General features: G+C 34.7%; 1 protein-coding gene across 2 annotated transcripts; it reads right to left on the reverse strand.

The window, feature by feature from the left end:
* Window positions 1-6,873: 6,873 nt before the first annotated feature.
* Window positions 6,874-91,820, reverse strand: LOC148942492 (uncharacterized). Of its 2 annotated transcripts, none has more exons than XM_089102244.1 (4): window positions 91,741-91,820; window positions 66,274-68,084; window positions 42,024-42,234; window positions 6,874-10,520 (listed from the first exon to the last, which is right to left on the reverse strand). In XM_089102244.1, exons 1-4 carry the CDS (start codon window positions 91,760-91,762, stop codon window positions 10,372-10,374), a joined length of 2,193 nt encoding a protein of 730 aa, XP_088958370.1. In that variant the 5' UTR covers window positions 91,763-91,820; the 3' UTR covers window positions 6,874-10,371. The 2 variants fall into 2 exon arrangements, with proteins under 2 accessions (XP_088958370.1, XP_088958371.1); XM_089102245.1 differs by lacking the exon at window positions 91,741-91,820 and adding an exon at window positions 77,846-77,942.
* Window positions 91,821-144,179: the final 52,359 nt, after the last annotated feature.

A 144,179-nucleotide genomic window follows, 5' to 3' on the forward strand; every position in this document is an offset into this window, starting at 1 on the left:
TGTAGAGGTTTCAAGCTCCTATCTACAAAAATGTGGAATTTTGCATTTTTGCCAGAAGAAAGATCACGGACGCGCCTTTATTTGTTTGTTTTTTTGTTGTTTTTTTTCCAGGGGTGATCGTATCGATCCAGTGGTCCTAGAATATCGTGGGAGGGCTCATTGGAACGGAAATTAAAAGTTCTAGTGCCATTTTTAAGTGACCATAAAAAATAGATGGCGACTAGGCCCCCTCCCACGCTCATTTTTTTCCCAAAGTCACCCGATCAAAATTTTGAGTTAGCCATTTTGTTCACGTAGTTGAAAGTTCTGGAAACTAAGTCTTTGAGGATGACAACCCCTCCACAGCCCTCAGGGAGAGGGTTGTAAGTTATGCCCTGGGGGCATATAAGGTTTTTACAGAACCTGTTGTCGCAGAAACTTCAAAAAGGGCTTAATAGATTGGAAATTGATAAGGCTAGCGCCCTTTTTAATAGTCGAAAGTAATTGGAGGACAACTAACACCCTTTCCACACCGACCATTTCCTCAAACACATCCAGTCACAATTTTGAGATAGCCATTTTGTTGAACGCAGTTGAAAGGTCCGGAAATTATATCTTTGTGCTGGACACTCCCCCCACGGTCTTCAGGGCAAGGGTTTTAAGTTATGCCCTGGGGGCATATAAGGTTTCTATTGGTGTTGTCGTAAAAACTTGAAAAAGGGCTCATTCGATTGGAAATTCAAAGGGCTAGTACCCTTTTTATAGTTGAAAGTAATTGGAAGGCAACAAACCCCCCTCTCACGCCCACCTTTCCCCCAAAAACATGCAATCAAAATTCTGAAATATTCATTTTGTTTAACGTAGCCTAGTTCAAAGTTCTAGAAATTAGGTCTTTGAGGATCATAACTCCCTCAGAGGCCCTCAGGGCAAGGGTTGTAAGTTACACCCTGGGGGCATAAAAGGTTTTATAGAAAGCGTTGTAGTAGAAACTTCAACAAAAGCTCATTTGATTGGAAGTTGAAAGGGCTAGTGCCCTTTTTAATATTCGAAAGTGACTGGAGAACAACTAACCCCCTTTCACACCGACCATTTCCCCAAATATATCCAATCAAAATTTTGAGATAACCATTTTGTTCGACGTAGTTGAAAAGTCCAGAAATTATGTCTTTGAGGAGAAAATTCCCCCCAAAGCTCTAAGGACATGGGCTGTAAGTTATGCTCTGGGAGCATATAAGGTTTTTATATAAAACTTTGTCGCAAAAACTTCAAAAAGGGCTCACTCGATTTGAAATTGAGATAGCTAGTGCCCTTTTTAATAGCTGAAAGTGATTGGAGGGCAACTAACCCCCCTCTCACGCCCACCATTTTCCCAAACACATCCAATCAAAATTTGGAGATAGCCATTTTGTGCAACGTATTTGAAAGTTCTGGAAATTTGGTCTTTGAGGATGACAACCCCCTCACAGCCCTCAAGGCAAGGGTTTTAAGTTATGCCCTGTGAGCATATAAGGTTTTTTTATAGAAAGCGTTGTCGTAGAAACTTCAAAAAGGGCCCATTCGATTAGAAATTGAAAGGGTCGAAATTGATTGGAGGGCAACTAGCCCCCCTCTCGCGCCCACCATTTCACCTAACACATCCTATCAAAATTTTGAGATAGCAATTTTGTTCAACGTAGTTTTAAGCTCTGGAAATTAGGTCTTTGAGGATGACAACCCTATGGCCCTCAGGGCAAGGGTTGTAATTTATACCCTGGGGTATATAAGGTTTTTATAGAAAGCTTTGTCGTAAAAACTTGAAAAGGGCTCATTCGATTGGAAATTGAACGGACTATTGCCTTTTTTAATAGTTGAAAAAGATTGGAGAGCAACTAACGCCCCTCTCACGCCCAACATTTCCCCAAACACATGCAATCAAAATTTTGTTCACCGTAGTTGAAAGTTCCAGAAATTAGGTCTTTGAGGATGACAGCCCCCTCACAGCCCTTAGGTCAAGAGTTGTAATTTATGCCCTGGGGGCATATAAGGTATTTATAGAAAGCGTTGTCGTAGAAACTCAAAAAGGGCTCATTCGATTGGAAATTGAAAGGGCTAGTGCCCTTTTTAATTGTCGAAAGTGATTGGAAGGCTTGACATTTTTATAGTAAAGAGCGATGTGGGTACAATGTATTATTATTTATTTATTTTTATTATTTTTTGTTTAGACCAGGGCACTTCTTATCTAAGGAGTTGTCGTAGATACTTCGAAAAGGGCTCATTCGATTGAAAATAGAAAGGGCTAGTGCCCTTTTCAATAGTTGAAAGTGTTTGGAGGGCAAATAATCCCCCTTCCACGCCCACCCTCCCAATTGCCCATTATGTTTCAAAACTAAATGTTGCCTTAAGATTAAATCAAAACGCACTGTGTTAATGCTAATTCCCAATAAGCCATCTCAGCAGTATCCTAAGAAAGACTGAGGGTATAATTTTCAAACTTCCGGGGCTACTTCTGCTCTTCAAATCTAACCAAATCAAAATAGCGTATGTGTATCCAACCCATCAAAGAGAGTAAACAGACTTTTTTTGCGAACGGTATCAAGTTTTCTATTTCAGGTCAACTAGAGGAGATATGAAACTAAATTAAACACTACTATTTGTGTCCAGATTTTTAAAAGGATGTATGTTGGTAAAAATTGCTGAAAAATTTTCTCCAGCATACAAATAGCAGGCCAAACTATAATTCTAAAAAAAAAGAAAAGATTTAAACTATTATTTTCTTTTTCCCTGAAAAGGCTGTGTCAATATAAAACGAAAAGAAATTAATTTAAAAAAAAAATTTCCACAAAATAAGTTTTTCAAAGAAAAGTAAAGAACTCCATTAAACTAAAAATGAGCAAACATAAAATCAAATAATCCACCAAGCGTGAAACTATCACAAATCGGCATCGATAAATAAATGAAACTGAAAATGAACAGAAATTACAATAAATAACCGAGTCAAACTTGACGAGCAGAAATTAACATGAGTAGGGCTCAAAACCACTATGCCTTCCAGAGGCCAGAACATAATTTGCACTTTACTGGAAAAAATACAAATGAATGTGCATTGTCAGTTTAATATACATATAATGATATTTATTAATCAAAATGTTAATATTATTTGATTTATTAAAGTTATAAAAGTAAAAAAATTTATATTTTTTTCAGTAAAGTACAAATTATGTTCTGGCCTTGGGAAGGCATAGGGGTTTTGAGCCCTACTCATGTTAATTTCAGCTCGTTTTGAGTTTGACTGGGTTACTTATTGTAATTTCTGTTCATTTTCAGTTTCATTTATTTATCGATGCTGATTTGTGGCAGTTTTACGGTGGTAGATTATTTGATTTTATTTTGGCTCATTTTTGGTATAATGGAGTTCTTTACTTTTCTTTGAAAAACTTATTTTGTGGAAAAACTTTTTTAAATTAATAAACAGAAAGATCAACTGACTCTCCTCCCTAATAGCTGATGCGCGGCTGTGCACCTCTGGGAAGTATTTAAGATGACCTCAAATGAAGCAGCTCAGTTAAATGAAGCTTACAGATGATTGGCTATATTAAAATCTTATTTTTTATAGACTGTTTGTATCTTTAGGAAGGAATTATGCTACCGCTGGAATTACGATGTCAAAATGTCTATCTTTAGAGTTTCAGTAGCCATGAGCACGAGTTACTTTTTAATTGCCACCAGGATCGTAGCTACAGTAATTTTATTAGGGGGGGGGGGCGAGAGAGGGTGCTATTGAAGTAGGTGCCATTCAAGCGGTAGTGAAGAAAAGTAACTATTTAACAAACATGCTACATGGTGAATTTAAAAACATTACGTAATGCATTATAAACAACAAACACACATGAAGCAATAACGAATGTGGTTGCTAGTACCTGACTTTCTGCAAAAACGTTGGCAGAGGACAACTGAAGACGGCGTCTAAATAGTGTGGACAGATCTTCAGGTGAGAGGAGCTGATCGTCGTGTGCGGACGGCTTTTTTCTGCCAGATTCAGCACTAATGCTGCAGTACATATCTCCTCTCCACTTCTCCCAACCCCATTCCCATCACAGGATGCTCAATCTCATAATTGAACTAAACTATATTCTAATAGCCCCGGGTATCGAGCAATTTATTTGCTCATAATTTCGAATAGAGTTTTACATGTGTAAGATTTAATTTGTTGTACTAAAATTTTAATATATGCGATTTAATGAAATATTATTTATGGTTTTTTATCAAATTATTTTGTTTGCTGGGTTTGCCAATTTATATTAATAAATAGTATTGATATCAGCGGGCCACATAAGGCCGAAACAAAAATCATAGGCAGCGCAATATCGCTCTCTAAGTAAAGATCACTGTATAAAGATAATTAGCAGTAAATTCACCGCAGATAATTTCTGGCTCTTCATTTCGGTGCGAACAAACAGCTCCTCCCACTTAATCTTGCATTAGCGCGTACAAACAGCTCCTCTCATTTGATGTGCCATCAGCGGTCCAATTACCCTGGAACACGTATTTTGGCAGAAACTTTCTCAAAATGCCTTTGAAACCAACTTGAGACTTCGAAACCTACTTTTAATTCCTAAAAACATCTAATAATAGCATTGCACTGCTAATTACCGATTTTCATATATGTATTGAAATATATTAATTTAAAATTAGTTTCTTCAAAATTTAATGTTCCAACGTTGAAGCCAAGTTTCGCGTTCAAGAGAAATCTGACTTGACCGCCCGTGAAAAGATCTAATGTCGCTTATGTTTTTACGTTCTCCGGAGCACTCGCACCTCGGTCTGGGTTTTTACAATGGATGAGATAGGGGACGATCATACTGTCTAATAGTTATATACTGTGGTAAAGATACAGGATAAGTCAAAGTATTACCACAGATTGTGCAACATTATTTTGTGACATATTCCCCACATTTAAATATGGACCGTATTTCAAATTTGAAAGTATTCGAAAAATAAAGTTAGAATTATTATCTTATCTATTGGGTATTGTTTGACAAAGAATATCCAGAATACCTGAACACATCTTAGCATCATTGCGGCAGAAACCTTAAATTAATTAAAAATTGCCAGGGATAGCAATTGGAAGGATCAATTGACTCCTGAGTTTGAAAATTACCTTCCCCTTTGCATCTTTGTAAAAAAAAACTAGTTCTATAAAAATTACACAGAGGTTTTTCTTGTGTAAATCAGAATATGGGGAATATACATTTCCAAAGGGGGTTACGCTTGATATCGTTTTTATGTCAATAATTCCCTTCACAAGCAAAGATGGTCTCCTGGCGCAGCATAATAAAACTGATAACAATAAAAAAAAGAGAATAGGTTGGTACTGCTTATACGTACACACAAAAATTGTAAATTGTGAGAAAAATGTACATATTGTGTTTAAATTTACTTTATTTTCTTCTCAGCAGATATTTTGTACAGCATGCTGATGCAGAGATAAGTGTCCCACAAGTAGCGCTGGCGTTGCGTGAAATGCGACTAATATCAGTCATAATTTTTTAGCACATTTATGTCAATTTTTTTTTTTGAGCTGGCTAAACAATATTTAGAAAATTGAAAATAGCAAGAAGTCAGGATGTATTATATATAGAAGCAGTTCTACATTTATGGATTAGTATGTAAATCCGAAACGTTAGGAGTACGATGTTCTCGACGTTTGAATTATAAATAACAGAATTTGGAGCTTACAAAATAAGAATTTGGAGCTTATATTAGCTATTATTATCAGTGCTTATTTGGTATTTCAATAACAAATAAGAGAGTCGGATTTCCAATTAAATGCTGAAAATAAAAATTAAAACAATTGAGGGATTCCTGGAGCGGATCCCCTTCTGCCAAATTTCCTGATCAAACTACAACCAATTTGACCTAATAGTTATAGTACGATTATCATTACAAAAACATTAAGTCTTATTTTCTTTTTCAGTGATTCCTTTTTCGTTCAGGAAATTATATTCACTGTATATCTACCTTCTTATTCTTCAATGATCCCATTTCTGTCCTATTTGTAGATTTAGAGGGTGTATTCATTTCCACTTTTGAAAGTCTTAAAACAAGAGATCTAACCTTGCACTGATATGGTTTAGGAAGTAAAAGCACCTTAAGTATCAGGGGAAAAAATTGACCAAAGGAAATGGGCAAAACAGCAAGCAGAGAACATTTTCAATTTTTCCATTAACCAGGCTCAAATTTTTACTTGACGATAAGGATTTAAAAGCAGTATATTTGGAAAAACATTGATGTAGAACATATTATGAAGCGTAATAGACCCCAATTTTTCTCATTCTCCTTATGTTAAAAACGAGCATGGATTAATTCAAAAAAATAACTACTCAAAGTACTTGATAAATTATAGTTTTTTTTCCAAACTATTGGGTGGAGGCAATTGCCCCTCTTACAACCTCCCCCCCCCCCAATTACTCCACTACTTACCACCTTCTGTTCGGTTTCAAACCAAAAAGATATGAGAGAGCTACCAACCTCCTTAACTTCCCTCTTTACTCTAAAGTGGAACTTTGATATAACAATTCTCTGATAACGAAAGGTGAATGATAGGTACCGTTTATTTTTTCTTAAAAAAAAATGGTTGTCTTACATCTGAGAGGGACTGCTATCCCACTCAACTCAACTTGTGTTAAAAGTTAATAAAAAAAATATCGGGAAAGGAAGGTCTGAAACACCAAATGTGGATTATCAGCTCATAATTCGTCATTTCAACAGGAAGGGACTTGTCGCTGCCACCCTCTCAATGCCTATACTACATTTGACCTTAAAATGTGCCTCCAAATGAAACGCTTCTAGAACAAAGAAAATCAATTGTACCAAGCCCCTAATTCAATTTAACCTAGCTTAAGCTACGAATAAAGAAAAAATGTTTATTTCGATAACAAAACAAACATAAACAACATAAAAACACAATAATATGAGATCTCATAATATACTATATAATAATACTATATAATATACTTCTTTTGAGCTAATTTACAGATTACCGGATACGCGCTAAAATACCAGCTATAGCACATTTTATATTTTGAAGGCCTCGCCTTAGCCTATGCCACGCGGTAAAATAACAGATATGTAAATTTTGAGCTGAAACACATTCTAATTATACATACTTATTATGTAAATAGATATACAGACTTCGATAAATTTTATTCAACAAGAAACGATAAACAACTCGAGGTTTGGCTTTGTCAAAAAATTTAGGCTTTTCAAAAATTTTCTAAAATAAATCAGCTCAGGCAGGTACACAGAGGCGAACTGGTCCTGTTGGAGCACGACCTCTCCTCGCTGAAACCTTGAAAATGTCAAAGTTTACCCATAAATTATCTGTAACCTCCACATAAGTCGTCTATTTTAGCATGTTTTTAAACACCTTCTCCTCAACCCCAAAAAAACAACATGTGTACCACCTCCTGGCACGTATGTCCTGTTGTTGAAGGAATCGTCTCATAAGTCGCTACAATAGATTATGTAGTCTACGATTAAAGCATTATCGATTTGTAAAAATAAGTTTCCAAGCAGTTTTCTTCAGAGGAAACAAAAAAAAATTTGTAAAAAAATCATGTCAAATTAAAGCATTTTCAAAAACGCAAGAATATGTGAAGAAAAGCAAATGCCCAATATACATATACATATATACATATATATATATATATATATATATAGTCGTAGGATTACGTCTTAGGATCTTTTTCGTTCTTTCCACTTTTTTTTTACAGCATAATTTGGCATAGGCTTTTAGTCTCGCACGGAAAACATGCAACATCATACTCATAAAGGTAATATACAGAAAAAATAACGAAATAACGACAATATATAATATCAATATTTGCTTTTGAAGTGTCAGAACCACTTGACACGTCTTTTTTTAGCTAGACTTTTGATTACCAAAAGTTTAGACATTTCCCAAGAACAATAAAATAATGACGCATTAGAAAAGGTTTTGAATCATGTCTATTTTTATCTATTTTACATTGCAGCATATTTCTGACACTAATGTAAAAGTGAAAATTGGCAAATATGAAAATTAGATTTTGTATACAAAACCAACCTATAACTATAGGTTGAAAACAACGTGTAACTATTGTCATCATCTTGGAAGCTAAAAATTATAGGAGTTAGGATTTTGATTTTCTTTGTGAATACACCAGCTGAATACGCAAGAATTTATTTCGAAATTTAACTAGAAATTTATCTTCATTTGCAACAATGGCATACCTAGGACTTTTATTCTGGCTGTGGGAAGGGGTTTGAGGAGGGAGGTAGAAAAAAAGCTTTAAAACCGTATCAAAAATTTTTTTTATATAGACTTTGTTACGTTTTTACGAGTCGGACCAAAACTTGGGGGACTAAAACCCCCTATCCTCCTGGTTACGGTCTTGATTTGGACCTAAATCTAAAAGCGGAAAAAAGCTCTTTCTTCTTATATTTGAATATAGTTAGATAGTAATTCAAAACAATAAAAAAACATAATTGACATGTTTTTAATCTTCAAACGACTTTTTAGTCGTTTTAAATATCTAATGTTTTGCTTAATGTTAATCCTCAAATGTTTTGGAATTCAAAAATTATTCTATAAATTGCGTTTTGCTGTTGGCAGAAAAAGAATATTCGATCAGATCGGGGTAGCACATTGGGATTCAAAAAATCTAAAATAAAAAGCTTTACTTCAGAGAAAGAGAACAAATATTAAAATAACGATTAGCTGAGTTTAAAGTCCATATCATAGTATTATTCTGGTATATGACCAAAAATATGGGATTCTTAAAAGAGGTTGAACTGGTACTAGTACCAAAAAGAAAAACCATCAGCGCTATCTACGCATGGTGTTTTTTTTTAGCCTACCCAAAGTACTGTGTATTTGTCTTTTCAGTTATATAAAATATAAAGGAGTGTACAGAAAGAAAATTTTTCCACCAGATGGCCTATCAGCTTAAAGTCAACAAACCTACTCAACTTTCCAAGATTTTCCCAAACTAGCTTAGTCCTACCTTGTATCAGGGGCGTCCGGAGAGAGGCGGGGGGGGGGGGGGGCACGCCGCTCCCTCCAACTTTTCTAGCATTCGGTAAAATTTTCACCGATGATGAAAATTTTGGCAGAAATTTTCCAAAATTGGCAAACATTTAGCAAAATTATCGATTTCTGCAGAAAATTCGGCTTAAATCAGGTAGCGATTCGGTAAAATTTACGATCGCCCCCCCCCCAACAAAAAGAGCCTCAGGACGCCACTGCCTTGTGATAGGATTGCGGCATAAACCATTTCTTGAAAACAAAAACTTCTGACTAACTTTTACTTTTAGAGAAATTCCAGCTTTAATACTACAATCAATTAAATCTAATAAATACTAAAAATCAATTAAATACTTTATTATAATTACTTTATTAAAATTATAATACTTTATTAAATACTCAATTATAATTAAATACTAAAATCAATTAAATCAATTATCTTTCCTTTTCCTTTAAATTTTCATTAAAATTTCCTACTTTTTGAATCATTAAATTTAAAAAAACAAGTTTTATTAACTGAAAGTAAGGAGCGATATTACAACGAACAGAAATTATTCCGTAAGATAAGATTTATTCATAATCAATTAATCATACAAGAAAATACATTGTGCTAATCCCCCAAAGGCTCCTAGGCCTGTATGAAAGGAGAAAGGAGATGAAAGGAGATGTCCCCTCCTTAATGCCCCGCTCTTTACGCTAAAGTTTGACTCTTTCTCGTAACTCTACTTTTTAAAGCAATAAAAAACTTCAGCTTAAAGAGCGGAGCGTTGAGGAGGAGAGAGGAATCTAGACTCTGTTTCTTAGAGTTTCGGTTATTATTGAGCCACATCGCTCCGTACTTACAGTTCGTTACCACGAATTGCTGAAATTGCCGGACGTAAAACTATCAATGATGGCAATCAGAGATGCCGATTCACAGAAATATTAGGGCGGGGGCAACGATTTTTCATTGTTTTAATTATGTACAAAATAAATAAAATCTAGGGAGTATAATTTTGTTTATTTTTTTAGGGGGGGGGGGATTTATAATTCCTCCTTCAATTCGCGCTGGTGGTACTTTCCCATGTTAAATTGTCGAAGACCCAACTAGTTTAAGTGGCCCCCGGCGGGTGGTCATCGATTGGCGGCTGATTTTCAATTTCGTTGGCTTATTAATCAACTGATAACTAAAAATTAAAACGATTCGCCAAAATTTCCAAAGTTTGTTTTGTGACCTGATACTTGTGACACTTTAGTTCCATAAAATTCAAAGGATCAAGGTTAAAGACACAATAAACAACGAAAATTGCAAAGGTGAAACCATAAATAAGTCAGCACTGATTAATGAAATTACACTTCGCTAAATCTTATTAAGATGGTGTCATCTGCAGGAGTTTATTCGCCCTTCTTCCGATATGTAAGATCAAGGTTCCTGACCTAACCTCTTTGAAGACGGAAATAGCTTCTGAATGGCTTAATCCCTGGAGTGGTTTGCTATTTACGGCCAGTATTTCATCACCTTAAAAAAACACAATTATAGAGCACACATTTTGTCTTTCGTTAATGATTGCACAGATTAGTAAAAATATTCTAGCACCGCACGAGGGACACTATTTCAACTAATGATTACCATTTATGGTCAATATTTCACTTAAAAAAGTGCGTATAAGAAAGCACAATTACAGAGCACACATTTTGTATTTAGTTGATAATTGCACAAAACAGTAAAAATATTTTAGCACTGCATGAGTGAGAGTATTCTAATTAATGATTGCTATTTACGGTTAGTATTTCACCTAAAAAAATTACATAGAAAGAAGCACAACATTTTTTGTTTTTACTTGATGATTGCACAAAACAGTAAAAATAGTTGAGCACTGTATGAGGGAGAATATTCAAATTAATTATTGTTATTTATGGCCAGTATTTTGTCAACTAAAAAAGGAAGTATAACAAAAGCACATTTATACAGCGCTTATTTTGTCATTAGTTGATGACTGCACAAAACAGTGAAAATAGTTTAGCACTGCATGAGGGAGAATATACTAATTGATTATTGCTATTTATGGCCAGTATTAAGTCACTTGAAAAAATCACATATAAAAAAGCACATTTATAAGGCACAAATTTTGCCTTAATTGATGAAAGCACAAAGCAGTAAAAATAGTTTAGCACCGTATGAGGGTGAATATTCTAAATAATTATATTGCTACTAAATAATGATTGTTATTTAAGGCCAGTATTTTGTCAACTAAAAATGAAATAAAACAAAAGCACATTTATAGAGTGCTTATATTGTCGTTAGTTGATGACTGCACAAAACAATGAAAATAGTTTAGCACTGCATGAGGGAGAATATTCTAATTGATTATTGCTATTTATGGCCAGTATTAAGTCAATTTAAAAAATCACATATAAAAAAGCACATTTATAAGGCACAAATTTTGCCTTAATTGATGAAAGCACAAAGCAGTAAAAATAGTTTAGCACCGTATGAGGGTGAATATTCTAAATAATTATATTGCTACTAAATAATGATTGTTATTTAAGGCCAGTATTTTGTCAACTAAAAATGAAATAAAACAAAAGCACATTTATAGAGTGCTTATTTTGTCATTAGTTGATAACTGCACAAAACATTAGAAATAGTCTAGTACTGCACGAGGGAGAATATACTAATTCATTATTGCTATTTATGGCCAGTATTAAGTCACTTTAAAAAATCACATATAAAAAAGCACATTTATAAGACACAAATTTTGCCTTAATTGATGAAAGCACAAAGCAGTAAAAATAGTTTAGCACTGTATGAAGGTGAATATTCTAAATAATTATATTGCTACTAAATAATGATTGTTATTTACGGCCAGTATTTTGTCAACTAAAAAAGGAAATATAACAAAAGCACATTTATAGAGTGCTTATTTTGTCGTTAGTTGATGACTGCACAAAACATTGAAAATAGTTTAGCACTGCATGAGGGAGAATATTCTAATTGATTATTGCTACATTCATAGAGAGCTTATTTTGACATTAGTTGATGACTGCACAAAACATTAGAAATAGTCTAGCACTGCATGAGGGAGAATATACTAATTGATTATTACTATTTATGGCCAGTATTATGTCACCTAAAAACAAGCACATATAAAAAAGCACATTTAAAGAGCACAAATTTTGCCTTAATTGATGACTGCACAAAGCACTAAAAATAGTCTAGCACTGCATGAGGGTGAGTATTCTAATTAATTATTGCTATTTATGGCCGGTATTTTGTCACCTAAAAAAAGTACATATTAATAAAGCACAATTATGAAGCATGGATTGTCTTTAGCTGATGATTGCCCAAACAGTAAAAATGATCTAGCACTGCATAACAGGGAATATTTGATGATCGAGATAAAATTCTACGTAACGTAACGTAGAATCTTAAGTTATACCAGTGTGAAAGAACCATAAAAAACAAATATTGCATTACAACAGCCGACCAGATGTTTCTCTGAGGGGGAAAAGCACATATAAATATTAACTAACCAAAATATATGCATGGCTGACCTTTCCCCTGGGGTATGTTGCTTACCGAAAACTGTTTTAGTCAACGCATGTGATTTGAAAGCGAAACAACAACAGAAAACAACAAACAACAACAAACAACAAACAAACAACAAAAAACATGTCTTAACATAAAACAAAGTTTATAATATAAGCTCGTGACCACTAATTATAATCTATTCGACAGCAGGGACTCCAATTTGGAGCAGGAGGTAGTTACCTTCCCTGTCTAGGTAGTTCTATTAAAATACACTGCCCCGTAGATTATGAAAAACATATTTTTATTTATCCTGATAAAAATCAAAAATAAATACCGCCCCCTACATTTTCATGAATTGGCACCTCTGGATGACCACAGAATGAGTCCAAAATGAAGACAACATTACCTTTCCATCTCATGTGCAAAAATTTAGTTCCAACAAATGATAACTTTTCCAACTATGACACTTTTATAACCGAATGTTTTAGCTGCATGATCAATTGCCGGCTACAGAAGGAAGATACAGGTTATAATTGAAACGTACAAGATAAAAATAAAAGGATGCTAAAGCCCTTACGGTTCCTATCAATGGAAAAAAAGCTAGAAAATTACTCAACTAGTCTACAGTCAATCTTTCCAATTGAAAATGAATCATATATATATATATATATATATATATATATATATATATATATATATATATATATATATATATATATATATATATATATATATATATATTGACATTTTCTTCAACTAAAGAATTTAGTGTTTATCCTTATCACTATTGTGTACCATAAAACCTTGGGAGAGCTTTGGGGTACTTAAAGGGTCATTCACAATAAGATTTAGCTAACTTTCAGCATTCAAGTTCAATTTATCTGATTTTTTTTTAGCCAGCCAATGATGAAGCGCGATTGTCATTCCTTAGCTATATTAAATATAAAAAAAACAAGTTTTTTTAACTGAAAGTAAGGAACGACGTTAAAATTTAAAACGAACATAAATTATTCCGTTTATGAAAGGGGCTGTCCCCTCCTCAACGCCTAGCTCTTTAAGCTAAAGTTTTTTATTGTTTAAAAAAAATTAGAAACTCAAACTTTAGCGTAAAGAGCGAGGCGTTGAGGAGGGGACAGTCCCTTTCATATACGGAATAATTTCTGTTCGTTTTAAGTTTTAACGTCGTTGCTTACTTTCAGTTAAAAAAAACTTATTTTTTTCCTTTAATTTTTGAACGTTTTGAATTAATGCAGGTTTTGATTTTGGCTTAATTCTGTTCGTTTTAAGTTTTAAGTTCTGTTCGTTTTAAGTTTTAACGTCGTTGCTTACTTTCAGTTAAAAAAAACTTATTTTTTTCCTTTAATTTTTGAACGTTTTGAATTAATGCAGGTTTTGATTTTGGCTCATCGTACATGAATAATTAAAACAAAATTTGCATATTAATTTTACTTTCATTTGCTTAAATGGCTTTCTCGAAACTTGTTTAATTTTATTTACGAACGTTTTTATTAATAAATATACGTAACTTACGAATTAACTTACGTAACGAACTTCTATATTCATAGATTTTTCATATGTATATTAGGGGGCTCGCCTCCTAGTCAATACCTTGCTCTTTGAGCTAAAGTTCAAATTTTGTTCCAATTCTTTAAAAATGACACCTTAATCACAAAGGCCGTTAATTAGAATCTTTGGCTTAAAGAGCGAGGTATTGACTAGGGGGTGAACCCAATCACATACGTAATATTTTCTGTTCGTTTTAAGTTTTGATGTTGTTCATTACTTTCAGTTGAAAAACTTGTTTTTTTATTTAATTTCTGATCTTTTTTTTAAATAATACTGGGAAATCCGGCGCTCCCTTCATAGCTATGTCCCTTCCCCCATGAAAACTTCCTTTATGGAGAGATCCTCCCATATAACCCCCAACCTCCTCCACCTACCAGAAAAAATCACCCCTGAAAACGTCTGTATACTTCCCAATAACCAATACTATATGTTAACATTGGGTAAAGTTCATAACTTTCAGCCCTCTCTCCGAGGATTCGGGGGGAGGGAATTAAGTCATCCTAAAATACATATTTATCATATTTTCGACCACGTTGAACAAAACAGTTATATTGAGACTTTGATCGGGTGACTTTGGGAAAAAATGCGCATTGGAGGGGGCCTAACTGTCCTCCATTTTTTTGGTCACATAAAGAGAGCACAAGAACTTTTAATTTCGGTTCAAATGAGCACTCCCGCTATATTCTAGGACCACTGGGTCGATACGATCACCCCTGGGGGAAAAAAACAACAAATTAACACGCATCCGTGATCTTTCTTCTGGCAAAAAGTGCAAAATTCCACATTTTTGTAGATAGGAGCTTGAAACCTCTACAGTAGGGTTCTCTGATACGCTGAATATAACGGTGTGATTTTCATTAAGGTTCTATAACTTTTAGGGGGTCATTCCCCCTTTTTTCTAAAATCAGCCAAATTTTCTCAGGCACGTGACTTTTGATGGGTAGAACTAAGCTTGATAAAACTTATATATTTGAAATCATTATTAAAACCTGATTCTTTTGATGTATCTCTTGGTATGAAAATTCCATTTTCTACAGTTTCGGTTACCATTGAGACGGGTCGCTCCTTACTTACAGGTCGTTACCACAAACTGTTTGATAGAGAAAAACTATGCAAGGATTTAACGTTTCCTATCTGAACTAGCCAGAACCGCCAAACAAAACACATCTTATAATGAATTAAGTCGGCATTAGTTAAATCACATTCTGAATATGCCTTAAACCTTAAACAAAATGTGCAAAAATAAATTAAATAGTTTCAGTTCAGTTAGTGCTATAGCTCTGATAATTTAGTAAAATCTGTATAGTATACTTCGCTATCAGGGAATAGCGTTTCTCAAATAAAAAAACAAAACATTTGCATAAAATCCAATAATTGAAAAAAAAATTTAATATGTCATTACCTAATAATGATTTTTTATTTTCCGACGCTCTGGACTACGCATCCCGAACATGCTGAATTTACCAATGTTAAATTTAGTCAAATTTAGAAAGATAAGTTTTATTTTAACACAGTCGGAAGATTATTTCAAGAAAAATAAACTTGACCTTGTACCACGGACATAATCTCCCACACGGCCCATGTTTTCTTGCAATTAATCTATATTTGTATTTTTTGGCTCATTGTTTTTAAACATCTAATCCTTCTAGAGCTATTTTTTCTTTCAAGGAAGTTATTAACTTAAAGCCACTGATTTATTCAGATAGCCAGTGCGTGAACTTGAAATTTAATTAGGATAGAAACCAAATTTTGAACTTAGATGCAGCACTTAAAGGTCTACTTAGTACAAAAAAATCGGTGCTGCAGAGTCAAATCACTGACTGATCAGCTTTGGCTTCAAGGGTGTAATCCTTCCTGAAGTATTGTTCGTCCTTGTCAAGGAAGTCATTAATCATTTCACCTAATTACTTTACTAAATATCAATGGCTAATTGAGAATTCCTGCGGAGCCGGCTCTTAACTTGCTTAATGATTATTCAAACATGACCAGACCAAAACCCAAATGACCATGACCAATAATTTAGAAGATACTTTTTTTAGAATTTTTTTTTCAGTATTTTTTTTTAAGTAAAAATGCCTATTCTCCATATATATATGAGCTACTTCCCCTTAAATAACTTCGAAATTGATTTTTTTTCATGGGTGCCAATTCAAGAAAATGTAGGGTAGGGGCAAGGATTTTTAATGATGATACAAAAAAAATGTTTTTCAAAATTCAGGGGGGGGGGGAGTTTATCTCTAAAAACTATGCGTTAACCGCAGAATTGGACTTCTGGAGTAATGATAACTGTTGTTTGGAAGAAAATAGTTTTTTCAGTTTTTTTTTCTTAAGTAAAAATGCCTATTCTTCATATATATGAGCTACTTCCCCTTAAATAACTTTAAATTTAGTTTTTTCCAGGGGTGCAAATTCACAAAAATGTAGGGGAGAGGCAATGATTTTTTAATGATGATACAAAAAAACATTTTTCAAAATTCAGGGGGAGGGGGAATGTATCTCTAAAACCTATATGTTAACCGCAGAATTGGACGTCGAGAGTGTAGAATGATAGCTGTTCTGAATAAGACATACCCCATTACACAGGCTACCCCAAGAAAGGTATACTCTTTAACCAACCCCAATGAACCAATTCCTTTTTCAATGTGTGTAAAATGACTCTTGAAGTATAACTTAAATTTTGGAAGGAATGAATGATCAGACACCCTATTATACCCTCCCTATTACTCCAGTAAGAGTAAGCCCGAAGTAGATAGAAATACCGACAATACTTACACACAGAATAATTGGGATTGCTGTCTAATACTTTCGTGTTAAAAAAGTACTTCAATTCCATTGGTTTATTACTGTGACGTCAATCTGCCAATTTTTTTTTAGCCAATCACATTATTCCTTAGGTGTATACCAGTAAGAGTAAGCGTTTTTACCCGTTGTTGTATTTAGTTGTGGTTGTTATATCATTTTTTGAGCCATTAAAATTATGTAAAGCTTGATGACATGCTTTACAAGCAAATTCTCTGTTTCTCTGTGCTTGCCTGTCACACAATTTGTGTGAACACAATCTGTTGCACAATGAAAACTTTTAACAATTTTGAGCAAAAGTGACTGACTCTGGTACCCGATTAAGTGTTTTCGTTTTTTAGCGTTTGTGTTTTTTCTCATCTTCTATGTACGTATTAAGTTATTTAAGCTACTTTTTACTTTTTCTTCTTTCTTTTTTTATAGCTTTGTGTTTTTTCTCACCTTCTTATGTACATAGGCCTAATAATTTATTTAAGCTAATTTTGTTTTTTATTCCTTATTTCTTAATTAATAAAGACTCCCGGATGTGAAGCCGATCTTTTAAACTATTTACACAAAAATATTCTTTTATTTTATTTTTTACAAAGTTCACTGTCTACTAAAAGTTTAACCATTTTTCAAAGTTTTCATTTCATTTTAAATATTGCAGTCACAGTTATATTTATTTTTATTTTTGGATTGCATGTTTAATTTATCAACAATGTCAGATACAATTACTAAGCCTTCTAAGAATAAACTTCAAATTTGTTTGACCATTAATCAATATGGGGGACATCTTTGAAATTGAGAAATTTGATATCTACCAGAAGCAGTTCACTCATCCATAGTAGGGGGAATAAATACGGATATCAATACCCAAAAACACACTTATACCACCCAGAAGGAATGACCCGTGCCATAAACCATCCTCTAAAAAGCCAGAACAAGAAGCTCAATGGTTCATTAGATATTTTTGGTGGAAAGAATTTTAACCTTTTGGCAAGCCACCTGGCAGCTATTATAGCAACTTAAGACACACTGGCTAAATGGTCTTTACTCCTGTAAGACAGGGTGGCCTTAATACCCGGGCTTTTTTTCGGGGAGATGTTGTTTCAGGAAGAGGGAGGGGGGTAAACTAAAAAAAATGTAAAATATAAGCGAATTTCATGAAAAATACAAAAAACTGTGTGTTAGGAAAAATTGTTAGAATCTTGTTTTTTTTGAAGGGAGGGGGGATATGATGTGCCCAGCCACCCACCTAGCGCATATCCCCGTTAATACTATAATGATTGCATATCACGAATCAAAATTGACCTTGGAATGATTAGATATTCAAATAATCTATGAATCCTTGATTTCACCTTGTATTTTGAAGCAGTGTGAATGTTTCAAAATTTAAATTTTTTTTAATTTTTCAATGTTGAAATATAAAGCGTATTTGGCTCCATCGGAGCTTATGCTAGCCATTTTGAAAAATAAATGTGATCTTGTCTTGAGTGGTGCCGTTTGGCGGGGTGGGGGAGCAAGAGGGGGCATTTGTACCCCTCAATAATATGGAGAAAATATATTCTATAACCCATGCCCCTGACTCTCCCGATGTTGACCCCTCTTGACCCCCAAATAAAAATGCTTGAACTACGCTACTGCTTGTCTTGTCTAGTAGCAAACGGATTTTGGAAGTATATGTATGATTTTTAACATGGGTGTAAAGGTTTCTCTTTTTTTAGGAGATTCAGGCTCATCATAGTGAATTTAACCGATTCCAGTAAGCCAAAAGTAAATGCATACATGAGCCCTCTAGCCCTTGGCAGTCTAAGATATGATGACTCAGCACACCCACTCCCAAAGTGTTTTGATGGCAGCATCGGTCTCTGAAGCCCCCTAAGAGTTTGCGAGTATGATTTATAATGCAATTTCTCTTTTAAGACAGCCATCATCTGGTTTTTTTTTTTCGCTATGCGTTATACCCGCGGCACAATATTGTTAGACTTGTCGATAAAATAAAAATTACGCGCGACTACATCAGCAGTTCAGTGGCCAACAGTCAAGGGCGTATCCAGGATTTTGTTTGGGGGGGGGGGGTGTATTTGTTTCGGGGAGGGTTAAAAAAAAACAAATTAAATTAACTTCAAAATTTGTTTATTTATATTTGTCATGTTCTTACGAGTCAGAAAAATATTTAGCGGGAGGAGGGGTTCAAACCCCGTAGCCCCCTCCTAAATAGGGCCTTCTGGTTGTAGTGCCGCGGCTTTTAGTGCTAATTTTTTTTGTATTTAATGAGCTGAATTTAAATATAACAATAGTTTTTGCCTTGGAGTTCTAATTTGAAGGTATATGAAACTAATAAGACAGTTAACATAAAATCATTAACAAACCATAATGATGGATGACAGTGGTATATTTAAAAAAGTGTAGCTGATAAAAAATGATTTCATATTTGGATTCAGCAGCCCAAAAATATATCAGCAAAACATATTACAAATAAATAAGAATACAGGAACTAGTTATTATATAATTTTAAATGATTGATATATAATGATTTAACAGTAAACTTAATTGTGGATGATAGTGCTATATTAAAAAAAAAAAAAAAAACTGATTTCATATTTGGATTCAGCATCCCGAAAATTGCATGAATCAGCTTGAAAAAAAAAAGACTTGCCACTAAAGAAATAAAAATTAATCATGTTGGCTTGTGATCCCGTTCATAATTTCTCGAGTTTCAATCATATAAATCGTGAATTACCAATCAGAGTCGAAATTTAACGCATATTTTTTAGATTTAACGGATATTTAATACATTTTTAATTTAATGCATATTTTTTGAAACTAGAAAACATGGAAGTTTAGAATAACAGTTTTTCTATATGTAACAGGGAACTGGCAAATGATACAACCGAGGGGGTGCCCACTTTCCACCAACAGGAGTAAATTTCAGAACGACACGTACACCAAACAGTCCCGGAACGCTTAGTATAATTTTCGCCACACCTGGCACACTTCCGCCACGCTTAGCACGCATCACTTGGACATGATTTCTGAAAATAAGCGTACCCTCGATATTAACACAATCTATTCAAACCAATTTCTAGCCATTTTGGTTTTCCGCTTTAACTATACAAGTGTATATTAAAAAAAGGAAAAACATTCACAAATCTCTTACAACCGTTTTTGTAATTTGGCGTAAAGTCTCCAAATTTTGAAACGTAATGACCGTCTTTAACTATATTGATTTAAACTTATTAGCTTTAGAATAAGACAACAGTTTATATTTCAACAAAGAGTCGCGGCAAGAGCTCGTGCTATGCAGCATACAAATATAAATAATAGGGCTTATAATCCGTCAATAATTTACTTCAAACAAATTATCATAAGCTTACAAACTCGGAGCCCATAATATAATTTCTTAACTAGGAATATGGAACGGGCATTAATCTTACTTTTGCTAGCATTAACAAAGTCGCTACTAGTTTTATGCCCCTATAACTACATCTCTGTAGCTGTGGTTATTTGTTCTGTGAGGCGACACCGTTATAGTGGACTCAAAATCCTCCCATAACTCCCTCTTAGTCTCTGAGACTATTAAATAAAAAAACAAGTTTGTTTTAACTGAAAGTAAGGAGCGACGTTAAAACTTAAAACTAACAGAAATTACTCCGTATATGAAAGGGGCTGTCCCGTCCTTAACGCCTTGCTCTTTACGCTAATGTATTCTATTTTCAAACAAAGATAGAGCTGTGAGAAAGTCAAACTTTAGCGTAAAGAGCGAGGCGTTGAGGAGGGGACTGCCCCTTTCATATACGGATAATTTCTGTTCGTTTTAAGTTTTAATGTCGCTCCTTACTTTCAGTTAAAAAAACTTGTTTTTTTTATTTAATTTTTGAACGTTTTTGAATAAATGCAGGTTTTGATCTTGGCTCACAGTACCTGAATAATTAAAACAAAATTTTCATATTAATTTACTTTTATTTGGTCAAATGGCTTTCTCGAAACTTGTTTCATTTTATTTACGAACGTTTTTATTAGTAATAAATATACGTAACTTACGAATTAATTTACGTAACGAACTTCTATATTCATATATTTTTAATACGTATATTAGGGGGTTCGCCATAGTGATCTTCATAGTTTGTCATTTGGTTCGTTCTCGCTATTACTTGCAAAAACTCACCAAAAACGCGGACGACTTTATCCTAAATTTGTCGGATACACTGTTCACGAAAACTGATTGTGTGTATTAGAAAGGCAATCTGTATCAGTTTCAGTCACTCCTCCTCAGAGGGAAAAACTTTAAAATTCTAAAAATGTTTTTTTTTAATTATAAAATACTTTCTTAGATCATTCCTAAGAGCATTTCAATTTACTTATCCCGCTCCCCCACCCCAAAAAAGTGCCCAAAGAAACGATAATTAATAAGTATTTTACAATTTTAACGTTATTTTCATAATCTCACGGAGGAGTGATTGTAAACTAGTTCTAGACAATTAAACCCTACATTTGAACTGAACACCACAAATACAAGTCCATTAGGTTCCTTGCCGTCGGAAGACCTAGTACAATGACCAAGGGATCGTAACACCATCACCGTGATGTCGTGCTATAGAAAAGGTTATATGCTACTATTTTTGTGACGAAGCGTTGTGGTATAAAAGCCAGTCTCCATTTGGCCGATTCTGCAACTCTGCACTGCCAATCTGCAAATTTTATTTCAATGGAGACTTCTTTTCCGACTCCTTATTGGCAGTTTGCAGATACTGCAACCTTAGACGTTGCTTTTTCTGCAAGATGGCAGATTTGCAGAATCTGCCAAATGGAGACTGGCTTTAACAAAACTGATAAGACGTTGCGAAGTTGTAGATGACAACTTAACCCTCATAATGTCAGATCCAGCATTAATGACCTGACATTCGTGCTCGCAACTATCAATAAAGCTCCTTTTAAAACGCAACCCGCTTATTAGTCTCAACAACAAAAGAGAAGGAAAACTTAATCTCCGCCAAAGGTAGACATGACATGCCTGACGAACGAACATGGGTATCAACCTGTTATTCTTTTTATCAACTGAAAGCATGACTGCCTTAGTTGATTGACATTTTGTGCGACCTTAAAATGAAGCAAGAAAAGTATGAAATTTATTATATCAGAATCTGATCTACCCTTTTAATCAAGTTATTGGCTTATGACTAGAACAGCAATTTTGTAATTCATGCAGTGCATTCAAGCATGGCAAGAATATTTATGCGCAGGGTTGCCACTACAGTGTCATACTCATTGGTAAAATTCTAGACAAGCTAATTTTTGCTATCTTGGAAAGTGGTGTAGGTTAAGAAAATAACACCCAGTAATGAATACAGGGCCAAAAACATACTCTGGGAAGCAGTGGCGGATCCAGGGGGGAGGGGCGCCCCCCGTACGTAGTCAAAAGTAGTGTAATTTACTTAATTAACGCAAGATCGCGTTAATTAAACTTGTTCCTAACGCAAGTTTATCGGATCAACCTATCTTGCCCCCCCCCCCCAAAAAAAAAATCCTGGATCCGCCCCTGCTGGGAAGGTATAGCCAAGCTACTATGTTATTCCTCTTCTGACTTCTATGTCTTATAAATTTGCCTATTTGACCAGTCTATACTTGGTGTAACTTATACGAAACAACATTATACCCTAGTGCTTAGTTTCTTTTTCTCTGGTTTTAGTTCTGAAAATGTAGTTCCTGTTATTTGAGTAATTTAAGCAACATCAACGTTTTTTTTCTAAATTTAGGAAATGTGTTTGCAGATCTTCGAAACATCATAAATTGGGGTTGAGCAAAGTATTGAAGCTGAAAATACTTTTCTTGTGCTTCATTTAAGCCGAAGATATATTTTGCAAGGTTTCACTTCTATAAAACAAAGACTTTTAACGATCATCGTAGGTCATTGCCCTCTAAAGGGAGAAGGAGTGAAGGTATGCACTTCAAAACACCTTCCTCGGACATACTTTCGTTGTAGATCCATCCCTGAAAGTTTCATTTTCCTAACATAACTACTTTCCAAGATAGCAAAAAGTAGCTTGTCTAGAATTTTGCCATCATCCTTAGCGTTGCATGAGAGGCAAATGACGTTAAACGTTAGCATGATTACTGCTTGAAGCGGTAGTTGTCGGATAGGTTACACTTGCTAACCCCGAAAAATGCAGAATAAGTGACTTTATATATAAACAAAATATTCAATCTATTAGAAAAAGAAAAAAAAACTACCAAACTGTACGTAGGTAACAAGAAAGGACAGTTAATAGCGAAATGTGGCACACCTTAAACGATTGGTGGATAAGCTATGTTTGGGGTGGAGTGTACGTGATTAAGGATGCTATCCGTCTAGTTATCCCTAGCGTTTCAATTAAAAGGTTGCCGGATATGGCTGTATCCAGGGAGGTGTAGGGGGTGTGAACCCCCCACCCCACCCTACAGAAATGTTTGCCCGACTCGTAAAAACATAACAAAAATGAATATAAACAAATTTTTGATGTGATTTTTGAAGTTTTTTTGTAAAGCTCCGCGAAAAAATCCTGGATACGACTCTGCTGCCAGATAAGTATTTATTGTTCTTTTTTACAGATTACATTCGGGGAAGATAGTATTAAGCCAATCACAGGCAGCGCAATAGCGCTGCCTAAGTAAAGAACATGTTGGCACAATGTATTATTTTTAATTTTTTTATTTTTGGTTTCCAAACCAGGGCACTTGGTATCGAAGGAGTTGTCGTAGAAACTTCGAAAAGGGCTTATTCAATTGGAAATTGGAGTTGCTTGTGCCCTTTTCAGTAGTCGAAAGTGATTGGAAGGCAACTAACACCCCTTCCACGCCCGCCATTTTCCCAAACACATCCAATCAAAATTTTGAGCTAGTCATTTTGTTCAGCGAAGTTGATTTTCAGATAGAAAATATGTTTTTGAGGAGGACACTCCCCCACAGCCCTCAGGGCAAGGGTTTAAATTATGCCCTGGGGGCATATAAGAACGATGTTGGCACAATGTAATATTTTTTATTTTTTTTCTTTAGACCAGGGCACTTCATATCGAAGAAGTTGTCGTAGAAAATTCGAAAAGGGCTCATTCAATTGGAAATTGGAGTGGCTAGTGCCCTTTTTAATAGTCGAAAGTCATTGGAAGGCAACTAACACATCTAATCAAAATTTTGAGATAGCCATTTTGTTCAGAGTAGTTGATTTCCAGATAGAAACTATGTCTTTGAGGAGGACACTCCCCCAAAGCCCTCAGAGCAAGGGTTGTAAGTAACGCCTTGTGGGCATATACGGTTTTTATAGAAAGTGTTGTCATAGAAACTTCAAAAAAGGCTCATTCAATTGGATATTCAAAGGGCTAGCGCTCTTTTTAATAGTCGAAAGTGATTGGAGGGTAAAAAAACGCCCCTCTCACGCCCACCTCTTCCCCAAACACATCCAATCAAAATTTTGAGATAGCCATTTTGTTCAACGTAGTTGAAAGTTCTAAGTCTTTGAGGACGACAACCCCCCACATTCCTCATGAATGAATGTGCATTGTCAGTTTAATATACATATACTGATATTTAGTAATCAAAATGTTAATATTATTTTATTTATTAAAGTTATAAAAGTAAAAACATTTATATTTTTTCAGTAAAGTGCAAATTATACTCTGGCCTTGGGAAGGCTTAGGGGTTCTGAGCCCAACTCATGTTAATTTCTTCTCGTTTTGAGTTTGCCTCGGTTATTTATTGTAATTTCTATTCGTTTTGGGTTTCATTTATTTATCGATGCTGATTTGAGGTAGTTTCGCGCATGGTAGAATATTTGATTTTATTTTGGCTCATTTTTGGTTTAATGGAGTTCGTTACTATTCTTTGAAAAACTTATTTTGTGGAAAAAGTTTTTTTTAACTAATAAGTTTTATAAGGCATGATCGAATGTTGTTCAGCTTATAGTTTTCTGTATTTAATTTTCTGATTTTCATTGTTGTTGTGTTTTTACTGTTATGTCCAATAATTGTTATAGTGTCTTTATTTCAAAATATGACGAGAAAATTAGCCGAGTGACTTAAAATTTAACTTAAAGCTCACCTGTTGCATAATGAAAATTTGTAACTATGCCTAGAGGAATTCCCGTCGAATTGCATTAATATTAGCTTGATGATGACTGATTTCCTTTCTGTTAGTGCTAAACTGCGTTTAGTATCAATTCCTTTTGTTTTATAAAGGTTAAGATGAATCCAAATTCCGCCCAAGTGATTGGTAATAAGGGACTATTCACTAGGTTACATCCAGTATAGCCAAACATGAGCGTTTAACTGGAAGCAAAATGGGAACATACGCTGCAGGATCCGAGGCACGTTCTGAAACACGAATTCATTTATAACACAACAAGAGTTGCATAGCCCGTTGATTGGCAGCAAAAGCTATTATCGGATTTGGCATTAGACATCCGGGTAGAGAAAAAGGCTATTACAGCAATTTTACATCTGTCAAAATTTTTAAAGGGCTTCCTTAAGGAAAAGGGCAATTAGATGATAAGCTTAAAAAAATATAGTCGGGTGAAATACAACACTTAAGATGGTGCTCTGTTGCTCTAAGGGGAATAACATCTTGGATTGTAGTCAAATCGAATGAAGAAGTCTCGTGTTGTCGAATAAATCAGTAGTCAACTTAGTTTCGAGGGGGCGTGCATTTCCAGAAATCAGGTTTACCAGGTGACGCGTGGCGGACGTGTGCCAAGCGTGGCAGAAACTGTACCAAGCGTGGTGGAACTTTGTGGCAAACGTGGCGTTGTGAGATGCACACCAGATGATAGAAAGTGGACACCCCTCGGGGGGGGGGGGGTAAAGCATAGCATATATTAAATACGCAACCTAACCTATGTACCTTTTTTGCTCCTAAAAAAAACAAAGTTTATATATTGTTTCTGGAGTGAGAAACCCCTGTTTCAAAGGAATTCTCTCTTTAAAGAAGCTGCCTGACTAGTTTTTTGTATCACAAATTCTCGCGTGTTGCCTGGCTTAATACGTAAGTACTTACTCTACCCAACCCCCTAATTTGCAAATTTATAGCACAAATTATACAAGTCCTATGCATTCTGTCACCCGCCACTTGTCTTTGTGGCTATGAAACCGGTTTTCTCAAATCTTACATTCAGATCAAAATTCATGATTGTGTTCTGAATAATTAACAAGTACCCAATTTATTTATTATTATTAACCCTTCCCAATTAAATATTCCTTCGTACATGCCATACATGCATCACAGAAAATCACTCTCAGGCAAGGCTGTATCCAGAGGAAGGTTACCGGTTTGACCCCCCCCCGCCCCCTCCAATTTTGTCCAAGTCGTAAATTAGGTAACAAAAATAAATATCAAGGCCGTATCCAGGGGGGGGGGTCACCCGGTTTGAACCCCCCCCCCCCGACATTTTTGACCGAGTCGAAAATAAGTCGAAAATTAGTAAAACCTAGGTAAAAATCAGTATAATTAGTCGAAAACTGAGTCAAAAATTAGTAACCCCCCCCCGAAGAATTCAAAAATTAGTAAACCCCCCCCCCCCTAAAAAAAATCCTGGATCCACCCTTGATAAATGTAAACAAATTTTTGACACGTTTCAATAGTCTTTTTGAACCCCCCCCCCCCTCCGAGCAAAACTAACCCCTATCCCCGAACGACAATCCTGGATACCACCTTCCTTGCTCTGAGGGTTGCTTTTGACCACAGTATATAAATTATAGGCAGCATGATCTTTCCCTATCTCACCCATTATAAAAACCCGGAGTGAGGTGCGAGTGCTCCAGAGAACGTAGAAACCACAGTATATAAATTATAGGCAGTATGATCTTTCCCTATCTCTCCCATTATAAAAACCCGGACCGAGGTGCGAGTGCTCCGAAGAACGTAAAAACATAAGCGGCATTAGATCTTTTCACGGGTGGACAAGTCAGATTTCTCTTGAACGCAAAACTTGCCTTCAACGTTGGAACATTAAATTTTGAAGAAACTAATTTTAAATTAATTTATTCTAATACATAAATGAAAATCGGTAATTAGTAGTGCAATGTTATTATTAGATGTTTTTAGGAATTAAAAAGTAGGTTTCGAAGTCTCAAGTTGGTTTCAAAGGCATTTTGAGAAAGTTTCTGCCAAATACGTGTTCCAGGGTAATTGGACCGCTGATGGCAGATCAAATGAGAGGAGCTGTTTGTACGCGCAAATGCAAGAATAAGTGGGAGGAGCTGTTTGTTCGCACCGAGAATGAAGAGCCAGAAATTATCTGCGGTAAACTTACTGCTATATCTTTATACTGTGGTAGAAACATAAGCGACATTAGATCTTTTCACGGGTAGATAAGTCAGATTTCTCTTGAACGCGAAACTTGGTTTCAACGTTGGAACACTAAATTTTGAAGAAACTAATTTTAAATTAATTTATTCCAATACATAAATGAAAATCGGTAATTAGTAGTGTAATGTCATTATTAGATGTTTTTAGGAATTAAAAGTAGGTTTCGAAGTCTCAAGTTGGTTTCAAAGGCATTTTGAGAAAGTTTCTGCCAAAATACATGTTCCAGGGTAATTGGACCGCTGATGGCAGATCAAATGAGAGGAGCTGTTTGTACGCGCTAATGCAAGAATAAATGGGAGGAGCTGTTTGTTCGCACCGAGAATGAAGAGCCAGAAATTATCTGCGGTAAACTTACTGCTATATCTTTATACTGTGCTTTTGACATCAAGACCCGAAATCATAAACCAAAATATTGTTTAATAACGCATATCTTCATCTGTAACACGCATTTCAGTCTAAATAACTCAATCTTAGTCGTCATGACAATCCAAAGCTTCAAAATTAGTCAACTTTCTCTCCCTTCTTTATACAACTCCCCTCTTGCTATCACCCTCTTCTTTACCAAATATTGATCGACTCTTCCCAAATGTATTGCAAGATTATATAGGCTTACTATACTTAATTCTAAGGTAGTCCCGCCAGCTAGAAAAGTAATACAATGAAAATGCAGGATCGTCTTTCCAAGAAAAATCTTTAGACTATACGAGTAACAGCTTCCGTTCCGTCAAGGAATCAAGAGCTGGGCTTTCAAGCTTTTTCAGAATAGAAGTATCAACATCAAGGGTGTAGTTCTTCGAAAATGGCTTAAAGGCAAAAATGACTTTTCTAGTGGCTCATTATCCAGTCGCCATATTTACGGAGGCTAATTTACGTCATTGGAGATAAGGGAGGGCATTCATGATTGTATTGTTGCAAAAATATGCTTCACGCCGTTGGTAACTGTTATCACAGTTGAATTTGCAAAGTTGTGCCTACCTAAAATCACCAGGCACGTTAACTGCAGGGGGGGGGGGGTAATTATCCTCTTAGATTTTGTATATACCTTTTTTGATTTTTAAATTTAAGAAAATTGAAAAGAATTTGCCCCCCCCCCTAGATTTTGAAAAATACATCCTTTGTAGGATGTAGGTTTTAGGTTAATAGAAGAGCTTAAGCCATGATAACAAAATAATGCGTTATGATGATACAAATTATTGATTGATATGTTTAATACTTGTGTTGGTTATAATTACTATTAGCAAATATTATGATTATAAATCCTAGCGAGTAAATATTTTAAAATCATCAATAGCAAGCTTAGCTAAATTTTTCCAGCAGTTTAATGAAAATGAAAATAACGAAAAGGGCATTTTTCAATGAAAATACCAGAAATAAGGTATTTTTTAAATCTAAGCTGGGGGAATCTTGGGGTACATTTCCCTCCAATTGACACCACTGCTATGACATAACGAGCGGTGTTAGGACAGGTACACAATATTAAAGGGTCAGAAAACTGTGACCAAATCAAGTTTCGGCACCGTTTTTCCTGCCACTAAAGATAGTGTTTTTTTTCAAGAATCAGAACAAACAATTTCAAGACTTTTCTCAAAAAGACTTAAAGGTTCATTTGACCAATAGTCGCCTAGTCCACGCTTTCTCTGAAGTTCTAATGGACGATCTGGTCAGGTATTGGTGGCAGGTCTGAGATTGTTTTGTCCTGCTTAACCAGCACCATATGCTACCTATACCACATTTCTCCCTCATTGAAATACAGGAAACAAAGAGTAAATAGTATCATACCCAAACGGGAAACAGTCTGTGTCACAGATGCTTGCTGCTTTTCAATATAAAAGAGACATGCAATTTGTTACCTGCGTTTTCTGATGCTTTTTTTATTTTGCATCCGGCTTTTTGAATTAGATTAAAGATAGGCTAAAATTCAGGACGGTAATTTTATGCCATTATTTATCTGATTTTTTTCTGGGTGTTACCCTTTCTCGGTATCAAATAACAAGACAAGTATTGGGCGTGGACCATTCTAATAAGTTAGCAAATTTTACCTTGTTCACTATGCGATGAAGACAAATAAAATTATGGAACAAAACTATTAAAGGCTTCTAAAATGGACTCCTAAAAAAGGGATAAAAAAAAGTGTATATCAATCTCATCGAGACAGGTTTCTTTGCATATAAAGAAACCACAAAAACATCCATCTTTTTAAGCCATTAAATAAAAAAAACAAGTTTTTTAAACTGAAAGTAAGGAGCGACATTAAAACTTAAAACGAACAGAAATTATTTCGTATATGAAAGGGCGTTGAGGAGGGGCTGTCCCCTCCACAACGCCTCGCTCTTTGCGCCATAGTTTTTTATTGCTTTAAAAAATAAAGATGTGAGAAAGAGTCAAACTTCAGCGCAAAGAGCGAGGCGTTGAGGAGGGGACAGCCCCTTTCATATACGAAATAATTTCTGTTCGCTTTAAGTTTTAATGTCGCTCCTTACTTTCAGTTTAAAAAACTTGTTTTTTTTATTTAATTTCTGATCGTTTTTTAGTTAATGCAGCTTTTATTTTGGCTCGCCGTCATTGAATAAGTAAACAAAATTTCCATAAAAATTTTACTTTTCTTTTGCTAAATGACTGTCTCTAAATTTGGTTCTGACGTAATTTACGAATTAACTTACGTAACGAACTTCTATATTCGTATATTTTTCTTCTGGCAAAAAATACAAAGTTGCAGATTTTTGCAGATATGAGCTTGAAACCTATGTTGTAGGGTTTTCTGATACGCTGAATCTGACGGTGTGATTTTTATTAAAATTCTTTCACTTTTAGGGGATGTTTTCCCCCTCTTTGAAAAATCATGTAAATTTTATCAGGCTCGTAGCCTTTGATGAGTAATACTAAACTTAATAAAATTCATACATTTAGAATCAGCATTATAAGCCTATTCTTTTGATACATATATTGACATCATAATTTCATTTTTAAAAGTTTCGATAACTATTGAGCCATATCGCTTGTTTTTTTTTATTGTTTTTTTTTTTTATTTAGTATATTGTATTAAGTATATTATTGGGTTATACCCTTATTCAATACCACGCTCTGTACGTTAAAAGTTAAAAAAAATTTTAATTCACAAACCCCTGAATCACAAAGGCCGTTTAATTAGAATAGATAGCTCTTTTGAAAGCACTAAAAAAAACTGTAGCGTAAAGAGCGAGGTATTGACTTGGGGGAGAATCCCCTCATATACGTAATAATTTCTGTTCATTTTAAGTTTTAATATTGCTCTTTACTTTCAGTTGAAAAAACTTGTTTTTTTTAATTTAATTTCTGATCGTTTTTTAAATAATGCTTGGAAATACGGCGCCCCCTTCATAGAAATGCCCCTTACCCCAAAGAAACATCCTCCACAGAAAGATTCTCCCGAGTAACACTCTCCTCCAGCCCTCCCCCCCCCTCCACCAGAAAAAATCCTGCCTGAAAACGTCTGTATACTTCCCAATAACCAATACAATATGTAAGCAATGGGCAAAGTTCATAACTTGCAGCCCTTCCCCTTGTAACTGTGGGTGATTAAGTCATCGTAAAAGACATATTTATTAGATTTTCTACTATGCTGAACAAAATGGCTATCTCAAAATTTTAATTGGGTGACTTTGAGAAAGTTGCCCTAGTTGCACTCCATTTTTTTGGTCACTTAAAAAGGGCACTAGAACTTTTAATTTCCGTTCCAATGAGCCCTCTTACGATATTCTAGGACCACTGGGTCAATACGATTACCCCTGGGGAAAAGAAAAAAAAAACAAACAAACAAATAAACACGCACCCGTGATCTTTCTTCTGGCAAAAAATGCCAAATTTCACATTTTTGTAGATGGGAGCTTGAAACCTCTTCAGTAGGATTCTCTGATACGCTGAATATGATGGTGTGAATTTCATTAAGGTTCTATAACTTTTAGGGGGTCTTTCCCCCTTTTTTCGAAAATCAGCCAAATTTTCTCAGGCGCGTAACTTTTGATGGGTAAGATTAAACTTGATGAAACTTATATATTTGAAATCAGAATTAAAATCTGATTCTTTTGATTTATCTATTGGTATCAAAATTCCGTTTTTTGAAGTTTCGGTTACCATTGAGCCGGGTCGCTCCTTACTTACAGTTCGTTACCACGAACTGTTTGATAGTTCATTGTAGTTTATGTGTGCCTATTACATCAAAAAAAAAAATTTTTTGTACTTAAAGATGAGATTTCTTCCTATTTTTATTTCATTCTTAACCAGAGGAAAAAAATGATGAGCAAAAAACATTGGCACAAAACTTAGTTTCCAAACATCAAAGGACTTGCCTTACATTTTTGAGCAAATAAGGGGGTGAATTACCACCCCCTAGATTTTGAAAGATACATTCTTTATCTCCCTTAACAAATTGAAGAAACCCCTCTCCCCACCTACATTTTCGTGAGCCAGCGCCCCTCATCTCGTCCACAAAACCAGTCAAGAATCAATACAGCAAAAAGATATTGTTAAAAACAAACGTTTAAGGCCCAAATGCTTACTGCACCATCATTATCCCCTTCCAGTCACAAATAATTTAAAATAAAACAGTGCCACTTCATAAAAGGAAACAATTAGAAAAAAATAAGCTAGAAAAATGCTTTAGTTGATTCTTCATTAAATAATAAAATTTTGGACCAATGGAAAGTTAGAATACTCTCCTACAAAAGTTTACAGTTTTCAGAGAAGAACAAATTTTATCAAAAACTAAATTCTAAACTTGCCGAGTAATTGCACCAGTAGTATACCGTCTATACACCAGAAAAAAACACATAGTAGCAAAAATTGGACGAAGTCGTCGCTAACATTTCATAAAAGCGAAGTTTTTCTCCGATTAAGAAAGCTCTAGTGTCTATAACTCTGAAGTTCCTAAGTCCAGAAATAATTACTAATGGAAAGTTAGAAAAAAAGACAAGTGATATCTGGGACTTTTCCACACCACCAGCGTTATAGTTCCCTAAGGGACGTTTAAAATATTATTGATTCCTAGTCAGTACTGGGGAGATATTGTCTTCCTGTGAGGAAGCTATGTAGACGGAATTACAGGGAAATAAATGTTGAGATTAGGAATGTAAACAAGATAATACGGGCGAATTGGCTAATAAAACAATTGTGATAATAAAACAAATATAAAACGCGGAATCGTGTAGGCTAATGTACAAAAACAATCCTTTTTTAAGGGAACAACTAAAGTGACAGAATTGTTCATTTTAATTTCAAACGCTAGGAACAGTTACAAAATCCTTATTGTTTCAACGGTGGTATATACCTAGGCAAGGTTGTTTCCAGTAAGGGCTAGGGAATTTGACCCTTCCCCCCCCCCCCCCGAAATGTTTGTCTAACCCTTAAAAACTTAAAAAAAATGAACACAAACATATTTTTGAGTTGTTTCTGAATTTTTTTTTGTAAAAACCCCTCCGAAAAAAAGAAATCAACCTTAGAAGTAGAAAAACATTTTTTCTTTTAAACTTAAAACATCTCTTATAAATACTCAATAAACCCATTCCAAATAAACAGAAAATTGGTTCCACAAGGCACCATATCTGATGAAAGTTGTGGGAGGCGGGGGTCAGTGCCCATTAAGTTTGACATTATAAGCATTTCTAGGCCCAACATGTTTTCCCTCCATGAGCCATGAGAATTCTTTTATTTCACGTCTAGTTTTTTTTATATATTCCGCATAATTCGCTCAGAATTTGTTTGCACAATTTTCACCTCCGGTATAAACGTTGGCCTGGTCCAAAATGAATAATTCCAAATTTTTATCCCCCCCCATCCTAGATCAATAACTTGTACGTGGTCCTGGTACCTACATCAAGTGCTTAATAAATTCGTTTTCTTTATGCTGACCGGCCTTCATTTATTAAGTTACCTTCAACTTTCTAAAATTGAATTCCTTTGGAAGATCAAACTCACTAAAACCTAGATGGTTTCAAATAAAACTACATTTAACATTTTCAACATCGGAAAATACAAGAACATCTCCCTATGGTAATTTAATTCCTAACGGAAAATAGAGACTCGATTAAATGCACGAGTCACGGACTCAAAGGCAGGGAAATCGATTATACTCCTAGGCTGTCAACAGCTTCAAAAACTAGCTACAAACTGTATTTCCAAGGAGAATATAAACTAATAGATAAACTCAGAGATATCAGTCTACTTGAATAGAAACGGGAAACTTAATACTGAATGCGGGACGTTAATATTGTGCGTTTTCTCAATTTTATTCTGCAAATCCATGCCGAAACTCGTATCCCCGTGCGGGGTGCAACCATTTCGACTAACCGTCACAAGCACTAAACGTCATAAAATCTAAAAGGAAAATCCGTCAGAACCACTAACCGTCATAACATCTAAAAAAAATTGTATATGTTTATATAATTGTAATAAGTATATAATAGCTTAGAAATCAATTTCGGCTATATATTTGCACATCAGGGGGGTGGGGGTAAAGCAAAGCATATATCAAATACGTAACCTAGCCTAACCTAGGTACCTTTTCCCACCTAAACCCAAAAAAAACAAAGTTTAAAAATTTTAAATGTTATGACGGCTAGTGGTTCTGACGAATTTTTTGATTGATGTTCAGACGGATTTTGGAAAAAATGACGTTAGTGCTCTGACGGTTAGATGCTATGACGCCTTCCCTCACCATGCAATATGCAAAAGACGAACGAAACGTAGGTAACAAATTGCGTATATATTTTTATATTGAAAAGCAGGAGGCATGAACTAATACTACTACTAATAATAACTCACTGCAGCACCACGCCGCCTGAAGCCAACACAGCTACCGTCGCTCCTCCTCTGTCCCAGAAAAAGCCTCCCTCTTCAAACCATCCCAAGAAGTTCCCATTCCATTTAAATCTTTCCTAACGACATCCTCCCATTCCATTCGGGGGAAACTTTTTCTCATTCAGATCTCGTATTACCTCCTAATCCATTCTCCAAGTTAGTTTCCTTACGCTTTATTGGAAAAGCACTTGACTGACTGTTGATTTTGTAATTTCGTACGGCAGACATGCAGTTCAAGTAATTACCCTGATGCCTAAGCCAAGGGCGTAATTTGCTATGGGACATGGGGAAAACTGCCCGCCCAGACCTCAGTTTGCCCCCCCCCTCCCCAGTTGAAATTTAGCTTCTGTAAAAATTTTTGTCAAAACTAAGATAAGCCTGCATAATTTATGCATCCAGAGAAACAGGTCAGTTTTCTTTAGTAAATCTTTGCCCATATGGTACTATATGGCTCATTTTTCACTGCCATTTTCACTTTATTTGGCAAAAATGGCTCTAATTATGCCCCCTCCCACTTTTTTGACCACATTACGCCATTGGCCTCAACATGTATGTTTAGTCCTGCACTTGTTGAGGCAAGGCCGTACCCGGGATTTTTTTTCGGAGGGGGTTTTACTCAAAGATTTTTTTTTTCGCGGGGGAAGTTACACAAACAAAAAACTCAAAAACACATACAAAATTTGTTTATATCCGTATTTACGAGTCAGACAAACTTTTCGGGGGGGGGGGGGTTCAATCTGGGGACAGGGCTGGGAAGTTTGAACCCCCCCCCCCCCTGCGACCCGAATTGTTTGTACGAATCGTAAAAACGTAACAAAATTGCACATAAAATTTACTTGATGCGTTTTTAAGTCTTTTTTGTACCCCCTCCCCCCAACAAAAGTCTTAATGAGGCCCTGCTACACGCATAAGGAAAATAGATACTGGTGCGTTAAACGTACACTTTTATATACTAATGAGAGACGAAACCCGCCAGACTGGTTATTTTCAAGAGACCGCTATTGAGAAATGGAACACAAATAGTAGTTTTCATTGCATTTACGATAATTAAACTGTTGTTTTTTTGGAGTTTAGGGGGAAAAGGTACCTAGGTTAGATTAGGTTATGTATTTAATATATGGTATGCTTTACCCCCACCCCACCCCTAATGTGCAAATATATAGCCCAAAATTGTTTCTAAACTATTATATACTCATCCTATTGTATTTTATTTCATTAGCATTAACCAAACTTGACGTTTTTAGAAGTGTCCGTATAATGCACCAGTACCGGAAAATATATATTAAAAGTTTTTTTCAGCTCATGATTGGGAGGTGGTCAGCATTATAATCAACATCAACAATGGGTATCAACTACGGTAAATCAAAAGACGGTATGTGACGATACATAAACTGAATTTGAGAGTGGAAAAACTGAAAAATGCACTTGTGCATTATATCTAACCCACCGCTATAGACTGTACAAGGAAATCAGACAGGAAACCAGACAAACGGGTATTTGCTAGATAAATGGATCGCAAAGCGTGATTTCTTATTGCGTTTACAATATTTAAACTGTTGTTTTTTGGGGTTTAGAGGGGGAAGGAACCTATGTTAGATTACGTATTTGATATATCCCATGCTTTACCCCCCCCCCCCTAATGCGCAAATATATAGCCCAAATTTGTTTCTAAACTATTATATTTTCATACTATTTTATTTTATTTCATTAGCATTAATCAAACTCGACTTCTTTCGTGCATAGCGGTGTGTTAGATATAATGCACAAGTACTCTGAAAAATATATTTTTGGCTGAAAATTTGCACAGATATTCATGATATGATAAAAACAATTTTGATATCAAAAGCTCCAATCTCCACTGTTTTTGTGAGACAGAAAAAGATAAAGAAAAAAGACACGTTTTGAAAAAGAGTCAGTAGAAAAAAGAAGGAACTTGTTCTTGCTTTACTTGAAGGGATTTGATATAAGCGTAACTTTCCTAAAGATATGAGATAGTAATTTTTGAATTACTTCAATACACCTTCGTTGTACTTTTTACAGTTTTTTTTCTCTCTGTTTTTTTAAAGCAAATCATTTTAGGAACCGAACCTCTCAGATTGCAACTCTTTGATTATAAATGTCAAAAGAAAAGGAAAAAAATTGTCTTCCTCATTCAAAAGTTGTTACTGTCATGGCTAAAGGACGTATGTGATATTCTTACGCTTTTGAGTTAATTACCAAAAAATAGGTTACTCCGCTGTTCTGAAAGGCAGGACAACAATGCAATGTGTGGTCAATACCACTTTGATCATCCTGAACACACGCTACCCTGTTGATCTTCCCTTTCAGAGCAGCAGAGCAAATTGTTTTTAGGAATAGTTTCTTATGCACAAAGATATTGTCAGTGAATTGATGCCTGTTACTTGTGGTGTGTCGCAGGGTTCCGTTCTGGGACCTCTCTTGTTCCTAGTTTACGTAGACACATTGCGGTATTATATAAGTGATGGTGTTGTTACTTCATTTGCTGATGATACAGCTATAACTGTTTTTGCAAAGTCTGTTCAAGAAGCTGTTGAAAAAGCAAACCATGCACTTCAGTGACTCCACGTATTTGTGAGCGTGAGTTGCCTCGCTGTTAATGCAAAGAAAACCAGTTACATGATTTTTAGCAGAACTAAGACTCTTTCCCCACTGGATTCGGTAGTTGTATATGCCTCTGAGGTTATTCAACAAGTATATGACCTCCGTTACTTGGGTTTTCATTTCGACTGCAATCTCAGCTGGAAAAAACGCAGTGAGATAGTATCAGCTAAAGCTGCAAGAGGGCTCCGGATACTGAGAAAACTGAAGCATACCTTATCTCTGTCAACCCTAAAGCTCATTTACAGCGCAATTGTAGACCCTTATATTGGGTACGGATGCTCGGTATGGGTCAGTAATTTAATCGGCAACTATAAAAGGATAGAAAATGTTCAGAATAAAGCAATCAGAGTACTCGGAGCGATTTGCCATTGTGAAAGTACTGCCGAATCTTACAAAAATTTGGCATTCTGAATGTTGGGCTGCAGCGTGATTATCAGTTATCAGTGTTTGTCTATTAGTGTCTGAATATGTTATCTCCTGAGTACTTTTGGAATGTATTTTCCCGCAATTCTCTCTACCATGGATATTCTATACGAAATGTTGACCATTTGGTCAGTGAGATCCAACATTCAACAAGGTCAAGTTTTGCTTTACGGAACATAGGTGTTTCGGTATGGAATGGTCTCCCGGATAGCATTAGAGCGGCCGATAACTTAGTTTAATTTAAGAAAAATTTAAAGAATTTTTTTGTAGAAAAAGGAGGATAATTTTTGGAGATTGGGGGAAGAAGAGGGAAGGGGGAAGAGAGAAGGATGGTTAGAGTGTGATAATATAAATTGTTTTCTTGTTTTTTTTCCTTACCTTCCTTTTTTTTGAAAAAATAAGAATGTATTAATAATTATTATTGTTTTTATTTATTTTTGATTAAAGAGTGGTTAGAAGATACAGCCACCAACAGGATTTTTTTTTTATCTTAATGTGGTTGTCTAGTTATTTCTGATGTTTGTTGAATTTTTTTTTTTGGTAAAGTAAAAATGCCTATGTCTATTTCTAAAAAGAAAGCAGAAAAACATGCAAATTATCTGGAAATTCATGAGTAAGATTTTGGGAAGCCCAGATCCAGTGCATCCCTGGTTAGATGACTGGCTTTGATCAGGTTAAAAATTACATTCAGATAGATAAAATAAAGAAATTAAGAAAATCTTGTATATTTCTTTATATTGTAAAACATATGTATAGGCTATTTGTTTTATATGAATGAACACAGCAGACAAGCCCAAGACAATGACAAAGCGCGCCAGGAAGAGGTAAGTTTTTGTTTTTAAATAAATCTAGCTGGTTGATGCATATTTTGATATAATTACATTTTTATTAGAGCACAAGTATATGGAACTTGTTGCGGGAGAAGAAATTGGTACACCGTATTTGTGTGTGTACTTGTGAAATGACATCATTTTTATACAATCCTAAAGAGCTTATACCAGATTTGCCTCTCACTCACTCGGACTATCTGTCTTGGCTTTTTCTACAAATAAACCGTGGATTGATGCCCGTAACTACTTGATTTTAATTACAGCACTTTTAATTACTACCTTGGTTCAGAAAGTCTTTTCCCCATTCACTGTATTTATAAAACCTGATGCAAGTCCGATTGTGGTTAATATGGCAGTGCAAGATTGCACAAACAATGTGAAAAATAGTGGAGTAAAGAGAAAAGGGAAATAAAAAATAAAAATACACAGCACTTAAAGTAAATAGTTAGAAAAATAAAAAGAAAATTCAGCAAAATAAACGAATGAGACCATGGGGAGAGGACAGTTTTTCATAAACATTTGCAGACAGTTTTATATGTAAATCACGAAGTTTTTCACTTATATCAGGTGCGTTATACTTTTTGATAATACGGCGATTATGAAATGACTACGGAAAATACAACAAACATCTTCAATACCTATAATAGTATTTCCTTAATTTAGATAGGTCATTCTTCCTAAGCAAAATGTAAATACCTGAAAGGTACAAAATAGCATGGTCACATAAAACAGAGTACAGCGACACTAAAGCTTTGTGATTGTACTTCGACCAATTTACAACAATCTTGGAATACCCACATTTGATCTTGGTACATACTTCCCTAACAGCTGATTGACGAAAAAAAAAAAAACATATTATTTTAAAGAGTAATACCAAGCCAACGTAGGCTGTCAACTGAACATATAGAAGAATAATTACATTTCAATGGAGAATTCTAGCATTACCGTTGAAACAAAGATACTCGCACTTTTCAACATTTAAAATAAGTCCAATATCTAAAAACCTTTTCTCCCATTATCCACCATTTTAGACAAAGAAAATTTGCTCCTGCTAATAAGTAGGATGTCATCCGCGGAAGCAATATACGATACATCAGAAAAACCAAGAAAGCAAGTATCAGCTATACTTGTTCTATTTTAATTTATATTAAAATAGAAATTAAATATTTATATTAAATATTTTCTGTTTCTTTTTTATATTACGCTCTATTAACTAATAGAACATAATCCATGTTCTCAAAATAGAAATTTGGTTATATTTGTCAATAATATATTTTAATGTTGAAAAGTGCTTCAAAATACCTGTTTTTGTCACTGGGCATAGATACAAGAGTTAAATAATTCGTACTTAAACCCCGTTATTCTAGAGAAAGTGATAAGGGTAGCAAAAGATGAACCCAACCTATTAGCATTATTATGTGGTCGTCTAACATCAATTTTCGACAGTTTGCTAAAAACAAACTGTCAAACCTTGGCATAATTAAGGACTGTAAAACCTATTATATACTTGGATGGTAAATGATCTTTCAAAACCCCAATGAACTTGATCCTTATATCTTGCGAGGTCAAGAAAACTCGACAATTGATCACGAAAAGCAATTATTTTTGCAGGCTACACTGCACGCTACCTTGGTATCTGTGCTTGGTATACCCGAACACTTGATGGGAATCAATCCTTTCTAGGCCTCTTGCAGATGACCGGTTTTTATCTCTGCGTTTTCTCGTATTTCGTGTATATCACCTCCGAAATGCCCCTCTAAAGTTACCCCCTGAGTGAGAGAGCCTCTAACTGGCCTCTCAGCACGACCCAAGGTGGCGGATAGGAGAACATTCTGTAGATAGGCAGGGCACCTCCGAGATACGGAGCGCGGAGCAAGGAAGGATCAAGTCTCTAGGGGTCTACATAGCTAGCTAGAACACCCTCATATGGGGGTTGCAAGTTGAGATTGAAGAGTTGGAAGGCCTATGTACACTGGACAATGCCAATTGGTTTATTGACTAGTTTTTACCTCTGTGTTTTCTCACATTTCGTGTAAGTTACCTTCTGAGTGCCCCTTTCGTCACCCTTTCGTCATCTTCAACAGGCTTCTCGGCACATCCCAGGGCGGCGGATAGGGCAACGTTCTGCAGATATGCAGATTACCTCCAAGATAGGGAGTATGGAGCAAGGAGAACCCAGTCTCTGGGGTCTTAAGTTCAGATTAAGGGGGTAGAAGGCTCCTCAGATGCACACTGGACGGTGGCAATCGGAGTATGGAAACAACTTGCCATCACAACCCTTCTCCCAGCCAGTGGTCAAATTACTGGTGTTGTTGGACACCATGGGGGCACATTTTCGGTAGTAGATATTATGGAAAAATCCCTTTATATGGGCCTCTCTAAAGAAGTCCAACAAGAGATGCTATAGTCAAACGGGAGTGACGCAATGAAAAACCCGTTTTTACGAGATGATTCAATACACCGCTGTAGAGAAATACATTGTATAGCGTGGTTTTAAGATATTTAAAGTGTTGTTTTTTGTTGTTTTTTTTTTGGGGGGGAGGAAGTTATCTAAGGTCGGCTACGCATTTAATAAATGCAAGGCTTTGCCCCCCACTCCCACAAAAATGCAAACATATAGCCCAAATTGATTTATAACATATTATATAGTAATAATATTTGATTTTATTTCATTAGCATTAACCAAACTTGACTTTTCAGAAAGGCCCATATAGAGGGATTGCACCGATATTATTGGTCCATACTAGGAACAAAGAGGAACGGGTTGCCACTGTCCTGAAGCCAGCCAAGACACCCTTTATTTACCTATACTGATGAACAGAAACTTGTAAAGGACTCCAGTTGACCGTTGGAAGAAGAGACCCCAAAACGAACTTTGAGGACGGATTGGACTCAAAGTCAAGTCAAAGCGTTAGATTTTAATTACAATAAAATCATGAACAAAAACACTTTTATTTTAAAGCTTTAAAAAAATCTGGAAAAAAGCGTTTTCTTGCTACCAGAATTTTTTTTTAAATTCCTTAAAGCTAGGAAACACGGGGCTTTCATGACTTTCCATAACTATTCAAAGATAAATTTTATACCATGACGAACGTAAGACAAAATCGTCATTGTTATTCCTAAAGGTCGTATCTGACATTTTCACTTTCGAGGTAATTGTACTTTCTTTAATCTTTATGGCATGCTGGCCAATCGTCTGCGTAGCGCATGTACTCCAGATTCTCCGCCGTTGGTCCGGAGTGCAATTCGTGGTGGGGGGAAAATCATCTGACACTTCCCGTGTTTCTCCCCCAGGTTTCTCCAGCTACTCATTTAGAGCTGGGTCGTCTCTGGCTGAGCTTACAGTCACACCATTGGTCCCCGTTCCAAACCAAATAACCAGCGACGTGAGACTTGAAGCCCTGTCCTCAGGATTTCAAGTCCGGGGGGCTTAGCACTCAGCTAGGACGTCACGAGGTAACTAACGAAAACAATATACATAGGCAAACATTTTACATCGATTTTATCCTGCAACTCGTCCGATCAAAGCTCGTTTCAGCGAATCCATAAACCAAAGGAGTAAGTTTCTCAATACCTCATATTTCTAACTAAAAAAATAACTAGGTATTATTACGTGTTATGTTTATACAGTGTGCACATAGTAGGACACTTCAGTTACACAGAGTGTGCAGGAATCGTTCAGAAGGGGGGGGGGCTGGGAAAGGGATGTTAAATCGAACTCCAACCCTTCTAACTTACAAGACTCTGCTGACCCTCTGTATGAGAACAGCTCAGTTTGGTTACTGCCTACGAAGTATCAACAAGTCAGATAAGCCTTTACCCTTATATCAGCGAAAATACACACACACGTAGGTCAATTCAATTCAATTTCGATTTATTCGAACAAAAATAAAAAATAACATCAATAACAATATAGATCCTAGAAGAGAACTTGTTAAGGACCAAAACACAAAAAAAAAAGTGAAACTGAAATCAGACAAAAAAGAAAAAAAAGAAAAAGAAGAAGACTAAAAAGATAACTAAAGTTAAGAATTAACTAAAATAGCTAAGAAGACCTATCTCTAAATTAAACCTGAGAATTTAAACATTAAATGATATGACTTACCTTCCCTAAGTTTATCATCTTCGCTAGCTTGTCCGGCTGGAAAGACCGTCTTGACAAAAATTCCCATATTTCCTTTAGGGGAATCTCGGCCTCCAACGACACTAAAACCCAGGCTTTTCTTCCCTGGACCCTTCTCGAAAGATGCAGTTGTTATATAGTAACTCGTTCCACGTGCTTGCCTTGATACAGTACAGAAAGATGGTATCTTTTCCTGCAACAGGAAAAATCAGTTTTTGCGGACGAACTATAGTCAGATAGCACTGCATCCAATGGGCCACCACTGGCGGATCCAAAGGGGGACCAAGGAGGACATTTTCTGACAAACTCATTCCTTGTTATTTTTTCTGTTTTTCCCTCTTTTTTTAAATAAGTTTGTCAATTCGGTCAATTATTGGCACCCTTGCCACATTACCCCCCCCCCAGATTTTCCTTATTGGCATTTTTGTCACATTGCACCACCCCCCCCCCCCCCAATACTTTGCTGTAGATCTACCATTATGGGCCACAGGGCCACAACTCACGCAAGAAGTGACCCAAAAGGACCACAAATTATATAATCGATATTTCTTCCCTAAAAATTAGAAAAAGGCTATGACTTACCCTATCAGCAGTCACAATTAAAACATAACCTAACCAAATGAACGACTAAAAAAGACCAGGGACGCCATTCACGAAAATTTAGAAGGAGGGGGCAAGCACTTTACTTAAACTTTCTTTAATGAAGATACATTAAAAAAGGGCCTTTCAAAAAATTTTAGGGTCAATTTGTTTTGTTTTTCGAATTTTCAATGAAGATACCAAAAACGCTTTGTTTCAAAATCTAGAAGGGATTTGCCCCCCTCTCCCATGTTTCTAAATTTGTGCCCCTGGATATACCTGGCTATACATGATACCAGAAAGATACCAGAAACCGAAAAGAGGAAATTCTAGCGAGGATAATTTTATTTCACTGTTTATAAGCTGTCCTCCTTTGAATTTTCTCTCAACAATCTCTCGTTTTTTATATTTTCTCTACTGATGAAGTATGTCTATTGTTCTCCTTTTCAGCGTTAGTCAGTTGATAGAAGTTTAACGTTTGTTCTCGTCAAACCAAATAGTAATATTTGGGAAATCAATTTCGTTAAATAAATTACTGTGATGTCGGAGGACAGTCGCAATAAAAAACCAACTTTTACTCAATAAAAGTAACGATAGCCGTAAAAGTTTTTCACCGCAATGCCGACAGCCCGTACTCCAGTCTGCTCAAACTTTATGAGGGGAGACGACACAATATGAATGAAAAAGGATTTGGAAAAATTATTTTCTTAGTAACATTTAGAACATTTAGATACATTCTTGGTTATGTCACTCACAGTAGGCTTTTTAACTGGTTATCTACGAAATTTATAAGAGTGAAATCTAAAACTAGTGCCGAAAAGAATTATCACCGACGCTTTCTAAAGTTTGGTGAAATTGTTTGACCTAAAACTACTATAGAATTGGTTTTTCGGGTACTTTTAAATTTAAGGAGGGTAAAGAAAACAAAACTTTGTCCCTAGTAGGCCTGCCAGCTTAAAGTCAACTAGCATACTTAACCTGCCAAGATTTTCTATAGTTAACCAAGGCCTGCTTTTTGCAGAATGGATTTTGACTTAAAACAATTTTAAAAATAAGAATTTCTATTAATTATCACCACTATTAGGTTTTGATGCCCATTTACAGAAGATACAACTACTATAATAACTTTCCCATTTTCTTTGCCATTTTATTATTAGTCAGCGGGAAAACATGGCATTTTATTATTGCATTTTCCCATTTTATTATTAGTCAGCGGGAAAACATGGCAGAAGCAAAGGATTAATGACTACGTTACTATGAAAACTTGAAGCATAAAGGTAGAAAAAAGGACACTGCTTCCACTTCTACCGATTTTTTGGGATATCTACCAAATTCTTAATACAATACATCCCCCGACAAAAAGAGGAGATGCCAAAAGTCACCGAGGGTTTGCAGATTGTATGAAAAGACAGGTGGCAACAGTGACAGAGGAACGACTAAGATCTAAACAGAGACTTTTTAAAGGGGAATGTTTAGTGGAAACAAGGTTTAAAGAGGTTATTATTTACTTAATTTTGAGTTCACCAAAGGCACGACGCCGATTGAAGGAAGGTTCAGAGACACGACACTGCCCTTGACGGAGCAGCCGTCTTTTTGCAAAAGTTTCATGCTTAAAAGGGAAATATTTCCAGTGGTCTCTTTAAAAAAAAAATTCATTATACTTTAAATTCCAACTGGGCTCTCAAAAACTGAACAACACCCTCGACGGAAAAAGAGCAGTCTTTTCGGACGCACTTCACGTTCGCAAGGGCTTTTGAAGCATTAAAACCGAATCCTTATACCTTAAAACTCCAACTGAGTTCTTAAAAAGTCAAATAATCTTTACCACACACAACGGTGTCCCATATCGGTTGCTGCGATACACCTGGGCGATATTATCAACTGACAAACTACGCATGACAACATCGCAAGACAACATGAAAATACTTTTATGAGGCTCGAGAGAAAGCCAAAACATTCAGGTTTTGTTTCGCAGCAAAAATTGATGAATAACAAAAGATAGCTAATATTAATTTCTCAATTTGCTTCATTTTCAATAGTTTTTCCCTGCTCTGCTAACTGTGTCTTGGACGGTTTCATAAACTGTTTATGTCTAGCCGAGTTGCCTTAATTACGCACAAAAACGCGTTGCTTATACAATAAAGGCACGTCATAAGTCTTGCATTCTTGCTTCAAATCGCACCTTGGTAGCCCCAGGATATGACATAATTCTAGCTAAATACTTTTTATTTTCTTCTTTTTGTGCCTGTACACAACTGCGTACACGCAAACTGTATGTTGTATATATATAGTATATGTTGTATGTATATGTTGTATGTATGTATGTTGTATGTTATAGTATTACACTTACACGATTCGGTCAAAACCTAGTACCAATTGTGGCAAGTAATCCGTCATACAAGGAATGATCACAACACAGGATTACAATATCCATGTCAACTTATTGGAGTTCCACCGATACAAATAAGAGACTGCGATCATATCACATCGATCATATGAATGACATATAAGAACATCAATACCTTGCAAATATCATGATTACTGTTCAATCAATCATTCGCTATAGTATTTGAGGAATAACAACTCTGCTACTACCATAGAAGTTTACTTCGGGATTGGTAAAAAAAATATTTCAGTGCTTGTACCTTAGAGGCCACCAAACGTAATTTCATATACTATGCTCAAATGAAGAAAAACTGTTCAAGTATCATCTTTAAATATATTTTTAACACAAGCTAGTTCTATCAGAGAGTATAGAGCAACCAGAATTTACCAGAATGTAGTGTAAAGCTTACTAGAAAAATGTAATTAGCATAAATTAAAGGAGAAAAAATAACACCAGAATCGGGCGTGAACATGATGCATAACAAAATTCAGTTTCCATCCATTTTTACACCATAAAACAACAGCGTTGGCTCAATTAGGGTAAACATACTAAGAGGCATAAATCGTTAGATAGTCTATCCGTTTAAGATACCAGGCAATTATATTTAAAAGCTCAAAGTTTCCTGAACATACTGCCACACAGTGGTGCCTTCTTCCTTACACATATCTGCAATTGCCACGAAATAGAAAGTTATTATACGTGACCTTTGTCAACTTTATTTGACTGTCTATATTTTGTCAACTTCATTTGATTTTCAATATTTCATCAACTTCAGCTGACACCTTCATTTAGACTTCAATTACGTATTCACAATGTTAACGAGTTGCATAAAAACGATTAAAGAGGGAGAGGTTGAGGAAATCTTTCTTTCTTTTAGAGGGGAGGTTGTCTATAACTCCCTCCTCGCTACGGTCCCTCCTTCTGTTTTGCTTACCTATGGTCTGTCAAGAAATTCAACTGTCGGTTTTGTCGCTTCCAGTCTTGTCGAACAATTCGTGGCAACGAACTGTAAGTAAGGAGCGACTCGTCCCAATAGTGGTCGAAACAGTTGAAAAAAAACTTGTTTTCCTTTAATTTTAATATTAAACTAAAGAAGAACACTGGAATGAAAACATTCTCAAAGATAGAATATATGTTTAAAATGAATGTTTTTTTAAGGCACAGGTTAATTAGCGTAAAAAAGAGAGATTTAGAAGATAGTAGCCCCCCCCCTCATCATTTTGATTCAAGTTGTAACTTCATTTTTTATTTTCACGTGAAAATGCTTTTTTCTAACTGTTATACAATAACCTTCGGCTTGTAGGGAAAGCTATAAGCTTTTTAAAATTAAATATTTAGCTGGTATTTTGGTTCGGTTATTTTAGGCTACGCGCTCTGGGCTGCCCCCCTTCCATAACTCTTTGTTGTAGTTTCCATAATTTTTTTACTAAAGCATTGTATTTTCATCATATTTTGTTTTATTTCATTATCATTCACCAAACTTCCCTTCTCGAGTGGGTTTTACATAATACACAAGAACCATTTCGCTTAACAGATAAGTACCGATTATTTTCTTACATGTTTAGTTTATTTTATCGAAATTATGCGTTAATAAGTAAATTAGAGAAATATATTTCATTAAACTAGTTTCGTGTCCGTAGTAAGTGCACATTCATTCAATCTACCAGTTGCTAATAATTCTACCCTATGCTCAAGGTTAGTTCCCTTAACTTCCTTAGCGGCAGCTTAACCAAAGCATTTTGCAGTAGATTGTCGCTAATCGTAGCAGCAGTCTAATCAACTGGTCTAATACTTCCTCTATGGGCTTGTCGAAGTTGTAATGAGTGATTGGAAGGATTGATTTTTATTCACAGAACGTGTGCAGTTCATACAGATTAATATGTAATCAAAATTAAGTACAAAACATAGAGGATTAATTCCAGAACCTCCCCTCTTTGACAATCAGCTATTTTCCAAGTAATCTTCAATCAGCCGAAACTTCAAAAATATCCACAAAATCTGTCCGTCAAAAAAGGCAGAAAAACAAATTGTTTGACCACTTATTAGGTAGTTAAGCATTGACTAGGCAACTGTGCAGTTTCAAATAATGGTTAGAAAAAAGTATTTTCACATGAAAATAAAAAATTAAGTTACGACTTGAAATAAAATTATGAGGAGGGGGCTACTATCCCCTAAATCTCCCTTTTTTACGCTAATTAAAAACTAAGATGTAGGTATATTTTAATTAATTATTTAGTTGGTATTTTGGTTAGGTATTTAATATAATGAGTTCTGGGCGGCCTGCTTTCCATAATTCTTTGTCGTAATTTCCATATTTTTTTAAATAAAGTATCATGTTTTCATCATATTTTGGTGTATTTTACTAGGATTATCCATTAGGCAAACCGGTTTTTGTCTTACAGAGGGTCGTTCTTGAGTGTGTTTCGTTTAACAGACAAGTACCAAATAATCGTTCGGCTTATCAATCTTGGCGTAGCCATTAGCTATTTCCTAGCAGACCACACGCATTAGTACATTCTCAGAGAGGCGACCCAGAAAGTTTACAAAGTGGTGCACCGGTTTTTGCCGGAGAGGATTGCAGTTCATACCATTTCAATCCGCGGTTGTTACATATCAAGTTAACATTTTCTTTTGAGGCCCGTCACCTACATTGTCGTCGTAAGTTTCTTAACCTTCCAATTTTGGTAAAATTCATCTTTTTCAACTGTATTTGTGGCGTAGAGACTATCCGCTGAAAGCAGTTTTGGCTCGTGCACAATTGTGTTATTGATATGTGCTAAAAAAAATTTCATCATTTGACGTCGGAAGTTAAAAATTGTTGCCGTTTGGATCGTCAATTGCAGGTTCCAGCTTCAGTTCCAGGTTCCAGCTTCAATTTCAGGTTCCCGCTCCAGATTCCAGTTTTTGAGAAAAAGTGAAGAACGTCGAAGGACAATTTACGAAAGTGTCATGCATTTTAAGTTCGCACGCGAGTAAGAAATCTGTTAGGAGTGTTGAATAACGATCTTTCCTTGTTTTTACAGCGTTGACTTAATTAATTTGTTTTACTCAGTTTTTTTCTCGTTTCAAATGAGCGCAATTCCAATTTTAGATCCTGAATTTGATAAAGATATTGCTTCATCCTTTTTAAAGGAAATAAAAAGTGAAGGTTTAAATACCCCTTTGAATTTTGATTCTTCGAGTCGGGATTATAATCCCACTTCAATCGTAAAATTTTTGACTACTGTGGGTAATTTAATGGTCAAAGAAAGTGCCACTATAGGAAGTGTGTAAAAATGGCGAATAATTCTGAGGATAATATAACAGATACAAGACCAACAGGAGAATTTGAATCAAAGAGTAATTGGGTCAGTAATGGATCCCCTGGGAAACATTCCAGTTCTTGAAACTGCAAAATTTATAAAACCTTTTTTATTTATTTATTTATTTTTATTGTTAGAAAAAGGGTCAATTCCAACTAAAATATGAAAATTTCTGTTTTCAGTAGGTCCACATAATGCGCCCCCCCCCCATGAGACCAGCAGAGTCTACCGAAAACACACGGAATGGGTATTTTGGTTCTTCATTTTTTTTCCTAACGTAGGTTTGATATACTGATGCATTTTATTTCTACGCAAGCACAAATTACAGTTTTTGCAATACTCTCGAATTTTTGCACTCATTCTATCAAATGTAAAGATACGGCTCATTCGGTCTAATGCCTTCTCCATAGACATGTGCCCACCAATTAGTAAGTGATCAGCAGCCAGTTTTACTGCCGAATCTACTAGGACACTTGGCAAGACTATTTTAGCTGTTCTAGGGATCCCTTTGTCCTTGCCATCGCCTCCTTTCTCGTCATACTTTTTGTCCTAAAATTTCTGCTTAAATTCCTAATATGACCCCTACATCCTATACTAAAAAAAATATACCTCTCCCCCTGGTCACGTTTTACGTCTGGCCAGTTCTGACAGAGTCCTTCATTCTGTCCTGTCCAACGAAATTTAGCATCTACGGTTGCTGATAAAATTATGAGGATTATATGGTTAATTTAGTTAGAAATTTATTCAAAATTTACAGGATTTGTGATGAACAAATAGGAAAACAGAGAAAATCTCAAACAGTACAATATAATAAAAATGCTGTCGAATTACCAGTTTTGCGAGAAGGGGACTTAGTTAATGTCCAAGATAAAGCTCAGAATCCAAGGGAAATCAAGGATGTAAAGCTTAAATTTCGTGGACCATATATAATTTAAAAATTTTTAAAAGATTCCCTATTCTTTGTACAGGAACTTTCAGGGATTTCTGCAAGGAGAGCAGTAAACGGTAGTCTGATAAAGCCTGTAAAGAATTCAGAAACTTTCTTACGTTTGAATCCTATTTTTCAGGAAAAAATTGATATGATCAAAAAACCTAATATTGTCACTAGTAAGTTTAAAATTTAATGACGAAGAGAAAAGCAGCAATTGTTATAGCTTACGTCAACGTCCGAGTGAGAAACTTTTGGTAGTTCAAAATTGTCTTGAGCAACCAGCAATAACAAAGCAATATCGGAGGAATGAAAAATTGTAGAATTGGAGTTAGAGAGTCGTGGGTATAGGAGAAATGATTCAACATCATCTGTATACCATCTACCAGTGGAGACTCCAGTAGTAACTTCAGAAATAATGGATGATAGCTCCGTTTCTAGCGTACAACAGGAGGTTCAAATAGGGGCTAGTCTAATTAATGTAGAAGTAGATAAAGGGGAAATAGAGTTTGAAGTAGACTCGAGTGGAGAATCAAGTAGTTTTAGGAGAAGCAATAAGAAAATAAGTAATAAGCCTCCAGGTTATTATATATGGAGATAAGTAGAGTAAGATGATTATAGAGATTAATAAGGGACTGGATATAGGTAAATAAGGGATTAATAAGTATGTTATTGCAGTATAAACGGTGTTGGGAATTGATGTCAAGTTAAACTGAAAATATAGATAGATTTTCTGCTGATTAACTGGACAGGAAAAGTGCTTTCTTTGAAATAGGAAAAATAGAAAGATAAAAATGACAAGCGAAAGATGTGTAACCAACTTTTCTCAAATGATGTATTTACTTCCTTTTAATATCCGATAAATAGTAAAAGAACCGAATAATTTGTGAAAAAAAAAAGAATTAAAGCTTTGGTAAAAGGAAAGTAAAGGAAAATCTCATTGTGTTTCTGTTGACGATTATCATTTTTATTTAAAAAGATGTTCTGACGATGTGCAATTTTTTCTATTAGGTGTAGCTATGCGAAGTATGCGAACTTAGCATGACAATATAAAGAAAAATGAAAGTGCCAATTGGGAAAATATTTTCTTGTGTCTTGTTGATTCAGTTTTAGTGGCAGTATTTTATTTTATGTGCTTGTTAAGTGTACCTTTGTTTGAGGATAGAAAATAGTTGTTTTTTTTTCAAAGATTTTGAAAACCCCGGGGAAAATCTGTAAGCTTTAGAAGTAGGTTTTACCGGGTTGAAACCTATAATTAAATTCTAAGTATTTGTCAAAAGTCCATTTCCTAGATAAGGCCCATTTCCTTGATGACTATATTAATTCTGAATATTTGCTATAATTCCTAGAAGTTGACAGATTAAAATAGAGCAATTCTGTCAAATGCCCTGATGTGTATCTGCATATTGTGCTGAATATAAGTTACCAATTTAGATAACTTGAACCAGTTCGAATTCTGTATCTGTCCTCGCCATATGTACATTCACTGTATTATATGTATAAATAAACATCTTATTCTCTAAACATAAACTATGGGATGGTTAGAGACTCTAGACATCCTCCACCGGTAGAACCCAGATAATAGGCCAACACTACCATAAGACTCCAAAGAGAAGAAGTCACACTTTACAAAATAGTACACAACTTTACAGAGAAGTTGGCAATTCACAGAGAGGCGACCCAAAAAGTTTACTTACGTTTTTACGAGTCGGACAAAATTCGGGGGGGGGGGGGTTCAAACCCGGAACCCCCCCCCCCTTTTTGGATATGATCATCTCTAAATACCCCTAAGAGTAAATATCTCAACAAATATGGAGTCTACTAATCATATTTACCCCCCCCCCTATAGTTGATGACGATACTATTTTATAACCCCTAAACTTCATGAACATTAAAAAGATTTGGGGTAATAGAAGTATCCGACTACAAAAAATATAAAAAACAAAGCAAAAAAAGCACCTGCATCTTACTGAATCTGACTTCCAAAAATGCATAGCAAATGTCATACGATGATACGAATTTTAGTTTCGTCCATAGCATAATTTACTACCCATATTCAAAGATTAAAAAGTTGTATTGTTCAGACATCAGTTCGGAGTCTATAAAGACCCTTGTAAGATACAATTATACCCCGAATCCGGCTACGCTCCATTGGAACTTAACAATGGGGCTAAAAATAAATGATCATAACCCATGCTGATTTCTGTCTTTCTCCAGTTGAAAGGAAGGCATAGATATAAAATGGATGTCAATCGAATTGATGAAATAAATTATTCAGGTATTTAACAATAAAGAAGTTGACATTTTTGAAAGAGTTTATCCTAGAACAAAAATGAAAAGAAGAATGTATGTACCAGCTGTTGTGATGAATAGACTTTAAGTTCGTCCTCTATTAGGAGATATTCTTACCCAAAATTGCTCTATCATGCCAAAGGCACCATCACGAACAGACTAGAGCGGTAGGATGTACCCCAGGAATACCAGAAGATAATAAAAAGTGAATAAAAAGGCGAAAGTGTGAGATACTCCAGGGGCGGATCGAGGATTTTTTAAGGGGGGGGGGCGCAAAATAGGTTGATCCGATAAACTTGCGTTAGGAGCAAGTTTAATTAACGCAAACTTGAGTAAATTAAGTAAATTACACTACTTTAGACTACGCTAGGGGGGCACCCCCCTCGGCCCTCCTCTGGATCCGCCGCTGAGATACTCCCATCTATTTCTTATTATAACCAAGCTAGTAATATTACTTAATTCCCCCCCCCCGTGCTGGAAAATGTCCTGGCGGCAACTTTAAATGAAACCCCCATGTAGGCGGGGCTCTCACCAGAGAGAACAGGAAAGAAGGCTCCCCCGCATCTGGGAAAAACAATTAAAAACAACTCCAGTCATTACATTTATTCCAACTCCGCCTATTCACACATTTAACTTGTTGGAATTTATTAATATCACACTTGTTCATTGGGAAATTCCCATTCCCCAATCCTGCCATTGGCTAAATTGTACAGTAAGATTGTCATTGGTAAAACAAAAGTGCTACGAAATTTTTAGTCGAATTGAGATAATTTTATCCAAAAAACAAAATATGTCCTGATCTCAAAACCCTACAAGACAAGGACTATAGGGTTTTTGCCTTTTCCTAGTAATATATTTTCCCCAGGAATTTTAGTGAGAAAAAAAGGAATGGTGCATATGTTTTGGGAAATACACCCTTGCCGTTGCAAGCAAAATGAGGCCATATACAATAGTCGTCAATTCTGAGGTGTGTGAAAGGGTAGGCATTTGTCCTACCCTGCCACATAATGTTTTGACCCTTCTAGATTTGAAAATACTTTTTTGTCGTATTTCCACTGAAAAATGAATCTTTCGTATTTTCATCTAGAAAAAAGACCGCCCTTTCATGGGCGTAGGCAGCATATTGTCTAGGGGGGGGGGCAGCCGATAGTGTGATGGAGTTTTATCAACTGCTTTTTCCAAACCATCTACTTTTTCCGCAATATCTAATGTAAATTTGAAGGTCTAGGGGGGCAGCTGCCCCCCGGCCCCCCCCCCTCCCTACGCCCATGCGCCTTTTTCCTAGATTTTGAGAAATGCTTTTTCCTCCTAAAATTTGTGAAATGACGCCAATATATCTTACGTTTGTGTTTGGCTTGTGTTGAGAAATGCTTTTTCCTCCTAAAATTTGTGAAATGACGCCAATATATCTTACTTTTTATTTGGTGCTTCCCAATTCAAAACTATAGCGAAATCAGTAGATTTTCAGCCATTCTTATACAATTTTAGACAAAACATTGGAAGAGGTGAAAGAATTGCACCACAAAGAAACAGAGGTATTACTTGCAAAAACTGTCATGATTCAAAAACCTTTCGTCCTCTACTGACTTGAAATTTTACTAAAAAGAATCAATCAGTTTTTTGCTTGTTGTTTGCTTCTAAAAAATTGACTTGTAAATCAATATGTGAACATATAACAGGTACAAAAAATAATTTAGTTATAATCCAAAAATACATCACAAAAATAAACCAATAGAATTAAAGCAACCTTTTTAAAACGGAAGAAAAGGGTAGTAATCTCTCTTGTTTTTTGGCTACATACTCAGGCACTTTTATGTAATGCACACATGGGAAATGGAGGTAGGCAATGATGCTTTCATACATTTTTGTCGAGATTTGGGGGGGGGGGGTAAGCCTAAAAATATTTTTTTATCAGAAGGAAAGTGAGCCTAATCACCCCTGGAATTGGAACAAATGACCACAGGAGGATGAAGATTTTAAAAAATAATCAAAAATTCCCGTATTTTAACGAGTATTATAATTGTTGCGCATATTCTGGGCTTCCCACTGACGAAGAAAAACGTATGTTATGCCCCTTCTTGCGTCGTTCAATAGAGACAAGTCCAGAAGCATCGACATAAAATTACACGCCAGTGACAAAAAGGTGTATCCAGGGGGAGGTTTGGGGGTTTAACCCCCTCCCCTCCGGAAATGATTTTTAGACTCGTAAAAACGTAACAATAATGAATATAAACGCATTTTTGATGCCTATTTTACAGTTTATTTTATAACCCCCACCCTCCGAAAAAATTCCTTTTTTAACCTCCCCTCTCCAAAAAATCTTTTGAACCCCCCCCACCCACCCCCTATAAAAATCCTGGATATGACCCTGAGCAAAATCGCAATAAGATGGTAAAACCTATAGCTAGATCAAACACTCAGGATTTTGATGAAAATCCGATGGGTTACAAAATGGCCAACTATGGTGACTGAACTGGTGTAATACAGCTGCTTTAGATGCTGTAACTTGATTTTTTGTAGTAATTTAAAGTTAAACCAGGTTTTATAGTTAAAGTGATAAACCACTTTTGGTGTCACCAGGTTCTGATCAATACCCGGTAAATGAGTATCCGTAATCCCTCGATTTATTTAATAAATTTGTAGATACTTGTGTATAGTTGTGTATTGTGTATAGTAGATACTTGTGTATAGTACACACTCGAGAATTTGGATCTACACATCATACAATAACCGGTTTAACAAATCAGACAACAACCAGAGAATAACCTGTCAGTATTTGAAGCAGATTAGATTGAGCTCAGCTGAAATGTACATTGTACGTATATTTTTTTATTAAATATTTAATGTATAGATATTTAATATATTAATATTTAATATATAAATATTTAATATATATGCAATATAACCCATTGCTCCCAGCAATGGGTCAAATTGCATGGTGATGCAGAACACCATCGCGGGAGGATCCTCTATAGGAGGACAAGTGTGGCAGGGCGTAAAATCCAGGTCCATGGACAACGGCCTCTGCAAAGGGCTGCCTCGACCCTTTCGGGGTACCTGCAAGACTGGGGACCTTGCGGTCAACTCTATTCCTACTTGAGGAGTGGCGCCATTCGAGGAAATTATAGCTTAGTAAACGATACAGCATTCGCAAGGGATTCTGACTAATAGATAATTCTTCTGGGCTTGGTATGTTTTGACGGGTGTTTTCGGGCTGAAAAACCTCTTCCTAGCCAATTCATCTATTATGGATTGCCTCCCCGTAGTAGCATAATATTTGTAGGCACGAATATACAATGAGTTGGAGGTAATAGGCTTGAGATTGTCTGTGCAGGATTTCGACTCTTGTTGATAGAAGAGCATCGCCAAGTGCTGAAAACCATGTTATGACCAAGATGGGCCCAGGATTGCACAAATCCCCCATTCATGGAGGTCCCAGGGACTTCTTGCTTTCCGGTTCTAAGCCGGCTTAAGCACGTCGGTGTAAACTTGAGAAAATATGTGATCCCCGTCCTGCACTGGTATCCGGGATCATTGCTTTTCCGAGGTGAAAATAATTTCAATGATTTAAAGAATATGAAAACTGGAACTTGGAATATTACGACGTTTGTAAATGACTATCGTATCGACATTTTGACTGACGAATTCAGACGATTCGAACTGGATTTATTAGGAGTTTCAGAAACTCATATCCCACGGGTAGGAGGTATGAAACATGGTGATATAGAAATTGTTTAGTCAGGCAGGAAGGATGGGGTACATAGACAGGGAGTAGGGCTCATGATGAATAAGGAAGTTGCTAAGTCTTGTTCAGGCTGGGAAGGTATTAATAATATAATATTAATTGCTCATTTTATGAATAAAAAGTTCAGGGTATCAGTTATAGTAGTATATGCCCCTGTAGAACCGACTGACGGAGATACTAGTGACTCTGAATTTTACTTACAGACTGAATTTTACTTACAGTTCCAGGAGCAAATAGACAGGGTCCCAGGCAGAAATATGATGTTTTTACTAGGAGATTTTAACGCCCAGGTCGGTAGAAATAGGGATAGATGGTATCCTAGCCTAGGTAAATTTGATGTAAGAAAAGAAAACAGTAATGGATACAGACTTTTGCAATTTTGTAGGTATAACAATCTAGTTATAACCAATACGGTGTTTGGTCATAAAATGGCTCATAAGTTAACATGTATTCACGTGATGGTAAGACAACAAACCTTATTGATTATGCTATTGTAAACCGAAGACTAGCAAGATCAATACAAGATACTAGGGTATATAGGAGCATCGTTATTGATGCTAGAAGTAAAGATCACCATCTAGTAGTGTTAAGGGTTAATTTAAAGCTGAAATATTGGAAGGGTAACTACCTCCCAGGAAGTTATGATGTTGGTAGACTCCAGGATAAGAATTTGAGGGACACTTTTCAGGAACAGTTGAATACTAATCTTCAGAGTTTAAACTTTGATAATGTGGAAGATGGTTGAAATAATTTTAGAAAAATAATTTGTGAATTTGCTGAAGGTGTCTTAGGGAGGAAAGCTAGAACTGCAGCGAAGAATATTAGTGAAAAACCTTTATGTTTGATAGAAAGGAGAAAGGACTTGTACAAGAATTACCTTAGTGATAGATCGTATGAAAACAAAAGGAGCGTAAAGAAAGTGGAGAAAGCATTCAAATATAAACTAAGGAGGTGTGAAGTAGAGGCCGTGGATAAAATTGCCAAGGATCTAGATGATGTAGCTAGACGGCATAATAGTAAAATATTGTACTGGCATGTTAATAAATTAAGAAGGAGTAGTCAATCTGGACTTGGCCCAGTTATAGATAGGAATGGGGCCGCAATTAGTGATAAGTAAAAAACTAAAGAGAGATGGGCCGAACATTTTGAGAATTTGCTTAACCGAGATAGAGTTGAAGGAAGATTTGTTTTGTGAGGAGGAATTAGCGACAGTACTAAAAGGACAAAAAAACAATAAGGCTCCAGGTTCTGATAGGATGGTAAATGAGTTTCTTAAATATGGTGGCTCTGAGTTTAGAAATAAGTTACTGAAGATTATGAATATGACTTTTGAAAAAGGGGAAGTACCTAATGATTTTAGGAAAACCTTAATTAAGCAACTTTATAAGAAAGGTGATAAAAGTGAGCGTTGTAATTATCGAGGGATTAGTCTGGTCTCTGTAGGTAGTAAATTACTTAGTATTATGATACTTTTTAGACTAAGAGATGCCGTAGACAAAGCTTTAAGAGAAGAACAGTGCAGTTTTAGAAAAGGTAGAGGATGCGTCGACCAAATTTTCATTCTTAGTTTAATAATTGAGAAGTGCCTGAGTTTTCAAACACCTTTGGTCCTAAGTTTTTTAAATTATGAGCAAGCGTTTGATTCTGTTGATAGAAGAGCTTTAGCAAAGGTTTTATCCTTGTATGGTATACCAGACAAATGCATTAAAGTGATTAGTGCTATTTACGAGAATAACACCGCTGCAGTTAAGGTAGGAAATGAGGTTAACAGCTGGTTTTGTATTAAATCAGGAGTTAAGCAGGGTTGTGTTCTATCCCCCTTTATATGGATCATTTTGATGAATTTTGTCTTAAGGAGCACAGAAAAGGCAATGGGAGACCACAGAATCAAATGGGGAGGAAAAAGTCTCCTTGATTTAGATTATGCTGATGATTTAAGCATCCTAGATGAAAGTGTGAGCAAAATGAATGTTTTGTGATGAATGTTTGTGATTGAAGTCTTAGAGGTTTTGCGAGTTCAGGGTGCTAGAATAGGTTTGAAAATTAATGTTAAGAAGACTAAGTCACTAAGGCTAGGAATAAGTGAAGATGAAAAGGTGAAGTTGGGTAATGAAAATATTGATCAGGTGGACAGCTTCACTTACCTTGGTAGTATTATTAGTAAAAATGATGAGAGTAGTGAAAATGTTAAAAGTAGAAGAGTCAAGGCTCAGGGTGTTTTTTCATGGTTGGAAAAAGTTTAGAAGAATAGGAAGATGAGTCTGCGAACCAAGGTTAAAATATTAGAAGCTGCAGTGATGACAGTGGTCAAATAGGGCTCTGAAGCATGGACGCTCCGAAAAGCGGATGAAGATTTGCTAGATGTTTTCCAGAGAAATTGCTTAAGGATTGTTCTGGGTACCCGGCTGAGTGACCGTATTTGAAACAATAGGCTATAGGAAAAATATGGTTCAATACCGCTCTCTAGGGCTATAATGAAAGAAAGGTTAAGTTTGCTAGGGCACGTTGTGCGGAGGAAGGATGACTGATTGCCGAAGGTTTTTCTTTTCGGCCAACCGTCTAGGGCTAAACGGAAAGCAGGTCGTCCTCGTCTGGGGTGGGAGAACGTCATAAAGAAAGATTTTAAGGAAATGGGAACTTCATGGCCGGGTGTAAAAAAGGAGGCTTTAAATAGATTGGGATGGAGGAGGAGCGTGCGTAGCTGTGTTGGCCTCAGGCGGTTTGGTGCTGCGGTGAGTTTTTAGTAGTAGTAGTAGTAGAGATGGTATTTTGGTTGGGCTAGGTTAAATATTTGATATAATGCGTTCTGTGCGGCCCTCTATCATAATTCTTTAGTGTAGTTTTCATAATTTTCCTACTAAAGTATCGTATTTTCATCATGTTTTGTATATTTCATTAGGACTAACTTCACTTCTCGAATGTGTACCATATAATACACAAGTACGAATTTGTTTACGCTGAAGTAACTCAATTTTCGCACTAAACAAAAGGTAGGCAAGGGAATATAGTTATTGTGATGACTCAGTTTCAGCTCCACTGGGTTTTGGTCAAAACAACATAGATGATAAAATGGCTAAAAGTGATGACTAAGCCTTTGTACTAAACTTATTTAATGTGAAGTAACTCGCTTTTTATGGTCAATTAAACTTTAAAAACAAGTTTTCTTAAATGAAAATAAAGTGGCAATAAACGCTAACCGAGCAGAACTTAAACGAATATCAGGCGTGCTAACCTCTCCTCAAACCCCCATTTAGGTAACTATGTTTGTATCAGATTTTGCCATATTTTGCAACGATTGATAAACACGTACATCAAGGCCGTATCCAGGGTGGTTAGGGGGTTTGAACCCCCTCCCCCGAAAAGTTTGTCTGACTCGATTTTCTAGTGTAACCCCCTCCCCCCGAAAAAAATCCTTGTGTAAAGCATCCCCCGAAAAAAATCCTGGAAACGGCCCTAACGTACATATACAATACATATAATCATATACAAAGAATCTGTCGTAATTAAAAAGAAACCTTCTATATTTTTCGGTTTCTCATTTTTATATCCGATGCTATGTTTGAAGCCAATTAAGAACATTACAGAACACCTATGATCAGGGCCGTATTCATGGGAGTGGGTACCCCTCCCCTGAAATGTTTGCCCGACTCGTGAAAACGTAACAAAAATGAATATAAATAAATTTTTGACGCGTTTTTCAAAGTTTCTTTGTACCCCCCTCCCCCCGAAAAAATCTTGGATACGTTCTTGCCTAAGATTCACTATATAGCTCGTTATTAATAACGTTTTCGAAATTTATAAGCAAATGCTACTATGTCACTATATCTGAAAAATCTAAGGGGTCACCCACTTCCGTAAATAAGGTACATCAACTGGCTCACGTCACACATGGCGAAAGAGTTACACATATGGCGTGAAATGTACCCTGTGTGGCTTTAAATGTATCATGTTCTGCATAAAGTGTGTCAAGTGTGGCGTGGTATAAGTGCACCGCGTGTGGTAGAAGTGACGCTGCTAGGCCTACTTGTCAATTAGCTGGAACCCACGCGATATATTATATACGGAAGATGCTTAAAAAACTAGCCAAACGGGTTTCTTTCAATAGATGATTGAATTGCAAACTGTAGTTTGTCATTGCGTTTACAATAGTTAAACTTTTGTTTTGGGGGGTTTAGGGGAAAAAAGGTACCTAGGTTAGGTTACGTATTTAATATATGCTATGCTTTAACCCCCACCCTTCTAATGTGCAAATATATAGCCCAAATTTGTTTCTAAACTATTATATTTTAATCATATTTTGTTTTATTTCATTAGCATTAACCAAAATTGACTTCTTGCGTGGGTTCCAGTTAATTGACAAGTACCGTGACCCTTCTGAGTGTATAACAGGTGGCTGAAAGCGCGTAACCCCTTGGTAAGATCGATGCCACTGTTTTATACGCATCAAATGAAGATATCACTTTTCAACAATAGAGTGGAAATGAACAAAGATTTTTTTCATGCGGAAAAAGATGAATTCAATATTAATGATTGGATTTCCACTATTTTATTTCAATGCTGTATGAATTCAGTCGTTTAGGAAAAATAAAGAAACCTACCTTTCATTCTTAGCTCCTTAAGTATCAAACATAATAGAGCAACAGATGGTGAGAAAATGGTTTAACAATCCAATTTAGAAAAACTTAAGAGCATTGTTGGATAATTTGTTTTGTTCAATAACAAAAGGAAACTACTATTTTCTAAACTGGCCAACCTGTCCAAGTCATTATAGTAAGCTATTAAGCGCAAACCACATTTTTTTTTTTTTTTTTTTTTTTTTTTTTTTTATATATATATAAACAACACTAACGATCGACGGGACAACTTAAATCGACCATATATTACCCTAAATATGACAGAGGCTACTGTCACCCTTAGTCCCTGCTTTTGACGCTAAACTTTAACTTGTGTATAAGAATAGTTCGAGAATAGAAGATCTCATTTAGGAGTATTTGCTTTAGACAATATCCAAGTGCTTCGAATTTTTAAAACTACAGTTATCCGTCAAAAACAACCTTTTCCGTAACAAGAAGGGGTACTTTTGTCTTATAGCCACCACACTGAAGATCTTGTATCGCGAACAGGAGACAATAACCGGTTTTCATGGTCTTTATACCAGACAATACTAGCTTCGGCTCGGTGGGAAACTACATTGTTTCAATATTTTAATTAAATATTTATTTGGTATTTTGGTTAGGTCAGTTTAGGTTACGAATTTAATATAATGCAGTCTGGTCGGCCCCCTTTCCATAATTCTTTGTTGTAGTTTTCATAGTTTTGTTGATAAAGCATTATATTTTCATCATATATTGTTTTATTTCATTAGCATTAATCAGACTTCACTTCTCCACAGAACTTGAGCATGGGGGCTATAAGACACAAGTACCCAAGAGGAGATTTGTTACCCCCTTACTACCCATTTTACTCAATTAGTTCAAACTTGTCCCTCAAAATCAAGAGAGTTTATGGAGTAAATTCTCCCTACTTTGTTCATTTTAAGGACATCTCAGCCTTTAGATCTTAGCACACTTTGTGCCTCCAAAAACATTTTGGGCATCCAGAAGGAGCTGCCACAGATTTGCCACAATGGCGATGTCCTACCATTGAGGCTGGGGCTTAATATTTTGAGATTTGGGCGATAAAATGCAGTGAGTGTCTGCCACCGAACCTATGCTTACTGCTCCCTGTAGGCAGGGGCGTAGCTCCAGCAGGCACGCACCCACGAGAAGGGGGCTGTAGCTCCCCACCCTCAAGAAAAAATTACATTCTGTTTTAAATCTTATTTAATCGGCTCACTTTTATCATTCATTCCTTAGTCCCAACTCAAAACTTGCATTCAATGAGTTAAAATAAACTTAAAGTAATGCCACAAAATACCGTTTTTCTAAGGAATTTTTAAAGTTTTCCGTTGGTTGGCCAGGCGACCTCCGATCAGCCCTCGTAACTATTTTCTGAGTGCGTTACTGAGCTCCAGCATTTTATTTGGGAGGGGGACAAGAAGGGTCCATATCCGGATAGTTAAGGGGCATGAGCTATATAATAACTTTTTCTTGCATGCCTATTACTTGACTCCAACAAGGGGTAAAACTGCGCATAGAAAACGTACATGACTAAGATTTCCCACTGGCAGAAGGTAAAAGATTGCGAGGGGTGCCCAGCTTCAGAAATTACGTATACCAGGCGGCACCTACCAAACGTGGCAGAGACTGTGCCCAGCGCAGTGGAACTTTGTGGCGCCCCCAATGGAAATGTGTAGCGGAAAGTGGGCACCCTCTTCGCAAATTGTCTATGTTGAGAGTATCGTTCTTCTCTTCTATGGTCTATATATGCAAGGTGTAATTTGATCGCAAAGGGAAAACGCACAGAGATCGTTAAAAGTGTTATATTACGTGTGTTGTAGTATTACAAGGTCTATTGTAATTCTGACGGTAAGTCCTGTAGAAATGAGAGAGTATAGGAGATACAATCCTGACAGAGTTATGCATTATTGGCTTGAATTATTCATTGATTCTACATTATTTAAAATATTGATACAAAATAAATCTACATAAAACATATTTTGGACTCATTTCCATTTAAAACTGAAATGGAAATATTGAAAAACGGGTAGAAGATTTAATAAGACAGTGAACATAGTACGAAAAAAAAAATAACTATAAACTTTATAATAAAAACCATAATAACGGTACATTTCGGTTTCACATCAGAAGTCTTTATCAACGGGTAGAAAAGAGAAAATAAAACAAAAATTTACTTAAGCAAATTAACAAATACATACAAAGATGAGAAAAAAGACGAATGCTACAGAAGAAGAAAAAGAAAAACGGGAGAAACACATATTTCATAATCTCCAGTTGATGTGTTTAAACAAGTTCAATATGATTATCCATGCAATAAAACACAAGGCAAGGTGATTGCTATATAATATCGTATATGCCTGACCTGTCTTTTGAAAGGATAGTCTAGTAAAATGAGACAGTCTTTGAAGAGGGGAGAGGGCTAATTTTATGACTTGTGCCCTGTTTTTTTTTAAAGTGCTCTTTTTTCAAAAATAGACTATAATATTAAAAATCTAGGCTACAAAATCTTTTTCTAATTCATATTTCAAATTCTCCTTTTTTGTCCTTTCTTTTATCCAGCGTTCTTTGGTCTATACTGATGTGCCCTGCCTTAGTACCATAGTATGGTAACTTAAAAGCAAGTCGGGCAACCTATGTCTGCTAGATTTGATGGTATAGGACAGGTTCCAGTATTGGACAAAATCATCTTTCCCCGTTGATCATTTCATGCATATAAGGAAATATAAGAGATTATTAATAAAGTGACAAGCCTGATTTACTAAAACGTCTGGGAAGTGCATTTAAAAATAAAGGTTAAATGTCGGACATCACGCAAACAATTATTTTCTTTGACATTTGAAAATAAATTGTGATGTTAAGTGGAGGGCTTAATTGACACGGCAATAAACAAGGCTTGGTTAATGCGTTGAGATAAATTTTGAATTGTGGTTAGTTAATCTGATTTGAAAAAAATTTTAACAGCGGAAGTAAAAAATGGTTAAGATAAAAGGTTGTAAACTGAGTGTGAATCTGAAAAATGCGTCTTTTGGCATACCTTCTAAGGCCACAACACAGGTTGCTACACTAACTCAATGTGGTGGCTAATATACGATGCAGGAATGTACTTGCAAAGAGGGGATGGGGATTCAGAAGCATAACAACCCAAAATCTTGATATTTTTACCCTTTTGTCTGTAAGCTTCATTCGAAACAAAATCATGCGTGCAAGCCTGGTTGTAGCGGTAGAAATTGTGTACTTTCAAATCCACCACTGAGCTTAATCCTTTAATCTCAAAGACTGCGTTTGGGCAAGGGCATGTCCAGGATTTTCGTTCGGGGGGTATTTTTCCGAGGAGGGGGGGGGCAACAAAAACTTTAAAAAACACATCAAAAATTTGTTTATAAGCCCTTTAGTTACGTTCTTACTTGTCAAACCATTTTTTTTGGGGGGTGGGGGGGCTCAAACCCTGAATCCCCCCTCCTAGATACGGTCTTGAATTTTGGTCAAAGATTTTAGGCCTACTTCTGATCATTAATATGTCGCGCAAAAAGCAAAACTAGTTTGCACCCCTTGGTTGATTCCACTAGGGTTTGTATATTCAATACAAGCAACGTTTTTTTTTAGACACAGTGACGCCAGTTAGGGGAGGGCATGTGTCTCCTTAGGTTTTCTGCCTACCCGTATATTTTAAAAATGTCTTTTTTATGTATTTTCAATGGGAAAAAATTGCTCCATAGATTTATAAATATACATTTCTTTCCTCCTCCCAACATTTTGGTGAATTTGGGCCACTGTGTAGACATTTAATTTTTTTCGGTCACAAAAGTTATAGTCTATTTTTTCAGCAGCAAATAAGAAATATATGGCTTTTATTTGACAAAAATAAAAAAAAAAAAGTTTTTTTTTATCTGAAAGTAAAGAGCAACATTAAAACTTAAAACGAACAGAAATTATTCCGTATATGGAAGGGACTGTCTCCTCCTCAGCGCCTCGCTCTTTACGCTAAAGTTTTTATTGTTTTAAAAAATAAAGTTGTGAGACAAAGTCAAACTTTCTTCTGGCAAAAAATACAAAATTCCACATTTTTGCAAATAGGAACTGGAAGCCTCTGCAGTAGGGTTCTCTGATACGCTGAATCTGATGGTGTGATTTTCATTAGGGTTCTATAATTTTTAGGGGGTGTTTTCCCCTTTTTTCAAAAATCAGGCAAATTTTCTGAGGCTCTAAACTTTTGATGGGTCAGCTTAAACTTGATGAAACTTATATATTTGAAATCAGCATAAAAATCTGATTCTTCTGATGTATCTATTGGTATCAAAACTCCATTTTTTAGAGTTTCAGATACTATTGAGCCGGGTCGCTCCTTAGGCTACTTACAGTTACTTACGTTACCACGAACTATTTGATTACCTTATACGAATGTGGTTTTCATGGTGAGTCATTGAACATTTGTTTTCTGACACAACTATTTCACCCCTAGTAGTCAGGTGCTAGTCAGACCTCCAGCGGCATTCAAAAGCTTTTTTCTAGGGGTGGGGGTCTAACGATTTAAAATTATGTATTTGGAATATTTGCCTACGAGGGGTCCTTACGGTCAATCTTAGAGACACAATTAACCTCAGAAGTATACACGGGCAGATCCAGGATTTAATTTTTTCGGGGTGGGGGGGCAAAATAGTTTGATCCAATAAACATGCGTTAGGAGCAAGTTTAATTGACGCAATCTTGAGTTAATTAAGTAAATTACACTACTTTAGACTATGTTGGAGGGGGGGCGCCCCCTTGGATCCGCCACTGGATGTATAAGAATCCTGGTCAGAGGAATAAGAAGTGAGGCGGGCGGCAAAACAATACTAAAAATAATCAAAACAGTGATAGAATTTAAAATTATGAGTTCCTTGTAAGCGGTACAACTTTCAATAGTGGTTTAAAAAGTTCTACTTGTATATCATACCCCCTCAAGAATGCTTAACAAGGCACATTATAAAACGCAATAATAACAACCATAAACTGTTTACTTTACGGTTATTTGAATTAAAAATGCTAGACCATAAGATTATATATAATTAAAAAACAGATACCCCATATGTTAATAAAGACACTGCATATCAGTGGTTTTTAATTGGCCTTTGATTTCAACCTAAGGTCTTTAATTCCACAAACAATGCTATAATTAAAGAATTTTAGATTTTCACTTAATAACAAGGGCTTTCTCAAATAATGTCCGCTACGCAGATACCTGAGTGGTATTCTTGTCTATTAAGATGTAAATTTTGCGATTTAGCCTTTGTATTCTCATATTCAAAATTCGTCTCTCAATGAGAATGGAAGAAAGTAAAATGAGGAAGGAAGGAGGCAAAGCCGTATCCAGGGGTTAGGGGGTTTATAAGTTGATACCTCTCCCCCCCCCCCCCCGAATTTTTTTTCTGACTCGTAAAAACAAAAAAAATGCATACAAACAAATTTTTGGTATCTTTTTAAAAACAATTTGTAAATCCCCCAAAAAACAACCCACCCCCCAATAATACTTGACATGACCTTGTTTAACCCCCAGAAGTTTCGTCTGACTCATAAAATAGTAACATATATACATATATAGAAAACCAATAGATATAATGTAAATTGCAAAATGTTTGGAGGTTTTTTTTTCTTAAATGTTGTAGATTTTTCTACAGGTTTCTGTTCAGTTTCACAGCCGGTTTTGATTTTTTTTATTAGTATTTTTTTAATTTTTTGCACCTAAAAAATTGTTTAAAAATACTCAAATCTTCAGTCCTGGTTGGACTTCACTGAAGTAATGATTCTGGGACTGTTTTAATTTTTAATTTTACTTTGAAGACGTAACTTTAATTTTACTTTTAACGTAATTTTACTTTTACTTAACTTTACGATTTCGTTATGAGTCTTATTTATTTTCACTGTTTTATTTTATACAAATTTCCCTGTTTTGTATACATTCCGCATTGTTTTATATGTTGTTTTTTATTTTCTACCTTCATTTTAAAAAGTAAAAAAAACATCTATTGTATACAAATGATGAATAGGCCTACGCCATAACGAAAAAAAATATTTTATATCTTCATTTTAATTATAATATGAAAAAGCAATGTTGCACACTAAATTATTACTTGTAATACAACAGAAACAAGTAAAACTTGGATTCTCATTTAAAAAATAAGTCTAAAGTTAAAAAACATTCAAACCTTCCAGTTTCACCTACAATTATTGCATTTTTTTTTGAGCGCCGGAGAGTAAGGATGATCTAATTGAGTATATCAAACTCCCGTATATATATATATATATATATATATATATATATATATATATATATATATATATTTATATATAGATGAAAACATTGCATTTTGAAAATTAGAAAATAGTAATTATAAATCAAAGTACCTTCAATTCCTCGTGAGTCAAATTCTGTTTTTTTGGTCGAGATGTGCAGAAATGTTTACTAGAAGCCGATTCCTGTTTTGCCGCAACAGGGGTAAATATTTCATATGAGCTACAATTTTCTCGTTCACCGTTCTTGACCTCAAATTCTTCATTACCTTGTTTGTTACAATCATGGGTATATTGATGGCTATACCGTGACAGCACATCATATATGTCATTAGTGGGTAAGATTGGGTTGTGTTTATTGGAATTACCATCAGAGGCACCCAGACATTGAATTTGCCCGTGGCACAGGTGGCTATCTTTGTTTTTCACTTGATCTGATTGAAAATGCAATGATCCAAAGTTATCCGGAGAATCTTTTGTCTTAAACTCACTAGGGATAGGGGGAAGGGGCCTGGCAGGAAGTTGTTGAAAACCCGCTGAGGCTCGGATATACGGCTCTGGGACTGATCTTTCATCACGCACTGTTGGTGTACATGGGGTCAAAGCGTCAAGAACAAATTCCGGAGTAGGGGGAATTTCACAGCGTCCCCCTTTCTTAAGTGTTGAAAGCCATGAGAGATCCTGTTGGCATTGCTTCTCTAATGTGTTATATGAAGCGTTTGCTATTAAATTAGTTGGTCTGGTAATGCTAAAATCAGTTTCGTCCCTTGAAGCGGCTTTTAATTGATTTTTGACTTTGAGTGTTCCATAGGCCGCCTCATTTAGCCCACGGTCCCCGCTTTTAGCATCATCGCTATCGAACTTTTGAGAAGTATCTTTAATCGATTTTAGATCACAGCCTGATTTAGAAACTTCAGGTAATCTTGATAACGTTTTCGGCCTGTTGCTCAAAGTCCCATACATAGAGTGTTTTAGCGACGTTACTGACTTGGACGGTTTTAATCTCGCACTCTCTAATGTCCGACACTGAGAGCTTGTTCTTCTTACAAGTATACCTTTCATTTCGGATTTTATTACACAAGGGGCACCCTCTTCCTCAATGTTGGACACAATGTCTTTTGATTGTTGACCCAATGCATCTTTTGAAGGGGTGGAGGTACTTCTTTTCAGGCTATAAAACTTCTGCGATCTCTCAACAGGGGGTAATGCTTTTTCACAAACAGATGGCGCACGACAAATGCCGTGTTGGACAGGAAATCGCAAAGAATGGAATTTATCAACACCTGGCCCCTTATAGGAGCACCCAGTTGCATTGAGATCAGCCCCGTAACCTGAGTCTGTTGTTGACACCCGTCGTCGTCCTTCCTGTTCGCTTGACAATTCAGATACACCACTTGAGGAAGAGATGACACTGTCTCTGTCATTAAAAGCCACAATTTTGTCCTTCTTTTTGTCAGTAAATATTTCATCAGAATCATACCTACCGCTATCACCACGAGAAAAAGTTCCTAATTCTTCTGGGTTATCAAGTATACAATGCTCAGAGTTGCTCTGCCTAAATATTTTAAAGCCACCATCTTCTTCATCGCTCGATGGTTCTGTTTTCGTATCTACAAAAAACATGGATGTTGCATGTCTAGAGCGCTTATCCCTTCCAGATTTCCTAATTTGAACTGATAAATCGCCATCGACTTTCCCTGGCGTAGATGGCGATTTACGCATTCGCCTATCAACATTAGAACATGATAAAGATCTTTTTTTCTTAATATGCAGCCACTGAAACTTTGATTTTAATGTTTGCAGCCAATTATTAGTTTCCGTGTCACAATTTTCTTCTCCGTTTTGTACTATCACTTTCACAGGGGTTGTTTTTTCAGGGTTCGAAGCTATTGTCACCCTTCGAGTTTTCAGCGACTCCATCATTTCTGAAATATAAATTATTAAGTTATTATTCAATTACAATTAGTTTAAAATAACACTTTTCAAAAACAAATTACACATACAATTTGTAAGACATGCCGTAATAACTATTCCCAAAACCTTTAAAAGCGTTTTCGACAGTCCAATATCATACACATGTTATTCCTGTTAAAATTAGCCTTTTCAAAATTTAATATCTGTTTTGAAAACGAATAGGGCTTTGTTTTTATGTCAGTTTTTCAGTTGTAAGGAAAACAAAGGCAAACACAGCAAAAACTATGAGATGAACTAAGATGAGTTTTTAGAGAGCACATGTGTGCCAAATACATGTACACTTTTTAGACAGCTTAGGACATTAATTCACAAAAATGTAGTGGGCAGGGGGGGGGGGGTCAAAACGAAATTTTCACTGTTGTTTTTCTCTTTTTTTCCCATGAAAATACGTAAAAGATATTTTTCAAAATCTAAGGGGGACAAAAAATTTAAGGGGCGATTTCTCCCCTGATTGACGTGTCTGTGTTAAGCAAATTCTGGTAATCCTATTTACAAAAGATTTGTACTACATCTCCTAAAGTTTTAAAATATAAGACAGGCGTTTCGTTTCCTAAGCATAGACATGTTTTTATCTCTTTTATTTAAAAAAGATCTCTTTTATCTCTTTTATTTTATCTCTTTTATTATCTCTTATCAGAAATAACAACTTACAGCCAAAGATTACTAGGGCATCAAAGGCACGGTTATCGTAAGAATCTTCGAGACCCTGCTCCATTCCTCCACCCACCAGAAATGTCAAGTTTCTTAAATTGTTGCCATATCTTCGATATCTTTAAAATGATTCGCTTGTTTTATGCATTTTTGAAAATGCATTCTCCCTCTGCCACGTTTTATGCATTCTCGCAAAACTTCCCTCCACCACAACCAACCCAATAAATAAATTTCTGTGTTCGTGTCCAACCCTATCTAAATTATTCCTTAATTTTTAATTTAATGTTTCCTTAGCAAGCTACAGGAGCCGAAGAAGGGACAAAAGTTTACCATAAGGTTTGACACCCACCGTGTCCTGTGGCACACTGGTGCAAAACTGTGAGTGTAATTTAGTAGTATTTGTGGTTTTGTAAGCTCTGGTGATTATATCTTCATATCTATTAACAAATGATAAATACCATACATGTAAAACTCCTCTAACGAATCAAGCGTAATCTTCAGATCAAGTCCAGCTGGTAGCCCTAAACCCGCGTGTAATTAGCTGTGATCTGTCTTTACGACCCTCTGCTTTGTCTTGCAAATAATAATAATAAAAAAAAAAAACAAAGAAGAAAAAACAACACAGGATTAAGGGGCACCAATTAGGAGTATGGGGTAAGGAGGGGAGGCAGGATTATGGGGTAGAAGAAGATGACGGTAAAAATAAATATGCTTGTTTGAATAGGTTTAGTGAAAATTTACAAAACCTTGAAAAATATATTAGAAAAAAACTTGTAAAATTGACAATTTGAGACCGATTTCGAGTAGCAGTATGAGTAGATTTTGAGTAGCATATGCAGTTTTTGGTAGTAGCTGGTGTCAAATTTTAAAAAATGAAAAGTAAGTGGAAACTCAGCCAAAATGAGTTAGTCCAGGGGGTACATTTTGATGTACTTCGTTATTTAAGAACAAAAAAAAACGCAAGCTAAAAATGCAGAGATAAATAGCCAAAATTGATATATTAAGTTTTTGTCCTCGAAGAAGAGCATCTACAGAAAGAGGGAAACGAAAATTAAAATGTTATTTTTGGTAGTCTCTGCACTATCAAGTCGCAAAATATATTGTTTAGCGATCAGGCAGCAATCACTTTTTAAAATAGATACTCGTTTAAATATTTAATAGTTAACAAGTTATATAGTAGTTAAATAGTTACTTGTTAATAATTAAATAATAAGTTCATTAGTTTATTAATCCATATTCACAAACAAATAAATAAATTAAACAACACTTTCGCGCTGGAGAAAACCTATAAAGGTTTCCGATCGCGCGAAAGTCTATGTAACTACTTACCTATTAACTCAATTATTTACATAAACCTCAACTATTTAATTAAAACTATTATAAACAAACCAAAAATAAATAAACTATAACCTATATATATATATATATATATATATATATATATATATATATATATATATATATATATATATATATATATATATATATATATATATATATATATATATATATATATATATATATATATATATATATATATATGATAAGAAAATAGATAAATAACTGAATTAAAAATAATAATAGATAAATAAAATATAAAAGAAAAAAGATAATAATTTAATTTAATTAACAAGCTAATAGACGTTTAATTGACATAGTCACAGCTTATGTTTTAGTAACCACGCAGCACTCACTCTTTGAAACACATTTTCGTTGACTATTTTTTACAGTAAGTTCAAATAACAAGTTAATAGGCGTTACTAAGAAGTTACTTGAATCAGGAGTGCTATTTAATAAATCATACACAAAGTTTACGGCGATATGGTTTGTGTAGTCCACCTAAATTGTTCCTTAAGTTCTTTGAAGGTATACCGACACAGCAGAGGGTGCGATAATTACGTGCCGCCTTTCCAAATTGACCATGAAGACAAAAGAAATGGGTAAATCACTTTCATATGATCATAATTCTAAGAATAAACTTTGCAAATTGAAAGGGAAATCAACTTCCTGCGGCACTTAAACCGCGAAAAGACTAACTAAAGAACACTATACCATTTTTCTGGCAATTTAATAGGCTGATAACAGAATGTTAGCTTGAATCCATGGCTTGTTTCCATAAACTTATTCCCTCTTGCACATCAAAATTAAATAAATAAAACAAGTTTTTTTAACTAAATGTAAGGAGCGACATTAAAACTTAAAATCAACAGAAAATATTCCGTGTATGAAAGGGACTGTCCCCTCCTCGCCGCCTCTCTCTTTACGCTAAAGTTTTTATTGTTTTAAAAAACTGTGTTGTGTTTAAGTGTAAAACTTTAGCGTAAAGAGTGAGGCATTGCGGCGGTGACAGCCCCGTTCATATACGTACTCATTTCTTTTCGTTTTAAGTTTTAATGTCGCTCCTTACTTTCAGTTAAAAAAACTTGCTTTTTTATTTAATTTCTGATCGTTTTTTAGTTAATGCAGCTATTATTTGTATAAAAATTTTACTTTTCTTTTGTTAAATGGATGTCTTTACAAATTAACTTACGTAACTAACTTCTATATTCGTATATTTTTCTTCTGGCAAAAAATACAAAGTTGCAGATTTTTGCAGATATGAGCTTGAAACCTATTTAATAGGGTTTTCTGATACGCTGAATTCTGACGGTATGATTTTCATTAAAATTCTTTCAGTTGTAGGGGATGTTTCCCCCCGCGTTAAAAAATCAAGTATAAGTTCTCAGACCTGTAACTTTTGACGAATAATACTATAGTCAATAAAATTTATATATTTAGGATCAACACTATACACACATTCCTTTTATATATTTATTGACATCAAAATTCTGTTTTTAAAAGTTTCGATTACTATTGAGCCGTATCGCTTGTTTTTTTATTGTTTTTTTATTACGTATATGTTATTACGTATATGAAGGGGTTCTCCCCTTAGTCAATACCTGGCTCTTTACGTTAAAAGTTAAAAAAATTTTGATTCACAAACCCCGGAATCACAAAGGCCGTTTAATTATAATAGATAGCTCTTTTGAAAGCACTAAAAAAAAATGTAGCGTAAAGAGCGAGGTATTGACTTGGGGGAGAACCCCCTCACATACGTCATAATTTCTGTTCGTTTTAAGTTCTAATATTCCTTCTTACATTTCAGTTGAAAAAACTTGATTTTTTTATTTAATTTCTGATCGTCTAATGATCGATTTAATTTCTAATGCTTGTAAATCCGGCGCCCCCTTAAGATAAATGTATCTTACCCCCAAGAAAAATCCACCCCGTAAATTTTATCCAGATTAACCCCTCCCAATAGCCCCCCCCCCCCCCCACAAAAAATCCTTCCTGAAAATGGTTGTATACTTCCCAATAACCAATAAATAATGCTGGCAAGTCCGGCGCCCCCTTCATGGCAATTTCCCTTCCCCCATGAAAACTTCCATCATGAACAGATCCTCCAACATACCCACCGACCCACCCTTCCCACCCACTACCAGAAAAAAAACCTCCTGAAAACTTCTGTATACTTCCGAATAACCAATGCTATATGTTAACATTGGGTAAAGTTCATAACTTTTAGCCCTTCCTCTGGGAACTTCGGGGGATTAAGTCACCCTAAAAGACATATTTATCATATTTTCGACCATGCTGAACAAAATGGCTATCTCAAAATTTTGATTGGGTGACTTTGGGAAAAAAATAAGCGTGGGAGGGGGCCTAGTTGCCCTCAATTTTTTTTGGTCACTTGAAAAGGTAAATAAAAATTTTAATTTCCGTTCCAATGAGCCCTCCCACGATATTCTAGGACCACTGGGTCGATACTATCACCCCTGGGGAAAAAACAAACAAAAAAAAACAAATTAACACGCATCCGTGATCTTTCTTCTGGCAAAAAATGTAAAATTCCACATTTTTGTAGATAGGAGCTTGAAAACTCTACAGTAGGGTTCTCTGATACGCTGAATATGATGGTGTGATTTTCATTAAGGTTCTATAACTTTTAGGGGGTCTTTCCCTCTTTTTTTGAAAATCAGCCAAATTTTCTCAGGCGCGTAACTTTTGATGGGTAGTACTAAACTGGATTAAAATTATATATTTGAAATCAGCATTGAAATCTGATTCATTTGATGTATCTATTGGTATCAAAACCCGTTTTCTAGAGTTTCGGTTACCATTGAGCCGGGTCGCTCCTTACTTACAGTTCGTTACCACGAACTGTTTGAAATATGCCAAGAGAGGCCGATGTTTAGTCAGTCGCTTCCATTGGCGGAGGATGGAGCGAATAGAGGGTATGTGCTATCCCTAAGTCCCCCCTTCCCTAAATTTTTAAAACTTTGCTTTTTTCGTAATATTTTCATTGGATTTTTTTTTTATTTTATTGAGAATTGAAAGAAAAAAAAACAACTTTGCTCACTCCTAGATTTTAAGAAATGAACTTGCTCCCATCCCTATAAATTTTCGCAAATTTACGCCGTGTTTAGTGCTTTTACAATTGGGGCAAGTCAAGGGAACAACGTCAGAGCATGTCTGCAATTCATAACCGTACATTCACATACATTTTTATTGTTTTTATGTATGGACAACCCATACTGAGTCAATGTTCAGGCCAGGGTTGCCACCCTGACCTGGAAGAATTTACTAAATCGGAGAGGAAACATTTACTAGATCGTATCTGTTTTTACTAAATGCTCAAAAAAATTTTTGGCGCGTGCAGGTACGCTGCACGCGCACCATCAAGCATCGATTTTTACTATAGGAGGATAATCAATACGATTTTCACAATCTTTTTTGTTCTTTTTTTTCTATTTTCCTCTTTTCTTTCGTTTTCATAGTAGGCTATGACTGAAAATTCCGGAAACCTACAAGTTCAAAACTCCTTTTTTTGGATATATATATATATATATATATATATATATATATATATATATATATATATATATATATATATATATATATATATATATATATATATATATATATATATATATATATATATATATATATATGTTACATTTCTACTTACTTTTAATTTCTCTCAGTAGACTCCTTTTTCCTCAATAAAAACTTTCAAACTGAGTAAATTCACCTAATCACCTTGGGTGGTTGGTTAGGGGGAGAAGCTGCCCCCCTGACCCCCCCCCCCTACGCCCATGAAAGGTAGGATTACGTAGACTTACTAGTAAAATCCAAAAAGAAGTAGCGTAGCTAGGGGGATGCAAGGGGTAACGCCAATCCTGGGTGCAGCCCCCGAGGGGACGCCAAACTGTGTTATTTTACTTGTATTGTGGTAGTGATGGTGGTCGGGGTGCAAAAAACCTACATTGTCTCTGGGCACTGAAAATCCTAGCTACGCCTCTGCCTAGAAGGCAACAACGGTGCGCAAAGTGAAGGGCAGGGATTATTCATAGAAGTATGAGATTGTGCGAAAATAAAAAAAAAATGTTAACACTTGTAAAAATACGATTTTGCTGGCAAACAATCATTCTTCATGCCCTGGAAACACTTTGATCTGGAAAAAAATACATGTCTGTGCCCCCAGAGTAGGCTCTGAGGGCGGCTTTGCAACTAATATGCCAAGAATAAAAATACGCCGAACTCACCATGGTAAGAAACTCACACGGTTAAGAGAATTTTATGCGTTCATTTGAACTGCCACTTCTAAATAGAAAGAAGATAGGGTACTTTTATACTACCACACTTTTGTGCCACCACGCTCAAAATCTTGTATCGCGAATATGAGACAATAACTTGGTTTCATGGTCTTTATACCAGATAATATTACCTCCGGCTTGGTTGTAAACTACATTGTAGCTATATTTTAATTAAATATTTAGTTGGTATTTTGGTTAGGTTATGTTTTAATATAATGCGGTCTGGGTGCCCCCCCCCCTCCATAATTCTTTGTTGTAGTTTTCATAATTTTTCTGATAAATAATTATATTTTCATCATATTTTTTTTTCATTAGCATTAACCAAAATTCACTTTTCGACAGAACTCGAGTGTGGTGGCTATAAGACACAATTACCGAAAATAGTTTTATACCCCAATTGACAATTTGAAATTTCCTAGTGTTCCTATGCTCTTTCAAAACCTGCCGGTTCCCTACCCTGCACCACTTGCTGTATGTTTTGGAGCGCCACTTAAACCACTACGCGTAGCATACTCTGCGCTATCAGACATGCTTCTACCGCGCCCCCTCGCATCGTGCGTGAGGAACGACTTCCACCGCGAGCGGTAAGCTGAATTCACAGTTTATATAATTATCCAGAAAGTTTACCGCAGATGATTTCTGGCTCTTCATTCTCGGTGCGAACAAAAAGCTCCTCCCACTTATTTGTCCACTTATTGGTAAGCCGGCCAGGTGGTTTTGTGAGTACTTGTTCTTTAAGTGATTATGCTTTGTCTACCCGTGAAAAGATCTAATGTCGCTTATGTTTATACGTTCTCTGGAGCACTCGCACCTCGGTCCGGGTTTTTATAATGGATAAGATAGGGAAAGATCATACTGCTAATTATATAAAGTGAGCTGAATTTGACTATATATTGATATCATAGAAAATGAGCAACACAATAAATAATGAAATACTATCTTATGAATAGGGTTCTAAAAAGTTTGACTTCAAAACTTAAGCGGGAAAACACTCATAATGGAATAAAACTTATCGCCGACTAAAACGATTAGAAAGTGAAGTAAACCGAATAATGCAATTTAAAGTAGAAAAGATGTTTGACTCAATTAAAAGATATTAGTGCCACTGAATGGATTAAGTTGTGGTTTATTTGTTTTGAAGCCTATTTCATGCTTGTTACTACTACTACTACTACTAACAACTCACCACAGCACCAAGCCACCTGAGGCCGACACAGCTACACACGATCCTCCTCCACCCCAATCTATTCAAAGCCTCCCTTTTTAAACCCGCCCACGAAGTTCCCATTTCCTTTAAATCTTTCTTTATGACGTCCTCCCACCGCAGACGGGCACGACCTGCTTTCCGTTTAGCCCTAAATGGTTGGCCGAAAAGAACAACCTTCGGCAATCTGTCATCCTTCATCCGCACAACGTGCCATAACCACCTCAACCTTTCTTTCATTTTAGCCCTAGAGAGCGGTATTGAACCACATTTTTCGTATAGTCTATTGTTTGAAATACGGTCAGTCAGCCGGGTACCCAGAACAATCCATAAGCAATTTCTCTGGAAAACATCTAGCAAATCTTCATCCGCTTCTTCGGAGCGTCCATGCTTCAGAGCCATATTTGACCACTGTCATCACTGTAGCTTCTAATATTCTAATCTTGGTTTGCAGGACTTATCTTTCCTATTCTTCCAGACTTTTTTTAACTGTGAAAAAACACCCTGAGCCTTGGCTATTCTATTTTTAACATCTTCACTGCTCCCACCATCTTTACTAATAATACCAGCAAGGCAAGTGAAGCTGCCCACCTGATCAATCTTTTCATTACCCAACGTCACCTTTTCATCTGCACTTATTCCTAGCCTTAGTGACTTAATCTTCTTAACATTAATTTTCAAACCAATTCTAGCACCCTGAACACGCAAAAGCTCTAAAACTTCATTCATTTTGCTCACACTGTCATCTAGGATGTTTAAATCATCAGCATAATCCAAGTCCAGGAAACTTTTTCCTCACCATTTGATTCCGTGGTCTCCCATTGCCTTTCCTGTGCTCCTTAAAACAAAGTCCATCAAAATAATCCATATAAGGGGGAAAGAGCACCGCCCTGCTTAATTCCTGATTTGACGCAAAACCAGCTGCTAACCTCATTTCCTACCTTAACCACAGCAGTGTTATTCTCGTACAAAGTACTAATCACTTTGATGTATTTGTCTGGATACAACTTTTACTAAAGCTCTTCTATCAACAGAATCAAACGCTGTACAGTTGTAAGATTGAAGTCGATAAAAAAATTAAAGCTTTTCCCCAGTGACCTACGGTTGCAAGGTTCAAGTCGTTTAGAAAATATAATAATTTAATATAATAATTTAATGGGAATTACTACCCAAATTTCACATACGCCCTCCTTATTACACATATGTCAAAGGAGCGACCCGTACTAATAGTAACCTAAGCTAAAAAATACTACGTTTTCATAACAATATACATGTTACCGTGAATTTCCGAAATTGGTAAACGTCCGAAATACGCTTTTTTCCCTTGGATTTAATCAGCGTTGCCAGTCAACTTTTTAAGTTTTATTCAAGGTTTGATGGTGACAGGCTAGGTTTTTAAACCATTTCTGAATTTATAACCTAATTTAACATAACCTAATTTTAAGTTTTACCATCAAAGCTTGCATAAGACTGGAAAAGCTGATTCGTAAAGCCGATTGAATCAAAGCAGAGAAATGGGAATTCGAATATTCACCGGTAAATGTCAATATTAACCAGATTTCGGACATCCACAATGACATTTACACCAAAGGAATCTAATGTTTATGGTGATTTTACATATATAACTTTCACCAAATTTAAATTTACCTATCAGCAGCTACGAACTTCTTTTTGGCTAATTTTGGCTAAAAATTTGGCTGATTTGTGTAAAAGGGAGAAAACACCCTCTAAAGGAGGACTGATCTTGATGAAAATTATAACACCGAATTCAGAATGTCAGAGAACTCTACTACAGAGGTTTCAAGCCCCAGAGGTCTACAAAAATGTACAGAGGTCTACAAAAATGTACAGAGGTCTACAAAGATGCAACATTTTCCCACCAAAACGATAATTACGGATGTGTGTTTTTTGATTTTTTTTTTTCTGCTTGATTTAACCAGGGGTGATCGCATCGAACGAATGATCCTAGAATAAGGCTCATTTGAAAAGAGGCTCCTTCGAACAAAATATGATAATGTATTTATAACCCGCTACAACAAAAAACAAAGTAGGGTAAAACAAGAAAAAAAAAACAATTGAAAGTTCTACAGTATTAAACTCTTTGTCGTTATTTAGTGATAGCAACTATCCTAATAATTGATCAATAGCCAAAATAGCCAAAATAGTCAAAATTAAGATAACAACGTACTAGAAGCAATGAAAAAAAGAAAATAGAACTCACTTTCTTGACGTAATTCATATAATCCAACTAACTCAAAACCATGAAAAATACCCAATATCTATCTCAGTTTTGGACCACAAACCTAGCACCAGTGTAATTATGCAATCCTACTGATATAATTTATGATATGTTTAGAAGAAAAATATTTGTGTTGACTTTTGCTGATAACAACTCAACTAGGAAAAGTAAACAGTCATTTGTTTATACTCTAATTATTATTGCCATAGAGACAAACATAATCAGTTTCCTCTGTGTAGGTCACAAGATACAGGCAACATAAGTACTGGTGTGACGTAATTTTAATTGGCTTCTTTGCTTTAATTTCTTAATGTCATGCTAGTAAACATGCGTGCTTAAATTGGTATGATGTACCATGTAAAATTACCACAGTAAAATTACTAAGACATATTTTTCTGACCTGAAAGCAACTTAAAATTAGGATAGCGAAAAACCTAACTGACGTCACATATTCAGTTGTTTGTACTTTTTACTTTCCATCGTCCATATATATATACATATATCTATATATCTATATATATATATATATATATATATATATATATATATATATATATATATATATATATATATATATATATATATATATATATATATATATATATATATATATATATATATATGATATTTAGACTAGTTGATTGAGTACGTTGATTATGAATTGAAGTTATCAAGTATTTTGCTGTAGGTTAGATTAGCTGAGTTGAATTCAAAATACTATTACTTATGTTTCTTCAGTACTCGAGAGTTTAGAAAGTAAAAATTCTTACGTACCTGCAGTTCAGCGTATAATTAAGGTTTTGTTTCTCGTCTTTGTTATTTGTTCGATTATGTGTAATGTGTTGTAATTTATTTTTTGTGTGTGTTTTTTTTTTAGTGATACTCCGTCTTTTGTACCTTTTTTTTGACGGGTAATATATATATATATATATATATATATATATATATATATATATATATATATATATATATATATATATATATATATATATATATATATATATATATATATATATATATATATATATATATATATATATATATATATATATATATATATATATATATATATATATATATATATATATATATATATATATATATATATATCTATATATATATATATATATATATATATCTATATATATATATATATATATATATATATATATATATATATATATATATATATCTATATATATATCTATATATATATATATATATATATATATATATATATATATATATATATATATATATATATTTTTTTTTTTATATATATATATATATATATATATATATATATATTTATAACCTAAAACCAAAATTTTCTTATGTCTCAAAATTTTTAAGTTTTTAGGGCAGTATCATATTTTCGCTAGTGTTGCCATGTTGAATCATGGAAATAAACAAGTAAAACTAATTAGTTGAATTCATAATTATTTTCGTCCTCTAAAATCACAAATATTAATGATTCCCACTGGAAAGCTTTACCATCCACATCTGTTTTGTGTCAAGTGTTTTTAGCTTATTTTTGCTCGTTTAATTGTCTCATTTTTCTTTTGTTTGTCTCGAAATTTTTAAGTTCTTAGGCAGTATCATATTTTCGCTAGTGTTGCCATGAAGAATCATGGAAATAAACAAGTAAAACTAATTTGTTGAATTTTACAATTCTTTTCTTCTGCTAAGATAACAAATACTAATGATTCCCACTGGAAAGCTTTATCATCCAAAGCTGTTTTGTGCCAAGTGTTTTTAGCTTATTTTTCTTTTTTATCAATTTGGCACCCGTCATTACCCGAAACTGTATATGGCAGTAGTTTTCATCTAAATCTGAGTTACTGATTTTTTCCTGATTTTTAAAGAAGGATGTGACTGAATAAACTTCCACTAAACGAATGAAAAGAATCGGATTTCGTTTTTCACTGCCCTTGGTACTCTAATAGTTCTACAGTTTACTCTGCTCAAACCACAGTAGACAGAATATACAGTATCGACAAAGGCTATACTCTCCATTAAAAAAAATATGAAACATATTTAAAACCACACAAGATTCATACTCCGCCTTCGTGTACGCGCGTTACCGATGTACACATCACGAGAAGCCTATGGAAAAACCGTTTTTTTTTGTCCGATCACTACCAACTATAAACTAAAGTTCTAACGTATATTCCCAGGGTCAGTACGCGCGGTATCAAATGTGTTTCATGTTTGGAAAAAGAAGACGCTACAGTCTACAGTGGCTCAAACCAATACCGCACAATAGATTACAAATGATAGTAAATTTAATGAAAATGTTAAGGTGTAAGGTTTGTGGTGCTGTTTGGGGACTGTGATATAGATAGGTTATTTTTTCGTTTTTTTATTGTTTTGTTATGTTAGCGTATTTTTTCCACCCCATTGGACAACTTCTTGGGGTGGCCGCTAAACTTACGTTAAATTGTTTGTTTGTTTAGAATAAATCTCTCTCTCAAAATGCTTGCAAAAGAGCTGCATTAGTCGACTTTTCTCTACCTCCCTCCACTCACTCGGGCCCGCCCCTCGCATGCTTATTATCCTGATGTGGCCTTCCCTGGGCCTGAGCCCTCGGTCCACGCACATGTAGTCAAATGCCACCCCCCTGCATGCCACAGACAGAAGTTCGGAACTTCAACTCTAACCAGATTCTCTATCAGTCATTTGGGGGGGGGGGGGTAGAACCATCATAATATAATTTTCTTTGACTATATTATGTACAGGATTTTGTGCTTACTGTACGAAACAAATTCTTTGCTGCTTTTATAAATTTTGCTGTTTTTAAAACTTTTATTTACTGTTCTTACAAATTTGGCCTTCCTCCCAAATATGGGTCTCCGAAATCAATTCTTATGTATGTGGCTGATGCAGCCTATAATATTCGAAAGATCATATTGAATAAAATTTGATGGTCTAAGCCAGTCCATGTTTATTTGTAATATCAGGTGAAATTAAACAGAAGGTATATCGGGTATATTACAGAAGATACCCGATCTGAGATAGGGTATCTCACAAATCAACAGTCGATATAATGTCGTCGGTAGCCATAGCATGATTCTAGCACTAAGCAGATCTTGTTGTTTGTTGGCGGACGACCAACCTGTTTTAATTAGCTCTAATCGGAAGAGGTTGAAAGTTCTGGCATTAAATCAGCATATCTGAACGGTGTTTGAGTTTCATATCGAGGGTCCGTTTTTCCCGGATGCATAACAGACATCTGGGTGAATTTGAGAGGAGCATAAGATTTTTATATCCAACAGAAGCCGTTTCTGGAGATGAAATGATTAGACTTGTTTCGTTCTGTTCAATAAGATAAGAAAAAGAAAACTTCCTTCCGACAATGAGGAGACACATTGCTTATCTTGAAGCAAAACTCGACAGACGGAATTTGATATTTGATCAATCACTGCTTGAACCTGCTCGGTCCCAAAAAGGAGCAGGCACTTGTGATATAAATACGGCCTTACATATGGGGGGATCATCTAGTTTTAACCCCACCCCCAGAATTTTGGCCCGATTCGAACAAAAGTAACAAACACATGTAAATGAAATTTTGCACACAAAAACCTTGATAATAACTGATTTTTTTTTTAAAACCATCCCCAGAATTTTTCCGTGTTTTCATCTCCCAAACAAAATCTTGGATTCGGCCCTGAATATCAAGGAGCGCAAAAGTTAAATTTTATTGTTTAAACTAGTTAAGTGGAAACTTAAGCGACCACATGTATCTTTGAAAATTAGGAAAATCGGGAATTCATTTTTTAATAAGAAAAAAACCTCCATATACAGCTACAGTTTTTAGCAGCAGTGGGTGTCCAATTAAAAAAAGAAAGTAACAAATAAGCAAAAATTCATGACACCGAGCAGCTTAAGAGCAAGTTGCTTTCCCTGGAAAGTGTAACTGTCTTTGGGAATCAATAGATTCCCATTTATTAGTGTTTTGAATTATTATTATAATTCATATTATATATATTTCATAATTCATAATGTTATAATTCATAATATATATAACATTATATATAAATAATATTATATAATATAATATAATATTATATATATATACATATAATATTATATAATATAATATAATATAATATATTATATAATATAAATAATATTATAATTCATAATATATATTATTATAGTGTTTTAAATTATTAGTGTTTGAATTTTTACACACGAAAAGTTTTGTCTAGTTCAACTTATTCATTTTTTAATTTTCTTTAATTTCACGGTTCAACGTGGCAACGCTAACTAAACGCGTTATTGCCTTAAGAACTTCCTAAATTTTTAACAACCAAAAGACAAATTTTAGAAATTCGTGGTTCTCAGGTACTAATAGACTTAAGATAGGTCCAAGGCAAGCACAGACGCATATATTTTGGAGGAGGAACTCCCCCCTACATATTAAACCAAAATTATCGGATAAATCAAATAAAAACAAATAGAAATTCGGGGAAATTTTGAATTTCAGGGGAGGGAGCCCGGGGCCCATCCCCTGGTCCAGGATGAAAAAACGTCTCATTTTAAAGTATTTGGTACTTTAATCAAGAAGTTCAGGGTGGGCAATTTGAAAAACAAACAGGCGAGGTATTTAGCAAACAGAAAATCAGAGGAAATTGTAAAACTCCTGAGATTTCAAAGGATTTCCTCTCCCCTCTCTCTCTCATACGTACCTAGAAGGGGACATTATATTATAAACTAGAAAAGTAATAACAATACATCCAACAGTTTTCCAACCTTGAAAGCCAATGCAACAGGATCGGGTAGTCCTAATTGAATTGACTTACGAGATACCTTGATGAACGGACACAGAAAATAAACGCAAAATCTATAACAAATGATTAAGTAAACAGTAAATGGAAATTAATGTCTCGAGGCTGAATATAATTTTTTACGAGAAATGAATTAGGAAGTGCATTAGCTTAGTAGGCATAGCCAAGGAGTCGCAGGGCTCTTTCCCAAAATACCCTGAATTCTATGATTTTTTGTATTAACTTAAAATGATTCGCCTGCGTTGACGGATGTGTCCCCTTTCTATCTTTAAATATAGTTCTAGGAAATTTTAATATGCATGATACATATATATGTATTATTCCAAATTGGTTCCTAAGTGTTTCCTAAATTTATTTATTTCTGGTTATGAAATACACAATTACCCTACATGATATGCTAATAATGTGAGGACATCTCAAGTTGTTAGAACTAGATATTTATTTTCAATACGTCATATTGGGCCAAATGTTTGGAATAATTTGCCGGAATTTTTGAAAAAGTTTGTAAATGTGTGTAATTTCCGTAGAGATCTTAGAACAGTTTGTATCCGATTGTATGATTTTTTAAGAATAGTTGAATTGAATTTTATTCACTCTCAAGTACCCCCCTCCCCCACAAAAAAAAAATGGAAATATATCGTTTAATTTTCGGTTGGATGGAAACAGGATTCTTTTTAGTGTGTGGGCAAGTGAAATGAGTTGTTGTCTGGAAGGGTTGAAGATCAGGAGCTGGGCAAGTGCAGATTTTTTTTCTCTCTTCTTTCTTTTCTTCTCTTTTTTAAATTTTATTCCTATTTTTAAGGGGTTACTCCGAGCTAGTGCATGTTCTGTTGTGTTGCTTTTTTTAGTGTTTTGTTGTTGTTTGTTTTCTTGAATTAATCCCGCTATTAAATTGAAATTAAATTGAGTTTCTATCACATTTACACTAGCATAAAAACCCTGCTTGAAGGACTGTTACAAAACAAACAAGAGTCTGTTTTGTAACAAAACATACCAGGCATGTAGAGATGAACTTTTGCTTGGGGGGAAGTAAAGTCTTGAAGACAGCAAGAAATGGGTGAATTCTAAAAAAAAACGCACGAACTTAAAATCTATGAGACTTTGAGCCAAACCAGACTAAAAAAAAATATTAAGTATTAAACAATGAACTACTTAAATAAGGTATGCCCCTAATAAGCCGGATTAGCGTATATTCACAGAGTCTTATTAAGAGTGGGGAAGGGTATCAGATCAGTGTCTAGGGAATAGGACTCTATTCCACCTCTGCTATGTTAAGATTGGCCTTACTTTTATCCTTAAACTACGTTGCTTGAAGCGCAGCATAAGAAAATGGTTCGGAAAAGGACCCCCCCCCCAAAAAAAAAAGAGTTTCTCACAAACAGGCATGTACATGAGGATTTCCTCTGGAACGGGCAATAATATTTAACGGTTTTAAAAGGTAGTGCGCAGAAATTGGGGACAATTTTGGATTTTCGGGGACTCAAACCCAGAGCCCCCCTCCCCTGCATACAAAAATAGAAGAAACGAATTGTGAATATTAGAAAGCAAAGTACATCTAGGTAGGAACACTCAGGTCCCGTTTAGTTTTCTCCTAACATAAAAAGAGGAAATACCTAATTATGTTTATATAAGACTTTTTCCATTTTTTTTTTTATAGAAATTTGCTAAGAAATTTCCATAATGAAACAACATATGCAAACTCAGCACTGTTATTAAGAAGATGGACACTCGGTTAGAACGGAACATTTATCTCTGATGAATATAACTGCAATGTAAAATAACTTTTAATAAAGCTTCTGAACAACTTCTTTTGAAAAAATCAAATGGAACACAAATTTTTCAACCTAATAGTTGAGTTTCTACTCAAATCTCTTCTGAGATCGAATATAAAAAAGGAGCAAGATTAAAACTTAAGACGAACATTTTTCATTCCAGTTATGAGGAGACTACCCCCTCCTCAATCCCTTGCTCTTCACGCAAACTTTTTTAGCACTTGAGGCCTCTAGTAGAGATCTCATTAAGCGATTTTCATTAAGAATCATTGAGTTTTTGGGGGTGTTCCCCCCTTTTTCGAAAATCACAAATTTTCTAAGCTTTTGATGGTAACCTTAAACTTAATTTAGTTTATATTTTGGAGTCAGCATAAAAAGCCCATTCTTTTGATGTATCTATTGTTATCAAAATTCCGTTTTTAGAGTTTCGGTTGCTATTGTGCCTTACTTGCAGTTCGTTGCCATGAACTGTTTGAGATAGAGTGGACATAAAATGGCCACTCTAAAAAATGGCCAAATGTAATGTTCTCCTGCTGAATAATATGTTTGACAGCGCTAACATGACTTATTGTCAACACATCAGCAAAGGGAGATCAGTAAACTAGGGATGCAATCAAGCACAGTGGTTGTCCAAAATCGAAACACTTTTACCGCTAAAATTTAGTGGGTAGGGAAACTACGGGACGACGGCTAAGAATTTAAAATATTTTATTAAATATTTCAAATATATAAATGCCAAGGGCAGTGAAAATGAAACCTAATTTTCGTTATTTAAGTGGAAACTTACACGATCATGTGAGCAGGGCCGTACCCAGGATTTTATTCGGAGGGGGGGGAACTTAAAAACACATCAGAAAGTTTTTTTTACATTTTTGTTACGAGTCGGACAGGAATTTCAGGGAGAGGGGTGTTCTAACCCTCTACCCGTGGATACGGCCTTGCATACGAGACCTTAAAATTCGAAAAATTCGGGAATTCAAATTTAGTGAAATTGACCTCTATATGCAGTTCAAGGCCGTATCCAGGGGGGGGGGTTACCCTTTTTGAACCCCCCCCCGAAATTTTTGACCGAGTCGAAAATAAGTCGAAAATTAGTAAAACCTAGGTAAAAATCAGTAAAATTAGTCGAAAACTGAGTCAAAAATTAGTAACCCCCCCCCCGAAAAAAAATCCTGGATCCGCCCTTCATGCAGTTCAGTGGTTTTTCATAGCAGCGGGCGCCAAATTAAAAAATAACCGAAAATCTAAATTAGCAAAAATAGTCTAAAAGCATAAAACACCAAACTGCTTCAAAAGGTGACGCTTTCCTTTGAAGGTTAGTTGTCTCTGGGACTGTTAATGTTTGCATTTTTACGGACGAAAGGCGTTGTCAAATTCATCTAAATATTTTTGCTGGGTTACTTTCGCGGTTTAACTTGACAAAACTGATGACAAACTATGATATTACCCAACTAACTTCATGATTTTGAAACAACGAAAAGATAACAAAATCTCAGTTTTCAGGCATGAATAGAACTAAAATAGGTCTAGAGGGCTAAATTGTTTTTTTTTCTAAACGGTTTTATTATTCCTCTCAGATCTCCCACCTTAAAAAAATATCCCTCATTACGTGGTTGATTGTACTTTACTTAACAGGATATTCCCCAGCTTCACACTAAAATGTTGGCTGTGTACACCTTTGACTAAAATTTAGGTACAATCCCATTATATGGGCCTTTCTAAAAAGTCAAGTTTGGTCAATGCTAATCACAGTTTATATAATTAGCAGGATGATCTTTCCCTATCTCACCCATTATAAAAACCCGGACCGAGGTAAAAGTGCTCCAGAGAACGTATAGCGGCATTAGATCTTTTCACGGGTAGACAAAGAATAATCACCTACGGAACAAGTACTGACAAAACCACTTGGCCGGCTCACCAATAAGTGGACAATAAGTGCACAAATAAGTGGGAGGAGCTTTTTGTTCGCACCGAGAATGAACAGCCAGAAATCATCTGCGGTAAACTTACTGGATAATTATATAAACTGTGATGCTAATGAAGTAAAATAAAATAGGATGAAAAATATAATAATTTACAAACAAATCTGGGCTATATATTTGCACATTAGGAGGGGTGGGGGTAAAGCATTGCGTGTACTAAAAGCGTAACCTAACCTAGGTACCTCCCCCCCCCCAAAAAAAAAAATCCAATAAACCACAATTTAATATCGTATACGCAATGAAAACCTTGCTTTCATTGTCTGCTCTACAACAGTTAAGACGTCATAAAACGGGTTTTATCATTGCCAGTCTATAGTGATTAAGCAGAGAGGCCCATGTAATGGGATAGTACCAAAATTTAACCTTTGGGTCGTCGTTTTTCAGATTTTTTCCATTTCCTTTCTCAGAAGCTAAGAGAGAGACCATTAAAATATGAAAATGGTTAATTAGAAGTTAGAAAGTTTCTGAGACTGACCTAACATTTCCTGGAGTTTCCCAGGCAATCATCTGTTTAGAATTAATTATTAAGAAGGATTTCAGAGTGAAAGCTTAAGAGTCTATTGGTTATTAATGAATTTCTGAGCCAAAATATCAAGGAAGCTTAGTGCTATATTAGCTAAAGTGATCCAAAAATCCTTAGGTTACCGAACACGAAATCAACAGGAGGGTGAAAAACGATGGAAATGGCTTCAGGATTCTTCCAAATATAAGAAGAGGCGGTACTTTCACATTATCAGGGCCCCTCTAAAGAAGTCCAACAAGAGATGCTACAGTTAAATGGGAAAGAGGCAATGAAAAACCCGTTTTTACAAGATGATTCAATACACCGCAGTAGAGAAATACATTGTATAGCGTGGTTTTAAGATATTTAAAGTGTTGTTCTTTGGTGTTTTTTTTTTTTTGGGGGGGGGGGGGAATGTACCTAGGTTAGGTTAGGTTACGTATTTAAAATATGCTATGGTTTGCCCCCTCTCCCACTCCTCCAAATGTGCAAATATAAAGCCCAAATTTGTTTGTAAAATATTATATAGTAATCCTATTTTATTTCATTGCCATTAACCAAACTTAACTTTTTAGAGAGGCCCTGATAATGCGAAAGTACCGAAGAGACTGTCCAATACTTCCGTTGTAAAAAGTGTGCTTTATTTACGTTGTTTTTATGAGGCGTCGTATGAGCCAATCGCACTGGACCTTATTTCTGGAGAGATTAATTCGACGACCTTTAAAAAACCTGAATGATTTTAACTGAGAACATTAATTGAAATCGTTTCGCAAAATGAATGTATATTATTTCCAACCTCACTGCTTCTTCTGTGTGACATTTTAAGCCAGTAAAAAACGAGAAGCAATTGACTTACAAGATCAGTACAAGTAAACTCTCTGTTTGACCTTAGTATTAAAATAACCAGTTTTTTCGCAAGATTTTTTTTATTTAAGGCCTTCAGGACGCTAAGCTCAATTTTAAAATCTACAACATCATTTTATAAGGAGCTTATTCTCTTTAAGGCCCATTAACAATAATATTTTAATACTGAAATTTTACTAGCACTGACTTGAGCCAATCATATTATTTGTAGCTATTTCTGACTAACTAAAAACATGTGTGGAAAATTCTGATTGGCTTAAATTAGCTCTAGCAAAATCTTGGTAGTAGCAAATATTCATTCTGGATGGGGCATTACACTCACTTTGTTTTGCTGTACACATACCCTTTACCACTTTTACCATACCCTTTTAGACACCTATAAGGGTCAGAAGAAGGGACTGGTAACAAACAAAAAAACTCAGAACACGTAATAATGTTTTTTATATTTCCCCCTTGTATCCCTGGCCATGGAGCCTTTCGAGGGGGATTAGGAGTGTTGTGGTTGGATTGAATATATTGATTGGATTATTCAATGTAGGCCTATTTTAATGTTTTTCTATTGATTTAGTGTTTGATTTAAATGATATGTATTCCCCCTCTATTACAGGCCTAGGAGTCTTTGGGGGATTAGCACAATGTATTTTCTCGTATGATTAATTGATTATGAATAAATCTTATCTTATCTTCTTTTAATTTATTTAATTAATTTAATTAATTAGTTTAATTTATTCGTTTGTTTGATGAAATTCTAATTGATTGACTGTGTTTAATGCAGGTACAAAAGAAATTAAATTGACCTTTTTTGGCTGCTGGCCTATAAAAGATTGATAGTTAAAATAGGCCTGAGATTTTGCATGTTGTACCATCGAGAACAAAAACAGTTGCGGCGACCGCAAAAACAGATAGCTCACTTTAAAAAGACATGCATCTACATTAATTAAACGCAAAACCATAGATTTCGGAAATGTATGACTTCTAATTAGCTTTAACAGCAAAAAATAAAAAAAAAAAACGGAGTGAACCAAACGATGAAGAAAACTCGTTGAAATGAAACACTACATAACTTAGTAGTCAACGAGCTGGACAGGCGACAAGTATTAAAAGAAAAAACAGCCCGTACTCTTTCGCTAGGGCTTGAGAATTTCTTATTCCCTAGCCCCCACATGAAACTTGGAGTCTTCTCACCCCCTAAAAAAAATTTCTAAAAGTTTCAATCCAATACCCCAGCCGTGAGACAAAAGTGGGAAGACTTACTCATACTCCATGTAAAATCTTAAATAATTTTAACCTATTTAATATAATTATTCTATTTAATCTAATTAACACAACCTATCGACTCTGATTATATCATGAAGAAATACTCGCTTCAGGGCTCGTATACCCGCTCCATAATATCACGTGATTGTTTTTATAAGTGATTTGCTAAGAGTTACCGACATTACCAATGAAAAAATTAAAGAATTTAACAAAAAGTGTCCCAAAACACTTTTTGGATTGTTAAATCCCTTCTCAAAGAAGCAAGACAGGACAAGGACATTAGTAGAACGGTTAATTAGGTGCAAGAAAGTTTTTGGGGTATCAGGCTAGCATTTTCTGGAACCCCTCAAACGACCATCTGGTTAGAATTAATCATTAAGTGCGAAAACCTGAAGAATACCGAAAATTGATGAGTTTCTAAGGTCATATGTCATTCTACATAATTATATAGAAACTGGGACAGTAATTGTAGGGAAAAAATCAGAAAAAGATTTGAAAGCCAAGATGTCGACACCAAGAGGTCCAATAGAAATTTATTGACAGAAGAGACGATGTTTTAAAAGAGGTATTTTTGTCCTATTAAATTTCAAGTTTTTTCACATATTAAACAATTTGATTTTTAAGGAAGCCCTAAGATTAAAAAAATAAGGAAGCCCTAAAAATCTTGGGGGGCCGAGTTCTCTCGGCCCTCCTGGATCTGTCCTTGTCTGGAAAAAGCCTGGACGCTTAGCAATCTCCGGTATTTGTCTAGAATTTGGATACACACGCGAGAAGTGAAGTTTCATTAATTTTAATAAAATAAAATAAAATTGGATGAAAATATAATAGTTTAGAAACATATTTGGGCTATATACTTGCACATTCGGGGGGGGGGGGGGGATTGTTAAAGCATAGTATATATTAAATACGTAATCTAACCTAACATAACCTAGCTACCTTTTAGTCCCCCTAGACCCCAAAAAAACTGAAGTTTAAATCTTTCTCACGGAGTGAGCAATATCTCACTATACAGCGGAAACCTGTTTATCAGCAGCAGCTTTGAGGTTTCGATGCGGTCTTTTTTTCGTGTGTACCCAGATTCTAGACAAGGACCCAATCTCACGATTTTCAATCCTCTACTAAAATAGTAGTCTACAAATTACAAAACTCGTAGATATTCGAACCTAAGGATGTTTTAATTCTCGTTTTATTTAGATAATTAAAGATAGGATTTCATAGAAATCCATACATTTACCCATGAAACCAGTTTTAGGTCACGAGATTTTTAAGTTTCACTCTTTTTAAGTTTGAGGGGGATGGTCCCTTCCCCCTCCCACTGACAAATCTCATCGTTTAATAGAATAGCAACCAGCGCTGGTATGGGTGTCCAAAATCAAACCACATTTTCAAGTAAATGCTTTGAGTTTTTAATCTGGAATATCCAAAGGGAATCCATGGGTTTATTCAAATTTCACCAATCGTATATCAATGTAACATATATACCCCTGTCTCCAGAAACAACTCTGGAGATAGGGGTGGGTCTGAATAATCTTTTAATTATTGGATAAACTGAATTTTTTGAGAAGTACGGTATGAAAAAGACAATGGTACATACGTGCTATAGCGACCACACCAAAGAAGTGAAATTAGATTAATCCCAATGAAATATACCAAAATATAATGAAAATATAAAATTTTATTAACAAAGTTATGGAAACTACAGCAGGGAATTATGGAAAGCCGGCCCCATAGAACGCATTATATTAAATACCTAAACTACACCTCTATATACTAAATATTTAATTAAAATATACCTGCATAATAGTTTATCTCGGTCAGGCTAAGCTAATTACCTCCGAGTGGACACAGAAAACCGGTCAAACAGTTCGTGGTAACTGTAAGTAAGGAGCGACCCGGCTCAATAGTAACCGAAACTCTAAAAAACGGAATTTTGATACCAATAGATCAATCAAAAGAATCAGATTGTAATGCTGATTTCAAATATATAAGTTTCACCAAGTTTAGTCCTACCCATCAAAAGTTACGAGCCTGAGAAAATTTGCCTAATTTTCGAAAAAAGGAAGAAACATCCTCTAAAAGTTATGGAACCTTAATGAAAATCCCACCATCAGATTCAGTGTATCAGAGAACTGTAGAGGTTTCAAGCTCCTACCTGCAAAAATGTGGAATTTTGTAATTTTTGCCAGAAGAAAGATCACGGATGCGTGTTTTTTTGTTTGTTTTTCCCAGGGGTGATCGTATCGACCCAGGGGTCCTAGAATATCGTGGGAAGGCTCATTCGAACGTAAATTAAAAGTTCTAGAGCGCTTTTTAATAACCAAAAAATGGAGGGCAACTAGGCCCCCTCTCACGCTCATTTTTTCCCAGAGTCACCCGAGCAAAACTTTGAGATAACCATTTTGTTCAACATGGTCGAAAATATAATAACTATGTCTTTTAGGATGAGTTAATCACCCATAGTCCCCAGGGGAAGGGCTGAAAGTTATAAACTTTACCCAATGTTTACATGTAGTAGTGGTTATTGGGAAATATACATACGTTTTCAGGGGGGATTTTTTCTGGTAGTGGGAGGATCTTTCCATGGTGGAGGAAGTTTTCATGGGAGAAGGGATATTGCTAAGAAGGGGGTGCTGGATTTTCAATTGTCGCGGTAGCAGCCATTACATTTGAAAATAGAACATCATAATAACCCTTAGAAATAAAATTTAACCTTTATTTTTATGTATATCCATCCTCGTGACGTCGCTAAATTCACATTCCGCTGAGATATTGGTCCACCCTATCTACTGTCTCGCTCACAAGTTATTACGAGACTAAATCAAATCAGTAATTCTCTTGGCAGGAGCACTGCTTGGTGAAGAGACAGAGGAACGCTGAGACTTACGGAACACCTGCCCGATTCAATATTTTCCGGCGCGAAGGTAAGATATACCCTTTGGATTAACTATGTGGTGAAAATGATAACAAGAAAAAGGTAAACAAGGGGAGATTTTAAGAGCCACATTTAATCGAATCTTCCGTTTATTTTTGACTAGTTAATTTATGCAACCTCGATGATTGTCTTAAAAATAGATATGCTGCATATCTATTTTTAAGACAATCATCGACGTTGCATAAATTAACTAGTGGCCAGTGTGCCAGTGTTGCCAGATTGTGAACAAAAAAGTAAGCTGCAGCCTTTGAAAAACAAGCCAAAAATAAGCCAGACAATTTTTTGCCCAAAATCTAACTTTACTTTTAATGGTGTCCAAGTTTTGACGGCTGTTTTATAGAAATACTGTGTAGCACTCAAATTCTTAGGTACAGATCCTGTGGTGTACTACTGCAGGGGTGAAGTAGTACATTATGTTGATGGTAGTACATAAAACAATTAATATCCCCAACTGCCCCATAACGATTTTCATTTTTGCATGTATTCTGAGAAAACCAATGACCAATTTGCTTCTTCCTTTGAGCATATTTAAACTGAAATGATGCAAAGAAAACCTCAAATATAAATAAATGTATTTTCTCAAAATAGGCCTAGACAAAAAGTGAAAACGGGTATGGGGGTACCCAATAGGCTATATTGGGGGCAGTACCCAATGCATTGGGGTGTGTACCCAGTCAGCTAGGCTGTGTACCCAATCTGTTTGTACAGAGATACAAACCACAGAAAATAGCTAGAGTGTACATGACGACTCACATGAACTAAACAGTTAAACAGGATCTGTAGATGTTACAGACATGTCTGTTATGAGTTTTATTCCTGGCGTTATTCTATACTAATAAGTAACAGCTAATATACTGTACCTTCTGTAGTTCATCCCCATGACTTAATGGCTAACGCTTTTTATGCTGTTGTTACGAAGCCACGTGTCTCTTAGGATTTGAAAACTTCACCGCAGTGCCGCCGTTAGATTCGTATTTTGACTATAGAGTTAAAACGTGATTTTGACCTTTCGTGAGCATTCGTTCGTTCGTTCGTTCGAAAATCGGATGAATTGCCAAAAAATATAAATTCTTCCCGAAAAAGTAAATCACGCCAAGAAATTAGCCAGCTCAAAATAAAAATAGCCAAGTTTTAAGCCACAAGCCAGTTCCAAAAATTTTCACGCCAGTCGCCACCAAAATAAGCCAGTTTGGCGTAAAATAAGCCAATCTGGCCACACTGGATATGCACGCATAAAACTCTCCAAAGGTATGAAGAGGCAAAAGAACCAGCAGGAGCTATGCAATACGTGCAAGTATTCGCAGGAATCCCATGCAATTCATTGGGCTCCTGTGCAGCTGAACCCTTCCTTAACTGAGCCCCATGCAAATTAATAACTTAAACTGAACGTTCGTGCAACTCAACTCCTGTTTAACTCAACAACAAACCTTAGGTTAGGTTGAGTTGCCTTAATGGGCTTGAGTTAAATGAGTGTTTAATCGTACGGGTGTTAAGTTGCATGAGAGCTGAGTTGCACGAGGGTTTTTTCAAGGGATTCAGTTACACGTACACCTGTTCAGCATATTTCTTTAATTTATGTTTATTCTGTGTAATTCTAATCTATCTTAGCATTGATTAAAGAAATGCTACGTCATTATTTTAGAGACAAAAATTTAATTATATGAATGAATTGGTCAATAGAGAAACGTTAACACTAATTTTGGAATCTTTTTGGACAACAAGAAAAGCTACTATGCTCACATAATAGTTAAAATACTCTATTTATGTGTTTAGATTGGAGTCTCTCACCTTTTCTTTTGTTATTTAAAATGTAAATCTGCTTTGTTAGTTTCTGATGAAGCACTGGGATGATTATTTAAATCATGGCCATTATTGGGATAACTATGAAAATGATTGCTTCTTATACTTCCAAGTAATTCCCAAGTAATTACTTCCAAGTAATTCAACAAATAAATGCATATGCTAGTTTTGATAAGTTAGCTTATATATAAGTATATATATATATATATATATATATATATATATATATATATATATATATATATATATATATATATATATATATATATATATATATATATATATATATATATATATATATATATATATATATATATATATATATATATATATATATATATATATATATATATATATATATATATATATATATATATATATATATATATATATATATATATATATATATATATATATATATATATATATATATATATATATATATATATATATATATATATATATATATATATATATATATATATATATATATATATATATATATATATATATATATATATATATATATATATATATATATATATATATATATATATATATATATATATATATATATATAGTATGATAAGTAGAAAGCTATCTTATACTCCGAACAGCACCACGTGGTTTATGGTTTTCTCACTGAGAATGAAAAAACAGGAATATATATATATATATATATATATATATATATATATATATATATATATATATATATATATATATATAAATAAAAGTTCAAATAGGGATAAAATCCTTTTGATAGACAGTGATTGATAGAAATTCACAAAAATACCAGATATTTCGGTCACATATACAGTGACCGTCATCAGTAGTAAAACTAAAATAAAACAATTTAAAACAAAAGTTTATATACTAAATCAAATAACACTACATATTGTTTGAATCTCTAATTCTTTTCAAAGCAAAGGCAGAAGCTATTCTCTTTGACCTTCTTGGATTCGGTTCATTACCGTTCAATGATATAACATTTGGACAAAGGTCAACTACATTGGGTGAATTGAACTTTACTCTGTCAGATTTTAATAAATTATCATAGATAGAGTCCAGCCCATATTCACCTGTATCCCGATTCAAAGCAATATTCTTGAATAGGATTTTCTTCATTTCAAGAGTTCCGCGAAAATTTTTCTTTAAAACCCAATCCCTCGAAATCAAAGAGAAATTCTCGAACAAAATAAAATGGTCTGGAAAACTAAAAATATGTTCTGAAAGCGCTGAAGTAAAATCTTCAGACTTAGAATCTTGCTTTAAAGCCGAAGAAATAGAATCTTTGTGTTGTAATAATCTCATTTCCAAACTCTGGTTAGTACGTCCCACATATGAGCTTCCACAAGTACATGGGATCTGATAAACCCCATTTTGTTGCCCCAATGAAGTTAGATCCTTCCCAGAATTTAGAAAACTACCCAAAGTATTATTACTCTTTAAAGCTACTCTTAGAACATTGCTTTGTAAAATTCTTTTAATTTTTTCACTGAGCCCGGGTACATCTGGTAAGGAACAAAAAACATCCTTCTCCCGAGTTGTCTCCAAGACTTCCTTAGAAATCTCTAGAAACCTTTTTCTTCTTTTTGAAAAAGTCTGGTTAATTAACCATTCTAGATACATGTTACTTATTAGTATTTTGCTTAGAAAAGACAACTCCTCCTCAACAAATTTTGGAGAGCAAATACTAAAGATCCGATTAGTTAAAGAAATGATCAAACCAATTTTTACTTGGCGAGCGTGACCGGAACTATAAGACAAAAATCAATTGTTATTTGTCGGTTTTCTGTAAATTTTAAAATCCAGACTATTTTGATTTTTCAAAAGAAGAACATCAAGGAAAGGAAGTTTCCCATTCTCTTCCAATTCAACAGTAAACTTAAAATCCCCTCCCAAACAATTTAGATGTTCCAAAAATCCTTTTAATTCCTCCTCCCCATAATCCCATACTGAAATAATGTCATCCATATACCGGCCCCAGAAAATATGTTTTAAAAAATATGAATCTAACTACGTAGATAATAAAAATTATCTACGTCATATATATATATATATATATATATATATATATATATATATATATATATATATATATATATATATATATATATATATATATATATATATATATATATATATATATATATATATATATATATATATATATATATATATATATATATATATATATATATATATATATATATATATATATATATATATATATATATATATATATATATATATATATATATACAAGTAGAAGGCTTTCTTATACTCCGAACAGGACCACGTGGTTTATGGTTTTCTCACTGAGAATGAAAAAAGAGAATTTTTCTCACTTGGAAAACCATGAATTTTGTCACATTTATGGTTGTTTTCATGGATGGATATGTGTGTTGGTCAATATATTTGATGTTTTTCATTGATGTCAACAGCAATTCATGTCTGTTTTATGGTTTTTGTCAGTGAGAATGAAAAAAGAGGAACTTTCTCACATTTATGGATGTCAACAGTAATTTATGTCTGTTTTATGGTTTTTGTCAGTGAGAATGAAAAAACAGGAACTTTCTCACATTTATGGATGTAAACAGCAATTTATGTCTGTTTTATGGTTTTGCTCAGTGAGAATGAAAAAACAGGAACTTTCTTACATTTATGGATGTCAACAGCAATTAATGTCTGTTTTATGGTTTTTGTCAGTGAGAATGAAAAAACAGGAACTTTATCACATTTATGGATGTCAACAGCAATTCATGTCTGTTTTATGGTTTTTTTCAGTGAGAATGTACATGCTCGACGCGAATGTTATGAGATTGTTTGGCTAACCTAACCTGAGAAATTGATTTACATAATCGGTGGGAATTATTGGTTCACGAAAGGGGAATTAACAAACAACCATGGCTTCTTTGATCTTTAGGCTAACCTAACCTGAGAAATTGATTTACATAATCGGCGGGGAAATTATTGATTCATGAAGGGGAATTAAGAAAAAAACATGGCTTCTTTGATCTTTAGGCTAACCTAACCTGAGAACTTGATTTACATAATCTGCGGGGGAATTATTGGTTCACGAAAGGGAAATTAAGAAACAAACATTATGGCTTCTTTAATCTTAGGTCTGAGGGATAAACGTTCTTTAGGTCAGAGAGAAAAATTAATATTCTATTTTTAAATAGGGCTTCATTGATCTTTAGTGTCAGGAATTAGAAATGACATCACTTGTTATCTTGGAATTATGCGGGAGTCTAAAGAGATGGAAATTCTATTTTTAAATACGGCTTCACTGAGCTTTAAGTCGGAGAGATAAATTGATATTCTAACGAAACCTTAATAGTGTAGCTAGGAACATTTATGAGATGAAGAGATTAACGTAGGAAAGGGTTTCCTAGAAATTTGAAATGTGACAGTGCAGGGATGCCAAAAACAAAAGGAACAAACAGAAATTACTTTTAGGGGATTATTTGGGTGAAACGGTTTTAAACATTTTAGGGAATTATTTCTGCGAAACAGTTAGAGACATTTTAAAAGATGATTTTAGAAAAGGTTTTAGAAGAGGTTTTGAGTGTGGTCGTTATAGTAAACAAGTTCTATTTGAACAGTGTCGTGAGGTCCTCTACCCCCACCCCAAAGGGCCCCGATCGCCCTACCCCGACCCAAAGGGCTCCGATCCCCATACCCCAAACCCGAAGGGACCCCCCCGTCCCCAAAGGTTCCCCGGGCTCCCACCCGGCCCCCAGACCCCCAAAGGCCCTCCCCGGGCCCCGTCTTTCGTTGATGTATGTTGTCTGAAACCTATAGTTTGGGATGTAGTAGTTTGCTATTTTTGACTTTTCTGAGCTAGGTTTCTTAGCCTTTCATAGGTATGTGTTGTCTGAAACCTATCATTTGGGATGGGTGGATTTCTATTTTTGACTTTTCTGAGCTGGATTTCTTAGCCTTTCATAGGTGTGAGTTGTCAGAAAAATATGATTTGGGATGTGTAGTTTGCTCCTTGGACTTTTAAGAGCTCGGATTCTTAGTCTCTCATAGGTGTTTGTTTTCTTAAACCTCTAGTTTGGGATGAGTAGTTTGCTATTTCAGACTTTTATGAGCTAGTCTCTCCTAGTATATCGTAGGTGAATGTTGTCAGAAAATTATGATTTGGGATATGTAAATTACTATTTCGGGGCTTTTCTGAGCTTGATTTATTAGTTCCTCACTGGTTTTGGTTGTCTGAAAACTATTGTTTGGGATGTGTTGTTTGATTTTTTTGACTTTTCTGAGCTAGGTTTCTTAGCTTTTCATAGGTGTGTGTTGTCAGAAACTTATGATTTGGGATATGTAAATTACTATTTTTGACTTTTCTGAGCTATATTTCTTAGCCTTTCATAGATGTTTGTTGTCTGAAACCTATAGGTTGGGATGAGTAGTTTGCTTTTTGACTATTCAGAGCTGGATTTCTTAGCCTTTCTTGGGTGTGTTTTGACTGAAACTTATGATTTGGGATTTTTAAATTACTATTTCGGTCTTTTCTTAGATAGATTTCTTAGTCTTTCGTTGGTGTGTGTTGTCTGAAACCTATGATTTGTGATTTGTATTTTTGCTTTTTGGACTTTTTAGAGCTAGGATTATTAGTCACTCATAGGTGTTTGATGTCTGAAACCTATAGTTTGGGATGAGTAGTTTTCTATTTCAGGATTTTCTGATGTTAGGTTTCTTAGTATTTCTTAGGTGTGTGTTGTCTGAAACTTATGACTTGAGGTGTCTAATTTGCTATTTCAGGCCTTTCTGAGCTAAGGTTTCATAGTATTTCGTAGGTGAATGTTGTCTGAAACTTATGATTTGGGATATGTAAATTACTATTTTGGGATTTTATAAGTTAGATTTCTTAGTATTTTGTTGGTGTGTGTTGACTGACACCTATGATTTGGGATATAAGGTTCTTAGTCTTTCGTTGGTGTGTGTTGTATGAAACCTATGATTCGGGATTTGTAGTTTGCTTTTTGGACTTTTCAGAGCTAGGATTCATAGTCCCTCATAGGTGTTGTTGTCTGAAACCTATAGTTTGGGATGAGTAGTTTGCTATTTCAGGCTTTTCTGAGCTAAGGTTTCCTAGTCTTTCGTAGGTGTGTGTTGTCTGAAACTTATGATTTGTGGGGTGTAATTTGCTATTTCAGACTTTCTGAGCTAAGGTTTCATAGTATTTCTTTGGTGAATGTTGTCTGAAACTTATGATTTGGGATATGTAAATTACTATTTCGGGCTTTTCTAAGCTAGATTTCTTAGTCTTTCTTTGATGTGTGTTGTCTGAAACCAATGATTTGGGATGGGTGGGTTGCTATTTTTGACTTTTCTGAGCTGGATTTCTTAGCCTTTCAGAGGTATGTGTTGTCTGAAACCTATGATTTGGGATGGTTAATTTGCTATTTTGGACTTTTCTGAGCTAGGTTTCTTAGCCTTTCATAGGTGTGTGCTGTCAGAAAAATATGATTTGGGATTTGTAGTTTGCTTTTTAGACTTTTCAGAGCTAGGATTCTTATTCCCTCATAGGTGTTTGTTGTCTGAAACCTATAGTTTGGGATGAATAGTTTGCTATTTCAAGCTTTTCTGAGCTAAGGTTTCTTAGTGTTTCATAGGTGTGTGTTGTCTGAAACTTATGATTTGAGGTATGCAATTTGCTATTTCCGACTTTTCATAACCAGATTTCTTAGTCTTTCGTAGGTGTGTGGTGTCTGAAACCTATGATTTGGGATGTGTGGGTTGCTATTTTTTGACTTTTCTGAGCTGGATTTCTTAGCCTTTCGTAGGTGTGTGTTGACTGAAACCTATGATTTGGGAATGAGTGGTTTGCTATTTTTGACTTTTCTGAGCTAGATTTCTTAGCATTTCATAGGTTTGTGCTTTCAGAAAATTATGATTTGGGAGGTGTAGTTTTCCACTTAAGTTCTTTATTTCACAAAGACATAAAGAAATTTAAAGTTCAATTCTAATTTTTTCGGTGGAAGATAGAAAAAGTAATACCATACTTGTGAATATTTTTTCGAAGAGATGAAAAATTTAAAATACTGTTCCAAATTTTTCACAGAAAATAAAAAAGTTCAAGTTCTCTTCGGAATTTTACCAAAGAACATAATTCAATTCTAATTTCTCCAGAGAAAACAAAAATCTTCCACTTCAGTTCCATATTTCACAAAGACATAAAGAAATTTAGAGTTCAATTCTAAATTTTTCGGTGGAAGATAGAAAAAGTAATACCATACTTGTGAATATTTTCCCAGAAGATAAAAAGTTCTAGTTCAATTTAAAATTTTCTCAACGAAGTCAAGGAAAGTTCAAGTTCTCTTCTGAATTTTCTCAATGAAAAAGAAATTAGTCATTGATCATTTCTGTTTTTCCAAATAATATAAAAATTTTCCACTTTAGTTCAGATCTGTCTCGAAGAGATGAAAAATTTAAAATACTGTTCCAAATTTTTCACAGAAGATAAAAAGTTCAAGTTCTCTTCGGAATTTTACCAAAAAACACAATTCAATTCTAATTTCTCCAGAGAAAACAAAAATCTTCCACTTCAGTTCTTTATTTCACAAAGACATAAAGAAATTTAGAGTTCAATTCTAAATTTTTAGGTGGAAGATAGAAAAAGTAATACCATACTTGTGAATATTTTCACGGAAGATAAAAAGTTCTAGTTCAATTTTAAATTTTCTCAACGAAGTGAAGAAAAGTTCAAGTTCTCTACTGAATTTTATCAAAGAACACAATTCAATTCTAATTTATCTAGAGAAAATAAAAATCTTACACTTAAGTTCTTTATTTAACAAAGACATAAAGAAATTTATAGTTCATTTCTAAATTTTTCTGTGGAAGATAGAAAAATTAATGCCATACATGTGAATATGTTTCCGGAAGATAAAAAGTTCTAGTTAAATTTTAAATTATCTCAACGAAGTGAAGAAGAATTCAAGTTCTCTTCTGTATTCTACCAAAGAACACAATTCAATTCTAATTTCATCAGAGAAAATAAAAATCTTCCACTTCAGTTCCTTATTTCACAAGGACATAAAGAAATATAAAGTTCAATTCTAAATTTTTAGATGGAAGATAGAAAAAGTAATACCATACTTGTGAATATTTTCACGGAAGATAAAAAGTTGTAGTTCAATTTAAAATTTTCTCAACGAAGTGAAGAAAAGTTCAAGTCCTCTACTGAATTTTATCAAAAAACACACTTCAATTCTAATTTATACATAGAAAACCCAAATTTTCGATTTCATTTCTTTATTTTAAAAATACATAAAAAAATTCAGAGTTTAAGTCTAAATTTTTCGGTGGAAAATAGAGAAAGTAATAACATTCATGTGAACATCTTACCGGAAGATAAAAATTTATAGTTCAATCCAATATTATCCCAGCGAAATGAAGAAGAATTTAAGTTCTCTTCTGGATTTTACCAAAGAACACAATTCAATTCTAATTTCACCAGAGAAAATAAAAATCTTCCACTTCAGTTCTTTATTTCACAAAGACATAAAGAAATTTAAAGTTATATTCTAAATTTATCGGTGGAATATAGAAAAAGTAATACCATACATATGAATATTTTTACAAATATATTAAAAATTTAAAATAATGTTCAAAATTTTTCAAAGAATATAAAAAAGTTCAAGTTCTCTTCGGAATTTTACCAAAGAACATAATTCAATTCTAATTTCTCCAGAGAAAACACAAATCTTCCACTTCAGTTCTTTATTTCACAAAGACATATAGAAATTTAGAGTTCAATTCTAAATTTTTCGGTGGAAGATAGAAAAAGTAAGAGCATACTTGTGAATATTTTACCAGAATATAAAAAGTTTTAGTTCAATTTAAAATTTTCTCAACGAAGTGAAGAAAAATTCAAGTTCTCTTTTGAATTTTAGCAAAAAACACAATTCAGTTCTAATTTCACCAGAGAAAATCAAACTCTTCCACTTCAGTTCTTTATTTCACAAAGACATAAAGAAATTTTAATTTCAATTATAAATTTTTCGGTGGAAAATAGAAAATGTAATGCCATACGTGTGAATATTTTCCCGGAAGATAAAAATTTCTAGTTCAATTTAAAATTTTCTCAACGGGCTGAAGAAAAATTCAAGTTCTCTTCTGAATTTTACCAAAGAACACATTTCAATTCTAATTTCACCAGAGAAAATAAAAATCTTCCACTTCAGTTCTTTATTTCAGAAAGACATAAAGAAATTTAAAGTTCAATTCTAAATTTTTCGGTGGAAGATAGAAAAAGTAGTACCATACTTGTGAATATTTTCTCGAAGAGATGAAAAATTTAAAATACTGTTCCAAATTTTTCACAGAAGATAAAAAAGTTCAAGTTCTCTTCGGAATTTTACCAAAGAACACAAGTCAATTCTAATTTCTCCAGAGAAAATAAAAATCTTCCACTTCAGTTCTTTATTTCACAAAGACATAAAGAAATTTAAAGTTCAATTCTAAATTTTTCGGTGGAAGATAAAAAAAGTAATACCACACTTGTGAATATGTTCCCGGAAGATAAAAAGTTATAGTTCAAAATAAAATTTTATAAACGAATTGAATAAAAGTTCAAGTTCTAATCTGAATTTTACAAAAGAACACTATTCAAGTATAATATCTCCAGAGAAAAAAAAAATCTTCCATTAAGTTCTTTATTTCACAAAGACATAAAGAAATTTAAAGTTCAATTCTCAATTTTTCGGCGGGAGATAGAAAAATTAATACCATACTTGTGAATATTTTCACGGAAGATAAAAAGTTCTAGTTCAATTTAAAATTTTCTCAACGAAGTGAAGAAAAGTTCAAGTTCTCTACTGAATTTTACCAAAGAACACAATTCAATTCTAATTTCTCCAGAGAAAATCAAAATCTTCCACTTAAGTTCTTTATTTTACAAAGACATAAAGAAATTTAAAGTTCAATTCTAAATTTTTCGGTGGAAGATAGAAAAAGTAATACCATACTTGTGAATATTTTCCCGGAAGATAAAAAGTTCTAGTTCAATTTAAAATTTTCTCAACGAAGTGAAGAAAATTTCAAGTTCTCTTCTGAATTTTACTAAAGAACACAATTCAATTCTAATTTCACCAGAGAAAATAAAAATCTTTCACTACAGTTCTTTATTTCACAAGGACATAAAGAAATTTAAAGTTCAATTCTAAATTTTTTGGTGGAAGATAGAAAAAGTTATACATTGATTTTGAATCTTCGACATGAAGATAAGGTGCATCACTTTAATTCTGAGTTTTCTCGAAGAAGTGCAAAATGTTCAAGCTCTCTTCTGAATTTTCTTAAAGAAGTGAAAAAAGTTAGCTCAATTCATAATTTTACCAATGAAAATGAAAAAAGCTTCCACTTCAGTTCTTAATTTCTCAAAGACATAAAAAATTCAAAGTTCTCTTCTAATTTTTCCAAGAAAATAAAAAGGTTCCCCTTCAGTTCTGGTTTTTTCTCAAAGAGATGAAAAATTTAAAGTTCTGTTCTAATTTGAAATTAAATTTTAGCTCCTTTGTCTTATGGATTTACCCCTCAAATTTTTAAATTAGAAAATGAGTGACTCGTTCTATTATTAAAGACAATCGTTAAAACTCGTTCATCTAAGCTCAAAAAAAATAGTTTATATTAGGTATAAATAAATATTAATAAATAAATATAAACAGTTATACATGTTTAAGGTAGGTTATTTTAGTTTATCTTATCATGAGCGCTCATGATAAGTTAACCTAACCTTTTCTGGTGAGTATGGTTAGGTTAGGTTAGGCTAGATTAAGTTAGGTTAGACTAGGTTAAGTTAGGTTAGGTTAGCCTTCGTACGCTTCACTTAGGTTAGCTTGGGTTAGGTGAGAGACAGGCAAAAAGTTAGGTGTATGATTAGGTTAGGTTAGATTAAGTTAGGTTAGGTTAAGTTAAAGAAATTTAGAGTTCAATTCTAAATTTTTCGGTGGAAGATACGCGCGCGTACGTAGGCTAACCTAGCCTAACCTAACTTAACCTAGCCTAACTTAATCTAACCTAACCTAACCTAATCATACACCTAACTTTTTGCCTCTCACCTAACCTAAGCTAACCTAAGTGAAGCGTACGTAGGCTAACCTAACCTAACTTAACCTAATCTAACTTAATCTAGCCTAACCTAACCTAACCTAACCATACTCGCCAGAAAAGGTTAGGTTAACTTATCATGAGCGCTCATGATAAGTTAACCTAACCTAACCTAACTTAAACATGTAGAAATGTTTCTATTAAGAGAACTATAAGAGAACTTTGAATTTTTTATGTCTCTGAGAAATTAAGAACTGAAGTGGAAGCTTTTTTCATTTTCATTGGTAAAATTCAGAATTGAGCTACCTTTTTTCACTTCTTTAAGAAAATTCAGAAGAGCTTGAACATTTTGCACTTCTTCGAGAAAACTCAGAATTAAAGTGATACACCTTATCTTCATGTCGAAGATTCAAAATCAATGTATAACTTTTTCTATCTTCAACCGAAAAATTTAGAATTGAACTTTAAACTTCTTTATGTCCTTGTGAAATAAAGAACTGAAGTGGAAGATTTTTATTTTCTCTGGTGAAATTAGAATTGAATTGTGTTCTTTAGTAAAATTCAGAAGAGAACTTGAACTTTTCTTAACTTCGTTGAGAAAATTTTAAATTGAATTATAACTTTTTATCTTCCGGGAAAATATTCACAATTATAGTATTACTTTTTCTATCTTCCACCGAAAAATTTAGAATTGAACTTTAAATTTCTTTATGTCTTTGTGTAATAAATAACTGAAGTGGTAGATTTTTATTTTCTCTGGAGAAATTAGAATTGAGTTGTGTTCTTTGGTAAAATTCAGTAGAGAACTTGAACTTTTCTTCACTTCGTTGAGAAAATTTAAAATTGAACTAGAACTTTTTATCTTCCGTGAAAATATTCACAAGTATGGTATTAATTTTTCTATCTCCCGCCAAAAAATTTAGAATTGAACTTTAAATTTCTTTATGTCTTTGTGAAATAAAGAACTTAAGTGGAAGATTTTTGTTTTCTCTGGAGAAATTAGAATTGAAGTGTGTTCTTTGGTAAAGTTCAGAAGAGAACTTGAAGTTTTCTTCACTTCGTTGAGAAAATTTTAAATTGAACTAGAACTTTTTATCTTCCGGGAAAATATTCACAAGTATGGTATTACTTTTTCTATCTTCCACCGAAAAATTTAGAATTGAACTTTAAATTTCTTTATGTCTTTGTGAAATAAGGAACTCAAGTGGAAGATTTTTATTTTCTCTGGAGAAATTAGAATTGAATTGTGTTCTTTGGCAAAATTCCGAAGAGAACTTTAAATTTTTTATCTTCTGTGAAAAATTTGGAACAGTATTTTAAATTTTTCATCTCTTCGAGAAAATATTCACAGGTATGGTACTACTTTTTCTATCTTCCACCAAAAAATTTAGAATTGAACTTTAAATTTCTTTATGTCTTTGTGAAATAAAGAACTTAAGTGGAAGATTTTTATTTTCTCTGGTGAAATTAGAATTGAAATGTGTTCTTTGGTAAAATTCAGAAGAGAACTTGAATTTTTCTTCACTTCGTTGAGAAAATTTTAAATTGAACTAAAACTTTTTATCTTCCTGGAAAATATTCACAAGTATGGTATTACTTTTTCTATCTTCCAACGAAAAATTTAGAATTGAACTCTAAATTTCTTTATGTCTGTGTGAAATAAAGAACTGAAGTGTAAGATTTTTGTTTTCTCTGGAGAAATTAGAATTGAATTGTGTTCTTCGGTAAAATTCCGAAGAGAACTTGAACTTTCTTATCTTCTGTGACAAATTTAGAACAGTAATTAAAATTTTTCTCTCTTCGAGACAGATCTGAACTAAAGTGGAAAATTTTTATATTATTTGGAAAAATAGAAATGATCAATGACTAATTTCTTTTTCATTGAGAAAATTCAGAAGAGAACTTGAAGTTTCCTTGACTTTGTTGAGAAAATTTTAAATTGAACTAGAACTTTTTATCTTCCGTGAAAATATTCACAAGTATGGTATCACTTTTCCTATTTTCCACCGAAAAATTTAGAATTGAACTTTAAATTTCTTTATGTCTTTGTGAAATATAGAACTTAAGTGGAAGATTTTTATTTTTTCTGGAGAAATTAGAATTGAAGTGTGTTCTTTGGTAAAGTTCAGAAGAGAACTTGAACTTTTCTTCACTTCATTGAGAAAATTTTAAATTGAACTAGAACTTTTTATCTTCCGTGAAAATATTCACAAGTATGGTATTAATTTTTCTATCTTCATAGAAAATAATCACAATCATAGTATAACTTTTCCTATCTTCTATGGAAAAACTTAGAACTGAACTTTAAATTTTTTATGTCTTGGTGAACTTAAAACTGACGTGGAAGCTTCACCTACGAAATACTAAGAAACCTTAGCTCAGAAAAGCCTGAAATAGCCAACTACTCATCCCAAACTAGAAGTTTCAGACAACAAACACCTATGAGGGACTAAGAATCCTAGCTCTAAAAAGTCCAAAAAGCAAACTACACCTCCCAAATCATAATTTTCTGAAAGCACACACCTTTGAAAGGCTAAGAAATCTAGCTCAGAGAAGTCAAAATAGCGAACCATTCATTCCCAAATCAAAGGTTTCAGTCAACATAAACCTACGAAAGGCTAAGATATCCAGCTCAGAAAAGTCAATAAATAGCAACCCACACATCCCAAATCATAGGTTTCAGACACCACACACCTACGAAAGACTAAGAAATCTGGTTTTGAAAAGTCGGAAATAGCAAATTGCATACCTCAAATCATAAGTTTCAGACAACACACACCTATGAAATACTAAGAAACCTTAGCTCAGAAAAGCTTGAAATAGCAAACTATTCATCCCAAACTATAAGTTTCAGACAACAAACACCTATGAGGGACTAATAATTCTAGCTCTGAAAAGTCTATAAAGCAAACTACAAATCCCAAATCATAATTTTCTGACAGTACAAACATATGAGAGGCTAAGAAACCTAGCTCAGAAAAGTCAAAAATAGCAAATTAACCATCCCAAATCATAGGTTTCAGACAACACATACCTATGAAAGGCTAAGAAATCCAGCTCAGAAAGGTCAAAAATATCAATCCACCCATCCCAAATCATTGGTTTCAGACAACACACATCAACGAAAGACTAAGAAATCTAGCTTAGAAAAGCCCGAAATAGTAATTTACATATCCCAAATCATAAGTTTCAGACAACACACAACTACGAAATACCATGAAACCTTAGCTCAGAAAAGCCTGAAATAGTAAATTACACACCTCAAATCATAAGTTTCAGACAACACACACCTACGAAATACTAAGAAACCTTAGCTCAGAAAAGCCTGAAATAGCAAACTACTCATCCCAAACTATAGGTTTCAGACAACAAACACCTATGAGGGACTATGAATCCTAGCTCTGAAAAGTCCAAAAAGCAAAGTACAAATCCCAAATCATAGGTTTCAGACAACACACACCAACGAAAGACTAAGAACCTTATATCCCAAATCATAGGGTTCAGTCAACACACACCAACGAATGACTAAGAAATCTAACTTAGAAAATCCCGAAATAGTAATTTACATATCCCAAATCATAAGTTTCAGACAACATTCACCTACGAAATACTATGAAACCTTAGCTCAGAAAGGCCTGAAATAGCAAATTAGACACCTCAAGTCTTAAGTTTCAGACAACACACACCTACGAAATACTAAGAAATCTTAGCTCAGAAAAGCCTGAAATAGCAAACTACTCATCCCAAACTATAGGTTTCAGACAACAAACACCTATGAGGGACTAAGAATCCTAGCTCTGAAAAGTCCAAAAAGCAAAACTACAAATCCCAAATCATAGGTTTCAGACAACACACACCAACGAAAGACTAAGAAATCTAGCTTAGAAAAGCCTGAAATAGTAATTTACATATCCCAAATCATAAGTTTCAGTCAACACACACCCACGAAAGGCTAAGAAATCCAGCTCTGAAAAGTCCAAAAGCAAACTACTCATCCCAAACTATAGGTTTCAGACAACAAACACCTATGAAAGTCTAAGAAATCTAGCTCATAAAAGTCAAAAATAGTAATTTACATATCCCAAATCATGAGTTTCTGACAACACACACCTATGAAAGGCTAAGAAACCTAGCTCAGAAAAGTCAAAAATAGCAAACTACTCATCCCAAACTATAGGTTTCAGACAGCAAACACCTATGAGGGACTAAGAAATCTAGCTCAGAAAAGCCCGAAATAGTAATTTACATATCCCGAATCATAATTTTCTGACAACATTCACCTACGATATACTAGGAAAGCCTAGCTCATAAAAGTCTGAAATAGCAAACTACTCATCCCAAACTAGAAGTTTCAGACAACAAACACCTATGAGAGACTAAAAATCCTAGCACTGAAAAGTCCAAATAGCAAACTACACATCCCAAATCATAATTTTCTGACAACACACACCTATGAAAGGCTAAGAAATCCAGCTCAGAAAAGTCAAAAATAGCAAACCACCCATCCCAAATGATAGGTTTCAGACAACACATACCTATGAATGACTAAGAAATCCAACTCAGAAAAGAAAAAAATACCACCCCATCCCCCCCAAAGCATAGTTTTCATAAAAAAGCCATCACCTAAAGAGGGGGCCGGGGGAGGGCTTTGGGGGGTCTGGGGGGCCGGGTGGGAGCCCTGGGAACCTTTGGGGACCGGGGGTTCCTTTGGGATTGGGGTATGGGGATCGGAGCCCTTTGGGTCGGGGTAGGGCGATCGGGGCCCTTTGGGGTTGGGGTAGAGGACCTCACGACAATGTTCAAATAGAAATTGTTTACTATAACGACCACACTCAAAACCTCTTCTAAAACCTTTTCTAAAATCATCTTTTAAAATATCTCTAACTGTTTTGCCGAAATAATTCCCTAAAATGTTTAAAACTGTTTCACCCAAATAATCCCCTAAAAGTAATTTCTGTGTGTTCCTTTTGTTTTTGGCATCCCTGCGCTGTCACATTTCAAATTCTAGGAAACCCTTTCCTACGTTAATCTCTTCATCTCATAAATGTTCCTAGCTACACTATTAAGGTTTCGTTAGAATATCAATTTATCTTTCCGACTTAAAGATAAGTGAAGCCGTAATTAAAAATAGAATTTCTATCTCTTTAGACTCCCGCAGAATTCCAAGATAACAAGTGATGTCATTTCTAATTCCTAACAGTAAAGATCAATGAAGCCCTATTTAAAAATAGAATATTAATTTTTCTCTCTGACCTAAAGAACGTTTATCCCTCAGACCTAAGATTAAAGAAAGCCATAATGTTTCTTAATTCCCCCTTCGTGAATCAATACATTCCCCTAGCGATTATATAAATCAATTTCTCAGGTTAGGTTAGCCTAAAGATCAAAGAAACCATGTTTGTTTCTTAATTCCCCTTCGTGAATCAATAATTCCCCCGCCGATTATGTAAATCAATTTCTCAGGTTAGGTTCGCCTAAAGTTCCTGTTTTTTCATTCTCACTGACAACGAACCATAAAACAGACATAAATTGCTGTTGACATCCATAAATGTGAGAAAGTACCTGTTTTTTCATTCTCACTGACAAAAACCATAAAACAGGCATAAATTGCTGTTGACATCCATAAATGTGAGAAAGTTCCTGTTTTTTCATTCTCACTGACAAAAACCATAAAACAGACATAAATTGCTGTTGACATCCATAAATGTGAGAAACTTCCTGTTTTTTCATTCTCACTGACAAAAACCATAAAACAGACATAAATTGCTGTTGACATCCATAAATGTGAGAAAGTTCCTGTTTTTTCATTCTCACTGACCAAAACCATAAAACAGACATAAATTGCTGTTGACATCCATAAATGTGATAAAGTTCCTGTTTTTTCATTCTCACTAACAAAAACCGTAAAACAGACATGAATTGCTGTTGACATCCATTAAAAACATCAAATAAATTGACCAACACACATAACCATCCAAGAAAACATCCATAAAAGTGAGAAAATTCATGTTTTTTCAAGTGAGAAAATTCCTCTTTTTTCATTCTCACTGAGAAAACCATAAACCACGTGGTGCTGTTCGGAGTATAAGATAGCCTTCTACTTATATATATATATATATATATATATATATATATATATATATATATATATATATATATATATATATATATATATATATATATATATATATATATATATATATATATATATATATATATATATATATATATATATATATATATATATATATATATATATATATATATATATATATATATATATATATATATATATATATATATATATATATATATATATATATATATATATATATATAAGTTATAATAAGTTAACCGCAAAAATTATTCGGAGATAAATTCAGAAGTACTACTACTAAAAACTCACCACAGCCCCAAGTCGCCTGAGGCCGGCACAGCTACGCACGCTCCTTTTCCATCTCAGACTATTCAAAGCCGCCCTCTTTACACCCTCCCAGAAAGTTTCCATTTCCGTTAAATCTTTCTTTATGACATCTTCCCACCCCAACCGCGGACGACCTGCTTTTCGTTTTCATCCTTGACGGTTGGCCGAAAAGGACAATCTTCGGCAATCTGCTATCCTTTATCCGCAGAATGTGCCCAATCCATCTCAACCTTTATTTCATTATAGCCCTAGAAAGCGGGTTTGAACTACACCTTTCGTACAGCCTACTGTTTGAAATACGGTCAGTCAGCGAGGTGGTGGCGGGCGGTAATTACTTCAGAAATAAATTCAGGCTATATCTTCATTACTTCAGAAATAAATTCGGGCTATAGATTTACATATTAGCCGGGGGGGAGGGTTAAAGTATAGCTGGTCTGCATGCAAAATGTGTTTGGTACAAGTATACTGCATATTAGATAGATAGATAGAGAAGTGGATTCTAAAGCCAAATATACGGCCATGAACATAGTAAAATAACATAAATGAAAGGCACAAATAGCATAAACTTTGATCAGCGATCATCATAAAACACTAAAATGAAACACTACATTAACCTAATAATAGTACTGAATAGTTGGAAAATCGGTCATTGAAAAAACAATAAAACACTTAACGCTTGGAAAAAAACACTTAAATGAAACATTACACTTACTTTATGCTGGGATTTTTTTTTTCTTTTTAATTAACAAAATTTCCAGGTACCTCGCTATTCTTCTGTATTTTTTAGTGGCTAAATACCTAGAAAGAATTATTTTCTGACTTCAAACTTTCAAATACTTTATTCCCCCCATAAATACCCCACCCCCAGAAAATATCCCCCTCCCCGTGGAAAAGAAGGCTTTCCAAATTTGAAAATTTTATTTGAGTTTGATTTTTTAATTTTCCGTAGGGGGAAGGAATTTTGGTACTTGTGTATTACGGGCAACTCACTCAGGTTTACGCTGTGTAAAACTCGAGAACAAACCGGTTTCTCCGTTAGTTTTTTCAGCTTAGCACGAGACAAGACAAAGACAAGTGACAGAATATATGGCAAATATACAATTTTGGCTATATATTTTCACATAAGGGGGTTGGGGGGATAAAGTATTTGGACAGTTTGAAGTCAGAAAACAATTCTTTTTAGGCATATGGCCACTAAAAAATTACAGAAAAATAGCGAGGTATCTGGAAATTTTTTTATAAAAAAAAAAAAATCCCAGTATAAAGTAAATGTAATGTTTCATTTAAGCGTTTTTTCCAAGTGTTAAGTGTTTTTTTTTCAATGACCATTTTTCCAATTATTAAGTACTTTTATTAGGTGAATGTAGTGTTTCATTTAAGTGTTTTATGATTATTGCTGATCAAAGTTTGTGTTATTTGTGTGTTTCATTTATGTTATTTTACTATGTTCATGGCCGTATATTTGGCTTTAGAATACACTTCTCTATCTATGTATCTAATATGCAGAATACTTGTACCAAACACATTTTGCATGCAGACCCGCTATACTTTACTCCCCCCCCCCTAATATGCAAACCTATTGCCCAAATTTATTCCTAAAGTAACGTAGAAACTAACGAAAAAACGGGTGTGTTCTCGAATTTTACACTGCGTAAACTTGAGTGAGTGGCGCATAATGTACACACACCAAAATTTCTTCCCCCAACGGAAAAAACTCAAATAAAATTCTAAAATTTGGAAGCCTTATTTGCCACGGAGGGTATTTTCCCGGGGAGGGGGGGTATTTACCGGGGGTATTTTCAGCGGGGGTGGTATTTTCTGCGGGGGGTATTTTCCGCGGGGTTATCTTCCTCGAGGGGCAGGGGGTATTTTCAAGGGGTATTTTCAGGGGGGTGTGGGGTAAACGTCTAGAACCCAGCCGGGTACCCAAAAAAATCTATTGGCAATTTTTTTTGGAAAACATCTAGCAAATATTCATCCGCTTTTCGAAGCACCAATGCTTCAGAACCAAATTTGACCACTGTCATCACTGTAGCTTCCAATATTTTAATCTTGGTTTGCAGACTTATCTTCCTATTCTTCCAAACTTTTTTTAACTCTGCAAAAACACCCTGAGCCTTGGCTAGTCTATGTTTTACATCTTCACTGCTCCCACCGTCATTACTAATAATAAATAAAAAAAACAAGTTTTTTTTACCTCGAAGTAAGGAGCGACATTAAAGCTTAAAACGAACTGAAATTATTCCGTATATGAAACAGGCTGTCCGCTCCTCAACATCTCGCTCTATACGCTAAATATTTTTATTGTTTTAAAAATTGGAGTTATGACAAAGAGTCAAACTTTAGCAAAAAGAGCGAGAGTAGTGTTGTGTCAATGAAAGGATGCGGGCCCATAGGTAGTCCATACAAGCGGGCCCTATTATTATATCAATTAAAGACAGCGGGAAGGTGGGACATTACTGTGTCAATGAAAGAGAGCAGGGAGTACGCCTTTATTGGGTCAATTAAAGAGAGTGGGGCCCTATCCTTTTTGCACGTATATCAATGAAAGAGAGCGGGGCCCTATCCCTTTTTTTGTATGGATGTTTTATTTTTATTTTTTTTGTATGGATGTTTTATGTTTATGGATGTAAGGATTTTTATTGTTTACCATACAACCGGGCTATCATTCCATGTTGTATTAATGTATTTCTTTTTTTGGTATGGATGTTTTATGTTTATGGATGTAAGGATTGTCAATCATCATTCCAACGGGGCTTTCCCCTTGCATTCCAATGGGGCAGCATGGTTGGTGTTTTATTTAATATTTTTTTTGTATGGATATATGGATTTTTCTTTCAATAGTTTTTTTATTGATGGCATTTTATTGTACTCTAGTGATGATATTTTTCTTTTCCAATGATACGATTTTTTACATTCTAAGTATCTTCCCATTGATTTTCATGAAATTCGTGTTTGATCTAGGAATCGAACGTGAGACCCGTGATTTCCTAAGGTAAAAGAACGACACGTTAATCGACTGAACCAACAAGCCATTGAACATATTATGATTTTAGAGATACATCCAATGTATTGTTTCTTGGACATTGCCCAACTGATGTTAAGCGTCACAATATCGTAACAAGTTCATTCCATTGAACTGGAACAAGTTCAAGCACATTCGATTTATCAATTGGAGTTTTGATAGGTATTAAAAGTGATCTGTTTCGGGGCATTGTTATTGCATCTTCGGGAGAATATGCATACCACGATGATTTGAGATACATACTAGACAGACAATTTCTTCTGATGCTTGGGCCCCAAGTCCTACCCCTATCCCTCGACCCTATCCCTACACCCTCCCTCCCTCAACCCCCTCCAGCCCCCTCCCCCCTTCCCGAACTTTTTTTTTATTTTTAACATGGTATTTTTTTAATTTTTTTTACATAGAATGAGATGAAGAGAATGAGATGAAACATACTTAAAACATTAAAACTTTACATTTAATATTTTCCCAACTTAAATGAGAATAGTATATATATGTTAGTCATGACCTTTACTATTAGAAAAATATTGTTTGTAGTAGCACTTTTTTTGGGACTGAATTTTTTATGCACTTAGAAATTATTCAACTTTTTTTTTGGACTGAATTTTTTGGACTTCGAAATTATTCAACTTTTTTTACGTATCTTAAAATGACATGAAATATGCTTGCGGCTCTACCAATCGTACTCTATGCTTGCTCATAGACACAACGCGACTTTCCCACTGGTACTCTATGGGGGTTATAGACACTACCTAGTTTATTGCATGTATTAAATCAGTAATTTTTACGGAGTGGAACGATAAACACAAAGATAAGTCGTATCTTTAAAAAAGTGAAGATGGTGCATTTTAAGAAAGTGTGTTCACATGATAGTGTTATTGTAGCATTGAATGCTGGCAATGAGAAGTATTTGAACTATGAAACAAGTACAAGTGGTAGCACTATTGGAAATGTATACGTGCATTGTCATGATAGTAAGAAATTATATTTCTTTGGAGTACCAAATAAATTCAACTCTTATGATGGTGGATATGCGAGATTGAGATCTCCGCAGATGATCGCACTCAAAGAGAATGCCAACATAAAAATAATAGTTGATGAAGAGGGGCAATGCTTATGGTAACATGTTACCCAGTGTTACACCCCATCGTCAGATTTTGGGTATTAGCATTCAACGGAAGATCAAAAGAAGACAGGCATACTCTTCTACTAATATCATAAACCATATCTTCTCTACGTGCCGGAACTGTTACCCGTGTAAAAATAATGTGATAATAGACAGTGAAACTGCCAGAAAAATAAAAAGGGTATTGGCGGAAAATATCACTAAGGAATACAAAGATGAATCGATGAAAAACAAAGTGCCAGCAAACGTCACTACCATTGATCAAACAATTAATGAACCAAATAATAGCAAAGATGAAATGTATATTGAACATGTGGATGACCCCACAGAAGAAATGCGTTCACATGCTAGTGTTATTGTAGCATTGAATGCTGACAGGGAGAAGTATTTGAACTATAAAACAAGTACAAGTGGTAGCACTATCGGAAACGTATGTGTGCGTTGTCATGACAGTAAGGAATTAAATTTCTTTGGAGTACCAAAAAAATTTAATTATACAAATGGTGGTTATGCGAAAGTATCATTTCCGGAGAAGTTAGTACTCAAAGAGAATGCCAACATAAAAATAATAGTTGATGAAGAGTGACATCTTCTTGCTAGTGCTTCTGGTCACATGCTATCTATTGATAGAACCTATCGTCATCTTTTAGGTATTAGCATTCAAATGAAAGCAGAGGGGAAAAGAAAGGCCTACTCTTCTACTAATATTATAAACCATATCTTTTCTACCTGCCGGAAATGTTACCTTTGTAAAAATATTGTTGTTATAGACAGTGAAATTGCCAGAAAAATAAAAAGGGCACTGGTAGAAAATATCACTAAGGAATATAAAGACGAATCGATGAAAAACAAAGTGCCAGCAAACGTAACTACCTTTGATCAAACAGTCAATGAACCAAATAATCACAAAGACGAATCGCATATTGAACTTGTCGGTGACACACCAGTAAATAATGTGTATGACTCAAAATGGAATAAGGATTATTCTACTGATAACGAGCTAAGAGAAGACAATAGCTACAATATCAAGAGAGAACGGGGTGAACTATTTTATGGAACAGATTCAAAATGTCCAAAGTTGCTCATTGATATTAATAATGTATCATAACATATGTTCTGTATTAATATTCTGCATGACGTTATTTCATTAAAAATCTATTATGCATTAAATCGTTATGTGTTCATTATTTTTAAAGTAGGCTAGCATATCAAACGTTTAGAATGTTTATTCAAACATCGGAGATGTAAGAAAAGGAATTTGCATACAGTCAGACACATGGGGTTTTTGCAGGCCTTAGGGTACCTCTTCGGATGACAAGCTTGCTGAAAAAGGGTATTCAGAAACCTTTTACCTACGTTTCATGGAGTGTTTTTGCTCTAGTATCTAATATCAAGAAGCAAAAACCAAAGCTGAGGCTCGTACTGTTCTTGAGGACTTTTTCTGCTGAGCTTTAGACTAACCCGTCTCACTTCTATAGCATTGGAGCTGGGTATTTACAGGCCAAAGTCAAATGACTCAGAGACGGAAAGCGGATTTATTGGGTGAAGTCCTGGGCAAAGCCCTAAAAAGGATCCAGAAAACATTCTATTTTGTCTCTTTTTATTCAATGTCTGCTGGGTCAAGGAGAAGCCTGTAACTTGAACAACGAAACAAGCGATTCTGTCAAAACCGACGAGTAATTACAGTTTTCCTTTAGAACAAAAACGGCGATTGCTTCAAAAAAACCGGAATTTCCCATAACGCATAGCTTTTCTTTTCCAATTGCGTTGTAGCGAGTGTTGAAGGTAAGAAAAGCTGGAAAGTTCATACAGCATGACTACTACACAACACAACACAGCATGCTACACAACACAAGTATGCAACACAACACATACAGTATGACTACAACACAGTGCTATCTAAGTAAACTTGATACAATACTTTAATGGCTGCTAGATAGGAATTTTGATTTTTCATTTTGTATCCCTTGATTTTTATTTCTCTCTCTGAACCCTTGGACTTCGGCCTGTGAATCCCCAATTAAAACGCTTTGTAAGCAAGTCAAGTCAGTCTAAAAACCCGCAGATAAAGTTGTCAAGAACAGCTTTAGCCTCAGCTTTGGAATTTGCCATTGTAGTCAAGTAAATTTACGAAACTCTGGGAGAAAATTGCAATATAAAAGATTTTTACACCGTATTGTAGAGAAGAACATTCTGTACAACATATCAAAAGGCCCTAAAATTCCCCTAGGTGGAACAGGGTAAAAAACAGGGGAAAGGGATTGGAAAAATTCAGGGCAGATTTATTGTGCGCTCAAATTTCACTTCTGCTTTTTTTTTGCGCGGAGAACTCGAAAAAAGAAAGTTATAATGTTTTATCGCTGGACTTAGTTCGATTTCCCCCTTTAGTGGGGAAGGGAGAGGGGAAAAAGTATCGTCGAGAGTTCTATGGCTCTCTGGTCAAAATATTTCCCCCCAGGGTTTTTGACTCGATGATTAAAAAAAAAATGGTATTAGGTTCGTATCTGGTCTTTTTGCAGTATTTTCACTGTAGGGGAAACAATGCATTTGGCCTTCGGAGTACCTGGCCAGATTTACTTCGACTATATAATAGAAACATAAGACAAAACAAAATGTAAAAAATGAAACAAATCAGGTAACTTCGGTAATCACAGGAAAAGATAATTACGGTCTTGATTGAACTAAAAAGGATAAGATCCAGGATTTTTACTGAACATCGTCTTCTTCATCGTTATCAACAAAAACATCTTTATTGGAACACGCTATCCCTTGGCAGTCTTTGCAAGCAACTGTACAAGGCAATTCATTTTTTGGCAACAAAAGCGTGAACTGTCACAGTTGGACCGTGTGCAGCTGCAGCGAATCACATTTAGCAGATGAGGAGTAGTAGGTTTGATGTCTGCCATGATCGGAGTGAGGGTCCGTCACGCAATGGCCAACCCCAGTATTACGGTTCCAGTTCTGACGCAGTATTACGCCATTCCATTACCTGACAAAAGACTCTATAAGAATGAAATTTCACAGCCAATGGAGTTGGTGGAAGTCGATGTGGGTTCACAAAAATTGATGTCTTTGAGCTGTTCAGTTTTTTTAAGAAAAACCCTATACCTAGCTTTGCTGAGACCATCCCCTTTCATAGCCTTGTAGAAACTCAGCAAATTATTTTCACCGGCTTCCTGGACTTCTTCCTCCGTAGAGCGCGGATTAAGGAATACTTCACACTTATTCCTAAATTCATCATGGCTTTTCAGGAATAGCAGGATAGCCTGCTTTCCTATCCCTAACAAACGGGACGTCGTGTTGCAACCAAGAAAAGTGTGGTCAACAGGAATAGAGTGACAAACCTGTTCCAGTGATCTTTTGATAAAGGTGCCAGTATTTAGTTGACAGCGCTTTTGATTTGGTACTGGTTTCGAAGTAGAGATCCCTGGATTCCAGAGGCAGGTGATGGAGGAGAAGGATCAATAAATCAGGGTCGTTCCCAACTACTGCGGTTACCCTTTCTTTGGCCGCATTAACACCTGCTAGTGCAATCAGAACGTCTGCATCTCTCTCTGCATGAAGGACAGTGAGGCCGCCTTGGACAAGCTTCTTGCCAAAAGCTCGAATAATATTCTGCTTGTTGTTGAGATTCCGCAAGAAGTCCTCCTTCTTCCTTTGAAGCTTCATGTTCAGTAAGACATTGACGGTCGGACACTTAATACCTTTCGTTCGTCTAACCTAGGTGACAACTTTGGTAGACGGACCTGAAGTGTAACCATTAAAGACGATGGAAGCATTTGAATACTTCTGTGTCACGAATGAAACATAACTATTGCAAATCTGTTCAAAAGTGTTTCCTGTTTTCCATGGAATTTGCTGGAGTGGCCATCCACCATCGATCCCGTATTTTTCCGGCTGTTTTGATAGGACTTTCATAGGTTCTGCCTTTGCTAACGTCCTAATAGCTTTCGCTAGCTCCGCTTTATCTGGCTGTCGCGGCAGGCTTGACGATTCGAAAAGGGCAGTGGGATAGCTGCAGAGTTCGAATCTGAGAGTTTCTACCATATCCCCTCCGACTGTAGTTGCCGCTGCTGCATGACGCTGGAATAGAAGAATTGCGTCAATTTTTGTGTCTTCACCGTCAGCTTCAGAAATTTTGCTTTGATAGGCCATCGTAATCACTTTGCTTTTGCGCTTGAAGATGCCGTTTTTGCGATGATCACTGATCACTTTGATCGCTTTGCTTTTGTGATTTGCTTTTTAGCGATCGGCATCGACGTTGTCCATTTACTTCAGATTTGCTTTTCCTATCACCTTTGCTACACCCGCGTTAACATCCCTTGCTACTGTCATACCGTTCGATATATCACGGTATGACACGGTAGTATCACGGTATGACACCTGGTTGTAGCCTGCAGCTGCAAAGTAAGGGAGCATTTTAGAAAGTGTTTGAAGATACGGCACCCAGTTTCTGGTCCGTTCTGTCCATATGGCCTTCTTAAGTTCTCCGAACATTTCGGAATACTGAAGCCATATTTTTGCAGTCCGGTTGTTCTGTAGCGTGTCTTGAAACTCCATCATTCGTGTTTGGATTCGACGCGCTACGTCTGCGTTGGATGCGTTATCAAGGGTTACTTCCCCATTCAGTAGAGCTATATATAGAATAGAACAGAATTTATTGACACAAAAGCCCAAAGGGCCGTGGTCAAAAGAACAAAGACACTTTCATACAAGCATAAATTGGCACAAAAGTATAATCCAAGCTAGTGAAATCTCACCCTCATCCCTAATCTTCAAAAAAAATAAACCTTACTCTATGCTCTATACCCATCGTCAGGAACCTTCCGAATCTCTTTATACCTCCCATATCTTTCCTTGCTAATAAATGTATTATCTCATCACTCTCCCAAGCCTCAACCCCAAACAATTCTTTCCTTAAATCTTTTAATTCACTACACTTCCCCACAAAATGAACCAAATCTTCCTCTTTCCCGCACATAGGACAGAAGTAAGGACCAGAAGCTTGCCTAACCCCTCCCAGATACTTCCTTCTCCCACCTAGTGGTAACCCATCTGACCTAACACAAATAATCAACTTTTGTTGCCTCTTTTGAAGCTCCGCCTTAAAATATAATTCTTCTCCCCACTGCTCCTTAGCCTTTGCATATAACTCCAGTGATAGGGTCTCATTCACTCGCGCATACCACACCTGGATCTACTGGTCCTTTAACCTCTCCCTGACCCTTTTTGCAACTGCTCCTTCCTTTAAACCAATCCCTAGCCCACCATTCCATAGCTCTGAAAATCCACAATCTTCCAATATCTTCCTTATTTGAGATGGCCACTTATCACTCTTTGGCATCCTCAGATCTTCTAAATATGCTGCTTTTGTTATCCTTACTCTGGGCATACTCATGTTTTTCTCCCATAGTCTTATCATCCCTACTAGCCTATCACTTCTTAAAGAAAATAAACCTAGATCTTCTCTCAATACTAAACTATTCGTTGACAAATGTAGACCTAAAACTCTCTTAAAATACTGAAGCTGAGTCTCCTCCATTGTCTCAACATCTATGTATCCCCAAACTTCAGATCCATAATGGATAGCCGATTCATTCTTTACCTGAAATATCTGCTTATTCATCTTCAGGTTCTGTATGTTTGCCAGTTGGCTAGCAGTCACAGCATAGGCGCAGGACTTTCCTTTAGCAAGACTTAGCTTCAGCTACTTTCCAAACTTACCATTTGACGAAAACTTACATCCTAAATACGTAAGCTCATCCCTACAATCTAAATCTATTCTCTATCCCTACTTGTAATCTTACCCCCTTTTCTAAAAACCCTAACTACCGACTTCTTTACATTCAGGCTTAGTTGTTTCCTATCTACATAATGCTTAGTTCTATCCAACAAGAACTGTAAATCCTCTCTAGACTTCGCTACTAGTGCCAGGTCATCTGCGAACATCAGCATGCATAGTTCACAGACATCTAATGACACCATTGGGGCTTTTTGCTTCCTAAGAAAATCCGGCAAATCATTAATAAACAACGAAAATAGCCGCGGAGACAGGGGGCAACCTTGTTTCACCCCCTTTCTAGAACAAATTACACCTGAAACTTTTCCTGCAACCCTAATAACAAACTTTATAGCTTCATACATACTTATTAAAATCCTTACAAGTGGGTATGGCTGGCCAATATTTATACAATCCTTCATTAACAGTTCCCTCTTTATATTATCAAATGCCCCTTTTAAATCCAAAAAAGCTACATACAATTTACCTCCCTTCTTATTTATAAACTTATCAACTAAACACTTTAATGTAAAAATCTGATCAATCGTACTATGTCCCTCTCTGAATCCTGACTGCTCCGCGGCTAGCCTTTCAGTTTTCTGGAACCAACTTCTAAGTCTGTTATCTAATATCTTCGCCATTAGCATTCCTAGTGTGTTACCTAAATGTATACATCTATAATTTTCATGTAGTTTCCTATTCCCTTTCTTAAAAATCGGCACTCCTACTTCCAGGTTCCACTCACCAGGCCAAATTCCAGATCGAAGAACTGCTGTAAATATCAAAGAAATAATATACAATGTTACGCTTCTACTACACTTCCATAGAACTGCTGGAATACCATCAGGACCAGGTGCTGAACATCCCTTCATCTCTTTTAAACTTTCCCATGCTTCGTCTACCCTAACTGGCTAAATTAAAGCATCATCTTCTTCCTTCATAGGGCCATAAACTTGATCTTTGATACTCTTCTTCCAATTATCTTCAAATACAAACTCATTTTCCGTTGTCTCCTGCCTCTTTAATTCACTCGACCAGGTGTCCGGGGGGGGGGTATCTTAGCTTGTCTCCCTTCTGGTAGAACTTGAAACTTTCTTCCAAAAAACTTTGCTATCCTTATTCTTTAATGCCTGCTCTATCGCCTTAATATCTTCTTCTTCTTTCATCTCCTTACGCTTTCCTACTACTTTCTTATACTCTCTCGTAATTCTCCGGTATACCAATAAATTATTATCTAAAGTCCCTGGTCTCTAGAACCTGACTACATCTAATGCTTCTTGTAGCCTAGCTTTTAACTTTTTCCTTTCCATATCCAATTCCCTCTCCTCTGAATTCCTACCCTCAATTTTATCACTTTCTCCTGCTCCTACGCAAATATTATACACTACCTTATTCAGTCCCTTTATACTCTCCTCCACCTTACCAATTTTAAAAAATTCCTCACAGTCTTCTATTAGCTCCTGAGTACTACCTCTTATTATCCCTTGGTTTACTATATCTTCTGTCTCCTTAACTATTTTTATCTGTTTTCTAATATAATGATCATTCTTTGTAAATCTACTTATCTCCCCTTCTCTTTGCCAACTCCGAACCCTTATCACGCATACAGACCTCTGGGACCCAGGAACACTCAGATTAAGAGCAATTGGGACGTGGTCCGACCCTATGCAACCCATCACTCTAAAACTGTAACACATTGGCCACAGATTAAACCCAACCAAACAATAATCTACCACACTTGGTGACCCAGAAAAACAAGTGAAATTCCCCACTTCTTCATCTTCTCCTAGTCTACCATATAAAATTACCAGTTTTTCATTCACACAAAAATCTTGAAGGTTAGATCCCCATTTATTCCTCCTACGGTTCTGGTCCTTATTCTGTCGCTTACCTATTTTTAAATCGTCATAATATCAAGGTGATTCGGAAGGATCCTGTGATAGATTGCTCCTCCAGTTATCTCCAACTTCCTCAAATTCACCATCTGAAATCCCAGTATACGCGTTAAAGTCACCAGAAAGAGTAAAATTACTATCACCATACAATTCAACATATTTTCTCATCTCTTTTGATACCAAGTCCCAAACATTTTCCTTCATATACGAACTATTCTGTGGTGGTATATAAACAGTTCCTATAACTAAATTTAATTCATTCATTTTTACCTTTTACCACACAATATTCTCAGACTCACTTTTTAATCTCAAAACCAAGCGGAAACGACTTTCTCTGCATAAAACAGCAACTCCTCCGTACACTCTGCCATTCCTTGATGGTTTTCTACAAGCGCACTCACATATAAACCCTTGAATGCAAATACAAGAACTTCTCCATGTCTCAGCTAGACCTATAATATCCCACTCATCTAACCCACATAAATCACTTAGATTCTGATCACTAAATCCCTGAATATTCCAGAAACATATTTTCAAATTCATTGCACCACGGCCCTCAAAATTTTATTCCCTAATTGTCGGATCAAAAATAAACCTATTAGGTTCGTTTCCTCTTGCCAAGCCTCTGCTTCTCGTCCATCCATCCCAGACACTTCTTCCTGACCCACTCGTACTCCCTCTTCCCACTCTAGTGCTGGGTTGACGATCTGCATCTTTCGGTTTTCTCTCCGCCAGTCTTTTTTGAACCCGTAACGGTCTAACTTCCGAATCCACTGGCCCTTGAGACATCCTAACCGGCGTCTCTGCCGCGTTGCCGTCTATGACCGTAGTATCGGATGCATGGCTCATAACCGATTCTGTGTCCCCATCTGCAATCCTGTCACTTTCCCCATCGGCCACCTTCATACTTGTCGCGCTGGAATTTTGGACAGTTTCGATCACTCGCTGAGTTTCAGGGTCGTAAGAAAATGTTTGGTTTCCAATTCGTAATATCGTCCCCCGTAGGAATGCATCGCATCTACCTTCGCTTTTTGCTTGCTCTAGAATCGGTCTCAACTTGTTTCTCGCTTCCCTTTCAGCCTTGGTATATTGCCGAAGCTTCTGAAAAGTCTTGATGACTCGCACGTATGTCATTTGTGCAGTCGAAAACATACAGTTTGCAAATGAGAGTGATCTGCAATGCTGAATCTATAAGCTCGTGCGCTCTTATGGCTCTTGAAATAGCCTTGCCGCTAAGGATATACTTAATGGTGTTACCAACATATAGGCATTCAATCACTTCTTTTATTCCTGTTTCCGTCATCAAGTGCCCGATCGCTCCAAGAAAGCTCATACGGTAATGAAGACCATCGATCATTGGAACGGCTGCCTTGAGATGCCCATCCCATGGAAAGTACCCTTTCTGTCGATAGTGCAAATGTTGTGATCAACATTGTCACCAATGACCTGGATGAAAGTCTTAGAAGTCTTCCCTGAAAATTCTTTACCATGAGCTACTCCGTCAGACCGCTCGAATTGAAGCACTTCAGAGTATGAAGTAGAAAATTTGGCCTGTTCAGCTGGTCGACGAGAAAACGTGAACCGGATTGCTGGTGTAGCTGGACTCCAAGGTATACTTGTAAAGGTGCAAGTAAAGATTGGGGACAGCAAGCCTGCATTATTGCTTGACCGATTGAACCTAGCAGTAGGTAGTGAATCTCCGGCAAACAGGAAAAGAGAAGCTCCAGGGAATAGGATTTTAAACTCTCGTCAAAGCGGTGTTAGAGGGTTTTAAAACCTAGTTGATAGACCTTTGTCTCCTCTCCGAATTCTGTAAGGCCGTCTGACTATCTTTTCCCTTTAGAGAATATCTTGATTTCCCCCTCTTTTTCTCTAGTAACTGGAAAACGGGGGGGAAGCTAATGACAGAGCAATCAAAGTAACATATTCATTCTTCTCGCACTGGGAAACCCAAAAAAACAAGTCTTACAGACTGCTTTACAGGATCTTTATTTACCCCTGTAAGTTGGGAAACGGGGGGGGGACGACTTATTACACAGCAATAAAAAAAACACATATTCGATCTTTTTGGACCAAAGAGCATCAGGAATGCCTTTCTCAGCATCAATTACTACCGGTCGTACATTTTTAGTTTTCCCCTAGATTTTCCCCGCCCCCCCCCCCCGCTTTTCATGCTCTTCCGCCAAGGGGATTCTTGGGGACTTTTGGTATGTTTTACAGAATTTTTGTTTCTACAAAATGGTGTAAAAACCTTTTCTATTGCAATTTTGTCCCAGATCATCGATTTTTTCCGTAAATTTACCGGACTATTGGCGTTATAGCCATGATTGAATGCCTGTGAAACACCTCATAAGCTAGCCTGTGACGCAGTGTTTCCACTTATCTTTTCAAAGAATCTGTAAAATCTTGAAAATTTTCGGGAGAAAATCGGGATATGGCTCTCACTATTCGGGAGAAAATCGGGAGATGGATCTCAGGATTTGGTAGAATTTTGATTTTTTTTTATCGAGTTTTTGGAGGTGTTCGAGTGATTTGAGTATAAAGTACCACATTCTAAATGTTTGGAGCGCAGATTTACTGGAGCCAGCTGCAATTCCGGAAAGAAAATTCATCGATCAACATTGCCAAACATGACAAAAGGAAGCAGCTAGAAAATTGAAATGTATTTAATTTTGAAACTAAGCGCAGTTATATCTCATTCAGACTCTAAAGCTGTTTAATTAAGACATTTTTCTTCATCGACCCCTATTTTTTGTCGCCCTTTCAGATTCCAGACGACAGCCCACTAAGTTCAGGACGGGGACAGAAAATCTGGACGAATTACGGACACCAGGCTTTTGACCATTGTGTCTGAGTTAAGTGGATAATTTTTTTTACCACCATCCCCAGAGGTATTCACAAATGATACAGAGAAAACGCAAAGTCGCAGCTCATTAGTATTGATATAACTGAAAAAAAAGTGTAAAAAATTGCAAAACTTTCAGATACATATACCGCACTACGTTCATAATATGTGTCTATCGCATGGCTTTTTATGTGAGCAGCCTTCTCTGATCATGCAGTAGCTCAGCTGTGCTGGCATACGCTACTACTCCTTTTAGCCTCTTTTTGAGGGGCTGGTCTACCGTCAGTGTGTCTGCTGTAACTCCGTCTTGTTTCATTTCAAGTTTCGTCTGAATTGTGGAAGTCAAAGTAACTGTTACCAAATGATTCCTTCTATCGGTCTTTACTTCTTGAGTAAGCTGAATAGTCGTCTTGAAGCTACGTTCTAAAATGGCAAGGAGAATACGTATTGTAAAAACTTTGCTATGTTTGATTTCCACGTTGGTCCCTCGCACTCAAAGTCCATTTTCAGTAATCCACGGCTGTCAGATTCACTGTTACATCATCATTGGCATTATCGGAATGTTACCGCCGTTCTTTGGCAGTGGCACTTCTCGACCACTAATTGCACTCGTTTTCATCCTTTCTTCACAATTTTATGTTTTATAATACACTGACAGGCCCTGGCGGACTATTTCGTCACTTTCTGCTTATCCAATCTTACTTTATCAGTAACATTCTTATGTGGCATATTTTTCAGGAATGGGACTAACTTGTCAACCAGCAAAAATGGTAAATTGTTTTCAAAATGCTGCAATTTTCGTCTCTGTTTCTTGTATTGGATCATTTGAAGCAAACCCCTTCAGTTCAACAGAGCAACTGCAGACAAAGTCTAATTTTTGTCATATATCTTTAAATTTGTAGTAACTTTGGATCGTTTTGAACCTACTGAATCAGCTGGACCCACATAGTGCTAGTTCCCGTCTTCTTGGTGCAAGCCAACACTTATGGTTAGTTTATGAATTGAAAATAATTCGTTAATTACAAACCTTGAAGGTGTTTAAATGATCAAAAACGGAAAATCAATGCAACCACTGAGTAGAATGCTAATATTGAATTCTACGGGCCCTATGTACCAAACAGGTTTCTGGTAGGTATAATCTGGTTTGGTAGGTACAATCTGGTTAGGTGGGTATAATCTGGTTTGGTTCAAGTTTTTCTGACACAATTTACTGGATTTCTATTTCATGATATACAAGTTTTTTTTAGGTTAAATCCGTGTAAAAAAAACCGGTGTGTCTTTTTTAGTTGCCAATATATTTAGAATGGTTTTAAGTTGAAATTTGTGACGTAAAAATAACTCAGTTATTTGCTTGCGTGTATAGGAATTCCCATGTTATTTGCTTGCCTGTATTTTGTGTTAAATAAGTAGTTTTTGTATCTTTTAAAAGAGCTTTAAGGGGTTTGAGAGACTCAGTTGCCTGATTCGGTGTGGTTTTGCTTTACTTAGTGCTCATTAAAAACGAAGTTTTTGTTTTAAATAAGTAGTTTTTGTATCTGTTAAAAGAGCTTTAAGGGGTTTGAGAGACTCTGTTGCCTGATTCCGTGTGGTTTTTCTTTACTTTTTTCACATAAAAAAATAAAATTTTTTGTTAAATAATAAGTTCTTGTATATTTTAAAAGAGCTTTAAGGGGTTTGAGAGACTCTGTTGGCTGATTCCTTGTTTTTTTTCTTTACTTACTTCACATTAAAATCTAAATTTTTGTGGTAAATAACTAGTTCTTGTATCTGTTAAAATAGCTTTACGGGGTTTGAGAGACTCTGTTGCCTGATTCCGTGTGGTTTTTCTTTACTTGATACCCATTAAAAACAAAATTTTTGTGTTAAATAAGTAGTTCTTGTATCTTTTAAAAGAGCTTTAAGGGGTTTGAGAGACTCGGTTGCCTGATTCCGTGTGGTTTTTCTTTACTTTGTGCTCATTAAAAACGAAATTTTTGTTTTAATTAAGTATATATTGTATATTTTAAAATAACTTTACGGGGTTTGAGAGACTCTGTTGCCTGATTCCGTGTGGTTTTTCTTTACTTGATACCCATTAAAAATAAAATTTAGGATTTCTGTTAAATAAATAATTCTTATACATTTTAAAATAGCTTTACGGGATTTGAGAGACTCTGTAATGCAGTAGTTTTTCAGTAAAGACACTCGATATCCTAAAAGTGTACATAACTTAAAATGTCAAAATATGCTTACAGTTCTGACAATTGCGCTCTGTGATTGGTCAGAGACACGATGTGACTTTCCCACTGGTATTCTATGACCGGTTATTGACACTACCTAATCTATTGCATGTATTAAATCAGTATTTTTTACGCAGTGGAACGATAAACACATAAGTCATATCTTTAAAAAAAAGTGAAGATGGAGCATTTTAATAAAATGTGTTTACATAACAAGGTTATTGTAGCATTGAATGCCGACAAAGAAAAGTATTCAAACTTTGAAACAAGTACAGGTGGTAGCACTATTGGAAATGTATGCATGCATTTTCATGACAATGAGGAATTAAATTTCTTTGGAATCCCGAAACAATTCAACTCTTATGTTGGTGGTTATGCGAGATTGAGATCTCCAGAGATGATTGCACTCAAAGAGAATGCCAACATAAAAATAATCATTGATGATAGAGGACAACTCCTTGCTACTGTTGCAGGTAACACATTACCTACTGATACATCCAATCGTCACCTTTCGTGTATTAGCATTCAACGGAAGATCAATAAAAGAAAGGCCTACTCTTCTACTAATATCTTAAACCATATCTTGTATAAGTGTATAAACTTTTAACTTTTTAAAAATATTTTTATAATAGAAATTTAAATTGCAAGAAAAATAAAGACGACATTGTCAGAAAATATCACTATGGAATATAAAGATGAATCGATGAAAAACAAAGTACCAGTAAACGTTACTGCCATTGATCAAACAGTCATTGAACCAAATAATACCAAAGACGAAAAGTATATTGAACCTGTTGATGAGACACCAGTAAAAACTGTGTATGACTCAAAATGGAATAATGATTATTCTACTGATTACGAACTAAGAAAAGACAATAGCTATAATATCAAGAGAGAACATGGTGAACTATTTTATGGAACAGATTCAAAATGTCCAAAGTTAATCATTGATATTAATAATGTATCGTAATATATTTTTTGTATTAATATTCTACATAGCATTATTTCATTAAAAATATATTATGCATTACATTGTTATTTGTTCATTATTTTTAGAGTAAGCTAGCATGTAAAACGTTTAGAATGTATAATAAAACGTCGGAGATGCAAGAAAAGGAATTTGAATACATCTATTTTCAGACACATGGAATAACACTGACAAAATCTTGGTATCAGAATGAACAAATTATTTATCAACATCCATTATTGGATATTTCATTATGAATAAATTGTAAGTAAGTAAGTAAGTAACAAAATCTTTCTTGAATTCACCTCTTTGTTACACAATAAAGAAATTTAATTAAGGAAATTATGAAAAAAAAATTGTAAGTAAGTAACAAACTCTTTCTTGAAGTCACCTCTTGGATACACAATGCAGACATTTCATTTAAGAAATTATGAAAAACTTGTAAGTAAGTAGCAAATTCTTTCTTGAATTCACCTCCTGGATAAATAAAAAAGACATTTCATTCAAGAAATTATGACAAAATTCATAGTAAGGAACAAACTCTTTCTCGAAGTCACCTCTTGGGTACACAATGCAGAAATTTCATTTAAGAAATTTGAAAAAATTTTAAGCAAGTAACAAACTCTTTCCTGAAGTCACCTCTTGGATACACAATGCAGAAACTTCATTTAAGAAACTATAAAAAAATGTAAGTAAGTAAGTAACAAATTCTTTCTGGAAGTCAACTCTTGGCTAGCCTACACAATACAGAAATTTCATTAAAGAAACCATGAAAAAATTGTAAGTAAGTAGCAAATTGTTTCTTGAATTCGCCTGCTGGATAAACAAAAAGACATTTCGTTCAAGAAATTATGACAAAATTCTAAGTGAGTAACAAACTCTTTATTGTTTTCACGTCTTAGATACACGATGTAGAAATTTCATTCTAGAAATTATGAAGAAATTCTCAGTAAGTAACAATTTCTTTCTTGAAGTCCCCTCTTGGATATACAATACGGAAATTTCATTAAAGAAATTATGAAAATATTTTTAAGTAAGTAACAAACTCTTTATTGATTTCACATCTTGGACACACAATACAGATACTTCATTCAAGAAACTATGAAAAAATCGCAAGTAAGTAAAAAAAACTCTTTATTGTTTACACCTCTTGGATATACAATACGGAAATTTCATTCAATAAATTATGAAAAAATTGCAAGCAAGTAACAAACTCTTTCCTGAAGTCACCTCTTGGATACACAATGCAGAAACTTCATTTAAGAAACTATGAAAAAATTGTAAGTAAGTAAGTAACAAATTCTTTCTTGAATTCGCCTCTTGGATAAATAAAAAAATACATTTCATTCAAGAAATTATGACAAAATTCTAAGTAAGGAACAAACTCGTTCTTCAAGTTACTTCATGGATACTCAATGCAGAAATTTCATTTAAGAAATTATCAAAAATTGTAAGTAAGTAGCAAATTCTTTCAAAAATAAGTTAATACGTTTAAGCAATAAATATCTTTAAGCTTAACCCGTCTTTATTCTTTAGAATAGTTTTATGCATTTCATTAAATTATGAAGAAATTGTAAGTAAGTAACAATAGCTTTCTTGAAATCGCTTCCTGGACACAATACAGATATTTAATTCAAGAAATCATAATAAAATCGCAAGTAAGTAATAAAGTCTTTATTGTTTTCACCTATTGGATACACAATACTGAAATTTCATTCAAGAAATTATGAAGGAATTGTAAATAGGTAACACACTCATGTTAACTCATGGATAAACAATGCAGAAATTTCATTTAAGAAACTATCAAAAATTGTAAGTAAGTAGCAAATTCTTTCTTGAATTCGCCTCCTGGGTAAATAAAAAAGACAGTTCATTAAAGAAATTATGAAAAAATTGTAAGTCAGTAGCAAATTCTTTCTTGAATTCACCTGCTGGATAAACAAAAAAGACATTTCGTTCAAGAAATTATGACAAAATTCCAAGTAAGTAACAAACTCTTTATTGTTTTCACGACTTAGATACACGGTTTATAAATTTAATTCAAGAAATTATGAAAAAATTCTCAGTAAGTATCAATTTCTTTCTCGAAGTCAAATCTTGGATACACAATACGGAAATTTCATTTAAGAAATTATGAAAAAATTGTAAGCAAGTAAGAAACTCTTTCCTGAAGTCACCTCTTGGATACACAATGCAGAAACTTCATTTAAGAAACTATGAAAAAATTGTAAGTAAGTAACAAATTCTTTCTTGAAGTCACCTCTTGGATACACAATACAGAAATTTCATTAAAGAAATTATGAAAAAATTGTAAGTAAGTAGCAAATTCTTTCTTGCGTTCACCTGCTGGATAAACAAAAGGACATTTCGTTCAAGAAATTATGACAAAATTCTAAGTAAGTAACAAACTCTTAATTGTTTTCACGACTTAGATATACGATGTAGAAATTTAATTCAAGAAATTATGAAGAAATTCTCAGTAAGTAACAATTTCTTTCTTGAAGTCAACTCTTGGATACACAATACGGAAATTTCATTCAAGAAATTATGAAAATATTTGTAAGTAAGTATCAAACTCTTTTTGTTTTCACCTCTTGGATATACAGTACAGATACTTCATTCAAGAAATTATGAAAAAATCACAAGTAAGTAACTTTTTTTTCTCTTTATCACAAACAATTTTCACTTAGCTACACGATGTAGAAATGTAATTCAAGAAATTATGAAAAAAGTCTCAGTAAGTAACAATTTCTTTCTTGAAGTCAACTCTTGGATACACAATACAGATATTTCATTGAAGAGTTTCATGACTTAGATACACGATGTAGAAATTTGATTCAAGAAATTATGAAAAAATTCTCAGTAAGTAACAATTTCTTTCTCGAAGTCAACTCTTGGATACACAATACGGAAATTTCATTTAAGAAATTATGAAAAAATTATAATCAAGTAACAAACTCTTTCCTGAAGTCACCTCTAGGATACACAATGCAGAAACTTCATTTAAGAAACTATGAAAAAATTGTAAGTAAGTAACAAATTCTTTCTTGAAGTCACCTCTTGGATACATAATATAGAAATTTCATTAAAGAAATTATCAAAAAATTGTAAGTAAGTAGCAAATTCTTTCTGGAATTCACCTGCTGGATAAACAAAAAGACATTTCGTTCAAGAAATTATGACAAAATTCTAAGTAAGTAACAAACTCTTAATTTTTTTCACGACTTAGATAAACGATGTAGAAATTAAATTCAAGAAATTATGATGAAATTCTCAGTAAGTAACAAACTCTTTTTTTGATTTCACCTCTTGGATATACAGTACAGATACTTCATTTAATAAATTATGAAAAAAATTGCAAGTAAGTAACTTTTTTTTTATCTTTATCACAAACAATTTTCCCTTAGCTAAATGATATAGAATTTTAATTCAAGAAAATTATTAAAAAATTCTCAGTAAGTACCAATTTCTTTCTTAAAATCAACTCTTTGATACACAATACGGAAATTTCGTTCAAGAAATTATGAAAATATTTGTAAGTAAGTAACAATCTCTTTATTGATTTCACCTCTTGAATATAAAGTACAGACACTTCATTCAAGAAACGCGATTAAACACGTTTTGAAACTACATGTTATTTGCTTGCCTTTCCTTGGCACCTTTCCAAATGAGCGGGGATTCCCCACCGGTTCCTACACATTGCAAAAAAGTGAGCAGTACGAAAACTCCACGTTTTCAACCAGACTGGTTTTTTAGCTAAATCTTTGGAAACAGCCCAGCATCTATTTCTGAACGTTTAAGTTTTGATGTTCGTGTTCTCAGTCAAAAGCTTTTACCTTGAGAAAAGAGCTTGATAAAATTGCTTGAATATCGAAAAATGCGAGAAACATCCTCCAAAAGTCGACAGGAATGCCCCCCTCCAGCGCTTTCTCGGTTATGTTGAATAAAATATGCAAAGTCGACATAGCTTTATTTCATTTTTTAAGGTTAATTTAGACGCAGTTACGTGCGCGCTCAAAAGCTATGACCTTGAGAAAAGAGCTTGAGAAAATTACCTGATTATCGAAAAATGCGATCCTCCAAAAGTCGACAGGAATGCCCCCCTCCAGCGCTTTCTCGGTTATGATGAATAAAATATGCAAACTCGACATAGCTTTATTTCATTTTTTAAGGTTAATTTAGACGAGGTTACGTGCGCGCACGTAACCTCGTCTAAATTAACCTTAAAAAATGAAATAAAGCTATGTCGACTTTGCATATTTTATTCAACATAACCGAGACAGCGCTGGAGGGGGGCATTCCTGTCGACTTTTGGAGGATTTTTTTCCCATTTTTCGATACTCAAGCAATTTTCTCAAGCTCTTTTCTCAAGGTCAAAGCTTTTGACTGAGAACACTAACATCAAAACTTAACCGGTCAAGAATAAAGGCTAGACTGTGTCCCAAGATTTAGCTAAAAAACCAGACAGGTCGAAAACGTGGAGTTTTTGTGCTTCTCACTCTTTCGCAATGTTAAGGAACTGGCGGGGAATTTTCACTCATCTGGAAAGCTACAAAGGAAAGGCAAGCACATAGCATATAGTTTCAAAAAGTGTTTAATCGCATTTCTTGAATGAAGTATCTGTACTGTGTATTCAAGAGGTGAAATCAATAAAGAGCTTGTTACTTACTTACAAATATTTTCATAATTTCTTGAATGAAATTTCCGTATTGTGTATCCAAGAGTTGACTTCCAGAAAGAAATTGTTACTTACTGAGAATTTTTTCATAATTTCTTGAATTAAATTTCTACATCGTGTAGCTAAGTGAAAATTGTTTGTGATAAAGAAAAAAAAAGTTACTTACTTGCGATTTTTTAATAATTTCTTGAATGAAGTATCTGTACTGTATATACAAGAGGTGAAATCAAAAAAAGAGTTTGTTACTTACTGAGAATTTCATCATAATTTCTTGAATTAGATTTCTACATTGTATATATAAGTCGTGAAAACAATTAAGAGTTTGTTACTTACTTAGAATTTTGTCATAATTTCTTGAACGAAATGTCTTTTTGTTTATCCAGCAGGTGAATTCCAGAAAGAATTTGCTACTTACTTACAATTTTTTCATAATTTCTTTAATGAAATTTCTGTATTGTGTATCCAAGAGGTGACTTCAAGAAAGAATTTGTTACTTACTTACAATTTTTTAATAGTTTCTTAAATGAAGTTTCTGCATAGTGTATCCAAGAGGTGACTTCAGGAAAGAATTTGTTACTTGCTTACAATTTTTTCATAATTTCGTAAATGAAATTTCCGTATTGTGTATCCAAGAGTTGACTTCAAGAAAGAAATTGTTACTTACTGAGAATTTTTTCATAATTTCCTGAATCAAATTTCTACATCGTGTACCTAAGTCATGAAATTCTTGAATGAAATTTCCGTAGTGTGTATCCAAGAGTTGACTTCAAGAAAGAAATTGTTACTTATTGAGAATTTTTTCATAATTTCTTGAATTAAATTTCTACATCGTGTAGCTAAGTGAAAATTGTTTGTGATAAAGAGAAAAAAAAGTTACTTACTTGCGATTTTTTCATAATTACTTGAATGAAGTATCTCCAACAGGTGAAAACAAAAAGAGTTTGTTACTTACTTACAAATATTTTCATAATTTCTTGAATGAAATTTCCGTATTGTGTATCCAAGAGTTGACTTCAAGAAAGAAATTGTTACTTACTCAGAATTTCTTCATAATTTCTTGAATTAAATTTCTACATCGTATATCTAAGTCGTGAAAACAATTAAGAGTTTGTTACTTATTTAGAATTTTGTCATAATTTCTTGAACGAAATGTCTTTTTGTTTATCCAGCAGGTGAATTAAAGAAAGAATTTGCTACTTACTTACAATTTTTTCAAAATTTCTTTAATGAAATTTATGTATTGTGTATCCAAGAGGTGACTTCAAGAAAGAATTTGTTACTTACTTACAATTTTTTCATATTTTCTTAAATGAATTTTCTGCATTGTATATCCAAGAGGTGCCTTCAGGAAAGAGTTTGTTACTTGCTTACAATTTTTTCATAATTTCTTAAATGAAATTTCCGTATTGTGTATCCAAGAGTTGAGTTCAAGAAAGAAATTGTTACTTATTGAGAATTTTTTCATAATTTCTTGAATTAAATTTCTACATCGTGTATCTAAGTCATGAAAACAATAAAGAATTTGTTACTTACTTGGATTTTTGTCATAATTTCTTTAACGAAATGTCTTTTTTGTTTATCCAGCAGGTGAATTCAAGAAAGAATTTGCTACTTACTTACAATTTTTTCATAATTTCTTTAATGAACTGTCTTTTTTATTTACCCAGGAGGCGAATTCAAGAAAGAATTTGCTACTTACTTACAATTTTTAATAATTTCTTAAATGAAATTTCTGCATTGTGTATCCATGAGGTAACATGAGTCTGTTACCTATTTACAATTCCTTCATAATTTCTTGAATGAAATTTCAGTATTGTGTGTCCAATAGGTGAAAACAATAAAGAATTTATTACTTACTTGCGATTTTATTATGATTTCTTGAATTAAATATCTGTATTGTGTCCAGGAAGCGAATTCAAGAAAGCTATTGTTACTTACTTACGATTTCTTCTTCATAATTTAATGAAATGAATAAAACTATTCTAAAGAATAAAGACGGGTTAAGCTTAAAGATATTTATTGCTTAAACGTATTAACATATTTTTGAAAGAATTTGCTGCTTACTTACAATTTTTGATAATTTCTTAAATGAAATTTCTGCATTGTGTATCCATGAGGTAACTTCAAGAAAGAGTTTGTTGCTTACTTAGAATTTCGTCGTAATTTCTTGAATGAAATGTCTTTTTTTATTTATCCAAGAGGCGAATTCAAGAAAGAATTTGTTACTTACTTACTTACTTACAATTTTTTCATAGTTTCTTAAATGAAGTTTCTACATTGTGTATCCAAGAGGTGACTTCAGGAAAGAGTTTGTTACTTGCTTGCAATTTTTTCATAATTTATTGAATGAAATTTCCGTATTGTATATCCAAGAGGTGTAAACAATAAAGAGTTTTTTTTACTTACTTGCGATTTTTTCATAGTTTCTTGAATGAAGTATCTGTATTGTGTGTCCAAGATATGAAATCAATAAAGAGTTTGTTACTTACTTACAAATATTTTCATAATTTCTTGAATGAAATTTCCGTATTTTGTATCCAAGAGGGGAATTCAAGAAAGAAATTGTTACTTACTGAGAATTTTTTCATAATTTCTTGAATGAAATTTCTACATCGTGTATCTAAGACGTGAAAACAATAAAGAGTTTGTTAATTAATTAGAATTTTGTCATAATTTCTTGAACGAAATGTCTTTTTGTTTATCCAGCAGGCGAATTCAAGAAACAATTTGCTACTTACTTACAATTTTTTCATGATTTCTTTAATGAAATTTCTGTATTGTGTAGCCAAGAGGTGACTTCAAGAAAGAATTTGTTACTTACTTACTTACATTTTTTTATAGTTTCTTAAATGAAGTTTCTGCATTTTGTATCCAAGAGGTTACTTCAGGAAAGAGTTTATTACCTTCTTAAAATTTTTTCAAATTTATTAAATGAAATTTCTGCATTGTGTATCCAAGAGGTGACTTCGAGAAAGAATTTGTTACTTACTATGAATTTTGTCATAATTTCTTGAATGAAATGTCTTTTTTATTTATCCAGGAGGTGAATTCAAGAAAGAATTTGCTACTTACTTACAATTTTCGATAATTTCTTAAATGAAATTTCTGCATTGTGTATCCAAGAGGTGACTTCAAGAAAGAGTTTGTTACTTACTTACAATATTTTTTTCATAATTTCATTAATTAAATTCCTGTATTGTGTAACAAAGAGGTGAATTCAAGAAAGAGTTTGTTACTTACTTACTTACTTACAATTTTTTTATAATGACATATCCATTAACGGATGTTGATAAATAATTTATTCATTCTGATACCAAGATTTTGTCAATGTTATCCCATGTGTCTGACAATAGATATATGCAAAATTTCTTTTCTTACATTTCCGACGTTTTATTAGACATTCTAAACGTTTGATATGCTAGCGTACTCTAAAAATAGTGAACAAATAACAATGTAATGCATAATATATTTTTTATGAAATAATGCTATGTAGAATATTAATACAATAAATATATTATGATACATTATTAATATCAATGATTAACTTTGTACATTTTGAATATGTTCCATAAAATAGTTAACCATGTTCTCTCTTGATTTTATAGCTATTGTCTTCTCTTAGTTCGTAATCAGTAGAATAATCATTATTCCATTTTGAATCATACACAGTTTTTACTGGTGTCTCATCAACAGGATCAATATGCTTTTCTTCTTTGGTATTATTTGGTTCAATGACTGTTTGATCAATGGCAGTAACGTTTGCTTGTGCTTTGTTTTTCATCTATTCATCTTTATATTCCATCGTGATATTTTCTTACAATGCCCTTTTTATTTTTATGGCAATTTCACTGTCTATTATCACATTATTTTTACACAGGTAACAGTTTCGGCACGTAGACAAGATATGGTTTACGATATTAGTAGAAGAGTAGGCCTTTATTTTATTGATCTTCCGTTGAATGCTAATACCCGAAAGGTGACGATTGGATGTATCAGTAGGTAATGTGTTACCTGCAACCGCACCAAGGAGTTGTCCTCTATCATCAATGATTATTTTTATGTTGGCATTCTCTTTGAGTGCAATCATCTCTGGAGATCTCAGTCTCGCATAACCATGAACGTAAGAGTTAAATTTTTTCAGTATTCCAAAGAAATATAATTCCTTACTGTCATGACAATGCATGCATACATTTCCAAAAGTGCTACCACCTGTACTTGTTTCAAAGTTTAAATACTTCTCTTTGTCGGCATTCAATGCTACAATAACCTTGTTATGTAAACACACTTTATTAAAATGCTCCATCTTCACTTTTTTTTAAAGATATGACTTAAGTGTTTATCGTTCCACTGCGTAAAAAATACTGATTTGATACATGCAATAGATTAGGTAGTGTCAATAACCGGTCATAGAATACCAGTGGGAAAATCACATCGTGTCTCTGACCAATCACAGAGCGCAATAGTCAGAACTGTAAGCATATTTTGACATTTTAAGTTATGTACAAAAAGAAAAAAATAAATAAAGTTGAAAAATTTCGAAGTTTTAAAAAAGTTTGAATTAAACACTTTTAGGATATCGAGTGTCTTTACTGAAAAACTAATGCATTACAGAGTCTCTCAAATCCCGTAAAGCTATTTTAAAATGTATAAGAATTATTTATTTAACAGAAATCCTAAATTTTGTTTTTAATGGGTATCAAGTAAAGAAAAACCACACGGATTCAGGCAACAGAGTCTCTCAAACCCCATAAAGTTATTTTAAAAGATACAAGAACTACTTATTTACAACAAAAATTTTGTTTTTAATGAGCACTAAGTAAAGAAAAACCACACGGAATCAGGCAACAGAGTCTCTCAAACCCCTTAAAGCTCTTTTAAAAGATACAAGAACTACTTATTTAACTAATAAAATTTTTTTTTAAGTTTTATCAAGTAAAGAAAAACCACCCGGCAGTCAAATGAGTCTATCAAACCCAGTAAAGCTATTTCAAAATAAAAAATAACTAATTATTTACAGAACAAATTTCGTTTTTAATTTGAACTCAGTAAAAAAAATACACATAAAATCAGGAACCTGAGTCTCTCAAACCCCGTAAAGTTCTTTTAAAAGATACAATAACTACTTATTTAAAACAAAAATTTCGTTTTTAATGGGAACCAAGTAAAGAAAAACCACACGGAATCGGGCAACAGAGTCTCTCAAACCCCTTAAAGCTCTTTTAACATATACAAAAACTACTTATTTAAAACAAAAACTTCGTTTTTAATGAGCACTAAGTAAAGAAAAACCAAACGGAATCAGTCAACAGAGTCTCTCAAACCCCTTAAAGCTCTTTTAACAGATACAAGAACTACTTATTTAAAACAAAACTTCGTTTTTAATGAGCACTAAGTAAAGTAAAACCACACGGAATCAGGCAACTGAGTCTCTCAAACCCCTTAATGCTATTTTAACATATAAAAAAAATACTTATTTAAAAAAAAAACTTCTTTTTTAATGTGCATTAATTAAAGAAAAACCACACGTAATCAGGCAACAGAGTTTCTCCAACCCCTTAAAGTTCTTTTAACACATACAAAAACTACTTATTTTAAACAAAAACTTCGTTTTTAATGAGCACTAAGTAAAGAAAAACCACACGGAATCAGGCAACTGAGTCTCTTAAACCCCTTAAAGCTCTTTTAAAAGATACAAAAACTACTTATTTAACACAAAATACAGGCAATCAAATAACATGTTAATTCCTATACACGCAAGCAAATAACTGAGTTATTTTTACGTCACAATTTTCAACTTAAAACCATTCTAAATATATTGGCAACTAAAAAAGACACACCGGTTTTTCTGACACGGATTTAACTTAAAAAAAACTTGTATATCATTAAATAGAAATCCAGTAAATTGTGTCAGAAAAGCTTGAACCAAACCAGATTATACCCACCTAACCAGATTGTACCTACCAAACCAGATTATACCTACCAGAAACCTGTTTGGTACATAGGGCCCGTAGAATTCAATATTAGCATTCTACTCCACTGTGGAATGGATAATGGGCAATGTTCATACATATGCCAATAAATTCAAATCGCGGTGCTTCAATTGCCCGGGACGTTAGTAAAATCCCTAAAAGCCGACAGACAACGAATAGGTAAAAAAAAAAGAATGACCACAAAGTAGAATGTTTCGGGGATTAAGTTTTCTGAAGATTTTCGGGAGATTCGGTATCTTCTTTTTTTGTCGGGAGATTGATTAGAAATTCGGTAGATCTCCCGAAAAATCGGGAGAAGTGGAAACACTGCTGTGACACGCAAGAGTAGAGGGCTTAGACGCATGCTAAAACCTCACTAATGAACACATGTTCAATGGCAGAAGAACACAACAGATAAAAACAGTGATACTACAAGTGACCAGGGCTGTAGTCAGAATTTTTGTATGGGGTGGATTGGGTACAAAAAAATCTTTAAAAAGCTTATGAAAAATTTGTTTAAATTTATTTGTTTTCAGAATTTTATTATGTTGTTGTTTTCAGATTTTTAAAATATTTTCTTCTCAATAGCCGCAGTTATTGATAACACAATAGCTAATAGCTTAACGTTTCAAGCAAAAATTTGGGACGTTAATTGGTAATTTGTGAAGCAATCCGTCTAATTATTAGTAATATATATTTTTCTGTATCCGTAAGTAAGTAAGTAAGTAAGGCCGTATCCAAGGGGGGGGGGGGGCGGGGTTTACCCCCTTCCAAATTTTTTATCCTACTTGTAGAAAAATAATAAAAATGTATATAAATAAATTTCAACTGTTTCTTTTGTAAAGCCCCCTCCCCCGATTGAATTTATGGCTGCGACACCTGTATTTTGGTATTTTTTGCAAAGCTATGATTAATTTTTGATCAAAGCACCAGCACCACTGTGTATACCGATTGATGAAGATCAGGGTTTCAATCTTCTGTCAATTCAGTAATTAATTTTTTATTTTTACGAAGTGTCTCAGCAGTTGTTCCAAACACAAGTTTTCATCCGATAAAATTTTAAAAATGGGTTATTGTAAATAATTTCTTTTTTATTAAATAAATTATTTCAAAAATTGTATCTAGTTATGTTGCATTGCGCAGAATTTTTTTTACAATTTTTTTTTACTACCAACTAAGAGAGAGAATTTTATAATTTATTGATTTCAACTTTTTACATTTGAAATAATCTCGAATGCCTGTTCTTCGGTAAGCCGAAAAGCATAAAATCATTTTTCAAGAGCATAAATCACTCCCCCCCCACCCGGAGCAGTCGTATTATTTTAAGTATATATGATATATGCCAAATTATAAAAGATGACAAATGACTGAACTGCTAAAAAAAAACGGTACTATTGCATTAGCTGGTACCCATGCGAAAAGTCAGGCTTGGTTAATACTAATGAAATAAAACAAAATATGATGAAAATATAATAGTTTAGAAACAAATTTGTGCTATATAATTGCATATTACCGGAAAAAAAAATGGAACAAGAAACTGTAAAAATCACATTGAACTGCAAACTAAAATGTTGCACAACGAAATTTGCAGTTAAAAGACAAAGCAAAATTACATGGAATGAAGGAACGTGTTAGTTTAGCTTGTGTGAATTTGTGAAAGATAAACAGAAAAGAAGAATTGGTTTAGAGCATCGGGTACGCGCAAAATTACACAAGATTACAAATAATTCGGAACAGATAAAAACAGGCAAGAAAAAAGAAACAGCAAAAATCACATTACATTGCAAATGAAAATGTGACTTAAATCTAAAGAATAGCATGATAAATACGCTATTGCGTAGTTTAGATAATAACTTCAGAAATTACAATGGAACAAGGAACGTCTTATTGTAGAATCTATGAAGGATAAACAAGCGAGAAGAATTTAATTTACACCAGCATTTCTTAGTTCAACTGATGTTGCTGATTTTTCACCTCAAGAATTGAAACGAAAGACTATAACGATTATTATGCCAATGTGTAATCTAAATATGTCGGAGGACAAAGGCATTGGAACATTCCTGGTTCTTACTTAATTATGTACCAAAGTATTTAAAGCAAAAATACAAAGACTGGGGAAAGGATTGAAATGAATTTTGTTTGGTATGTGGTAAAGCTTTCTAATTTAGTTAATTATTAATTTAGTAAAAATATATAAGACGCAAATATGAAGTTTAGAAATACCTCTTTTTATTAAGATAAGGAACATATCCTGCCAAGTTCTGTTTAACGGGAAATTGAGAAATTACCACTTCCTAGCAATTATGTGGGAAGGTGTGGTTGATAAAAATGTATAAAAGATACATTTTATCGGAAGGGGTGATCTGATACTAACTTTATGCCGGACTGACCTCTGGTCCGTTGTTTTTAGAAATACCTTGGAATCTTGTCTTATCATTGTAAGTGTCTAACTATCTTATTATATATTATTGTATATTCTGAGACCTTTGGTCTACTTGGGACAGCCAGTCCCAGTAGAAAGTATATATCTGATTATTACTATATGTTAAATGAATAAAAGTATTGTATTTTAGACAACCTCTCTACAATCTACCTTTAGCCCCTCGAACATACCCAGCTGGTACGCCTCATTAGTTCGGTCATAGCCTAAGGCACGCTACCAAAGTTAAATTACCTTAGGGCCAGATTTTATCTCCCCTATAAAGGGAGAATAAAGGCATCTACGACTACAACCCCCAAATACCATAAAATAGCGGTGGGATAACTGGGTCGAGAGGGCTAGATAAAAATAGTAGATTGAAATAAAATGACTTTACCAGAGGAAAAAATGACTTCCCTATCAACGGCACTTGAAATTGCAAAAATTATACCAGAATACGCGGGAATTTCAGATGTAGATGAGTTTATCGAAAAATTAAAAATTCTCGACGAACTAACTGAATCGTTTGAGGATAAGGTCAAAGAGCAATGCGTTGCAGCCAGAGTAATGGGAAGCTCCCTTAAACATTTTGAGGCAATTAAGGGAAAAGAGCCCAAGGACATCAGTACTCTAATTGAATCTTTTAAAACAAGATTCATAGAGACAAGCATCTCCGAGAGGCTAAGAACAGAGGTAGTCACATTCAATACCTCAACTAGTATCAGGGAATATGCCGACAAAATTTGTAGATCCGTGTGTTTACATTCAGAGAAAGGCGGAAATGACGAGACAGTACAGAAAGTACAACTACATACTTTTACCCAAGGGTTACCAAAAAAGTTATTAAGACTAATATTATCGCGGAAACCTGAAAATTTAGAGCAGGCTATAATACCAGTCGAAACAGAGGTAAAAATTGACGATGCTATGAAAAAGTTTGACCAAATGTCAATAAATAACACAGGAGCCCAAGAAAGTATAAAATATGAAAGGGGACAGAAAAGGGTGAGCGTTGAGGAGCCAAATCGTGAACCAAAAAGGCGCGACGGAGGCCGAGGGTCACCGTCTAGGGAAATAGCTGACAGATTCCACGACCTTGAGAGATTAGCAGCTAATAACTATATAAAATATGGGCACCCTCCCCCACCAAAGACAGATAGTTGGGGAACCAACAAGGACAGATCAAAAATATTTAAAAATAACCAGGAAACAAGCAAACAATTTAAGAGAACATTTTATTGCTATTATTGCAGCAAACCAAACCACAATCCAGCAGATTGCTGGCATAGAATACGGAAAGAAGGCCAGACGTACAAGACAAGACACCAGTTCAGAACGCAGGGGACAAAAATTTCGGAAGGCAGGAACAAATAATACTTGGCAAACAACTAATAATATTCCTGAATTTAGGCCTAGGAGGCAAACGGTTAACGATACCCAGGGTCAAAATAGCAACGCTGAAGAAAACTGGGATAATCCCAGAAATTTTTGGCCAAACAGTGGGCATTTAAACGGAGAAACCAGCCTGTAAGCGTCGACAGAGCAGTTTCCTGACAAAGACCCCTATATAGTTTGGAGTGCTGAGATACAAAAGCAAATAATAATAGTCTACCGATTCTGCGTTGTTTTAAAATTGAGTGTTTTCAAAATTTACCATGTTTACTAGATACAGGCACATCTAAATAATTAATTCGAGAGGAAGTTTTTAAGAGGTTTCCTCCTAGTGTCAATCGCGTAAGCAGATGCCAGAATACCTTGATATCAGTGACAGGGCACAAGCTGACAATTTTGGGAGAATTTCCACTAAAATTGAGTACAGGGGATAAGGCAATAACAGTAAAAGTAATAACATGCAAGCAGCTACCATTTCCTTGTATTCTTGGAGTAGATGCCATCAGAAAATATGGGATTGTATTGAAAACCATATCCAATACAATAACCATAAACCAAGCAAATGAAAATAACAGGCAAATATGCGTAACAACAGATAACGAAAGTGACGATTTGATTTATAACCTAAAAATAAGCGGAAAAATCACCATAGAAGAGGGAACGACAGCTCGACATTAAATGCAAAAGAAGGAAAGGTTAAAACAATGGATGCCATGATAGGAGGATACCCAATGATTTTCGTGGAAAATCAAGTTATAAACATTGAATATGGTATTACAAACCTAAAACTATCAAATCTAAGTAACAATAAAGTAAAACTGAACGAGGTAGAGCTTGAGTCTGCGGAAAAGATTTAACATTCAGAAAGCAAGCCTATAAAAAGTCCAGAATTTAGCATAAACTTCAGAAGCCACGAAAGTGTATCCTAATTAAAATTACAAAGACAAGAAAAGCATGGAATGTTTAAAACGGATTTTTTGTAACAATTTGACTTAAAACATTTACCAGGAAACGTATAAACTAGGATGGAAAATATTCTTTGCGATTTCAAATCGACTTTTGCGAGACAAAAAGCGGGTTCCTGACGAACCCCCTTAATCACGCAAAAGATATTAACAGACGGATCTAAAATCAAAAATCACCGTATAAAACACCTTATCATTCAAAATCATGTCTAGAAGGCCAAATTAAAGAAATGGAATATCAGGAACCAATTAAATAAAGTGTGAGCGATTGGTACTTTCCACTAGTAATAATTAGAAAAACAGATAACACCTGGAAATTATGTATAGACTTTAGATTACTAAATGCCGTCACGGTTAAAGACGTGATGAAGTTACCAAGAATTGATACGATTTTAGATTCGTTAGTAGGTTCAAAATATTACACTAGTTTTGATTTAATAGCAGGATATTGGCAAATTGCTTTAGATGCAGAAACAAAGCATAAGGCTACAGTAATCTTAAACGATGGAAGAACGTTCACATTCGAACGTATGCCTTTTTGCTTATCATTTAGTGCAAATTGTTTTAGTCGACTAATGAATTTGGTGTTAAAAGATAACAAACCAGGAAGAAAAAAAGATACCTTGGCTTATTTAGATGATGTAATTTTGTT

This window comes from Artemia sp. Qi Xiang Cuo, chromosome 16, assembly GCF_049724085.1.
Source record: "Artemia sp. Qi Xiang Cuo chromosome 16, ASM4972408v1, whole genome shotgun sequence".
Taxonomy (NCBI): Eukaryota; Metazoa; Arthropoda; class Branchiopoda; order Anostraca; family Artemiidae; genus Artemia; species Artemia sp. Qi Xiang Cuo.

Excerpts from the sequence above, each read along its gene's own strand:
- LOC148942492 (XM_089102244.1), bottom strand. The coding sequence starts at position 91,762 with ATGGATATACATAAAAATAAAG. Across the intron at positions 68,085-91,740 it reads GGATATACATAAAAATAAAG|AAATGATGGAGTCGCTGAAA; the intron begins GTTAAATTTTAT and ends TTTATATTTCAG. Across the intron at positions 42,235-66,273 it reads TGACTCACGAGGAATTGAAG|GAAAAGATACCATCTTTCTG; the intron begins GTACTTTGATTT and ends TTCCTGTTGCAG.